Here is a 114,853-nt window from a genome sequence, read left to right as displayed (position 1 = left end):
AGGCAAGGAAAGGAAAGGCAAGGAAAGGAAAGGAAAGGAAAGGAAAGGAAAGGAAAGGAAAGGAAAGGAAAGGAAAGGAAAGGAAAGGAAAGGAAAGGAAAGGAAAGGAAAGGAAAGGAAAGGAAAGGAAAGGAAAGGAAAGGAAAGGAAAGGAAAGGAAAGGAAAGGAAAGGAAAGGAAAGGAAAAACCACTTCAGAATCAGAGAAAACTTGAGAAAAATGCAGAGAAAAAAGATTTTGTTATTTATTTATTTTTTTTAGTGATCCAAGATCTGACCCAGTTTCATTAATAGAAAAATAACCCAGAAATTCCATAAATCTTTTTAGTTTTAGAAACAGGCATTTTTTCTACATCTTAAGTAAATTAATCCCACAGCAAGCTATGAATTAGTATAAACTTTATTTTCCAAAATCTCAGCCCTGAGAATGTGATGATCTCAGCCCTAGACCAGCTTCTGATTTACAATATCCAAAATGATAAGGATGACTCTCCTGCCAGTGTGGCTTTAAGCATTTTTAAAATATGCAGCTGTCTATGGATTCCATATCTGAAAAGAAGAATTTACCAGAAAGAAACCACCATGGTGAGTCACCGCCCTCAAAACTCCCTTGCAAAAAAGATGTCTCTGTGCCTTCCCAAAATATGAATCACAATTTTTCTGATGTGGGCCAGAAACCTGCCTTCCAATTCTCAGAAAACAGTCTTTATAGCATTGCGCTATGATTCAGGAATTACAAGGACTCTTTGAGAAAGACAAATTGCTGCTACACCCAGGTTACAAGCAAATATCATGACCCCTGGAGAGAGAACATCTTTGTCAATGACTGTGTGGATGAGAAAACAAGGATCCAAGGATTACTCTTGATAAGCCACTGTCTCTGTGTTTTCCCTGTAGCAACCACACACTTCCACATTCATAACTGGAATTCATATGGTCACAGAAGATTATCACTATGTATTTTTTTTTTGTATGCCTCCAAGAACTTCTTCAAAAGGTGCCTTAGCAAATAGCTCTGTTTGTCAGTAAATCAGAGTATCAAGCACACAGGAAAATTGACTACCCAGGAACTGCTCTCAGCAGGAGTTATGAGCAACATCTGTCCTTGTTCACTACCTTCTCCATTAGCCTTTTGAAACTAGATTTGACTTTGCAAAAAGGAGTATGCAGGTACCCTTGTCAGCTACAGAGGGATGAGACAGGAATGGCACTTTAATGACCCACTTAAAAGTAATGAAACAGCCATTTCTTCTAATTGGAGGAAGACTAATTATGTTAGAAAGTGGCACATTCATATATGGCAAAGCATAAATGCTATCTAATCAAACTTAATGAACAGGTGAAGTATCCCGACAGAGCACCTGTGCATCACCCATGCATTCCCGCAAACAGAAGAATTAGTCTGTAGGGAGCTGATCTGGAAACTGAGATTGTAGAATGGAAGGTTAATTATGGCGGCTGAATATATGTGCTTTATCTAAAAACAGGTTTGCACCATGAGCCTCAGGGGAAGTTTTCCTTTCAAAGTAGATGAATGTGGCTGACAAGTGGCTGGAACACAGGGGAACACCTGGCGTGGAAGGGCCTGGGTACTGAGAAGACAAGAGGGACTCCCACTCTTCATTCATGTAGCAGGAGAAGGTTCAAGGCAGCACGTGAATAAAGCTTCCACTGATACCACTGCTGCTAAGTCACAGGGGTAAATCTGATGCTAAAATGTCTTTGTTTTCTCTCAAATTGGCTCCCAGCTAGCTCTGGCGCTGCTTCTGGGATGGAAAATCTCATTGCCAGTATCTTCCCTGCCAGACAGTCAAGAGTGCAGCAGGAGCAGTGTTCAGCCCTGGGCTAACACCAAGGGCTTCACATTGTTCAGCACCAGCCCTTAAGGACAACAGAGGGGCTGCTTACACCAGGCTCAGAATGGGATCCCATTTGCTCTGAATTAGCCAGGAGAAAGGTGTTCGAAATGCAAGGACTGAGGAGGGATATGAAGCAGGGTTCTCCAAACATGTCCTGGAAAGCACATTGGTGCCCAGCACCCCTGGAAGAGGAGATTATTATTACAGCAGGAGTGTGGAGGTTCAGCAATCACATGAATATGCTAATGTATTTGTAGGAGACCAAGCTGGGCATTCTATAAACTGTTCACTGACAGGATCTTAACACCTATGGAAAAAAAAAAAAAAAAAAGATTAAAAACGTTGCCACTTATTTAGAAACATCTTAATGAGGAATAGCAGTGAACTGACAAAACTGAGACTTCTGCCAATGAAACAACAACAACAAAAAAATCAAAACTCATTCCTGCAAGGTAGAATGTTAAAGTCAGAAAATATTTATTCTCAAGCTGCATTAGTCAGAGCCTTAAAATATTAGCAGAACTGGCTACATGGAACCCATGTGAACAGCACTAGTTTTATATTCTGAAGATGCCAAGTAAACACACAAGCCCTGACCAAACAACTACTGCACTGACAGCACAGCTAAAAAAAAAAAAAAGGCCATGAGGGATGTAATAAAACTCCAAGCAAAATGTGTTCCCAACCAAAAAACAACAACAAAACAAACCCCAACAACTCAGGATAAAAAGACATTCGCAGACACTGAATGCTTACTGAGATTAGACATAAAAGCCTCTTCAACTTATCTTGAGTTGTACTTCCCTCTTAATGTCAAAGGGTACCCTGCTGCATAGGAAGATGTTTATACCCTTTCATGGGAAGCCAGAGGCTTCAGATAAGGGAGTGTCTTCAGAAGAACAGAGCTTTAAAGTCTTGGGAAGATAGCCTTTATTATCAGCCAACCCTCTATTAGGTTGGTGAGATTCCTGTTTGATTTGGCTGCAGTCTCTAGCCTCAAGTTCCTGCCCTAGCTTTTAAAATAGTACACGATCTCCCTGCAGCTGAAAAAGGGCAAAGGGAAGAATGTGCAAATAGCAATTAAAACAAAAATAATAATAAAAAAAAAAGAAGATACCCTGTGGTCTTCCCTAGTGGCCGAAGTTGGCAGGCTGACAAAACCAAACATGACACACAAGACAGTTGAAGTTATCTGCAACTTGACCAGCTATCTCCGACTGTGGGCAACAACTCAGTTGTGACATCACCCTTCCTTGCTCTCACAGTTAGGTACCATTCAGCCCAAAGGACTGACCTCTGGGATGGAGCTCATGGTGCTGCAGGCTGTCCCAGCTCCCCTGCAGACCTGCTAGTTTGGTTATATTTGGGCTTCTCTGTTGATTTACCTTTTTGAAGTACTTTTGAGACCTATAAGTAAGAAATTCTGGGTGAGGTATTATTATATATTCTTACTATTGGTAGTTTTCGCTCCATATATGCTGGTAAGACTACACAGAAAAATAAAACAGCTATGCAAACTAGACTTGATTTGTGGAACAAGAACTCGTGTCCTCCCTTACCACACACCATATGATCACAGAGCAGCCCTGTCAGGCCTGTGCTTCGCAGGAGCTGAGCATGCTGAGCTCCCATTCACTGATCACATTTTGTGGCCTCACCTCATCTGTTTCTTAGTTTTCCACTGTCCTGCTATAAATCATGAATTTCTTGCCTCTCAGAGTTTCAATCAATATATAAAATATCAGATCAGACAACTGGTAGTCTCTCAATGAACACTAATGTAATTTCATTATGTGACTTCATTTTTCAGAGAAAGAATCAGAGAAGCTATTATTGGAACAGGAAGAATCAGGCAATCGATCAAGGACACTTTAAAGGCAAAATTCTTTGAGTTTTGAGTACCATATTTGGCTTTGGATTATACATTAATAGCTTCTGTGACTCCATTTGTACATACTACAAAACTGTTTCTAACAGCTAAACACATAGGTATAGGAAAAGGTGGATTCACAGGATAATTAAGTGCCAGTACCTGGAGAGAACAGTTATGTCCTGGAAGTGTTTCAGCACCTATAATTTCTTTTTATATAGCATTAGTATCGTATAGAAGAAGTCAGACTCCAGCCCAGTGGTTTCTGTCTCGTTTCCAAGCATTATCTGACATATGGGATGAACCTAAGATAACACATATCTCCAAGTATGACAACACTGGATAGAGCTCTTTAAGAACTTTGAGGAGTTGTGAGGTACAAGGTGTGAAATGGAATTAACTGCAGAATTTTGGGGAACAATTAAAGAATCTATACAGGAAAGAAAAGGGGAGAGGGAGAGGGAGAGAGAGAGGGAGAGGGAGAGGGAGAGGGAGAGGGAGAGGGAGCGAAGCGAAGCGAAGCGAAGCGAAGCGAAGCGAAGCGAAGCGAAGCGAAGAGAAGAGAAGAGAAGAGAAGAGAAGAGAAGAGAAGAGAAGAGAAGAGAAGAGAAGAGAAGAGAAGAGAAGAGAAGAGAAGAGAAGAGAAGAGAAGAGAAGAGAAGAGAAGAGAAGAGAAGAGAAGAGAAGAGAAGAAGAGAAGACAAACCTCTTCAACCCCCATGATATTGGTTTGAATGCTCAAATGGAAGTCAAATGCAAAGATGTAGTCAAAACCAAGCTTAGTCCTGCTGACTCTGGGACCAAAACTATGCAATGACAAGATGAAATTCTGCTCACATCTCTATACATTTCTTCTCCATTCCTTCATAGCCACATCATTCCATTTGTGTGATAAGATTTTGGAACTTTTCAGCCTGAGATTTTTGGTAGGTTGCCTTCAGTAACTAGGGAGTGTCTGGATGATTTCTGGATGAAACTATCAATGATTTGTGCTGTATAACAACCTACAGTTCCAGACTACTTTTTAAACTTTCCTCATTTCTCTGAATTGTCAACATTGTCTTTCCCACTGCTCAAACTTGAGAGGTAAGGCACAGAGAAATTAAATAGCGCAAATCTCTGGAGAAGCCAGGACCCAGGCCAGAATCACAGGCCTTCTGATTCTTGCTTTAACCACCCCTTGGACCATCCAAACAAAAAGAATTTGGAAGAATAATCCAATAATTTACTTTTTGCATCACTTAGTCATTGAACTCAGTTTTTGCCAAGGACTGGGTGGACACACAAAACACATCAGTGGGGAATATAATTTTCTCTGATAGCAGTTTCACTGTATGGTCTTCATGACCTGTCTTTTCTCAGTTCTAAAAGCTTTTGCTTCACAGGGAAGGAGGCTTTGTTTAGAGAAGAAAAAAAAAAAAAAAAGAAAAGAAAAAAAAAAAGGCCAAAAAAAAAAGCAATTGCACTGCAGTTATTCTTATAATGTCTCAAATTTTAAAGTGCTTTTGCTAAGCAAAATATCATAAACAATTTTTGTGTGAAAAATGGAAATTAGCTAAGTAGCAGAACTACTGCTACCACAGGGATGGTCTAATTTTAGATTAGAAAAGATGGTAATTGAAAATAAAAATGCAGGTATAGGAAAAACAAGAATACAAGGAAAATAAGAATACAAGAAATACAAGGGAAATTGGCACCATGTTCTGAACATCTTGATGAGAATAAAAAATGCCCAAATAACCTCACTAAAACTGCATAGTGATCTCTGATTTTTTGATAGGCTGTGGGGATGCCATAACCTAAAAGAAGATGCAACTTTTCCTGAGGAAAAAAAGAAGAAAAGAAGGTAAAGGATTCTGGAGATTGTCGTCTCCACGTACAAAGTTCATCAGTATGGTAGAAAGATATTGTTCTTCAAATCCTACAGTGCTAAAGTTGACATGAATTCAGACCTCACCGGAGCTGTATTTCACCTGTGGTCTTGGTTTGTGGGGACTCATGTTGCCACACACACAGCAGAGCAGAGCAGTCTGGGCAGATACTGATTTTAATCAAGTTAGCTGAAAAAAATCATCTTAGAAGGTGACTTTACACTTAGAAGAGACAGAGCTAAAACAGATACCTTAGGCTTTGTTACACAGAGGCAACTTAGTGCCAGTGTGAGCCTTAAAGCTGCGAAGGTTATGTGGACAATTTGACACAGGCATACCTGACATTCTTCTCAAATTGGAGTGAAAAGACCAGGCTGTGATTTATACAAAGGGGAGACAAAGCTGCACAAAGGCCAGGGGCAGAAAAGAGATCAAAGTTCTCAGACAGAACAAGCTAACCTTATCAGATTGAAGGTTTTATTCATTTCAGAAAATGTGTAAAATATTACTTTCTACAGCAACAATCTGATCGTTATAATCATCTTTCTATAAAACTAAACATGTTTCAGCCTTATAATCCTTTTTTGTTCAGCTGTGTTTTCTTAATCACTTTTATTTTCTTTCACTTTTTCTGAGGCAAAATGGAAGATTCAGGAAAAGAGACAAAAAGAGAAAATGACACACAGCCACACAGAAACCTGGGTATTTTCTGTGAAAATGTTGTTCAGATATTTTGAATTATTAAGGTGCTTGTGCTATACACAAAGGTCTTCAAAATTAAAACATTTTTTAAAAACCATTTTTCACCTATCATTACTTTTCTACTTCATAAGCACTAAAGTAACACTCTGAGTTTTACAGAGCATTTCAAGATTTTCCAAGCTGTATTTGAACAAAATCATGGTAATAATAGCTTAAATATTAATTCTGGAGGTCCAAGTATCTGAATTTGAGTATCACTCAGCATTAGTTTAAAAACCAAGTGGGTAACAAGACTTGTATTTTATTCTCTCTCCAGCTTCTCTTTTTAAAGGCAACATTTACAGGAGCACAGGGCTTATTGTATTTCTTATTAGTGCCCAGTATCCCATGCTGAATGGCAACCAGACTAAAACTAGCACTTGCTACTGCCAATCTGTGGCCAGTTACACTGAACTCAGTAATTTCTAGGGCTGATGTACAGAGTTAATTTCTCTGTCATCAAAATTTCAGTGTTGAAATTTCTTTTATTTGTGCTTTCCTTAAGTTTTTTACTTCAGCCATTGTGCTGGGGTTTTCACTTAAAGCTCAGACCTCTAAAATACTGAGATTTCTGACAACTCCTTGCACATTCCAGAACTTTGACTCTGTTAATTCTCTGCAGGCTGATAGAAAGACAAGGTAGAACAGCAGTCAGTCAGCAAGACACACTTATTTTCATCTCTCATGCAGCTGGTATCTGAGAGCGTCTCAGTGAGGCCCTAAGGGCAGCAAGGATTTTGATTTACTCCAGAAACTGCTTTATTAGACAAGTGGCTTTCTTGGCAAAATTTAGAACAATCTCTTAAGATATAAAGGCTCAGGGAAGGTTTTGACTTCCTGTGTCACTCTGGCAAATATTGCTTGCACTGTATTTTGTATAACCTCCCACAGTGACAGCACTTAAAATTTCCTGATGGAATGTCAGTACCTTGTGTGTTTAAAACCTTCATTGTTCATAATATCAATAATTATTACACAAACACAGTAATGACTAATTATTTCAAATCTTCATTAACTTCAGTACCAACAGGAAGGGGAAACCAGGGCAGGAAAAACCTGCAAGAGCTGTTACACATTGCCCATAACATCAGTCACATCGCATCAGTACACTGTCTTCCTTGTTCTTCATTTCTCTCCAGCTCGGATATCCTCTGGCAGAACCAGCTCAGAGAACAAAAGCTGGGTTAGACATTTGTATGAATAAGAATAGTATCTAATATTATACTAGCTAATGAAAAATGACCAAAGATAGCAGCTGTCATGCTTCAAGGGGATAAACTGATCGCCAGCTGGGGTCAAGAAAAAATAGCTTCCCCACCCTCACCCCCACAACACTTCAATGCAATTACAACGGGAGCAAAATGAGAATTTAAACCTTTTCTGAGGTAGCCACAACTGGAAGCACTGGAATGGAAAACATTTTCTCCTTTGCCTTGAAAATTCTTATAGCAGTACAAAGAGTAGAGATGGTGGCAATTAAGATAAAGAAGATTAAGGTAAAAGAAGGAATTTTCTCTTTCCTCTTTAAGTGCTGGCAGATGAGCCACACATGGTGGTTTAATGCAATTCTTGCCAACACATTCATGAGTGACTGTTAATGAACTACAGGTAATTCCCAGTGTATTGTCTGCTTATCCACCAAGAACCCATAATGCAGTTCCAATAATTTTCCGCACACACTGTTTAATTCTAACTGTTCTAACTGCAGGTCTTGCAAGGCACCTTTGTGAAGTCTGGCTTCCTAACTCAACTCTAAAGCACTGAAGCCCACTACTCAACAAGGTAGTAATAGACACTCCCAGAGGCACATGCACAACTCATGCTCAGCTCATCTGCCTCTGCATACACCCATTTTATTCCTGTTCAATTAAACACTCCTCTAAGCAGCTAGTTCTGTCTCTACTTTATTGACTGGGCAGAAGAAAGATCCTCCTCTCTGCCAGTGCTGTAGATTTAACCCATCATCTGAGAATTAGGCTCGTCTTTCAATTTCTTACATAATTTTTAATAAAAGTAGTCATGCGATCACAGTTAAGATGTAATTTAACTCCAAGCCTTCTCTTGGAGCCATGTAACTTCTGAAACAGGAGTAGTAAATATATTATTTACCCTATATTATTTACCTGGCTCTCCTTACTGCATGTATTTATGCCTCTCTGGTAATATCCTTGCCTTCCATAGTTGATCTTATATTTATGTTTAAAGTCTAGAACTACCACAAAGAGACGTAGAAACAATGCAGAACAAAAATGTTGGACAAACAAACTACCAGCCTTATTTTGGCACTCTTTTTATTGTTGTTCTATCCATAATAACGCAGAAATCAAGCAAATACCATTTAGTGCCTTGCAGTTTTTCCTCTTGATGGACAGCACTCTTCCGTGCTTGAGGTGAATATTTTAGTAGAGGAAAGGTGGTTTGGAGATTTAGAAGTACTAGGAAGAAGTTCACAGTTTAAGTACCCAAGTATGAAAAAGCTTTCTAAGGAAGCTCTGAAACCTATCCTCAAGGAGTTCTGATTCTGGATTCATCTGATATCTTTTGAGAGGTTTTTCCTCTTCAATCATCAACAAAATGTATACACCTGGGCTGTGTGCTTGGTGTGGTCCTAGAAGAGTACAGCAGTTGCTGTGCTCAGAAATAGATTAATGTTCACTTTCTAATGTTGCTGAAGCTTGAACCATTTATTCATTTAAAAACTAGACCAATACCGTATATTGGTATTGAAATTAAATGGGAAGAGACCAAGAGCAGGCTTTAGGTGTCCACTGTGGCTTGAAGCCTAGAGAAGAGGGAAAGGCAAGCACATGGTTTCTCCACTGAAATCTGTGCATCATCCTCGAATTCAGCTTTAGATAAAACAAAATAGCATAGCACAAACTGGAGGTAATGAATGAATTGACATACTGTGGCCAGATCCGCATAAGGGAAGAAAGGACAAACTTTCTTAGAAAGCTGGAAGTAAAAGATGACATTTTTAGAAACTGATGTAAACCTAAGCTTCCTCAAGGAAAGTATGCTGATGTCTTTCAAAGCTTGATCTGCATAAGCACTTTAAGTAAACACCATAAGAAAAGGATTTTTTTTTTTAACAGCTTCACCTTTATGACCTTATCTAACTTTTAAAACAAGCTGAGTTTATGCCTGCTTATTTATTTTCTATTTTTATGCAGACATTCACATCTACATATATGATGCTAGAACTTTACAAGAACTGTTTTTGACTTGAAATTGCTCACTTTTCTTCATCCCTTGTTACAAGAAAAGATGACTGTAAATTCTGTGCTCAGAGAAGGTTTGTTCAAAACCTAATTTATTAATCTTGTCTTGTGGTGACAAGAGGAACAGGGTGAGTATCCCAAGTGAGAATGGCAACCCTTTCCGTTGCCTGGTCAAATAAAAAATTTCACAGAAATGAAGTAATCCCCTTTGCCAAACTTGGTACCTCAGAGAGGAAAGAAAATACTTCACCTGTTCTTCAGCTTGTTCAACTTTCCCATGTTATCCCAAATCGGGGTTCAACCCACTGATACATTAGTTAACAGGACAGAAAAAGACTATGTCGCACGGTTAGTCAGAAAGACGCTGCAAGCTTCTGGGGACATTCCAAGGGAGATGTTCCACATTAGGTACAATTCACTGCTCCTAAATTAGGATTCTGGGCTCCCTGGATAGTCTCTGGGAAGAGACACAAGTGTTTCCAGAAGGTTGCACCTGGACTGGATGTCTGAAGAAGACAGTGCGAGTACCTCTCAGATTGTTATGACATAGTCAGTAGCTTCTGTTCCACCTTTAATTTATGTGTTTTCTACAGTGAGAACAGGGGGGTTTCAGGCAGGACATCACAGCCCAGGATGCACACCCACATAGCAGCAGCAATCAGCTCTAGGTGCTGCCATTCTTTTTGTCTGTACATCTTATTTCATTTTACTGAACTATTTCAGCATATAGCAAAAATTCCTACCAGGGAGCCAGATCTGAGCTCAAATCACCAATTACAGAACAGCAACTATCCTACAGAAAAGGAATATCAGAGGCTGAGAACAAGAGTGTTTTGGCACAGTTCCAGTTTGGGTTCCCCATTTCCCCTCAACTGTAGGAGAGGTTACAAATGAGGTTTGTCTAGTTAGATCCTCTGGAAACAAGACTTCAGACCTTCTAAAGAAAAAATAAAAACAAAAAAAAAAACAAAAAAAAGGAAAAAGAAAAAAGAAAAAATGAAAAAGAAAACATCATTCTGAGGGTTGTGATAGCTTTAAGGAAATCCAAATTCAGTTAGGCACATCTAAATGTAAAAACACAAAGAGGCTGTGGCTTCCTTGCTGTCTGGGTCTCCTAAGGAAGGGTGGACCCATTTCCAGATAGCATGAACTTGGGTGGAAGGAAGGGGGAAGACACTGGCAGTGACATCCGACATGGATCTTTGCTCTCCTTATCTTAAAATACAACAATGTGAAACAAGAGCAAGTGTGAAAGCTGAAGACTCCAGCAGGGTTTCACATCAGTCAGGCTTTTCAGGCTAAAGTGTATCAAAAAATGGGAACGAGACAACAAATGTTAGATGTCAGGACGATTTCTGAGCTCTTGCATAGTGAGAAGGCAAAACAGATTTAAATCTGCAGCCTTTTAGATTTACAGTCTCTCCCAGAAGCTCATGCTGCCCCTGCTCCATTCCCAGTCCCCAGGTGGCAGAGGAGGTTACAATACAAACAATAGCCATCACTGGGGCAAGGACACTTAAATAAATGAGTCCTGCCAGCTCTCCTCCACTGACAAGGGGCTCCAACAAGGCTGTACACAAGTAGAGGGGGAGGCTTCTCCTGCAGCAAGGCCTTTTTGCATGCAGCACGACTGCAAGGATTTGAGGAACACACGCACCAGGAGGGAGCCGCTCTTAGATGCCCAAAGGAGGGGGAGTAACACACAGAGCAGCACAATGACAGTGGACAAAAGGCAAATTTAGACCTAATATCAGAAAGATAAATTGCTGAGAGTTCTCAGGACTGGAGACTAATCCTCAAGGGGGCACAGTGCCCTCCCTCCCCACACACACGGCCCCATTGCATAGGCTTATCACACCTGCTCTGCTGCTTGAGATCAATCACTCTCTCATGGTCAGAGAACCAGGAGAGAGATAATAGTGCCGTATTCAAGGTCTGTGTCTGGGAACGTATATTTAAAAACCAGGCACACAAAGGCATAATTGCAGCCCCTCCGAATGAGTTGGCCCCTTGTGGTGTGATAACCAGCTCGTGGCCTTGGGGCTGCGTGGTCAGGCACTGCAAGGGAAGCTGAGCTGGGCCGGGAAGGAGAACAAAGGTGGAGGTGGTCCTGACGGGAGGGCTGTGAAAAGGGCAAGTTAGACATGAGGCACGCGTGTAGACACTCACTAGCAATGAAGTATATCGTGCTTTTGTTTTACTGCTATTGTTATTTTTTCTGCCAGTTGTTTCAGGGAGTTTTAAATCTAAATGTAGATACTTTGAATCATCTGTGTGTGTAGACCTGGCATTTACACTTTTTTATTTTAAAGGCATCATGAAATATAATCATGAAGCAATAAAAATGGTAAATGCAAACAGAGTTTATAAGTCTCTGCAGTGCTGGACTATATATAAAAATACTGAAGTAATGATAACAACTTTAAACATCAGTTTATAATAATAGGAGTTTTAGACCGGGGAATATTATTTTAGGTTTTATATATTCATAGTAAATATGAATTTAAACATAAGAGCATAGTATTTCTCTTAGCACGCCAAAATAGAAACAGATCAGGACACTTTTTACATGTAACCTGGGTGAAGTGAAAAAATTGGACAATCAGTTTAAAAGCCAGGAACTTACCTATGAACATCCAAGTGTGTATTTGGACCACCAAGATATCCAAGCACTTAGACACAGTTTCAGCTACATCTACATAGCATCACGAGGCCTTTTGACTTTTGAATCATCTGTGCTAGTCAAAGTTATCAGCTTCTTTCTTCAGGGGATAAACACAAACACAGATTTCATCTGCCCTCCTACTCTGCCCATAACAAGTTATCATTGTTATCATGCTATTATTAGCTACTGTGTTTAATGCTTATTACTCTGAGGTCATAAGAGTTCTTGTAGTCTTAAATATTATGGCTTATACACATTTTCAAGTTATTTAGTCCTTCTGTATTATGTACAAGAACATTTCAATGCAAACAAAGATTTGGGGTACCTCTCTCTGCGTCTCCCACTCCATCTTAGCTAGAATAATTGAAGGCTATAAATCTAAGCAATTCAGTGCACCTATGGAGCTGTCTCAGATTCTTGTGTACAGGCTTGAGCACCTTGCAGTTAAAATATATTAGTTCAAGTCCCATATTGCTTTTCAGCTGCAAAAAAGGGAAATGCCAGGCAGAACTACAGTTGAATTATAGTCTTCATTAGGACACCTTTTGGTAAGGTATCTTTCTCCAGTGATGTTAAAATTATTTCACATATTCTTCTCTGGAAAGTGATACTATCAAGAGGTGTCAGAGGAGAATTTCTTGAATTCTTCTTCTACAGCAGTATGCTGCTCATCTGGGACATATTAAGCAATGTCTTTGTAGAATTGAGAAAGCAGCAGAGCTTATCTCCTGGCAAGCCACTGTAATCCTAGCATTTTTCAATTTTATGATGTTTTGTTTAATACTTCTTGAATTACTTTTTTTTTTTTTTTTAACTTTCTTTGTGTGAAAATAAGGTTACACAAAAGTATATGAGAGTAAGTCATTATCTGTCATTTATGTTACAATTCGTAATGCTTTAGAACAGGGACTCATCTCTTTTTGAGGATTCTACTATTTCAGTGCTATGCCAAATAAAACACCTCCTAATCATGCAACTATGACTGCTGTAAGTATTCAAACTAGTGTCAATGTAACACTGCACTGTTTAGTGGTGAAGTACTGTTATGAAAAAAAAGCTGAAATTTTGTAATCCCCAAATGTAAATAAGTTTCTCTAGTGAAAAAGAAGCTTATGATACACAAACTGTATTTCAAAAACTTCAGAAAAAAAAAAAAGGGGGGAATCAACAAAAGGAGAGGAAGGCCTGCTACATGCAGTTTTATCAGTACAAGAAATAGAGAAAAAATAGTTGCCATCAGTGTATAGTAATGTGAAAACAAACTACATTTGTCACTTAACAGATTCAGTACTATGTCATGAAAGAAACGAAGCTACTAATGCATGTAAGAAAAGGCAAAAATTTTAGTCAGATGAGACAGATCTATGAGTAAAAACACAGAATAGAAGAAAGGGTGAATAAGGACATTGGACAGCCTTGCTTCTATGACAGCCATGAATTTAATTTTTGTCAGATTGGAAGGAACATATAGTAGGAAATGGATTGATATTCAACCATGCCATATCAGATCACTTGGAAAAGATCTGGGGCAAAGCTCGAATGTATTATAAAATAGATACTTGAAACAAGCATTGAAAACATAAATAAAGTACGTATATGAGCATACATTATTCCTGTAAGAAAAAGTGAAGGAGAGTATCTAACATTGTATTGCAGGATGGCACTGACAGAACTCCCCACTGAAAGCACTGCTACACCCATTCTTTCTGTATCATGAATCTTTTCAGCACTGAGTTAATATGACGATTTCTGTTCATTTTTGCATAGCACAAAAACATCTCCCTTAGAAAGTGGGTTTAGGCCCAAACATTAAAGTGTACTACTAAGTTTTATGAGAGCCAAAACCTCAGCATAATCATATGCAGAAAACACTGTTTATGAGTTTGCTTAAAACATAATGTGTTCTGAGGATCAGGGCACTGTAAAATAGTATTATTATAATTAAGAGTCAGGAATGAATGATTTGCTCCTTTCCTAAACCATAGAGAAATATGCTACAAATGATACTAAGATGAATCTAGGAACAATTCTTAGTTAAGTGTTTACAAGGGTTTAAGAAAATTTGTTTAATCCCCAAAGAAAAACCATCTATCTGCTCTGAAGACCCATTGCTGGAAGAGTTCATCTTATAACACTACAGTCATTGTGGCCAGCCCACAGCAAGAGAACAAATGCTATCCCTGTTGTTTTTAATACAAATCAGCACAAGTTTTAATTAACAGTAAAGGTTTGGGAACTAGAATCAACACACATTATCAAACAGCACAATTTCAATAAAAGCAACCACCATCTGCTGCTCTGAAATGTGTTTACCTATTTGCAGGTAAATTGACATCTATCAATACCTTAAAAAATCAAATCCGAATACAAGTTGGGCATATTATCTTTAATACACTTCAGGAATCAGATGAAAATTTCGTGTCTTCAGGAAGTACTTGAGTCTACAAAACTTTCTGAAGTGGAGACCTTAGGAAAAAAAACCCTCAGAACACAAGCTGCCAAATAAAGGGAGACAGCAGAGTCCTCAGTCTGTGAGACTACTTGGTGCTCAGTAGTTGTGGCACACTGGTACCTAAAAACTGCAGTCAACACCAGGGCCCGTCTGAGCTCTGCATCATCTATTTTATGGGCTCTCCAGGCTTCAGAGACCTTATTCTGATAACATAAGTGAGAAGGTGAGATATAGGAGGAGAGTGGAATGACTGATGCCAGGCTGATACTACCTATGAAGTAAGCAGCCAAAGGATAATGACATTACGTGAGGGTGGTTTTGTGATAGTGACACTGGATCCAAATTCAGAAGTCTGAGCAGGTATATTACGCACTCAGAAAAGCTATCGTCTTTCTTGCTGTCTCTCTTACTTATTTAGACTGATCTTTTTTGTAAAGGCAAGCATGATTTAACACTCCGGGAGTACTCAATACTTAGAGAGGTACAGCATCCCAGCTGACCACTGTAAATCAACCGCTAGATGTACAGGCACTTCAGATATTACTGGCAGAAGTAAAATTTAATATAGTTTGCCAGCATGTGGAAAAAATTTAAGGTCTGATTCAATGAAGTCAGTGTGAGTTTGGCTTGAATCAGCCATCTGCTACCTATATTAAGTAGTATAACATTGTCTGTATAAAGAAACTCAATTCTGATCACATTTGACATTTCTTACAGTGCTAAAATTTTGTCATTTGTCAACTTGTATTTTTAGACCTCTCTTGGACTGACTGCCAGGGCTCCATATGGCAAAATTAGAAGTGTTCCTAATCCAAAGCATTTTAAAGGAACACTACCACATTAGTTAATAAAGAACAAATTAAAGCGATTGCAGATGATTGTAAATTGATGGATTTTTTTTTTTCTTAAAAAACACAATGGAATAATAACATAATAATTCTAAAAATCCTTTATGTTAGTATACTACCTACTGACCCATCTACAAACACTTTGTATGAAGTTGCTGCGTTCAGAGTGATTTTGACTATGGTGTAATATTTTAAAGGGCTTACTTTAAATTACCATATCTTTTGTTGTTGTTGTTGTTAAACTAATCAGCCTATCACCCATACTATAAATGTTATTGTAACCTGAAACACAGACACTAAGGTCAACAAAAACAACTATTGTGTCTAATATGTTAAGTAGCTTCATGGAGGATATGCTAGGTAGTGACCTGCCAGCACCCTTACCCCAAGTGAGCAGGCTGCAAGAGAAGCATGACCACACTTGGGCCACACCGCATGCACATCTAGATGCACTGTGAAATCCCAGCAACAGCAAATCAAATCCTGGAAATTATAGTGCCCAAAGCTCATTAGCTTCACTTGGGACTTGGCAATCTTTGGCAACTCTTAAAAAGGCATGTCGTAGCAGGATACAGTGCTCTTTGCTAAGCTTGCATGCAGTGGAACAGGATCCCACCTATCCTTGCTTGCTCATAAAACCTATAAAAACTTAATTATTTTTTTTCTCTCATGAGTTTCCGGGTATAGGGTAATACATAACATCACTAGCCTTCACTGGAACCAGCTTCTCTTCTCTTCTATACCATTCTCCAAGAGTCTTGTGCTGGCTTGAATTTTGAGTCTGTGCATGAATGGACAGAGATGACACGTGCACACACACACAAACAATTATTCAACTTGCTCTACTTCACTGGTTGCTTCTTGTCCAGCTATGTGATTTCGAAAGATAAAGAGGTTAGTAGGGAGGCAATGGCAATGTCACAGAAGACAAATACAACAGTGATAATGTTCATTAGCCAAGTACACTAGCTCATTTTAAGCTCTTCTAAGAGTACATCACAACTCCTTATCTGCCCCTATTATTTTTTAACTATATCAACTTTTAAGAACCTATAAATTATAATGAAAATACAACATTAACCTTCATTGCTTACCTCACCATTATAAAAGCATTTATTAATATAAGCCATAGGAAGGGATCTCCTTATGCAGAACGCTGTTATGGAGAGCTCACCCAGAATAAATCTCAACTTTGAGCTCCCTAGCTCAAACTGTCCCATGTTCTGTAGAGGTATTAGCTGGGATGTCCCTAAGGCCCATGTCTCAAAGGCACAGCTGTGAGTAACAGCTGATGTGACAGGCACTATGTGAGTGTTACACACTGCTTTGGAAAGGTCTGACTGAAGGTCAATTAAACTATCAAAACACTGGTTTATTTGGGGCTTACTGTTGTCTAACGGATTTATTGCCCAGCATGTTACATACACCCCTCACAGCAATTGCACTTGGTCAGGTGCAATGGTTAAAGAGAAAGTTGGATAATAATGCATGGCAGCAGCACAGTTTATTTCTTAACCTTTTCATTTTCTTTAGATTACTAGCACTGCAAGTCTTAGCTCTTGATAATTAAAGGCCTCTGTGGTGCACAGAAATCCTCAACTTGCTCTCGTTACAAGCATTTAGAAGGAATCTGGCTCTAAATTCAGTTAGGAGTTTTAAAAGACCTAAAAAATATTTCATTATATACCTAGGAAAGAATGCTACTCTACTTAAACCACGTAAAATCAGTTTAGCTTTTTCTGTAGAGTTCAAGCTTTTACCCTCTTCCAGTCACTGAGATATACATGTAGAAGCAGTAACATCACTACCCTCAGACAAACCGAAGTGGTTTGATAGTCATCTTCTATGTCCCTTCACTATGAACATCAGAACAGAAAAAGCCAGGCTTTTCCTCCAGTGATTCGTAACACACCAAGTATATGATATCACAACACTCTATGAAATCTATCTTCTGATATCTATGTCACATAAATTAACACAATCAGCATAACCGAACCATTACACAGTTTCGGCACAAGGGTACATACCAATTATGATATACTATACAGTTCCACCTCTCAAATTCAGTTTCTCTGAATGATGATGTAGACCAGCTAGCATCTCCATGACCAAATGGGATCTAACTACAGTGTTTACTCAAATGACAGATACAGTGTCTGAAATCTATTTTCTTAGTAACAGGGTTTAGATCAATATTTCTAACTACATCTTGGAACTTCTCTGGGTAAGCAAAACTCAGAGCTTGATGTTTTACTTTATGCATTTGAGCCTTCTAAACTGACTTTGTCTGATACTACTGAGAGTAAGCCTGGAACACATGCTTTAACTATGCCTTTCTCTACAGTATTACTTCTCATTTATATGCTTTGTGGGAATAAGCACGGTATTACAAGGCACTTTATGCCCATTTTTATAACTCCTGATGTTACATATGTCATATACATGAATTATTCATCTCTCGTCATCATTGAGATGTAAATAACTTTCACTTACTGTTGTTTCCACCCGTATTCTCTAGTATTTAATAGTAGGTCTAGAGAGTAACTGGCAGAAAGGGCAGTTTAAAATGTTTTACTGCACTATATACATAGATTCATAACAATGGCAGTGAGAGCACAGCTGACCTCCACAAGAGTTTATTTTTGTTAGGATTTGGATAGGATTAATAGTTAAAAATATTCCCAAAACACGCTTCACTGCTCCAATCCTGAATGAACAGTTACAGCCCTGCCGTTGTTCAAGGTTCGCACAATGGTCTGAACAAAAGCCTGTAAGACAACAACAGAATAAGGGAAATGCACTTAAAAAAAGCAGCAACCATGCTTGATCCCAAATGTTATTGACCTCTTCAGCAAAGGAAGAGTTTATTTGCAATACTTTATATTCTGGAGATGGTTTATATGGAGAAAAAATCTAGACAACATCAGGCTTTACGACATGTAATGTCTTTATGAAATATATAAAGGTTATTCTTCTATAAAATATATATTTTTCATTCCATGATTCAAATTTTAATTCATATTTACTCAGGACTTTCTTGTTTAATGTTTTAAAATTACTTCTACAAGAAGGACACAGTGGCCAAATTAAAGATTTATTATAGTGTTTTTATTAACAAACTTTCATTGGAAAGTTCTGGGCGCATTAACATAGGAGGCACATTGGCTTCGATGTTTGGCATTTGACAATCAACAGAATTGCACTTCACTGTCACAGCCTTGCTACAACAGTGTGAATTTTCATGGCAACCTTCACAGTGAGCCTCTCCCACTGACCTATTCAGCAGGTGGTTTTCATCATTTTGGTCAGCATTCAAAACCTGGTCATTCTGCAAAGAATGCTGATCTATCATGTTGCTCTCAGCTTTCTTTTTCTGCTTTGACATAGAGGCTTTCTTGCTTTCAACCCCGTTTGCTTCTGTGCCGCCCTTTTCATCACACTTGTCTGTCTTCTGGCAGAACCCCTTGTGGTTGTTGGATACACTGTTCTCACATTCAGAGCAATGCACAAAGAGGGGACCTACACTGCGGCAGAGAAATTGCGAGGAACTCATTACCTTTGGAACTGTTCTCATGTTTTCCTCGGGGTTTTGGTGAGCGTGTGAATCTGTCCTGTTTATTCTCTGTTGTGCCTGAAGCTGTTGCACTGACTGGAGGAAAAAATTTTTAGGCAGCGAGTTCTGCGTCATCGTCCTTTTGAGCCTTCCTTGGAGGCAACTGCAGTGGAGGACATGCTGGACTGGGTGCACATAACCTTCAGCAGCTTGCTGTAAAGCATTTATGGGACCCACAGGGTTTGGGAGCTGTACAGTTCCAGGTGAAGAAGAGCACTGGTAACAGAAGGGATCACTTAGCTGTTGACAGGAGTGTGGACTCCACTTGACTGCTATTTGTTGATACGGATCTGGACAGCTGCACTGCCTGTTTTGAGAGAAAATTGGGCATAGAGCATGTTGGTCGATAGATGACTGTAACACAGCTGAACTAGCAACGTTTTTTATGCTTTTGCTCACTTCACTATTATATACCGAATGCATAGGCATACAGGTGTTTGGGGGCATGCTACCGAAGAGTTCTGAGCAAATATGAGTTTCCTCATATGTCACTTTCTCTGCAGGGTTACAGATACCCGCTTGTGATGCCAGCGGCTCAAGCTCATAGTGTTCATGCTCCATTTCTGGTTTTTGACTTCTGGAGTCCAGCTGATACTTGCTAATGGGATGCGATTTATTTTGACCTCTGCCTCCTTGAGCTCCTGAAAGGGTCTGAGAGAAGGCATTACACCGCAGTTTTTTTGGTAGCGGGATTTGGCCACAAGTGCCCTGAGGTCCAAGGCATCGGCACATACACTGGAAGAAGAACGTTGCAAAAGCCCAACTAATGCACATTATAAGCATCATGAAAGTGCCAAGCTGCGTGTATGCCAACACTGTGGAGGGCATCATCATTGCTCCAGCTACAAATGTTGTCAATGCAGCCATTGCAATAGCAGAACCCATACGGCTTAAAGAAAAAATCACTTTTCCCTCTCGGTCAGGGTCAGGAGCAAGGCGATAAGCCACTCCATAATGAACAGCAAAGTCTACTGATAAGCCAACAGCCACTGAAATAGTGACAGATTCTAGCACATTCAGCTCCCATCCAAGAAGAACCAGAGAACCTACAGTGACAAAAATAGTTCCAGCTATTGAAACTATTGCATAAAGGCTTATAATTATATTCCAAGTTGTAAGAAGCATTACACTAAATGCAACAGCAACTGAAAGACCCATGGCGATAAGAGTACCATCAGAAAGACTGTCCTGAAGATCATAAAATTCTAAATTGCTCACAAACCAACCATTGCTAAGGCCTTCAGGAGCAGAACTAAGCTCATTTGAAATCCATGAGTCAACCTCTTTGTAGAACTGATGCATTTTCTCATAAGCCAGTGTGAAGAGGTAGGTGCTTTGGAACTCCAGCACCACTGCCCTGATGGTGTCATTAAGGTCGAAGCGAGGCCCCGGGGTTTTGCTATCTAAATGGTACCCTGTGCTTCTTTCTAGCTCCATTATAGCTCTCTTGATGCATAACTCAAAAACTTCTTGTTTGTATGGAAAGCTCCAGTGGCTGCAGCAAGGGTAAAGAGATGGCTCATCACAGTCCTGATTTTCCATCCACTGCTTAAATGTTTCAATAAAACAGCTTGTGAAGTCTTGTTCTTCAGTCTGATAAAAGAATGTTTGATTTCTTAACTTCTGACAGAAGCGCAAAATCCAAACCTGTGAAGCGGGGCTAGCAATATTAAAACTGCTATCTAGCTGCAGCTTTCCTTTACTTTTAGGATTTAAAGGGTCACCATTATCTTCAGGAATGACACCCCAGATTACTGTAATAGGCATGTGGAGCTCCTCTCCGTGGTGGACACGTTCAAACATAAAAAGTTTTTTGTATTCTGCATCATATCGTTCAAATGGGTGAGAAGACCTAAATACCTGAAACTCAGAGAGCTCCAATGACGGCAGTTTCATCTTTGGATTTACACACACAATATATGCTCCACCGATTGTTAAGGCAAGGAACCAAAAAAGCCAAATGTAACGGAATTTGATAACAATGCATGGCAAAACTTTTTCAAAAAATATCCTGGATGCTTCTGAGACTGCAAAAATAATCTTGTGGAACATTTGGCACAACACTGTCCAGCAGTTTTTGTTGTTGTACACCCTCTGCTGAGGTTTTTTAAAGCAACTGAAAATATTGAGAAGATACCGTTCATGTAATACAACTACAGCAGGTAGCCAGGTAACCATCAGAACATAATTTACCAATATGGCAGTGCCGGCATAAACACCAAAACATCTGATTGCTGTGATATTGCTGACATAATTAGCATAGAAGGCAGCAGCGGTAGTAAAACTGGTGACAAACATGGAAAGAGCAGCGTGCTGCAATGTGATGCTCACTGTCTCAGAAGTTCCAGCATGAGGTTTATCAAATTTTGTGTAGTTCCAAACATCACATAATACAAAAGCATCATCCGCTCCGATCCCAACAAGAATAATTAATGCTGTGAGATTCATGAATGGAAAGAACTCAAAATTAAATACTACCCGATAGAGAAAATAAGAAACAATCAAGGAACTAATTATTGCAAACATAGTCATTAGCGTGATAAACATGGACTTCGTGTATACACACATAACTAATAAAACAATTACAATGGCTATGGCAGGATACACAGTATCCATCAATAGGTAATCTTGAAACAAACTATGTTTTATTCCAAACTCAATCCCTGTGACAGTTGTTACACCATCAGAAGAGTTCCAGTTCTCGAAGTTGTCTAGGTAAATACTCATCATGCTTTCTCCTTTCTCAGTTGGAGAGAAGAGCATGCTATATTTTAAAGCTGGTAAGACATAGTCAGCTGTCTTTGGGCTTAGGAAATCCTTGTCCACTAGATAGTGAAGGATCTGGTAAACAGCATTGTACTTGGTACATTTGCGAGGCACGTTTGTACACTTGAGTTGGTCCTTCCTTTTGGCATTCATATCCCAGCAGTCCGGCCCCAGGGTCCCATTGTAGTAGTATTTGGCACATGTGCGAAGCAGCTTTAGGGTGTGAGAGACATCTCGTTCTACAATTTTTTGACACGATGACCTGTTGTTTAGAATGGCAATATAGTTGCCCAGAGTCCAGCTGGGACAGCACGAAGCAGCAGTGGCTCTCTGGCAGAGATCGCCAAACTGGGAATGGGATCTGATCTGTATAAAAACAGGCAGAGACAAAAATTCATTTTAAAGTAACAATCTGAATTTTTAGAAACACTCAGACACACAAAAAAATCCTTAAGTGATAAAAATTCAGTTTACAGTCCTTTCCTGTTAACATTTTAAATTCCTATTTCTGCATGCATTGGTTTTGATCAGCGTCCTCCTATATACACCAGACTGAACCAGCAGTAATTCAGTGTTCTGACTTGCTGATGCAGCACAGATTTGGCAGAAGAGTTAAGAATACTGTATTTCTATTGTTTGAAGATGTCTTTTTTCCAGACTGAGGACAGTTAATTCTCTTCTATTTTCTCATACTATAGTCCTGAAAAGAGACCATCAGCTATACCTTAACAAAGCTTCATTCTGCTTTCAATCACATACTGACGTTCCTAGCAGAAGCAGGGATTTATGATCCAGAAGAAAAGACATGACAGCTTTTACAATGACTACCATTGCCTGACCTATCTTCCACAATCCTCACTTTTGAGTTTTTTCTTGCTCTCATAGAGCCGACAGACATTTCTCCCAAACAGGTCAGCATGCTGCTGCTTAAGCATCGCTTGTCCAAGTCATGCAGGGATTTCCAAGGCGCAACATAATTCATCTGTGGCATGAAGCCCCATAAAATAAGCGCTGTTGCACAGAGATGGCAGTCGTGCCTCTAAACATTGCACCCACCATGGGAAGAAGTCCCATGGGTCAGCACAAGAGTGAAGGAACAGAGAAAGATGCAGCAGGAAGGCCAGAGAAGTTACAGGAACAACCAGGCAGCAGTGGCAAATGCAGACAAGGCATAGAGCTAGGTCACAGTGAGGGGAACCTCTGTTGTCAGCTCAAGTAAATGCCCCATGCCATGGAACTTCTACCAGAGCTTTATGAAAACAATAGCAATTTTAACATTTTGGTTAAGGAATCTCCTTAGCTAATAGCTAAATGAGTGTTAATCTGGTATGTGGATAGCCTTCTTTCACTTTAAGAATATGCCAGATTTAGTTGAAACTCCTAAGTGCAGGACTTAACTAAACTGCCATACGACGCTTTTGGCAAAATTAAAGCATCTTTAAGTAAAATTGAAACTGCTAAGTAACAATGTTAGATCATGGAAATTTTTTCAAGTTGGTAAAACTCATTCTTTATCCAGCAGAGGGAATTTAAGTCTTAAAATTTTCATGTCTGTTGCTACACAAAACTTTCTGGCTTGTTGTATGTGCTAAATTAGAATTAATCCTTCAAATACGTAGATATATGTAAAATTTCAGTCTTAATCAAGTTGCCTATAATGAACACATTTTAATAAAGTTACTAAAGCTATTTGCTAAAGAGTTTACAGGACTGGGACCAGAAATAATTAACCATGTATATTTTAGATCACCTCAATTCAAAACATACTACTTTGCTTTTCTAACAAAATTGCATGGGTTTATTATTAGCCATCATTTATAATGCAGACAAAACCTTGCACTTGGGGATTCTCATGACAGTTATAAAAGCTCTAATATGGACTTAATTTTGTCAACCAATTTCTGAACAATAACAAACTGGCATTCCAAAAAACCAGGATAATTCACATTTGATTGTTTCCAGATAAAAACACTCACACATGCAAACACAGGAAAAACTGAACAACCTATTAAATAAAAGGAAGCACTGGAATAGCCTATCTGTGTTTTTCATGGCACACCTCCAGGTTTATCTTATGAGGATATAATAGGCAAACCCTTGGGTCAGGCAGGCAAATTGGTAGGAAAGGATTGTATTGTCTTCTCTGCATACTCGAGTTCAAAACAGGACAATGAGGGTTATATGCTGTTCTTCAACACTTGCTGCAGGCCATAAACATTCACCGGTAAAGTAACTGCTGCCAAAGATAAAGTAACATGAGCTGGCAGCTGGAAATGAGAAATTAAAATGCAAAATTTAGCTTGGGATAGCTTATTAAAACACTATGTAAAATGTTAATATATTGTAGCACTGGGCTTTGTTAGTGATCCAAAGGTATCGCGAAGGCCATTTTGCTGTTGCCAAACTTGGTCTGCCACTGGCAAGACTTCCATTTATTTTGGAACAACTAAAGAAACCAAGCAGTGCAACCTGCGCACATGCTGCATCTGTAGGCAGATCTGCCCAAATGGATATATGCAGTGACGGAAATCGCAAATACATGTTTTGGGGGAAGCAGTCTGAGGAGATAATTTATAGTCTTTGAAGTTTATAAAATAACTGTTTATGGTTTATAGGGAAAACATCCTGCAATTACCAGGTGAAAGAAAGGGCTCTTCTCATTCAAGTAGTTACGTTTCTTACAGCTATTTTGTATATAGTATTTCCATGAAGATTATATGCTGAGCAGCTGTACAATGAAGCCCCTGACTGTCAGTAAAATATACAGTTAAAGTAGATACAAGCAGATGGGAATACAATTATCACATGGGATATATTGTTAGCTCATATTAAAAGCAAATACTATGTGGTGCTGAAATCCCACTTATCATTCAAAAATTACATAAACACTAAGGTTCACATTTCCAGAAACCACTGTCCAATATTGGAATACAGAAAATTTTGCCACTAATTTGAACAGAAACAGAATTTTGACCCTCAACAGTGATGAATTCAATAGCAAAACTGACTACAGCCAGAGGAGATTTGGTAAGACTGGAAGGCCATGGGAAGTGTCAATTTCTTCTGATAGCTACAGTGCAAGTCAGTCTCCTCTCTAGAGACTGGTTGTTAGCTGAACTTCACATTTAGAAGTGGGACTTATGTCAGCACTTCATTTGAGTTCTAAAAAGTGTTAGAAATGCTCAGAAGTTGCTAGAATTGTTTAGAAATGTTACTTGTAAGTAGCAAGCATTAAAAAAAAATAAAAAAGCTTCAGGCTTTTCTCAATCCCAAGTCTCTTATTTTTATTACACATTTACATATATAGACCAGCAATAATTAAAACACCTAACCATATCAGTTTATTTTATCAACTACCTAGCTAAAAGACCATGCCACTATCATGCTGCACTACTACTGTCCTCAGCTGATGTGCCTGATTATTCTCAAGTAAATACATAAATTACAACAAAGATCCATAGAAACATTATCTGCAAAAAATACTCGTTACAAAATTTACATCATTCTGGATGTGGCTGGAGCAGACAATATTTTATTTTCTCAGGTGTTCTTATTCTGAAGGATGAGCTACTTTCATGGAGTCAAGATGTGTGGTGCTTGGTTTTTTACTTTCATGCTTCCTTCAGAATGTAAAGCCATACTTGAAATAACATTTTACTATAGAAGTATGTGTATAGGGAGGCAAAAAGTCATCAGAAGTAATGAGAGCATTAAAACAGTATTTTTCAGAGGTAATTAACTGTCTTTATTTTCTTACACAGATATATTATTTTTTATTCAGACAGCAGTGTTTTGCAATGATCTCTATCATCTGCAATTTGCCTGCATCAGCTGTGACTGAACTTCTACAGTGAAACACAAAGATTAGCATCTCCTCCCTAACTCTCAATTTTCACCCTTGCAGAAGGTTATTCTCAACTATAACTCCTGACTGAACCAGCCATCTGATTACTCCCTAGCTCAAATTATTCAAAAATGGAGCTGGACTAATTTAAGTATTACACTTTCTTCTCCTGGCTCATTCCGACCAAAAGAGATAATGGCTAATCACACGAACCATCCTGGTAGTGCAATGATCTCTGATGGGGAAATAAAGAATATTTCACAAGCATGTGAGGACAAAAACCGCTTACGATAACAGAGGCCAACCAGAACAAAATGCATGTCAGCAGACTTGTAGGGAGGTTCATTATACAACATTTCACTACAGCTCTACATTTTAAGCAGACAAATGCTAGCTATTAGTGAAAACAGTTTGGGAAATTTGCTGAATTAAGACAGTTGTCTGAGGTGCAATCATAAATTAATAATAAGTATTAATAAGTATTCCTCATTGAAGAAATCTGGTATATTAATTGTTATTATTTTTGTTCTGGAGGAAAAAAAAATAGTATCTTACCAGGAAATCAATGCATTATTATTAACAGAAGAAAAACTTATTGCTTAATTTCCATATGAAATCACCAAAATTTATAGTTACTCAGCAGTTCAAAGAAAAAAATGTACTCATATCCAGCAATGACACTTACATTTTACAAATATATCACCTGAATGCTTACTTTATTTCAGCCTGTGTCAGTTAACTTCTATCAGTTGAAACCAGACATTAATTTAAATCAGCATGCTAAATTATTTTCTAACACATGTTAACAGAAGCTATGGTAGCCTCTGAACTTGGTTGTTACAATAGTTATTTTGGCTATGCAAGGCACTAAGTACAAGAAAAGCCGTACTTATACTGCCCAAGAAAAATTACAACGGAGCCAGACAGACAAGTCCAAAATATCTTTGTCCTCTTTCTAAATTTAAAGAGAAAACTATTATTACAGTATCAGTATCAAGAGGTAATTAACTGGGCTATATTTCTAGCTACTGTATCCATGTTCTTTGATGTCCAGATGCCGATGTCTTTTCTTTTGACCCCATAAATCTGAGTGACCCACTGGCTGCATATACTATAAGGATTTGAGGAATAATTTATGGGAAAGAAGAACGAAAATCCATGGAATAATACTCTAAGAGGAAACACAGAAAAGGTTATGATAGTCCTTCCTGCACAGAAACTTCTAAAGTAATCTTCCTCCACCCCATTCTGGATGGCATTAGTAGCAAAACCAAATTCCTCTGTATAATCTAATTGTAGAGATCGTTTGATAGCTTCCTCTGTACACAAACTGACAATTTTACAAAGATGTGAACAATGTCAAATGCTCTCATATACTGCTGGATGACAATCAGCAGCAAAATAAAGCTCAAATAAACACTTTCTATCTGCATATTAAATAATGGTACAACATCTCTACTTACCCTCAAGTTATCTACATTGCACATTGACTTAATTGCATTCAAATTCCATAAATTCTCTCCTTCTGTTGATGTAAACACCACTCGTGAATAGCGATCACCTGAAATTACAGAAGGATGGTTTATGGACTATTTGGTTGTGTCTGACATCAAATACTGATGTAAAATCCCACCATTCCAATGATGCCAATGAATTCTTTTTCAGGTTATGGGAATCCACCTCCTTTTCAAGATAATATATTTATCTGTAAGACTTAATCCACATGAAAGTTTCAGTTTCCTTAAAGTGCTGATAATAAATATGGCATCTTAAATATTATATACCACTTAGAAGCTCTACACACTACTATTCGAGCAAGCTATCTTCTGAACTATGACAAACAAACAAACAAAATCCAACAACAGAAGATCTAATCAGCAAACTATGAAATTCTTGGCACAGCATAATGGCAGTGCATAGATAACAGAAATCAAAGCCTGATTTAGTAAGACATTCGGGAATATAAATAATAATTATAAAGATGTTTCTATAAGACTTTTTGCTTTAGAAGCAAATGACTGCAGTGGAAATTGTGTTATCTGTAAGGCCATTTTAAATAATTCTACAGTTTAGATACATACAGCTTAAAATAAAAATTAAATTGTATTTATTAGAAGACAGCTTTTAGGAAAAGAAATCATTACTTAGTGGCAGAAGTCCTTTATGCATAGATGACAAGGGAAACGTATATACATGGATATATATATGGTGCTGAGGAACAATATATGGTACCTTCGGTTAAGAAACCTTATCACTTAATTATAGTATTTCCAAAAACAAAAGGCTGATTTTTTCCCACTGCTGAGAATATGCAGAGTTGTTGCCCTTCACAGAACTGCAATGAAAAGACTCAGTGGTAGTGCCTTATGATCTCTGGCTGTGCTTTAGGATCAAGGATCTGCTGATCCTTGAGCAGACATAGAAGGATACCAACGACCAATATGGGTCAAGAGGAAAACAACTGTTTTCTTTACATAAAAAACTGGAAACTCCCATAGAAGCACAATTCCTTCACGACTGACACAACTGAGACTATGCAGGAACAGTAATGGAAAGAATGAGACTATACAGAAATAGCTGGCAGGAGTTAATTCTGCTTCAAGCTGTAGTTAATGCTCAGTAGTGTTTCTAATACATTTCCTCTTCCTTATGAAATAACTTTTCAGTCTAATTTGGTTCTGCTCACAATGATGACATTGTTCATATTGTCTCACTTTACATGTAAAACCTCAGTGTAATTGAAAAATAAATAAATCTGGTTTTCACCCATTTTTACTGCTCATTGCTCTCTCTCTCTCAGGTCAATAATATAAACAAATAATTTCATAACTATATTTTTGTGCTCTGTTGTCAATCCTGACATATACAAGTAACAGCAACAGAGCCCAAGTAGGCATTCTTTGAATAAAGGTGAGATCTAGATGACAATGTTTTGTCATATGCTTTGTAAAAAGTTCAATAAAGACTTCTTTGTCCTCCAGTTTAATTTAAATGTTTTCAAAAGCCTTTACTACTTTAAGAATTTGTGTGATTTTTGATTGGTTTTGTGATCTTTTGGTTTTGTTTTGTTTCTACAAACAGCCTAAATTCTGGGCAGGATATGACCTGTGGATGTCTTTTAGGAAAGAGTCTCATATAAACATCTAGAGGAAAAGTAATTTGTTTTAGGTGTTTTTTTAGAGTTGATGGCACAGACAAAACACAACTTCTTCCCCAATGTGAGTTAAGTGCTATGTCTATAGGCATACATAAAACACTGCTCTTACAGTGATTACAGCATTATCAACAACAGGATATCTTTACAGGAAATGGGACCACTTTAAGGATGTAATTGCTTCCTAGGAAGAACCAATAGAATATAAAATTTTAGCCCAATAACTTCAAAGGCTTCTGCACACATAAAGAAGGTATTTATCATGAATACGATAAGCAAACATATTTTCCTAATCAGGTATACAATAGACAGAAGAGCTCAGAAATGATTCAACTGTCAGAAGCTTATTCTCCTTACATCATTTCTCCACTTACTTGGAATATCACAGAAAAAGGTATCCTTGTGAAAGTTCCATTCTGCTTGCCTCTTTTCTCTTTCGTAGTGATCATCCGACCATCTGTCATCTTGATGACTGAAATGGAATAAATGTCTTTAACTTACTTTCCCAAAGAAACTGTTAAAAGACGTATCCAAACAAGTTACACATCTCAGTAGCTCTTCTATTACAGTGTGACCTCTTTATTCAGGAACTGAAACATTCACTGCATTTTTTGTTATTAGAGACTTCAAAGGTTGACACAATATTTCAAAAATCTTACCATGGGAATTATCTAGGTCCTTGAAAATTGTAGATGACTAGATCCAATATGTATTGAAACCACTGACACTATATACAGTAAATTCAGTGGGTATTAGAGCAAGTGCTATGTACACACAAAAAAACATAATAGAATAAAATGAATCTTTAATACAAATTCTTACCTTTTAGCTTGCTCATCTGCATATTTAAAAGGATAATTTGCAAGCGTTGCTTTGTACCCTGTGTTTTTCACCATATTGTTCCATGTAACCAGTCTCTGTCCTATTGCTGTCCCTCTTGGTTCAAAACCCTAAGAAAGAGTATTATAAAATTCCATTAATACTTTTCATTGTTTAGCTCAAACAGGAAAGTGGAAACATGACCAAAGTGATGCATAATTTTCATTATGAAGCATAGTTACTCTGGGAATCTGCTCTAAATGTAAAATGCTTTATGACAGGCCAGTTTGACACAATAATGACCAACTATATAAACTGACAAGGGATTACAAATTCTTGCACATATTACTTACCTCCCCAAGAAATGGTGATTATTTAGTCTACTAAATGTTCAACTTACTTTTCAGAGTAAGGGTATTCTGTAATGTCCTCTTCTGTATCTTAATTACAACTCTTTACTGATTTTTATGATCTTTATCATCTTGTTTTTAGATGGTATTTACGATTAAAAACTTTCAAATATACATATTTCCCCAAAAACTACGCAGGTCTTCCATTTCAAAAGTGACTTTGAAATATAATTAGAATAACTTGACTGTTTTCAGAAAACAGCCATTCCATATGGATATGTACAGATACATGCTACTAAAATACAACTAACAATAAATTACAGGAGTAGTATAATCATATTTGAGGATGGAAAAAAATGTATTTTTTCCATAAAGCTACTCATGGGTAAAATAGCTGAAGAAAAATAAGAAATGAGCACAGTATTTAACAGAATCTGATATAGATTACTTTCAGTCTTTCAATATGGATATCATTTCATCCCCAGAAGGCACTTAGAATACCCTTTCCTTTAATGGATTCTGGCCCTCGCTCCTTGAAACTTGATTTAGAACGTATGGTCTGTGTTGTACTGTGCTGTACATCTAAAACTGGGATGAATTTACATTATTCAATGTACAGCAGTTCTGTTGTGAGGCACATGAGATTCAAATGACAACATGCAGAACTGACTGAAACTCATGGATAACACACACTGATGGCAACTGCATTTTTGTTATCACTCTTTGTTACCAATGTCAAAATCTAATACTTTTAATATTATTTAGGCTCTTTAACATTTAATTTCTTTCATGGATCTATTAGACAAAGCTTGATTTTGCAAGCTTACTGCTGATGGAAACTCAATGGAAATTGGTTCCCAACAAGATTCAAAGTACAGGGAATCTTTTCAGGCACATTAAGTGTCAGGGGAATATATCAGTTGCTGTACTTGCATCCACTGTTTACCGCTAATATTGAAATAACATCAAGCCAAAAATACTTACTGGACAGTACAAGTGACTACTATTCGCTTACCAGCAACGGATCAGAGAAATCTGGAAGATCTGGAACTAATATTCCAACCAGTGCACACACCACTATTAACACAGTACACATGCCCAGGACCACCACGGGCCAGTCAGCTATCAGCGCAGCATAGCTATATGGAGAGGAGCAGAGAAAAATATGTTACATAAAAGAAAGTCATGCACAAACAAACCTCCTCCCTCCTGAAGCACTCTACTCATATATAAAAAAGCTTTTCACATCAGACCCAGGAAATGCAGTCTTTATCTTAGATTTTATTTATACTGCTACAGAGGTGATTAATTATGGGCTACTGAAATAGATATTTCTGTTGTTCAGTACCCGTTAGGAATTTAAACTGCCATAGGAATCATTTATGTAACATTTTTATATTAAAAATGAAAACCAAACATATGTGAAATGAAACCTCTAAGTCTAAATACAAATTTTTGAGATTAGTATTTCTTCCTTAGCATTACACTTAATTTCTGGCATGGATATTATCCTTGTTCGGGACCACTAGAAAATGAATGTTTTGTTTAAAAACTCAGGATAGAAAACATCTATTTCTTCTTTGAAAGTTTAAGCTTTTTTAAGAAAAAATATCAGAGGAAAAACAGATTTTTAAGCAGAATGCAAAAGAAAACATTTCCTCTATATTTAAAACTACCATTTAAAAAACTATACTCAAAACCTATATTCTAACTATCCATGAAATCTGTTTTAAATTCAAAGATGAAAGGGAGTTGCAACATGACACAAGCTAATCAACATTAATGTTTTAGTCTTCTAGGATAACATGTATCCTTGGACTTTAACTCCCAGTACGTTCTCAACTTTGAGAGTGCAAGGGTTTTACAACCAAATCTAATTTTCATTATTTTTGGAAGATATTTTTATTTCTGTTAAGTTGACAAAAGGTATCAGGAAAGAAAACAAAACCCAGAAACCTTAATTCCTTAACATTTTTTCTTCAAGTGAAGAGTTGAACTCATACAGCTTATGTTTCAAGAGTAACATTGTCTAATCTGGGGATCAAAGAGTACTGAGAGTCCCACAAAGTTTAAAAGGCATTTAAAAAAAGAATTGTAGGCTATGAATCATTCTGCACTGATTGTCTCTGTACACACTAAATATTGATCAAGAAGATTTATACCCCATTTCCTCCTCAACTTGGCTGCAATGTAACATGAAAGCAAGTTTATAGCACAGCTAGATTATTCTACCACCTACTATTATTATATTACTATCTTAAAAGATTGTTTCTTTTTCAGTTTTAGGCCAACCCTAATCACAATTTGATCATCTGCTCTAGAGAAATTTTCCATCCCATTCCTAAGATGGGATGTAATGGCCAGCTCCTCACTCCAGCAAAAGCTTCCCATTTTTCTAAGTGTATCAACAGCAGCGAGCAAGCTCATTGCTGACTTTCTGTAGCATGTGGAAGTCAGTATGCTGCAGGGGTCTAAAGCACAGCTTTAAGGAGCAAGGGAGTCCAAAGCACTGGGTGTATCCCAATATCCCATTTGGTAAATGTGAAATAATTCTTACATTCTCACACAAGAGGTTAATTAGCAAAAGCTTGAAAAGCAATCCGAAGCATTAGTTTTTATTAAAGTGAATCACAAGGGGGCAGCTTGCCAAATGAGCAATTGTACAAAGTAGGAGTGAAGGGAAGTAAATGACCTAATAGAATTTTCCTATTTATAGGATTAAATGTTTTCATAAACACCAAGTGCTAGACTGACTAGTTATTACAGACATTTGTTCTGAAGTCATAAAATTCTACCTAATTTATTTATATTTTCCTATTCACCGGAGCCAGATACCCCTCTGTCGTGTTGTTTCTGTGCTTCCACTGTCACCTGAGCAGCCCTTCAGACACTAGCAAAAGAAAATGTGTCCTAGGTGAATTGTTTAGCAAGTTAATAAGTCACATACAGAAGACAGCAAGTGTTTGCTTACGCTTGTACAACTGTCCTGCTTCTGACAACCTGCACTGAAATTCAGATAAACTAAGCTGACCTGAGATGGAACATTAAAAAAGTCCTAACCATGCTACATTTTAATTTTATCTGAACATAATTCGATGCCACTGAGGGCTCTGGTTCTAACCAAGATGCCTGCAGGCAGCCCAGATGTTGTCTCCCTCTGAGTGGCTAAACACATGGCAGTTCCTTTAGCTTTCACCCATTAAAAAGCCAGAAAATTAGTCTAATTACAGCAAAACCAATGCCCTGAGTTAGATTCTGTGTCTGATAATTTTCAAATCCAAGAGAAAAATCTCTTCCAAATCTATTCCTCAGTTAAGGCATCACTCCTATTCAGAAGGCACATCCTTAGTGCCACGCATGTACCTTAGCACTTTGCCATATCGCGGTAACGCCTCATGCTTTTTGATGCCTAATTAAAAATACTCTTGCAAAATGAACCAGGCATATTATGACATTACTACACTAGATTTTTTTTTTCTCCTCCAAAGTATTCAAGCACTACATGATGAATTCTTTGTATCTATGATGTTGACTGAAATCTTTCAGACCACTCATTCACTGCTTTCCATCTAGTTGTTAGAATGGTTGTAAATATGTGCAGTTTCCACTAATTTCTTTCCTCCTGATATTTCACACACATGACAAAGTATTTCTTCTTCATGTTTTAAACAAATACAAATGCTCAGGAGATTCAATACGTAATTCAATCTAGGCTAATTTCACCATTTTGGCACCACTAAAGACTAGTTTCAAGCACTCTACCCCAAGGTGATCTAGACTCCTGGCATTTTCTTAGAAAGTAGGAAAAAAATAAAAAGCATTTTGCTTTCCCTTCCATTTTAAGCAAAAGCATAAAACTTGGATAGTGTCAAGCTTTTCTGTTCAGCACTTATATGCAGACATACTCAGTTTAAACCACTGCTCAGTCTCACATAGAGAGACAGAAACATATCACATACAAATTCAATACAAGTAATCACGAGCAATGGCTGTTTGTGTGACTGCACTCGTATTACCACAGATTTATGCAACTCACACTAGATAGTCAGTGAACAAGCCTGTTTTTTACTGAAGATAAATTCTACAGGTGGATTATGTTTTTAACGTATGTTCACTTGCAATGATTTCTTGTTGCTATTACTGATACATGAACAGTTTAGGTGAGTTGCTCTACTATTTTCTAAGATCCCGCCATTCCTCAGAGAACATGCTGTCCAAACCCAGCATTCTTGATCGTGTGGGTTTTCTGCTTTGGTTTTAGGAAGCAGTGAAGATCACTACGATGAAATTATCTGAACTCTTCTGTCAGGTTATCATTCTCGCTGACACAACCAAGCTGCTTCTCAGAATAACCCTTCATCGGAACAGTAATAAGCCACAGGGTTTTTAAGCTTCTGCTGACAGTGTACATGTATAGAACAAGAATAGCATTGACTGTAGTAAAAATTACAATAAGATATTTGCCAGAAAAGCAGTCTGCATAATTTTAAAATTCTGGCCTGGCATTTTGTCTCTAAAAGCCTCTCCCAAAGAAGCTATTTATGGAAAGCCTACTTAGGCCACTTTCTGTGGTCTATTCTCTTCCTGCTCCAACCGGATCCACAGCTGTTTGATTACAGATGTCAAGGGGCATGTCCCTGGCTACACCTTTCCATGTTTATGTAGGGACCCGTTGAAGACCAGTTCTCCTAAATGCTTCAGAAATCCACTACCCACTGTGTGAAGAAATACTTTCAATATAAATGTTTTTAATTTGATGGCCTACTATTTTTCTCAAATGTACCTCATTCTTGCATGGGGAACAACAACTTTATGATCACTTTCTGTCTTTATGATTCTGTAAATATCTCAAGTGATGGTACTATACCTTACCTTTTTGGTAACTTGAATGGTCTGGCTGGCCTGGAAAAGGAGGAAAAAAGAGTAATTGAAAATATATGAAATATATGTGCAAATGCCAATTTGGTTAATTTTTCTCATACATGGATAAGCAACTAAATGATAAAAATCAGCTGTTTCAGAATATGAATTATTTTAGAAGGCATACAATCATACTCAATTGAGCCTTTGCAAACATGTAATTCAGAGAATAATTATAGCTACAAAGACAGCTGGGTTTTCAAAAGTGGAATTTTATGCAGCTGATTTTTGGGATTACTATTTAAGAGGCTGTTCCAGTTTTCAACAAAAGACCAAATAAATGAGATAAAAATTCAGTACCATTAAAAATCATGAGAAAGTTTGCATATGATGGGAAAGGACAACCAAAACACCATGTTCTGACACTGCAATTCATGGACCTTCTTAATTGTCCTTCATAATTCCATTACAGAAAATGATTTTGGCCAGAATTTTTGTCTTACCATAATACAGAGAATAGCATGACAAAAAGTACCTATATAAGATAACTTTTCTATGCATGTTTCTGTTTTTATTAAAAATGTAATATAAACAACTTGATGAGGAGACTGCAAACCCAAATGCAAATTATTCATACTCGCACCTATTCAGTGAACACTTCATTTTGTCAGCTATTGATCAGCAAGTCCAGCACGTTTCACTTTTAAAAATTCCCATGAAGTCCTTTCAAGATTTTCCTGTCTATGAACATGACATACAATCACTCTGAAAATGTAACCATGCTCTAGCCTGATTTAGTTATGAACTTGCTTTATCGTCATGACCATATTTAATACTATTTCTTTAAAAAGTATAGAGAACAATTTAAGAAACAGCTGCTTGCATAAAATAGGGCACTTGGTACTTCTGCACTGTGGTCTCCAAAAGAGTGAAGATTTGCATATTTTCATACCACTGGATTAATAGCTCAAACTTTGGATCCTCCAAAGGTTTTCACACAAGTTTAAAGCTGAATTCAGTGCTCAAAATTTGCCATCATGTGAGGAATAAGATTTGTCACATTGGGTTGAAATTGTAGTCCAGGGGAATAAACATTCTGACATAAGCACTCTGAGGTAGCTACTACCATGCCTGTGCTAGGTGACAGTACTGCTTAGGCTATTTCTAATTCAGAGCAACTATAAGGGTCAAGGGGAAATAATTCATATAAAACTGAGCCTCCAACTCTACACTCTGTTACAGCAAATAAGAAGTATATGATCATGCAAAACAGCTCCTAACACAGCAGGAGGTCACTTCAGACATACATTCAAAGTGTTGCAAAATAACATGATAGCAAAAGGTATGATGAAAATATAATTGAAAAAGTAATATAAATTCTGCAATTCGTGTTATCCTTTTCTTCAGCAGAGACGATGGAAGAAAAAGTTAAACTAGCAAAGGTAACACTGATGTTAAGCCCTCTTTTATTCTATATCCTCATTCATTGTATATCTCAGGCAATATAGCACAAATACAACTGTGATGTAACATTTCATCAAGATCCTGGCCTGTATCAGGAATGGTGCAGCCAGCAGGAGCAGGGAGGTGATCGTCCCCCTGCACTCTGCTCTGGTGAGGCTGCACCTCGAGCACTGTGTTCAGTTTTGGGCCCCTCGCTACAAGAAGGACATCGAGGCCCTGGAGCGTGTCCAGAGCAGGGCTATGAAGCTGGTGAAGGGCCTGGAACACAAGGCCTGTGAGGAGTGGCTGGGGGAACTGGGGCTGTTTGCTCTGGAGAAGAGGAGGCTCAGGGGAGATCTCATTGCTCTCTGCAACTGCCTGAAAGGAAGCTGTGGGGAACTGGGGGCAGGCCTCTTCTCACAGGTAACTAACGGTAGGACTTGAGGCCATTCGCTCTAGTTGTGCCAGGGGAGGTTCAGGTTGGCAATGAGGAGACATTTCTCCTCAGAAAGAGCAGTCAGGCACTGGGACGGGTTGCCCAGGGAGGTGGTGGAGTCACCGCCCCTGGAGGTCTTCAAGGAAAGGTTGGACGTGGTGCTTAGGGACATGGTTTAGTGGGTGATAGAGGTGGTAGGAGGATGGTTGGACCAGATGGTCTTGAAGGTCTTTTCCAACCTTAATGATTCTATGATTACATATATATATATGTAATATATATGATTATATATATATACACTACATATATATGTAGTATATATGATTACATATATATATACACACACATATATATATGTATATATACACATATATATATGTATTACATATATATATACATATATATATATATGTATTTCCTCGAGAAAATTTAACTTTGATAAGAAATAAGAATTAAAACAACAACAACAGATTTCTACCAGTTCTAACCCACTGCTGTCTGGAATTGCTCCAACCTGCCAAGTAGTGGAGATGCTAAATGGAACACGAACGTAGGGAGCAGAGTAATACAAATTGCTCCTAGCAGCCACGAGGAAGCTGGAGAAAGGGATAAGGAAAGCAGAATACACAATTTGCAGTTATAGTAACTCAGTTTGAGGAAGTGTATGGACAAGAATTTTCTCTTAAGTTTAGCCACAGAAATTAAGGCTAAATTTATGAAGTATCACCAACCTTTAGTTTGTAGTCCGACATGCACTAATCTGTATTTCAGAGATACTGAACACACTAATTCTAACAACTAATACCAAAAAATTTTCTGGTTCTCCTGGTGCCAAGAGAAGAACAGCTTACTTGTCAGAAACCAAAATTCACAGAAGCCCAAACAAACTGATTTCTGAAATGATTTTGCAACAGTAAGTTGCCTGAGGCTGAAAGAGAAGCTGTGGCAGGCTTAGGAGGCTTCTCATCATCCTAACTAAACCTTTAACCACAAAACAAACTTTTTTCAACAGAAGCTAGACTGGACAAAAAGAAAGTAGGTATTGGGGTTGGAAACCACTAAACCTGAACCTTGAGGGAGTTGTAATGGGACTCTATATGAAGAGAAATGCTTAAACAGGGAAACCTTTCACGGACAAATTCAGCACCAATGAAGAACATTAACTGAGTCTGTGCTTCCACGCCTGCACGGAAAGGGATAAAACGACAGAGTCAGAAAACAGATTTTTGTAATTACAAGATATGCTTTTTGGGTTTCCAAATTAGAGGGGAACATATCCACACATTTACTGTTAATACAGTGACCCAAAGATGAATTTCTACATTTTATTTTTTAAGATCTGCATTTCCACATATGCTCAGTTACTTGTGAAAGCAAGTCTCTTTCTCATCTGTGCCGTAATGGAGTTCACCACAAGCAACAATACCATGCAATTATTTAGCACAAAAAACAGCCAAGTAAGGACCACAACTACAGCACTAGTGGCCATAATTCAGGTCTCTACTGACGTGTATAGAAGTGCGTATAGCAATTCCAGTTTATATGGACAGATAAAATTGCCTTCTGTATGCTTGGATTCTGTCAATTTTAGTGCCGCTTTTCCAACAAAGTTAATCTACAAGGCTGAAAAAAACAGCAGGTTCTTTAGTTGATTATTAACTCCCACAGAGGGAATGTTTTCCTCTGCACAGGCTGTAACACCGCTCTCCACATCACCTCACACTATGCTGTATGATTGTTCAGTGGTCTGCATGAGTCTGTAAAGGGTTATCTGGTTCATCCAGAGAGCTGTGTCCACATCACGACACAATCCCCCAGATCTGAGGGTTTGCTCAGACTGGGAGGTACAGAACAGCCACAGAACCATCTGAGCTCCTAAAAAAGCTGGTGAGATAAAATTTAGTTGGGAAGGACCAACATGTTTAGTTGGGAAGGATCCTGCTGTGGGGATGATGCAGGCACCTTCTCAACGTATCTTTGTGTGCATTCTCTTTTTCCACTGTTCTCCCAGTATCCCTTCTGCATGCAAAATCTTAGTAAACATGCACATCTTAAATCTTCACCCAACTTTATCCCCCATTTTAATTATGTCTCTGTAACTATACGGCAAAACAAGTTTTCTCAACAGAATCTAAAATTTGTTTTAGATAGGACTTCCAAAATTAACTTTGGCTGATTTGATTTACATAAAAAGAGTAAAAACACCAACATAACTGTTTCCTATCCTCTCTTTTTCCCATCAAAACCAAACTACATTTCCCTCTGTTTCCTCCACCTGCAAAATGTATTCAGTGCTGAACAAACGATGATGATTAAGTTCTTCAAAGTTAGGGAGGGTTAAAGGTCACACCTGCTATCAAACTGTTTTGTTTCGAAAAGCGTGCATTAAAAAAACCTGTGTGTACCGGAGTGAATTCCAGCAGTGTAACCAATCCCTTGCAGCTGTTGTGATGACTCTATTGTATCAGTCAATAAGAAAAGTTATCCCTGAAAACTATGCACAAAAATTCTTTAGTTATGCTCTAAAATACAGAAATGCATGGTAAAACCAGATCTTTCCCACTTAATTAAAGCTGCTGTGTCTAATTTTTGAAGTATTATACTTCCACTTAGTTTAAATAACACCCCCAAGCTCTAAAAAAAGTCTAGACAAAAAAAAAAAATAATAAAATAAACAAGAACAGCAACAAAAAAAACAGTTTTCATGAGAAAGAAATGGTGAATTCCATAACTGTATTGGGACAAAAGCCAAGCTGATGTTTGTATTGAATTACCCTTGTAGTTCTCACAAGTTTGGTACCAGAAAGTGACAATTGCATTGGTTTATGACATGACTAGCAGAACAAAGGTATTACATAAATTACACTCACTGATTAAAATCCAGTATAAGCTATGCCAAGGGGAAATAAAAGGATGAGCGATATTCTACTACCATTACTGCAAACCTCATCTCTACTCAACTGATGCTTTGCTTTAAGCTTTTCTTTTCTAATGGCTAGTTTAGCTTGAGCATCACACAACTAGGAAGTACAAAATGAAAAGATAAATAGATTCGCTAAAAAGCTCCTAAGTTCTTCAACATGAAACTGATTTGGTTGACTAGCATCCTTCTGTGCGAGATGGTGAAAAGGAGTGGTGTTTTTAAAAAGTGTTGCTATAATATTAGACTGCTTATTAGGCAAGCATTACTGTCTAAAAGCAATGTGTCGTGAGCGTGTTCCTTCAGCATGGAACTTCTCCAAATGAATTTAACACTTAATAAAATTGTGGATGCCTTATTGTTTACGTAGTGCATTTGTTTTGCTTGTCTAGTAAGATTCAGAGGAATACAAACCTGGATGTAACAGATGACAGTACAATTACCTAGATATTCCAAGTCATTCTTTTTGCAGCCTTCCCTCAACAAATCTCAATTGTGAAAAAACTATCAATTAAAGTAACCACTTTCACCTCACACCAAAAAGAAGCAATGCCAGCTGCTTCACGAGTGGATGCAAGAAAAGCTGCAGGAAGTAGCTATGACAGAAAATTACAAAAACAGACTATGTTTTGAAGCATACTTTGATGAGAGCTTTTTACCTACTGTGGAGTAAGCAACATGTAAAAATGCATTGGTGGCTATCAGTAAACTAAAAGGTAGAAAAAGATACAATTTTTGACCACAAGCATTCCTGCCTACTTGTTTTAAGTGTATTAACTTGTTTATATAGTAACTTGTTTTATCAAGTCAGTTAAAGAGGGTCGATACATTTCAAAACATGCTTTTGTACTAACTTGGCTAAACAGGGTACTCCTAAATCACATTAAATCCCTATTATAATTCTGGATAAAGCCCTGGTTAAATATTTGGCTTCTGAGTTATTTCATGACACTTACACACAATTAATTTCTGTTACACTGTGTGCAGATAGAAACTGAAGCTCAGATGTAGAGGGACTTTTCCCCTTTGTTCCTTGGAGGAACCACGAATGAGTCAGACTAAGCTGAAATGAATGCCTGTCGGGCTACCACCCCAGATACGAAGCAGCACAAAGGCACCGACTGGGACTGTTGCACCCTGTTCTAAGGTATAAGGCAACAACTACAAGAACCATAGATACACCTAAAAGAACCATAGATAAACCTGAAACTGCCAGGGCAGCTGCTTCCTGTGTAAGAGAAGCAGGAGAACTTCCAGCCTTGGCTAAAAGGCGCTGTTGTACAGAACCACACAACAGCTGAAGCTGGAAGGAGCCTCTGGAGGTCCAACCCTCCCTGCCCAAGCAGGGACACCCAGAGCAGGTTGCCCAAGACCACGTCCAGGTGGCATTTGACTATCTCCAGGAAGACTCCGCAGTCTCTCTGGGCAACCTGTGCCAGTGCTCCATCACCTGCACTGCAAAGAAGTGATTCCTGATGTTTATGTGGTTGCTGCTGGTACAGGCATTTCTTGATGACACACTGCTCTTCTTCATCCTGTTACCTGCCATCAAGCAGTTCATTGCTGACTTTCAGATGGATGGACAATAAGCATCTCAAAAAGATAAACACCGGTATTTGCAGCCACTTTTCCTACTTCCCTGCGGAAACTGGTCTCAGATGAAAAAGTACCAACTGCTGAAAAATGCAGCGCATCCAGCAGAGATCCACACTCAGCTGCTTTTAAATTACAAACAGCAACAGTGGACCATAATTTCAGGGCTCAAATGTGTGTCCAAGTGTAGCACACAAATGGTCTCTGACAGAAACTTGGCAGATGAGGAAAAGCCCAGTTTTCTAAATGAGAAAACTAACAGGTCAGATTGCCAGCCTTTGTCATTTTGGCTCTGAGCTCCATAAAGTTTTGAAAATAAAAGCTTAGCTTGCAGCTATTTATCATAGAAGCGACTGAAGAAATTGTCACAGGGATGCAAAGTGATCCCCAATGGTACTGCAGAGAGCAGAGCCGCAGGGGCAATCACAACTGCTCTAGTAAAATGGGATCCGGAGCAAATGCAGCAGATCTGTAAGAACTTACCTTCTGGCAGCATGGACAAACACCGAAAGTTTGCTTAGTCTTAATTCTGCTTTCCTCATGCAGCTATTCTTAAAAGGCTTGCATTGTTTTTCTCAGTACAAATAACATCATGTCCATAAAAACACATAGCGTATTTGTGAAGTAGTGTACAGGACACAAATCGGACCTTCGTTTTGAAGCACCATGTATATACCACAGGTGTCTAAACACAGTGATACAAAAAAATCATTAAAAAATAATTTCATCTTGTATTTCATTTAAAGAGGAGTCCAAAATGTTAAATTAACTGTGCTTACTGAAAAAAAAATAGTATCAAGAAATTATCTGTGGAAAAAAAAATATGAATTTCAGTTAAATAGAAAAAAAAAATAGAGCGGAGAAATTAGACTTTTCTTCTAGCAAGCAACTCAAGAAGTTGAAGAAGCTTTAGTTTACTGAACTTAAATCATTCCTGGCTGATCTGGAAGAAACTGAAGATTTCAGGCATTTCATCTAAGCACAAAACATACTTTTCAACAACAAAAACAAATCATTTGCGTAGGGGCCAAGAATTATGAGGTGTTTAACCTCAATGCTTTGCTTTGCTGGAGGGACACTATTCCATTTGTTTGTAGCTCTGGTTACAAGAAGCGATAAAACAGCCTTTTGTCATTATTACACTCAAGAATAAGCTAAATCCCTGCAGGACAGAACGAGATACGCATCATGGTGTACAAGCTCCATTAGAACATACAATACAAAGCAAATTCCTACAAAGGAAGAAAATCCTACAGTTTTTAAGATGTTCTTGACCCATGAGAACAATTTCAATTGCTCTAAAGTATTGAGCTAGCTTTCGCCACTTTGTGAGGTAACAACACCTACCTGCTTTATCATTTCATCAGTCAGTGCAACCACTTAAACAACAAATGCAACTGCTTAAGTTGCCAAAAAACTTTCTGTAAGCCTCCAAATTAAGTTTTTTACTATGATGTGCAGTTTTCCCCAACTTTAATCATGAACTTTCTCTAGATATTCTTTAAACACGTAGTATTTATTGTAAATAAGTAAAGCTAACTACATGCAAAGACATCTGTAAAGGAAACAGGACAAGCCACAGCAGAGGGATGCTGTTAAGATGGAACTCTTTTTTTTGATGGACTATTGGTTTTCACATCTTATCGAAAGTGAGAAAAATGCAAAGAATTTTCTTGTTCTTTCCCACATAAACTATCAATAAAAACCCATAAGGATTTAATTTTATCTCTAGATTATCAGGGAGAGATGATCAGAAACTAACTGCTATTTCATCCCATCAAAAAGCGTAAACTCCCAGTGTTGCATCTTTGCTTAACCTTATACTTACGAATTATGTCTGCTAAAACTTTATTCTTATAAATTATTATAAATTATATAAATTATAAGTTTTTATTCTTATAATTTTACTTTAAATAAATAAATTTAAAATGTAAAATTATTTAAAATAAATTTAAATTTAAAATTTATTCTTATAAATTCTTATGAAATATTCTTATGCATAAATTTAAGCAAAAAGGAAGACGTAGAAGAAACCAAAAATCCATAAGCTGTCAATTCACATTTTTATAGTTGAGGTATCAAATTTTGTAAAGGTTTTGTCTCATCTTCTTGTATTCTTACATACCTCTTCAGTCCCAAATGAGGATATGTTCTATGTTTACAGAAGTATGAGCAAATAACGTTGCCTTTCTGAAAGGAAAACAACTATGAAGGAAGGTGTTACCAATAATAAAATAATTGTCCACATGATTCTTAAACTGAATCATAGAATGGTTTGTGTTGGAAGGGACCTTAAAGATCATCTAGTTCCAATTTGCCTGCCATGGACAGGGATACCTAACACTAGATCAGTTTGCTCAAAGCCCCATCCAACCTGGCCTTGAGCACCTCCAGGGATGGGGATTCCACAACTTCTCTAGGCAACTTGTTCCAGTGCCTCACCACCCTCCGAGTGAAGAGTTTCTTCCTAATATCTAATCTAAGTCTAACCTCTTTTAGTTTAAAACCATTACTCCTTGTCCTATCACTTCACTCCCTGAACAAAGGGACCTCTTCAGCTTTCTGGCAGGCCCCCTTTAAGTACTGTAAAGTTGGGATTACCCTGAAACACGTGCAGGACCTTCTGGAATTTCATGAGGTTCACACATGCCCACCTCTCCAGCCTGTGTACGTCCCCCAGGATGGCATCCCTTCCCTCCACCATGTTGACCGCATCACACAGCTTGGTGTCATCCACAAACTTGCTGAGGTTGCACTTGATCCCACTGCCCAGGTCACTGGCAAAGATGTTAACGTATGTCCAAACACAGACCCCTGAGGAACACCACTCGTCACTGGTCTCCACTCGGACGTTGAGCTGTTGACTGCAACTCTTTGAGTGCGACCATCCAGCCAATTCCTTACCCACCAAGTAGTTCATCCATCAGATCCACATCTCTCCAATTTAGTGATAAGGATATCACACAGGGCAATGTCAAATGCTTTGTACAAAATCCAGGTAGATGATGTCAGTTGCTGTTCCCCTATCCACCAATGCTGTAACCCCAGTGTAACCCCAGGCCAAGACACTTGTCCTCCTACGGTAGAGGTACTGATTTAAATTTACCACAAAAGTGCCTGCTCTGCTGGCCTAGAGCATGCACACTGTGCAAAACCAGACTCTTTTAACATCAGTGGCAAAACCCTACATAACTGAGATGGATTTTGCCCACTTTCTGCTTTGAAAACATTATTTAACTTTATGAACCTACTTTCCAGAAGTAAAAGGTAGTTTTGGCATCTCCCAATCACAAGTTTCCAGCTAATGGCAGCATACAACAGATTGCTTTAGTGGGAAAATGCGCTTCTATCAAGTCAATGTACGGGGGAGGTCAATGCAATATTAACATCCTATCTGTATGCGCTTTAATTTGGAAGTTACTTCTTGAGTTAAATATCCCAGTATGATTTATTCTATGCTAAAATTATAATACAATTTTTTAAACATAGAGATGACTTAAAATTGAAATGCTCCTACAAATGTCTTCAAGTTTTGGGGTTCCTGGCTATTTTTTTTAACTTTTCTTTTGGTGCTCCATAGGGACTGAATACATTGCAGGAGCCTGCGTTAACTGAAAACCTATGTCTAAAGGTTCTACAGAACCTCATTTTTGCAATACTGACTTCTGATTGCTTCCCTCTTTCATCTTGAAGAACTGACTAAATATTATCAACTGCAAAGAAAGCTGGCTCTGTTCTTTAATAGAGTCAAGCTTGTTCGCTTGTCTTCAACAGGACGTAAATCATCTTCTCTGTAGGAAAATCTGACAGTCTGAGGGACCTAAATAACATACACTCTAAAATAATTTTTCTTATACTTTCCTTTCCCTCAAACTCTTCTCCAATGAGTGCAGCCACTTTTGAAGAGTTCTCAGACTACCAAAAAGAAAATTGCCAAACATACTTAAAATAGATTGTCCCAATTCTAAATGGCACTGTTTATATACAATTTAAAGTATATTCTTCTTCAAAACGTTTACTTGAAGCTATATATACATAAATATATATTCCTTTAATTTCTGAAGCACTGAAGGCACGTATAGTACTGCTTGGCAAGTTAAACAAAAGTTCTGAACTATTCAAGACAATAAAAAAGCATAGTAAAATACCACCATGAATCATTATCTGAAAACAAGCCAGCAGCTAATTTGGTGCAGACTAATATTATTTCAAGATCCTTCACAAGTCTAAAACCATTAGTCTTTTTTCTTTTCTTTGAAATCACAGTGAAATTAATAGATATGTTCAGGGATTTAACTGATGACTAGAGTAGTTTTCAGCAGTTTAACTGGCAAAAATTTCCTTCCTGAGAAATATTCTATTTCAAAGCTGTTTATATTACACTCCCAAGTTGAATGGAGCAGTGCAAGGTCATGGTCACATCTTATATTTCTCTGACAGATGGGAAACTAACGTGACCCAACAAATCACAACATACATACACAAGAGGCTCCATCAGATGATACCAAAGACAATGAGAGAGGTGTACAAGAGCACCTATTTTCATAAAGGTATTTCTCTGCAAAGGCTGAAACCTGTGTTTTTATAGGCATTAATGATGTTAAGTATATATAAGTTTGACTCTGGAACAGGGAGACTTCAGACTGCTGTATACCGTGCTTCAACTGGTACATGCTTCAGTCTTCCTTCCTGGGCAGCTACAAGAATTTGTGACCGCAAGTCACCAGAGGGTTCATTTTTGCTCTCAGAAGCTTGAAAGATACCCTTTGAACAAAGCTTTTTTTCAAGACATTTGTTTATTCAACAGATATACTGAGCAGAAAACTCATACCAGAGGAACAAAATTAATGTCAAATTGCTTGGGTATATTCCCCCTCTCGCCACACCCTCCTCCCCCCCATCTGTGTGTGTTTTTTTTTGTCTTTTGTTTTGTTGTTTTTACTGCTCAAGAACAACTGATTACATAAAAGCATGTACATCGATTATTACTTCCTAGGAGATGAAGAACACATTGAAATATCATCAGAGAGGAAGGACAAGTGATTTTAGAATGACCTACAGACAATTACGGAAGCTTACAAAAAGCTTTGAAAAAGTCCACTCCTCATGCAGCACATTTCCTCCCATTCAGGAAAACTGAAAGCTTTCAAGAAACAGGAATACTCAAGTATTTCGTTTCTTTAATGATGTGAAAAATGAGGTAACTGGCTATGTTTAGTTTAGACTTCTGTTCTTCATTGACTATTATCTTGTTTCACACGTGAACCTTATCACAACCCAGTATTAAGTTAACGGTGCATGAGAACAACTACACATGGGCAAAGCACTTCAATGAACTGCCACTGATTTAGCTGTTCTGCTATATTTTTTTCTAAATATAATGTGTACATAAATGGTCAGTTTTAAAAGTTGTCTCAACACACAGACTAGTCCTTTTCAAGAGGAAACACAGCTGATGCTGTTTTTCCAGTCAATTTAATTCAAAAGGAAGGCCTTTTTTTTTTTTTTTGTATGTTTCTCTCACATTATCAGCTAATTACACCTTCTGAAGACTACAGTTCAAAGGCCCAGCAGATTGCTAGTTAAGTACTAGCTACCCTATTGTTCAAGGAAAGGTGAGGGATGCAGGGCACGGGAAATTCATTTTTCAAGCACACCGAACCTGGAGTCGGTAAGTAGCAGGGACTAAAGGTCACAACACTGCCCAGCTGGTACTCAGCTGCACTCAGGGCATAGCACAAGCTTTAGGCATCCTTTTTTGCTGTTGCATTAATGCTTGATTCAAAGCAATGCTTGGTAGACAATTACTAATGCTTAATTAATACTATTAAAAGCCTACAAGAATCCCTTAAACTGCCTAATGAATTTGATTTTAAGTGCACTTATTTTTTTCCCTACAGATGTTATTATTAATGTGGTCTGCCAGTAGATTATAAATGACATTTTTTATTCTCTGCATGTTGTTTTTTGCTTTCAGCTCTGTGCAATACTAACCAAGTTATTTTATGTTTGCAGAACTGACAATGAACAGTAATCATCATGGGAACAGTAAATGAATTAACAAAACCACCATAAACTTCTTAAGTCATTGGTGAACACGGTAACTTAAGGCTAAGGAAAATTGAATAAAATAAGTCAAAATGAGAAAGCACAGCTCGAACTGAAAGCAAAATCCAGATAAAGAATGTATTTGGTCACAGGCAGAGCTCTTCCTGCACATCTGCACAACAGAGAACCTGCAGTCGGACTCAGATTCAGAAAGATGCACCAAATTGCTATACATTCCCTTTCCGTTCATCAACTGTATTAAAATCCAGGTACACCACTGGGCTGTTAATACTGAGACACAAAAGGGAGCACCTCATTTGTGGTTCACATTTGCCTCCATCCTCTTCATTCTGGGAAACCATGGGATAAAGAATTCCTATTTTACCATGGAATAAAGGAGAACAAAGTCAGAATTGGAGTGTTTCCATGCAACTTACTAACATGCAGGTATTCCCGATCTACAGCATGAATCACGATATTTGTAACATCATGTACCTTAAATGAAACAACAGGAACAGCTTCTGCCTTTCAGCTAAAGAAGGTTGATAAAATGGTTCAGAAACAACCTTCAAAAATCTCACCTAAAAGATTTTTTGTTTTAATATACATATTTAATCTTCCTATGGGAAGGAAGTTAAGCTTTTAATTAATCTACAACACAGTACATGCACACTTATTATACAGAAGACGTTAATGCACATTATGCGTATATATAAACATACACATATACATTATGCGTAATGCATAAAAATTAAAACAAAAGAATCCTTGAATGTGTTGAATATAGTAGAAGCTAAGAATTTTCAAAACGGAAAATATTTATCTAGGTGAAAAACATTTTGTTTCAAAATCTCTATGTAGGAGTTCTCATGAACAGTTAATGTTGCTGAAATGAGAGACTATATTCAAAGCTATTATATACGCATGTATACGCATAATCAGCTCTGCGAGCCCTGCAAAATGTACCAGATAACAATTATCCTTTTCCTGGAATCAAGCAGGGAGCTGTTTCATAACAAAGTCTTGTTACTACGATTGGTATTTGGCAAATATTCCCTTGCTTTTTGAGGAAAAAAAGAAAAGAGCTTTTTATTTCTTTCTGGTTCTAATATTTGTGCCAAGTAACTAGAAGCAAAATAGAAAATGGGTAATTCTACCTTCACTTCACAGCCTTTTCATTTTCATAGTGTCCCTTTTTAAATTATCAAAATAAAAGTACTGAAGTGTAGCTGCAGTAATGTTTAAACAGTGTGTGGCACACAACCCTCTGAGATACAGCAGAACTCAGAATCCCAGAGCCTAACATAAATCCGCAATGTCAAAACAGTTCAAAAGAAGGCTTAAATCTAACTGGAAGGAAGACGCGCAAGAAATCTTAAGATACCAACACTTTACCATTTTCCTGACTCTGCAGTACCATGTTTTTGCCTTGCTTGGTCGCGCAAGTGAAATTTTGGAATCCAGCAATTCAGATGTGAATTGCAGCCTGGTTACTTGTGCTGTTCTGCTCACCTCACAGGATTTTGGGTGCTCAAAGAATTTTAGTTCATGAAGACAGGAAATAACATGAGCAGCTCCACTTCTCTCATTCTTTGATGATTCTCCTCATTCTCTGATGGAGGATGAGGAGCAATTCCCAAATATCCCAGTTTTCAATTTTAGCCAAACTAATGATTCTGTAAGGCTTCAAACTGATTTTATTTTCATGTTCTAGCTTGATATGACTATATGGTCAGGGAGAGACCATTCCATGTGTCCTTTCATCCTGGTCTTTTTAAAAGAGATTATTCAGATGTTTCACAGAGCAGTTTTCTTTACTTATCTGCTTTAGTCAAAAGCATTAACATTATAGTCCTGAAATATAAATAATGGTAGATGATATAAAGCAGGTCTACTCTAAGAAAAGAGAACTTGTGTGAATTTATGGGTCCAATACTGCAGAACTGCAAGCAGTACATGCCCTGGCAGACTGGAGCCATTTCCTTATCACCACTTCTTGCAGCTCCGTGACCTCTTCTCCCTTACCTTTTGTCTCTGAGTTCATAGATTCAAGTTTTCTAAATTGTATCGCAAAACACAATTCCAAAAGAGTTATCATCAAGATTAGTAAGGATACAGTTACTTTTTAATTAGTGTTTTCCCATCAAAAAGTGCACATACAAATCTGAAAGAAGCAATTTAATTGGGTAGCAGACACAACAGCTATAGACAGCATTGTTACCACATGCTTTCCACAAATCTGCGACAACTTACTGAACCATTTCTGCACGTTCTTCCTCTTCTGCCCCTATTTACATGTATACATTCATATATAAATAACAGATTTTGAAAAAGACCAGGAATGCTCAAGAGTTTTCTGGTTATACATTTCTGCAGTGTTTAGATCTGCTGGAATATGGAATTGTTCGTTATTTATTTTATCCTTCTTTCATCCCAATAAACATGCTACTAGGCTGCATGGTTTCACTCTTCCCTAGTGACTCCTAACTCGGTCCTTCCAGTTGTCAAACATCAGTCTTCATGATTTTTCCACTTCTTATGGGTAACAACAGATTAACAGCCTTGCTTGGATCCTCTTTCTTATTTCTACTGCCTACCCGGTGAAGGTTGCTGATAATTACAGAAGCAGATGGAAGCAAAGGAGGGGCAATAACCACCCACCTTCCAGGGCTACACATTTGTTGATACATAAGCACTTTCAGACATAAAGGATTACTTCAACACGAGCCTTTTTAAGGGACATGGTGGAAAAGTCTTCCAGTAGTACCTGAACAGAAGAACTAATCATACCATGTTCCAAACTGGTAAGTTGAGAAACCATTTGTTAGAAAGCAAACCGAGCCCCTTCGACCATTACATTCTGATATGAACAGACAGCTGGAATTTCACAGGGCGTGTTTGTGCTGTCAAGATATTGTGCCTACTAGAAAAGAGGTATGAACATGTTTAAATGCATAGCATCTTAAAAATGTACACAAAATAGCACAAAACTTTGTTCAGTATCTTTCAACCTCAAAAATATCTAAAAATCAGAATCATTATGGCCAACAGTTACCTACTTTACCTGCTTTCATAATAGACTTAGAGTTGTTTGCCACCTTTACATTGTATACCACCAACCACTACAAATGTTTTGTTTAATTTATGTTACAAGCCTTTTTCACCCATCTGAAAAACTACCAGTTGCCTAGACCTTCAAGTTATGGTGCACAGTTGACATTTCTATGTAATTTAGTTTACTCTTCAAAGCTGAACACTACAAAATTCCACATCTAGTCACCTTTAAGAGTGGCATTATTTCAATTTGTCTTCTTTATATACTACAATCCCCAATGATACACCAGACCCACATTCCTTTAACATTAGGTCACTAGCAAATGTTAAGCCTTGGGCTTAAAAACCTGACAAAACCTGTCGTGCTGAAATAATTGGTTACCTGCCCGGAGCTGTAAGCATTAGTGATATAGTTTGCAGAAAGCATTCACCCCCCTCTATCAAATCACACCCCCCAGACCTAAAACTTTAACAATACTTGAATGCATATTTTTAAATTATGAAGGACCAAAATGAAAGCTAGTTTGACTGCATTCTGAATTTAGTTAATGTATCATATGAGAACCTGCATTTTAAATAACCATGTTAAAACATGCACATATTATAGAACTGGATGATTTCCAGTTAGCCTAGAAAAATTAGGAAAAATGTCTAGAGAAGGAGATGTTGTGCAGATTATAGGCTCAAAATATAATAATATCAGAGTGTGGAACAAATCATTTAAAAATATCTCATGTCCAGTGTTAATCTTCTCTTTAGCACTGCAAAGTAACTACTGATGAACAAGACTGCTGCTTCTTGAGCATAGAGCCATTCCTCTGCAAGGCTGCATCCAGTTGCAATGCCCCCCCCCCCCCTTTTTTTTTTTTTTTTTAACATCTACCAACATATTTTCATCGACAATGGTCTTATAGCATGATAAACTGGATTCACAATGCAACAGAAGGCTGTAATATTCAGACACACTTTGTAGGCTGTTCAGAGAAAAAAAGTGGTTGGTTCCATGCTAATAACTGATGCATGCATTTTCCATCAGTGTAGATACTGCCAGTTTAAGGCGGTAAAATGTATGTGAAAGTCCAGCTTTCCCAGCATGGCAAGAGACTTGAGTCCAATTTACCATGTTTAGAGCTAAAAACAGGTGACAGCAACTATAGGCTGGGTGGCATTTAGAAGACTGATGAAAATATTTAATTTGCATCTTGCAAGCATCTTCTTGATGACAAGATTCAGTTCTAGAAGGAATTCCAGAAAATAAACAAACTTTTGATAGCGATATGTAGAGTATGCTAGTGCAGATACCTAATAACTACTAACTACAGGTGCTTTAAAGGCCAGATTCTATCCTTATTTTGACTGTTTGACTGCTAACATTAAGACGAACATTTATCAAATGATAAATAACTTATGTACATTTATGTACTAATGTATGTCATGGTAAGGTAGTGCAAGATTAAAAAAGCATCTTGGTTCAAGATCCTAATCAGAATAGCTCAAACAAAAACATAGTATTTCTGAAATACTATGGAAATCATTATTCTACCATATCTTAAATAACTTTTCAGTGCTCTTATCTGGAGTAAAAACAGAAACACAGATTCTGCATCAAATTTGTTCCCTTCCTCAAGACCATGGAATACAGATGAAGTTTAACAGACCTGTTTCAGAATGAGAAAACAGCAAAGTTAGTGCTGCCATTTTGACACTGGAAAGTACAACTGACCGATTCAATAATAGTTCAACTTCCCTCCATACCTTTGCATACAGAATTATATGCAAGTTTTCAACTTTTCTTAACAGTTAAACACATATGGAATGGGGGATTGAAGCAGTTCCAACAATAAAGATTTTTTTCCTTTTGTAAGAGGAACGACTGGCAGGGGAAAGCTGATTTATACTTTGTATTATCCTTATTTTCATCTGCTTTTACCTTAAGGAAAAAAGCTTTATTCACTTTGACATTTTCCACATTGGATATCTGGATGTCCCAGTCTGTCCCACTATTCTCAGAAGTTTAAAATTAGTCCATACATTCCATTGAGGCAAAATGCATATAACTGTCTGAGAATAACTTGTAGCTCCAAGTTTTAGAGCAAGGATGCAAATGTTGGATGACAGGGAGACGGGCAGCTTTTATTGCTCCAGTGAAAAACCATCCAATCTGGCTTAAGTGCAACTCAGGAAAAAATAACCTTGCATAAAAAGCTTAGAGGTGTCTTACTGCAACGGGGAATTTGATTTTTACAAACTGCCTCTTGGACTGACAGTGATCTCCCCCAGAACCAGCAGGCCGTAGCAGATTTTCCTTGTGATTGTTGCTCCCCCTAGCTAGGATTACTGTCACTGGATCTCCAAAACTAACAGATAGAGGCAAGTTTCTCTAAAGTGGAGGACAGAAAGGTTCAAAACATGGAACAATACAAAGTTTCTCAGTCCTAGCACAACTTTAGAGTTTAGCAGATAAGCTGAAAACACATGGAGGCAACTCACTGAGAAAGCTGATTTGACAAAGAGAAAAAAAACAGCCAATACATTTATGAATGGCAATGTTGAAAATAGTTTCTAAAGCACCTTTTGAGGTAAATATGGGTTTTGCTTAGACAATGTAGATATGCCAGTTCTTTCCGTGCTGTCTTAGCTATCTCTGCATTAGTTCATTTCACATAATGCCCCAAGAATTAAAAACAGCTTTTTTTTTTCCAGAAAGAACTCATTCATTTCAGTAATATCCATGTAGCAAAACAAAATTATTTTCCTGACTTGGATACTTCCAAAAAAAATCATGCTGTTAACAAATAAAAGATTAACTTGTAAAAACACTAGAGAAAAAGGTTTGTTTATCTTCCTTTTCTGATGTGTTTTTTGTTTTTTGTTTTTGTTTTAAGAAAATGACATATTTATGGAAACAGCTACCCACTCAAAGAACTAAAAACAACCACAAACCTGCAATCTGCTTACCTTATCCTGGCTATGTGTTGCTGCACAGGCTGATGCTGAAAATGGTCAGGCCACTGATGGTGAAGGCAGAAGGATGGGGAGGGCTGAAGACAGCAGGCAGGTTGATATATGGGTGGGTGTTTTTGGCAAATAGATGCTGAGTACTCAGTGTGTGGCTGCATGCAGCACGAAGTCATAGGAGATGATGCTGAGCTGCCAACCACCGAATGACATTCTTGCTTGTTATTATGGCTACTTAAAGAGTGATGGTACGGGCAGGGGTGGCAGCATTGCGACAACATCTGCTGAGTTCTTTGGTTGTCTAAAGGCAGAAAGGAGGGTTTGATTGTACCGTTGAGTTGCAGGCAGCCGTTTGGACTTGCTTTTGTTCTTGGCGTTTCCTTGGAAGTGAGCTGTTGGACAGCAACGTCTCCATCATTAGCTGCAATGATGCCTGGGCCAGAAGCATTTGACAAGATGCTGCCATTGCTCAGAATCACCGACTCGCTGACATCACTCATTGCCATGCTCCAAGTTCTTGATGGATAGAAGATGTTCCTGAAGAAACAAAAATAAAGCTTACAGAGCTGCAGTGTTTTCAGATGCTCAGAAATAGCTTTAGCTTTAAATTAGTAACGCTCTTCTCATCTCTCTTAACACAGGGCAATGGTCACATGTCATCAGGAAGGTTTTGAAGGACATTCTTGTTCAACTAAAAGTTACATTAAGTAATTAAAGCAAAACGCAAGTCAAATGACAGTCTCTGGGTCATAGCCAACAAGTAATGGCTGAGAAGCAGGGGAACAAGATCATTTTGTGTAAGACTAAGTAATGGCCACTATTTATGAAAGCAGACTTCCGTATAAACTGCCTAACGATCCACAACTTCGCACTGCAGCTTTGCCTGTGTGCTTTGAAAGCCAGCAGGAGAGAGGACCACACAGTATAAACTGTTTAATCACCACTAATGTGTGGCTTTGGTAGCTTTCCTTCTTATCCTCCCATTTCTGCCGAAAACCGGGCACATTCATATCTTTGAAGATGTTCTTTGAAAAATCCTTATTTAAATAAATCAAGCATCTGTCAAAGTTGCTGGGTGGTAGACTAGCTCTTTAGCAAAAGTTCAAAATGAACTATTACAAATAACAAAAATATATAGTATGACAACACGCTTTTCCTAAGCTTAAAAAATAAAAATCCTAGCATTCAATTATGGCAGATTGAGAAGCTGATCCTTACAAGTGACGTATTCCATAAGCAATTAAGAAATGCAATGTGCTGAAAATAAAGGGTATTAAAGATTTTGTTCTAAAGTTGTTTGTTTGTTTGTTGAGGAAAACATAAATAAGTGAAAACTATTAATTTTGGAGAAGGAAACTATTGATTTTGAAGGAGCTTGTCTCAAACTCAAAACTGACAACAGATAATTCCCCATGTTATCTCCAGTTGTATTTTACTAAGATTTGGAAATAAGCTAGAGATGATTTTGATAAATAACAAGAAAGGTCAAACATCACACTTATCTAGGGTAAGAATTTGTTTCCCAAGTTACATGGCTTTTTTGGAGAGGGAAGATGGAGGAGTAAGGAGAAAGAAGAATGAAGGACAAACTAATTATACGCTATTTACACTAACAGCCCAACATTTGCTTAAAAATTAGGATCAGCTCATTATAACTATTTTGGCTAGTCACATTAACCTTCCAGTACCGAATTCAAACAGCAACATTCCAAGTTGAAATTGCAAGGCTTGCATTACAGACGCTGATCTTTGCAGAGAGACACAACACAAAGGTTAAGACAGATAAGCGAGAAAGTTTCTAACTCATTTTCTTCTCTGTTACCTTTGCCGAGCGCTCAGAGCTAAGCCTTCCCAGCCAGCTGAGCTATTTAATTGCCTGAATGCTAATTCTGAGCAGAAAGCGCTCTGCACAGAGGAATGCTGCCCCCAGCAGCCCCCCTGCGCAGGATCTCCCCGAGACATAACTAAATCCTTCGCTGCTGAAACAAAAATTAATCCCGCGCTATTTGTTCTAGATCATGTGCGGAGTCAGATTCCCTGGGAAGTCACTTTCATTTAGATAAGCAGTCAGAGCAGGAGAATATGCTGCTAAACAAGGTGATTTTTCCCGAGTCCAATTCCACACATTCCTCCCCGATACCCCCTCCCGGGGCCAGGCAAGTCAAGCCCATTGAAGACTTTTCACAGAGCACAGAGAGTAAATTCAAGTGCTTGGCTAAAGTTTGGTTCAGCCTGAAGAGATGCATTAGTCATGTGAAATGGCGCTGTGTTTGAACAGTCAAGTTTTGTCGCAAACTGGAGGCAGCTTCAAAGGCTGCTGGAGTGGACGAGAGCAAGACAGAGGGACAGCGAGGCAGAGAAAGCTCCCATTGAGTCGGCTGGCAGCATTTTAGGAATTTCTGCCTGATTGTTTTCATTCGCTCGTGTAACAGATTCATTGCATGGTGGTGTTGTCGCATTTCTTTTTCTATATTAGTTGGCCTAAATATCATTATTTGAGACTGCTGGAAACTGCTGAAAGTTACAGCTCTGCAGGCTATTACTGTAATTGAAAATCAGGTATGGAGATCCTGCAGATACCGAGTCCTTGGAAATGAAAGACCACATTCTTTTTGCTTTAAACCCAGGACATCTGTGCACGCAGCAATTGAGATAACACTGCATAATTTTTAGTGGCTGTTTCGAATCACTTCATGAAGGAATCACTTTACGAGGTGTGCCTGCAGCACGGAGATGCAAGTGTTAGAACTCACACCCTTGGGAGCTGGTGCTCTCCGTGCAGAGACATTCGCAGTGTCTGTGCTGCTGAACACCAGCGCAGGGATTATGACTTCAGTTTCAGACAGCACCACAGCCTGCATTTAATGCGACGAAAAATAAAATGCCTTATTTTCAATGGACGTAATATCTCCCTGCAACTTTTTCAGTTTAAACTCAATTTTCAGAAAATAGAACTACAGACACTAGTAAATTCCAAGAAACGCCAGAGATCACCATCAGCAGTACAACACGAGCGATGTAACTCTGCCTTTGTTCCCCTGGTGAACAGATCATCCATGAACTATTTCAAGCTATAAAAAACAATAACGGGTTAAACTGATTCTTCCTTCATAAGCAGTGAGAAGCACTTGAGCTCTACTCATTTTCATCGAGTCTGATCAAGACATAGAAGTATCTGCTCACCCTGAGCCTCTTTCCATGCTCTATTGAAGTCAGCAGAACTACTTTGTATGCTTAAGGCAGCCACATAATTAGGTGTTTTATTCCAACAGACCTTAGAATTGTTGCTCAAACTAATTCCCCAAAATTGGTTGAACTGCTTGTTTTCATTTGCTTTGGTAACTTTGTGTTCTGCTTTTTTTTAATGAAATGTAAGATGGCTGATGTTACTTGACAAGTCCAGTGTTATCTCAATTCGTCTTGCCCATTTGAAGGTACTATAAATTATGTCCTGTGATATTCCCCATGTCACGCTTCATACAAGCGTGCTGCTCCACTGGCACCAAAATTTCACCAGCAGTTGTTGTATCTCTGCTGTGTTTTGTCTCAGCTACCCCAACTGCAATGACTGGGAACTTACTGTGAAACGGAATGGCCCAAGGAAACAGTTAACTGAGAATCTCTCCTTTAGAGGATGCACAGATAGGGAAGTTAAATGCACTATGTAAAACCAAAATAAGAATTTATTAACATGTAGACTTGGGAAAACAAACCTCTGCATCCAGGGAGGAAAAAAAACGGAGCAAGAGTACTTTAGAACAGTCTCTGAGAATAAGGGTTGTGGATACATTGTGAATATAACATCAGTTTTAATATATACAGCCCTACTTAACAGAAGAATACATTCAATCAGAAAAAAGCATAAACCTTGATGTTTAATATACTATACTTGGTTATCCATCCTTCTCTTCACCTCTCCAGCTGGACACACATTATTTTAAACACAATTGTGTATTTAGAAATTATACCAGCTGGACTGCTAGGGAAAGAAAAGCAGGATAACCCACTACTACTGGATGCCTGATAACAGTAACTGCTAAGAAAGCACTTCAGCAGTAAGTTTGGAAGAGTGTCATATCTGGAAAGTACCACAGTCTGCAGAGGCAATGTGATGTAGTGACAGTTTTATGGAGTAATCCCTCTATTATTTGTAGAGCTAACAACGAACACAGCCTACATCTGCCATCTGTATTGTGAGCCCTTCAGGAAATAAAGTAATGCTGTACCATGCGGGAACTATGTAGGATTTGGTGTTCCCTAACTAGCGTGTTCATTTGAGACGTGGATTAAGTTCACCTGTTCCTTTGGCTTCAAGTGAAAGATTTTTTCTTCACTCTAAAGACTTAAAAAAACATTGGTTCAACAAATCCCATCTGGACTCATAATGCCTGCAATTGAGAATGACAGAAGTGCAAGTTCAAGAGGGAATGATGTAGTGGAAATTTAGTATAGCCTAGCATATTAGTATAGATAATGTATAGATTGTTAGAAGATGAAAAAAGTTCACCGTTGTATTTTTGGTATTTTTAACCACTTAAGATACGTAATCTAAAACTCTGCATCTTGCACCAAAATAAAACCAAAGAGTTTTATAAAACTATTTTCTTTTCATTTAGGGTAAGACAACTGAAGGCTGTTTTTAAAGCTATCAAAAGCCTTGCAGCTCTACCCAGCAGCATGCCACCCAGCCCACCAAACTGGTCTGGGTTTTCTGGCCCTTCCAGCCCTGTCAGCCACAAAGCACAACGGTTCTGACGTGAGCTTATGTCTGGAGGGAAGCCGGGGGGGGGGGCAGGAGTCTTTTCATGTCAAAAGTTCATCTGAAGCAGTTTCACTCCAGAAGCAGTGCGTTCTCGAAATAAGCAACGTTTAACAATCCCACTGCTACCCATTAAGTCTCCTTCCAGATGAAATATTATAACGGGCTTGCAGTCCCTTAAGCAGCTACAAGTTTTTTCATGTGGCAAATGGGTTGTGCAGTCCCAGTGTAAACCCTCTCCAGCCTGGGTTCTGTGCCAGTCAGTGCACAGCCACCCGAAGGAGGGCTTTCTCCTCCTTCACTTCACCAGCATTCCTTGCAGCTTTGCTTTTTCTCAGCGTTCCCAGAAGTAACAGGTGGTGCCTGGTGTTTGATATTGGTTTTTATGGGAGACGTCTAGTTATCTATCACCGCAGTGTTCTTTAGCAAGACAAACAGCTTTTTAATGTTTTATGGTTGTTGATCTCCAGTTTGGCACTCGGCTAGACATTTTTCAAATTCTCCAGCTCTTACTCCTATGCATTCGTATGTGGTGCTTGGTTTCTCTCAATACCCTGCCTCGTGCTTTTCTATTTCAGCTGTTAACCGCTGTGTCTTCCTGAAAAGCTGTCGCTATACAAAATACAGACACTTACTAGAAAACAAGCACTCTCTGTCCTTTCCACTTCGTTTTCAGGAATTTAAAGCATATTTTATATATACACACATACGTAAGTGTTTTTATCTTCTGGAACAATCTCTAAACCTCACCACGCAGGTTTATGTAATATACTTACTAACAAACCTACTTCACTTTGAGGATCGATACAATGCACTTCCCATTTTTGAGAAATGCAACTACGGTCAGTTTATTTGCAGAGCAGTCTATAAATATAGATTTTCTCAATGTCTCCCTGGTAAGCAGATTTTCTACCACCTAAGCATTTTTGCCATGCAGCAGTAGTTAGAATACAGTTGTGAAAAAGAAGAGATTTGCAGAATGGAAATTTCTCCTCCTCCATTTTCATTTTGACTAGGTTTTGAAACCCAGTGATTCAAAAAAAAAAGTTAATTCTTCCATTCCTCCCGACAGCTTGACCTGCTAAGAAGCCGTCCCGTCTTGAACCTGAGACACCAAGATTTCATTTCCTGCATCGCAGGCTGGCTCAGGAATTGCAATTCCCGTGACAGGGAGTTTCCAGATGTCCCCATGCCAGCACCACAGCTCACGCTGCAGATGGGCACTGGTGAATCAGTGTTGCCGAGCTGGCACACAGCATGACCCCCCCCACCAGCTGTGGGGGAGGGAGCTGGAAAAGGCTGCCGACGGTGGGAAAGATTTTGCAAGGACTTCAGAAATACACTTTGCTTTTAAGCTGAAGTTACTTTTCCTGGCACAAACAGTAAAACAATATTTACAGAAACCATTTGCCAAGCTGTGTGTAAAAAAAAAAAAAAAAATCAATTGCAGCGCTTTAACTACAAAGTTGCTCTAAAGTCAGAGTTCATCATGAAGATAATTCAGCTATCGGTAGAAGTAACAACAAGGAGCCCTGAAAATTCTCTTCCACAAGTTTTGAGCAACCTTTAAGTTTCATTAAATATATATGCACGGGGAAAAAGGAAAAAGATATTAAGAAAATGAAAAAAAGAAAGCTCCACATACGTAATCAGAGTTTTGGAAAGGGAAAGAGAGAGCTACAGACAGACATGCTTAGAGAAAAACACCGTAAGAAAGGAATGCACAGCTCTGGAAAGCAGGTATACCTCAGCATGGTTTAAGAGCGTGGAAATCTGTTAAAAAAACCCAAGCATTGGTTACAACTGGTAGGCTCTCATCACACTAAATCTTACTTGATTTACTGACTCGCCATTACCATGTGAAAGATATTTAAGTTTTTGTAGCTGCAAATATTCCGAACCAAAATAGTTCTGATTCAGTTTACAAAGAGAGGGGAGAAATATGCATCCTTCTGTATGTAGAAGGTATCGGTTGTATTGAAAACCTTTTTTTTATTTGTAGTTGCTCTTGCTATGGGATTACCATTCAGAATGCTATAGGATAGCATAGCAGAGACAGCAAGAAATGCTCTTCGGGCACAGCCGGGGCTGCTCGCTGTCACCCCCTGGGCACGCTGTGACATTCCGCACTAGGTTAGGAAAACTCCTGGCCGTCTATTTAGAAACAGGTCTTTTGTTCTCCTGGTTGCAGGAACACCCGTCAGGGCTGCCACCGGCGCTTCCCCGCACCTGACGGCAGCACGGAGGGGCTCCCATGCGCTCACCGGAGCCGAGGCCCAGGGCCGGCGGCACACCTGGCCGAACAACACGGCTCGGCCGCCCCGCAAGCCCAGCCCGGCCGCGGTTTGCTTCGCACGGCTGCCTCGGTTTTACTTCAGCGCAGGCAGCGCCCGGCACGGGTCCCTGCATGTCCCCCATAGCGCAGGGGGCTGTGAGGGACAGAGCAGCGGCTCTGCGCACACAATGGCGAGCTGCACCCGCGCCCTCCCGCTCCCCGCTCCCCGCCCGGCCCCTCACGCCCGCACTTACCGCCGGGGAGGCTGAGGCGGCCGGGCGGCGAGCGGAGCGGAGCGGAGCGGAGCTGAGGGCGGCCCGGGGCGGGCAGCGAGCAGCCGGCGGCCGCCACGGCGCTGAGGGGCCGGGCCGGGGCCGGGGCCGGGGCGGAGCCGGGGCCGGGCCCCCCGCGGGGCGAGGCCTCCCCGCGGCCGCCGGCTCCCCCCTGCCCGCCCCGGGAGGTGGCGTTGGGCCCGGCAGGGCCTGCCCGGAGCCGCGGCCTCCGCCCCGCCCGGACCTCGGCAGGGGAGCGGGAGCTGCGCCCGCTGTAACTTTAATTAAAGAGGTTTCTGGGCTGGCCTCGGCCCCTCCGCGACCTCCTCAGATAGGTTTGGTGGTGATTTGGAGCCCCCAGTGCCATGCCCCTATGTAGGAAGCAGCGTGTGGCGTTTGGAAAGAGCTCAGCGTGTCACTGGATGCACAGGGCTGTAGCACCGGGAGCTTTAACAACAGTGCTAGGGGAAATGCCAGGGGCAGGCTGCAACCTGCTCTACCAGGGTACGCTCCTAGCGGCTGCAAAGCCTCAGATGTTGCCAGGCAGCTCCCATTTTTTCCTCGGCTCTGGGCATCTCTGAAGCAAACCTTACAGCTGGCATCCTCCTGATGCAGATCTTACAACCCAGCCACCCATCACTCTGAAGCAGGTCCCAATCCACTCAAGGCTGGCTTTGTTGAAATGCCCTCTTTTCCCTCCACTTGAATACAGGAGCCCTGATTTCAGGGTCAGGTTGAGCTGGTAGAGCAAAGAACACAGGTGTAGGAAAGGCAATTTCACATTCACAAGCATCTTTAACCTTTGTAAAGCATGCAAGCTGTAAAGAAAAAAAAAAAAAAAAAAAAAAAAGTCTTACTGAAAGAAAGACTGGGGCTCAGTTTACCTCACAGTGACCTCAGGAGCCCTGGTCCAATTCTGACACAAGACAGGTCCCTCCAGCTCATTGGATCCAGTCTTAAACAGGTGGTGAAAGACTGCTCTGCTTCCCCACTGTTTTGTTTTTTCCCCCTAAAAAAAAATTGCCTTCAATGTTGCTTGCCTTTCTTGCCTTCAAAAATAATTTTACTGGCATCAGCTGACCTTTCTCCACCCCCCACACCCCATGGGGATTGTATATAGAACATTTTTTCTGATGTTAATGGATTCTCCCATAGAAAACTTTCCACCAACATAGAGTAACTCAGTGCTAATGATGCAAGACTGTCTGTACAAGGAATTCATATTTATTAAACAAAACACCAACACTGAAAGACATAGCTTAAAATCAGAGATCAAAATGGAAGTAGGACTGCAGGACGGTATTTACTTTCTGAATATCCGAAATACATAATAATTGCTTAGAAGTATCACAAGAATAATCTACTGGACAAAACTACTTCTCCAAAGTCAAACTTCTACAGTTTTTTCAAATCTATATTAATGAAGTTCGTAATTATGCAAATATTACTGTATATCAGTTCACTGCTGATACTGTATCATGCCTAATTGCTAACTACCTCGAAGAAGTTACAAAAGGGTCATTAACGTTTTCTCACTGCCTCAATATCTGGGAGGGAGAGTACTCTAGAAATCCAAAGGATCACGATCTATTAAAGTTCTAAATATTTTATGTACTACACAAAATAGCATTAGTATATCTTGGCTCATCAACTTTCTGCAAGCACTTTGTTCCCCAGGATGATAGTAAAGTGAAAATATGATGTATGTTCATAGGTTATGCTTAATAAAATGTTTCCTGTATGAACTGGATTTGAATACTTTATCATATATTTGAGTTACAGACCTAGTCAATTATTGGCTTTATAGCATCTGAAAGGCAAACTCAACACTGTGAAGAAATCTTTTCTCCATATACTACACTGTGCCCCTAGATGCCCCTAGAACCTTGTTTAATGCCCACCAGCACACTCCCAATTTTTGGCATCTTCATACACCCTTCATCATCCACTTCTGTGCTACGTTAATGTTGCTGCGTGTCCCTCTATGCATCTCCAGTGACATCATGTACTTACTTCATCACTTGCCAATGAATGATCAGGAAATAAAACCAAGCTCTGCACCATGTGGAACACAGGCAGAGGAAAAAAACAGGGGAGGTGGAAAGGATGGAAGAACTTAGGATGATTAAAGACAGATTGAGGATGTCAGATTTGATCTGAGGAGGCCCAGAGAAGATAAATGAGTAACACTGTGCCATCCACCATCTGGAAATGCATAGATGCATAGAATCTACACAACGCCTGCAATACTAATTCAGTCTTGCTTTAAGTCAACATAATGCTCCTCAACCCACCAGGAAGTTCTTACCTATCTAGGTATCTGTCAAGACATTTTACAAGCAACAACTTCTACCAAATACAACAAATTCTCAATTCCTTACCATGCACGAATAAGAAAATGAACAAGAAGTTTGACTGAATTAATCTTCAAGATGGTATAAGTCTTATAATTATATAATCTCTTATAATGTTATCATTCCAATCTCTTATCAATCTAATCATCTCTTATAATGTGCCATAAGGATCAGTTAAAAAAAAATGTGATTTTAAAGTAATGTTTTTCATTGTATGCTTAACTTCAGTATAAAATCAAATACTAATGAAAATAGTAATGTAGATCCCAGAATGTACATCCTTCAAAAATTAAATTACTGTTATGAGGATATCCACATTAGTGTCAACTGAATTATAGTATAATATATAAATATATATATAAATATAATATATTGTATAATATATAAAAAGATAAGCCTAAAGTGAATTCTAGCTTAGACTTGTATTTACAAAGCATGGCTGAGCCTGTGTTGCATGGTAGGAAGTCTGATCACTCTTCTATTCAAACAAGCTACAAGGAGCTGGCAGTCTTGATCACACAATTCTTTCCTGAAGACATCGGGCAAGGCCAACAGGCATCATCCCCTCCTGCTAGCTTGGGCTGCCCACAAGCAAGAGCTGCTACTGAGCTACCACTTTTCCAACACTGAAGCCTCAGCTGTTCTCTGCACCTTCTCTTGGCTGGATACCTTCACATGCCTCCGAGCTTAACATGACATTAATCACAGATGTGTATTGTCACAGCAGGCTCTTTTAGAGAGATTCAGAAGAGGCTGAAGGACTTCGACAATGTTAAACTTTAATAGGAGAGCTGGTGGCTTTTTCTGGGTGCTCTGGGGACAAACTGATGCTGGATTATGCAAGCGCTCAGGGAAAAATCTTAGAGGCTTTTGAAATCCTTGAAGGCCAGACAGGGCACCACAGGTGCTGCAGAAATTCTGCTGAATTGCTAATAAATTGGAGGGAATAACGGAATAGAAGAGCTAATTAGAGGTTAAAATGACAGCACTAGTTCTGTATGTGGTACATGCACTCCACAAGCATTTTATTACAGCTACAATGATTTTTTTTATTACAATTCTTATCCATTTACAGAATTTCCTGACTAGTGATTTTTCTTGGACAAAATATTCACTATTGCACCTCAGCTGCTATGGTCTGGCACTGCAGGCAGCAGCTTACCAAACAGCATTTAAAACAATCAACACCTTTGGGAAAGACATTATGGAGCCAACCCTATACTTTTCATAGTAAAACCCTATTCTTTTCACACTAAAGTATGTTTTTGTGCAACATTTGAGGTAATACTGAAACGGCATCAGCTACCTTAATTATTCAGAGGCACACACTGGGAACTTCCAGATTACAGCACTACCTAGGGGACATGCCGGGAGCACAGTACTCAGGAAAATAATCAGTCTGAGGCAGCTTGACCCATCAGAGATTACTAGATCAGCTCTGGCCCCGTCATACCATACAATTTTGCAGAGATATCCGACTGCCTACACAGTGCTCCCAAGTGCTCTTAGGTCAACCAATTATGTGGCAAAGAAACTGACTTGTAGGGCTGCAGTCTCAGACAAGTGTGATCGCTTCTAGACCTAAACTGAGCCTAAAAACAAACAAACAAAATAAATAACTGTGTTCAGACAGTATTCCTGCGATGGAGACTCAAAACTGGCATTGTGAACAGACAGCGGAGCTAACTCACCATCTGTGCTACCCATCCACAGACAGAACAAGTATTTTAAAGAGAAGAAGCAGACAAGTGAAAAAAGTACTTAGATCTGTGGGTTTCTTTGTTTGAGATACAGGATGAAGGGGATGAAATTCAAAGTACTAAGTATAAGAGCTCACTTCCTCTTATGCTGGCATTGTTCTATACATTTTATTTTTCCTCAGGGGGCAGAGGAGATAAGCTTTGATATAAATATAGGTTGCAACATAAGCAAAGTGGATTCAGTATCATCATATCCCTATAGCTGAAGCTTTAAGTACTGAGCCTTCCCTTCTGACTGGTAATTCCACGAGGATGAAATACTGTCTGATCAATAGATGACGTGAAGTAAATTGTCCGTCCTTCTCCAGTTTCCACTCATCCCTGAGTTCATCACTCTTTCATAATTGATATGCTTAAGAAAGGCTGAGGAGGAAGTGAGTGTAGACAGCAAAAAGCTTTAAACCCAAAGGGGACAAGGGGAGATGTCAGATGCTGTTGCTGGAGTATGGGGGGTGGTTCTTGGGTGTTTTTAAGCTTTCAAGATAAACAAAGAACTTCTGACTTGTAACTGTGTGTGTGTGTATGTGTTCGTTCTTGGATGTTTTTACACTTTCAAGATATCAAAACTTCTGACTTGTAATTGGGAGATTTAAACTCAGACTACATTCTATGAGAAAGATACCAACACATCCTTTCAATATTCTGAAAACTGGATGCTTAAGGTCACATCATCTCAAATAACACTGAAAGTCAAAGCACAGAAGTAAATTTCTGGGGGCAAAGAGTGAGTTTCATTGTCCATAAAGCGCCTAGGACAATATCATCTCAGTCCCTTGTGTAATTAAAACGTCAGTCCAATATGATATTGTAAACAAAGTGGGATTCTAAAGTATTTTTTATTGATTTTTTTAAAATGTTCTTAAAGTAGAATGGTGACATTTTCCAGGCTTCCCTCCCCCCACTAAAAAAAAAAAAAAAAAATGACTCACTAGCAATAATTCTTAAAACTCAGTATCTAAATGAAAAAAGGTATTCACAATGTCATGTTACAGCTGAAGTTTATGAGATGTAAAACCGTCTAGTTCTGTCTACTTACAGACTAGAAATACTAACATGAATTAAGTTATTTTTCAGTGAAGATCTAACAGAGGCAAGTCTTTTACTTTGCATGTTTCCAAATCACCACACTTGCTCTGAATTGAAATATGTATCTGAGGCTCCAAAATAACTTAAGTCCCATATAAACTTACTAGCTTCTGAAGATTGTGCGATAAGTCCCCTACACTGACATGAGCATTTAAGCCACTTATTTACACCACTAAGAGTTGTGTATTAATCATGACAGATTTAATACTCTCAAAATGCTTTAATATGGAAAGTTCACAAGCTAATTGTACTACCATCTGAAAGTTTCCAGATAGTACTATGAAGACATCTTGTTCAAGAAGTACAACCACATCTGGAAGCAGAATTGGAGATGCATATTTTCTGATTTATCTAAAAACTTACAATGTTTCCGAGAAATTTTTAATAGCTTGTCTTCAGTTGTACAGTTTTATCCCATAAAGAGAGCTCTAATAAGTTGCACTAAAATGCAGCTGCATAAACATGTTTACACAGTTCCATTTTCTCATCCACATTCCTTTCCCACAGGTGTACCTTTTCCACTACGAACTGCACTGAAGTGTACCTTACGTAAGTGCACACATGCAGAATGTCACTTGTAAAATAGGCCAGGCTGACCACGGAGGGAAAAACTAACAGGATACTTTATCTGAACATAAAATACACATGTGACATAAGAAGTAGTACTAATTCCATCACTCTCACAACACCAGTATTTAAATTACAAGCACCATCTTGGCATTGAAGTGAAAGTCACTATCACAATATAAATTTTCCCAAGTGACAGAAGAAATGCACTTTGCCAATGTTGTTACAGTAATTACTACATTAACTTGTCTGTAATCAAATAACGAAGCACTGCATTTTTCCCATCGTTTGGGAGAATCCATACAGCTGTAGTCCATAAAATGTTTCTCCAGTTAAAATAGAAATAGCAGCAGTAACAACAGAAAGGTTGCTTTTTCAGATTCATGTTCTTAGTTCAGGGAACAGCAAGGTATTGAAATTAAAAGGATTTTTTTTTTTTAAGAGGTAGCAATTGCTTTTAACATAAAGACCATGGTTTTGCAGTCGTCTCACGGAAACTAAAAGTGTAACGTTAGTATTTATCGCAACTGCAAAAGTATTGCTAATTCATAAACACCAAGATAGCAGAAAGTTACTCAGCCAATGAAAATAGAAAGGTACTTACTAATTTAAGAGCAAATTTGGTTATTGCAGTTCTGAAGTATTTCTCCCACCTATTGAAATTTTAACCTAGTGTGCTGTTCCTTTGCTTAGTAAAAGGAAACATCTACAAACATATTGATTTTTTTCCAAAGGATTTTCAAAAGGAATTGCCTAAACCTTTAAATAACATAAAAAAGCTCCCTCTCCTTTTGTACACAACCTCTATCACACCTTCACCTTTCCTCATTAGGAAAGTGAAATAAGCGCCGAAGTTTTCTCCTTCACAAAAAAAAGATCCAAGTGTTTTGAGTAAATGAATATTGCTGGAGCCCATAGAGAAGGTTTTATTTGATGTGAGCTTTTCTGACACGTTAATGAAGGCCTGACAGACAAGGCAAGAGAAAATGTTATTTGAGCACAAACTCAATGTTTGCTCACTAGACCGCTTGCCTTTCAGAAGGTTACCCAAACACAACTCATGCAATATGAAGTAAATCTTTTCTTGCTGTCTTTTGGCAAACAGATGTGAGCCTGGGAATTTCTCATACATTCAGATAAATCGAGAACCAGACCTTTCACTGCACCACCTTCATACCTTTAGAAGACGTCAGATTTCTCTGGGACTCTCTGATTTCACACTGTTTAGACTAAACCCCAATTACTGCCTATCATACACAAGTCACATCAGTTCCAAAGCTGCTCACTAAAGTTTGAGACATGTTTGAGACATTTTTAATCTGCTTTTCAACGTTGGAAACCTTGAGACAAGTCTAAACTATGAAACATCCATGTAACGTTTTTCTACATGCTTTTTCTAATGCTATCTATTCCTCTTAATATTACAACGAAGGATGTTGGAATGTATCTTAAAAACCTGATTTGGTGTTTTCTGTAGCAGACAGATTCCCTGGAGCCAAACAGTCCTGAGCTACATTCTTGTCAGTACAGAACTGCACTTGTACACCCTCCAGATCAATTCTCTACTCAAAAAAAATACTTTGGAAAAGTGCAGGGTATACGAGAAATTGCATTCCAATTGTATTACAAACCAATAAATCTTATTTTTCCATATGATGCCATTTGACAAACTCCATTTTTATATTGAAGATGTCCAGTTTTGACTGGGTATCTACAATGATGTACTTGCAGACTTTTCAAACCCAATGACACCTCTTGGGATTTACATTCAAGTGAGTATGGTTAGATAGCTATTTTAAGATTGAATTCAAGATCAGGCTTCAATTTGATTACTTCTCCTACAGTGTCTATGATGTAAGTGAATTGGTGACATACAATACATTGCTTTTTCCTGTGACTACAGACTACCCATTTAAAATGCATTATACATGCTCTGTTTCTAGGAGATTTGTCAAAACAGTATTTGGCTCTAATGATTAGACAAAATTGTCATATCACATTAACTCTCTTCACATAAAAAATAAGGAATCAGAAGGGGATTAGTTGCTGAAATATATTTATGAGTATTGTTTCTTTCCATAGCTAGGGTTTGAGGAACATGAAATACTCCAGGACTCTGAAGCAACAGGGCTGAGCCTGGCCTTCTGCACAAGAAACAGGGGTATGGGAACTAAGAGACGACTAATAACTTTTGGTCATTACAGAGTAAAACTGTGGAGAGCTTTTTACACTCTGGCAAGCCAGAATGGCTGGGTATATGCCAGCTGGGTATACGCCACAGCTGCACAAAGTCACCACCAGCAACCCACCTCCAAATCCAGACAGACAGGCATACAGCAGCTGCTGAAGACTTCTGGCAGCCTCGTGGTGCAGCAACAGCTGCAAAGCAGCTCAGCAGCTAGGAGAGGTTTGGTCCCTCTGCAACTCTCTCCCTTTCAGCCCACTTAATTGGGCTGCGTACCAGTCCCAGGGCATGGGCACTGCTCATTTTAATAAAGCTAACAAAGCTGTTTATTACTCTGTCATTGAACCTATATATAGCAGTGTTTTAAGTATTAAAACCTGAATAATTTTTTTTTACAATTTTAAATCTTATTTAACAGAACAGACTTGTTTAGTCTACAGTATTTAACAGTCACCAGTCAGATCCTACTTTAATCTGAGCAACATCACATCAGGTAACTCACCTTCCCTGCAAGAACTGAGGGCCCAACCAGGTACTGAAAGCTGACGAGCAGCAAGAGGAAGATCACCCTGCTTGTCAGAAGATACTTATCTTTGTATACTATGCCCTTTCCAAAACAACTTCTGTATAAATGTACCAGGGATTTCTATAAACTGAGAAAAGTGAACCAAAGTTTGGACTAGTTGATCCAAGTGCAGAGCAAATTGTTATTCAAAAAGCAAGAAAATATCTGTCCCAAAGAGTCTGCTTTGGAGACTAAGATAGAAAACAACCTTGAGGAAAGCATCTTAATCATTTTTGGATGATTTGTTCTTCATATTTGTTTCATACATACTTATAGTTTCTTCATACTTGTATGGCATATCCACTACACTTTTTCTCACCACGAATAAAAGGCATCACGTGGATCTGGTAATAGAAGAGCCTGCAATACCCACCAGTGTTCTTCCTGGTTTTCCGATACAGCTAAGAGACATAGGGCAGGACCAGCACCAATACGTATGGGAAATGGAAACAGGCTCCTCAGTTACTGGTATATAAACAAGGAGTGAGAGCAAACCACGCTTTTCATGGGGGTATGGCACAGGGAAGGAGGGAGAGAACGGAACCAGAATGCTCATGCTAAGTTAGAGCAAGAAATTGTAAAGCTAGGAGATAATTTGAAAGGCAAGAGCCTGCCTATCATGCTAACATGCTAAAACACTCACCCTTCCCTCCTCACAGATTATTTTTAATCCCAGTAAATTTCCCAAATTCAACTCGCCGCATACCTGCACAAGCACGTTTGCTGGTGTAAGGACAGTGACCATTAGGCAAGAATGACCAGCAAGGGGGGTTAATTTTTTCAGTGGCACCTGCTCAGTGGCTTTGGTGACTGAGGTCCACTTAAAAGCATACACGCACAGTGTGTACACTATGCATACAGTAAGAGCAATAGCTTTAGAGTTGATATTTTTCACTTAAACTTTACATGCACTTTTGAGCAAGTTTTTAGTAAACAATGCAACTATAATGTGACTGCAAATGGAAAGGATAAAGATAAGCAAGAATCACAACTACTGGCTTTAATTTTTCAGTAAAACAAGTTACTGCTGAGCTAGCTTTGAATTCTCACAAAGTAACAAACCAAGCCCAAAGGGCTGTGTTTCAAATGCTAACAAACTGAAGGTCCAGTCCCCTACATGCAGGGATTTCTTTCCTTAGGACAAAATGGAGAAGAACTAAACTGTTCACAATCCAAGTCAATACTAAAAATAGTTGGGGCACAATTTGTAAGGCCACTGAAAGGATTTTACACCTCATTGCTTCCTTGTTGAGTGATTGCACTTTCCCTTTCAAAGCTCAGCATTGCAACAGCTCAACAACAGCTCTCTTACATGACTTTTCTTCACAAGTGTGGCATTACCATCCCCTGGCACAGCTACCACGAACACCAACCAGAAGCATCAGTACTCTTCAGACCACCAGTCAGAGCGTGATAAACATGGTCAGGATTCTTGTTCACATGACACATTAAAAAGATACCAGCCATCATGAGCCAGTTTGCAAGGCCGAGTGAACATGTGAAAACAAGTGGTATGGGTAAAAATCACAGCACTACAAGGACCTCCATCTGAAGTCATACAAGAGACGTGTGCTGTGTGTTACTGAGTTCTGTACAGTACCTAAGAAGCTCCCCACACTTCAAAAATAAAAGAAAAGCTACCTCCTGTTACAGTTACTACATTCAACCCCCTTATATTTTAAGATGGAAAGAAATATTCCCCTCAGGGAAAGGGGCCCAGCTCATAATTTCTGGATTAAAGCCGTTGCTATTAGCTGCAGGATGAAATTATTAGTGACAGGTTCACTGAATTACCTCTTTACAGAGGTCACTAGAGCTTCCTAGAAACCTAAAACTGCCATTGTAAATTTAGCTAATAACAAGTAAGCTTTTTGAACTATCAAAATTAGAAGTAAATATAACAAAGACCCTGTTTTAACACCCAAATTTAGTCATGCACTGAAGTAAAATACTTTCTCATTTCTGTTCAAAGTTACAAACTGGAAAATACGTGAGTGTTGGCATGTGTCACTAGTAACTCGACATTTTACATCTACAGATGTGGACACAGAATGCATATTGGTTTTCAATATGCTCATTTCTCTCTTAAAATGATAAAACAGATCAAGAATAATTTCTGACAAGAACTGCAGCTTGATCGGCACATATAGAGTAAGATTAAACAGAAGTTACTTTTTCGTAACTAAGAATTTTGCCTGATGAAATAAAACAAATATATCAAGAACTTGGAGGGGAAAAACATCTACAACATCTTACTTCCATTCTGCATTCATTAGTGCCTTTCTAAATCTTTGCACAATTATTTACAAAGCACCTTGGACAGAAATTGTTCAGCCCATCATTTTGCAGGCTTTACTTAGTTCTGTTTATGCTTGCAAGACTGCTAATAAACTCTGCACTGTTTCATGTAAAATACATACACAGTCCTCAAAGTACAGCCTGTGTTTCCTCCCTCACAGGTAAGTGACCTCATTATTGGATTACAAAGTCCTGTTTCTTTTGCTTGTGCTCTCCCTCACCCTGGTCCTACAAATTTTGCTCTCCTAATTGTACAAAGGATGCCCCTGATCCCAATCCAGTGAACAGCTGAATAGTCAAGTCTCTGCTGCTTGGTGAGAAACCTGAGCTAGAAGTCCTTCAGGTGGAATTGGGCATAAAATCCAAGTCTCCCTTGTTTTGGAGGTGTATATGGTTGTTTATAAGGTCATATGGAAGTGTTAAAAGGCATTCAGAGGCACTACTGTTGCAACAGGACTTGGACACTGGAGCACTGGTAGGAAAACCACCAAGCACAGCCTCTGCTCTACAACACGACAGTATACCTGGCTGCTGACACTTGAAGGGTATTGAGTGATATATCTCCTTACCGCAAGCTCTCCACTCCTCCCCAAAACCCCCACATAATGAGCACCTTTGTCCCTGTTGGTCCCCCTAAATTCTGACATACCCTGTTGGATGCAACCAAGAATCTTTAGAGACGATGTTTTATCCTAGATAAAAGCATTTGAGTCCCCACTTTTAAAATAACCACTTTTAATTCCACTGGTTCATAAGACTGGCTGGTAAAATGTTGTTGCAGCTGAATTACTGGGGAAGAAATGCAACCCTCCCCAAAATGGTCACGGTAAATCCCACCTTACAATGAACATCCCCTTTGCTGTCACAACTGTCCCATGTTCATTACCACTGAACAGGAACCTATTGAAGTTCTGATAGTTCCACATGCCTTATGTAAATCTAAAGTGTGCTCTTACTCATCAGTGAAAAGGTAATGTGCAAAGATACACAAATCCCACTGACCTTGGTCACAAGATCTCTGAAGTATGACCAAAATTCAACTGTTCTTGTACAGATCCTGTCTGTAGAGTAAACTTTGCAGTCAAGGCTGAACTACCACAGTGTGCAGAACTCAAAGTCTAAATTCAGTTCCTTTTCTAATTGCCCTTTTTTCTGCTTAATATTTTAAGGGACATTGTTTAAACAATTAATACATCTCATGCAGTAACTAAAGATACCCCGTAAGGGAAAGTGTCTGGAAAAGTGCTTTATTAATCAACTGTGAGACTCACCATCACCTTTTGTGCATGGCACATTTGTTTCTGAACAAATCAGGCAAACAACCTCTTCCCTGCTGTGCCAGTTTCCATATCGCTGTAGCAAAGAAAACCACATTGTTAGTTTACCTCCTAGCACCAGGTTTAGCTCTTCAGATCTCTAGGTTGAGCAAACGACCTTACTGAAATAAGAATGAGTTGTTCCACTGTGGAGAATTTAAGAGTAAATTCAGTAAGATTCAGGCAAAATGGAACAGACACTTAAATACCAAAGTGTGTTACTGCCACAAAAAAGCAACAAACTTACAGATAAAAAATAATCATAGAAGTAGGTATCTAAGATACTGAGAAACTCAATGTCTGAGCTTCCTTATGAAGTCCTGGAGTGGTCTAAATTACTCTGTTACCGATATTTCACTATAGTTGCATTCTGCGGGTCTAGCTCCCCTTGCAGCAACTGTCACCTAAATCTCTGCTAGCCTTCAAGACATTAGGTGATCTGCAATTCAACAAACTCTGTCAGGGGCTGCATTGAATTACCTACCATCTGGAAACTGTAAAAATCAAAATTATATTAAGGGTAATGAAAAAATATTAAAGCACAATGGTAAAGTTTGACAGCCTTCCAAGAGAATTAACTAGAAACCTGCCTCTTCTGATGCCCCACACTGCTCGCTGCGATACAAGTGAGAGCTATGAGCCCTGAGGCATCAGAAGACTGAGTAGGGTCTCCTACATGCAGACAGTTGTCAACCAAGCACCTTGAAGATAAACTATTCCTTTATGGAAAGGAATCCACAATTTTTTTAATTTTAACTTCTAAATCAGAACACCTTAAAAAATGAAGTTTCAAAACATATAAATTCTTTGCAAAAGTAGTTACCTTTCTCCAGCCAACTTTATGGACTTTTTCTGAAAAGAAAAAAAGTGTAGTTCAAAATGAAGTTAAAGGATTATTTGGAGTTGTCTTGCATAAACACAAGCCAAATATCAGCTTAAGTTATTATAATGGTTTTTATACGGGCTCATAAGTCACACAGCAGATTTTGGCAGAAACAGAGCTCAAGTCTTTACAACATGCATGTTCAGTTATTTGAACACAGTGCCAGAAGTTTCCCAAAGATAAGTTAAATATACCAGGAAAAATGTTTTTAATATCTGAAGAGTTACTCAACCTGAACCGAATGCATCAAGATAAAGAAAACATTTTTCTCTCTATTCTGAGGACAGACGAATCTTGCTGCTCAATATCTAACAGCTGCTGCAAACAACAGATGCTGGAAGTTCTCTAGGACTTAGAAATCTTTTAGAGTATAAAAGACTTCACAATCTTAAAAAGAGTTTCTGTAACAAACTTACAGTTTCTGTGCTGTAGTTCTGATTTTGCTCTGCTTCATTTATTCGTTCATGCTACAGCCTCTGAACCTGATGCCCAAGAAGTACTCATATCAACAATAGCTGTCCATAAAACTTGTTCACTTAACAGTACTGGCCTTAACTCCATGAAATACCAGCTCCCGTGGCTTGTCACAGAGTAACTGAACAACAACATGCTCTACACTGGCAGAATCAAAAGAAAAAAAAGATGAAGAATTAGAAATGCTTCCCTTTCAAAACATACTTCTTGCCTGGGAAACTGCACTTGATTCTACATAGCACAGTTCTGCTTATTCCTTAATCCAAAAATGAAAATCATAACCTTTAACCAATTTACTGAAAAGCTTTTTTTCCTACCCACAATTTAAGCCAAATGCATCTCAGCACTGGATCCCAAACTTTAATTTCCTTCTACTTCTGCTATTGTTATGCCAGCACTTTAAATATTTACCCTTCCCAGATTCCTAAAATGGAAGGAGACATGGCCCTTTTGTAGTGCAGATGATTTGCACAGACCACAAGTAGTGGAGAAATTCTCACGCTTTCGTGGGAGAGAACTGGATTTAGAGGACACTTTGTTCATGACAGGGTAAACTAATCTTTAATAAATTTCAATTGAAGGCTCTTTCTAACAGAGGGATTATGTATACCTTCCTTCCTCACATACAATGACAGGCATTGAAGGTATTAATAAACATTCCTTAGAGAACTGAAGAGCCACTTTTTTCATAAAGCGTAGATGCGAGTCAATTGCATTTGTATCTGGAAACACTTAGCACGAAGCTGGTGAAAAGTTATTTTACCATATATGCCATTTCAGTTTATCTTCAAAAACACTAAACTTATTATAAATAAGGACTCGGTAGAAGTAAAAGCTGTACAAAAAATAAGAAACTAAATGCAAGCATTAAATAACAAGAAAGAGGAAAAATAAGTTCCCGTTTCATGGCTAATGAATGTTTTGGAATCTGCAGAGGCAGCTTAGCTACTGCTACCAAGGTGGAAAAACAGCTAGGTCTCTGCTGACACTGCAAGCATTCAAAGCTATCTACAGGAGAAATGCTCCATATCCCATTTATTAAATCAAATCTAGCATCTAACAACAGTAAAGCTACAGTAAAATCCAAAGGAGATGTAAACAAAGGATGCTGTGGAGTAATACGAGACAAAAACAAAGTCAGTCTTCCTTTTCTTCTTTTGTAAGCACTGAATTACCTTCTACTTCACAGAAGTCTGTTGCTAAGGCGTTTATTCCCCCTGCTGCAATGTAACAGAACATACAGAAGACTAATTAAAGCCTGCTAAAGCCATTGCTCATGACATCTTAACTGAAACTGAATACAATTTTAAAACAAAGAATGCTATAAAATATTGATAAATGTCAGGTTGTGCTTTAACTAAGAAGAAATCCCTCCAGACAAAAAATTTTATCGCTGAGCCTCTTCATTATCCAAGTAAACATTTCTTTGCATCTCTATTCCGTAGAATGGAGTTGGATTTTTCTTCCCTCCGTTAAGGCTGCAGAGAACTTGGGGGATCAGAAAATCAATGAGATCATGACCATAGATCCCAGAATTCCCCAAGGACCTATACAAATGGAAGCAGTAATTGACATGGGGAAATAATAAAACAAACAGCAGTTTTCTGCAGTGGGTGGACATACCATTCCTTACTACCCAAATCTGAGCACTACTGGTGTCGGAGTGCTCTGTGCTGGAAGGAATCTGCATGGCCAATTCAGGACAGAGAAAAGAAAGTAGACTATCAAAACCTGCTCTTCCGTTTAATGGAGCAAAACAACTATGGAAAAAGTTAATTTCTGTGAGATCTGCAACAAAAAAAAATCAGAGATGGTTGCCGCCACCTAGCCTATTTCACACAGCTCTGACACCCTACACACCTCTCTCCGTACTCTCCAGGTAGGGCACCATTTCTTTCATTTACACATTCCTTTGTGTTTTTTTTTTTTTTTCTCTGAACTCCACCTGTCATTTCTGTGTTTAAGCCCTTTGTTATTAGGAAAAATAAGCAACAAAGTCTTCAACTTGGCAGTACCAGAAACTCAGAAGATTAACTTCTAAGCAGCAGCCTTTAGATAAGGAAAGAGAAATCTTTGCATCTGACCTGGAGGCAGTCTTACTCTCTGCACAAACACCATTTGTCATCGCAAAAAGCTTACATATGCAGGACGGTTTAAACCTGTAACCAAGAACATCCTGTGTGCGCCCAGGTCCTCTGGATTCCAGTGACCAGTCTCACCCTCTAATCATCACAGTGAACTGCACTGCATTTGCATCTTCCACAACAATGAAGTGTCAGTCACCATAAATCTCACTTACGAGGCACGTCTTGAGTTTGGAAATAGCTTTAACCTAAATTGGCAAACTCTGTATCCTCCTAAGTGAAACAACTAGCAGATGAAATCAAATTTTGTTAGTGAGATTGGGGAGAAACTAACATTCTAAGTAGTCATTAAGTCTCCCATCCTCCCCCCCAACTGACTTCACCATAAAAATATTCTAGAAAATTGTTTCTAAATTATTCTCATTCAATTGGTTACAATACCATTACCTTTCACCAATTCCAGTCAGCTACTTTAAACTGTCAAAAGACCACTGCTATTCATCACTGAAGCCCCTATCTTTTTGAAAGAAAACATGGAAAAACCAGTGCTAGAGCTTTAAGCCCATGAAAAAAGAACTTTAAAATAGCAGTGAATACTGTGAAATTGGAGGTAAAGTTCTTTATCAAATCTTTTTTATATACTTAAAAAAAAAAATATGTGTTGGAAGATGAATAAAAAAGGAGCAGAACAATTCTTTCCACCATTTAAAATACAGAGCTTGACAGAATCCTGTATTTTAAGCTTACTGAAGGGGTAAAGGCCTAATTGCCCAACCCACCTGTGATAGGATTTATGGCCAACTGTTAGTACCAGAATTCAAACTGTCTGATAATCATGAAAGATTTCAGATTTTGCATTTCTTTTAATTATCTCAACCCCGCAGCCACCTCAAACCCTGTTCACAACACACCGTGGTTCACAGAGTCACAGAACAGCTGAGGTTGGCAGGGACCTCTGAGGATCATCTGGTCCAACACCTCCCCGCCAAGCAGGGTCACTTAGAGCAAGCACGTTGCACAGGATGGCATCCAGACAAGTTTTGAGTATCTCCAGAGAAGGAGACTCCACAACCTCTCTGGGCAACCCGTGCTCTGACACCCTCACAGCAAAAAGTGCCCTCCCATATTCAGCCAGAACCTCCTGTGCTTCAGTTTGTGCCCGGTGCCTCTTGTCCTGTCACTGGGCATCACTGAAAAGAGTCTGGCCCCATCCTCTTGACACACTCCCCATAGATATTTAGACGAATGGGTAAGATCCCCTCTCAGTCTTCTCTCCAAGCTAAACAGGCCCCCTCAGCCTCTCCTGGTATGATAGATGCTCCTGTCTTCTACTCAGCTTAGAGAATGCCAGGAACTGTACGATTTGGAAATAACTCACGTGCATTCACATGTTCCCTAATAGCACTTAAGAAGCCTTTTTTAAACCAGGTTGACCCTGTATTCTTCTAGCTTGAGATCAGAAGCAGAAAGGAGAACAAGCCTAGACATTGCCAATAGCCATCCTCTAAGCAACAACAAAAAGTGATGTTTACTATGACTTGGTCCTAGGACGTAAGCATAAAACACTGGTCGACTCTCACTTGCCTTTGCTTGAAATCAGAAACAAAGACATCACTTGTCTTTCAGTCTCTGAAAGACCATGAGGGACAAACAAAGGGAAGGTAGTAGAAAAATCACATATCCCCTCTCAATTTATCTCAATTCATGAACAAGCTACAGAAGGTAGGCTCTTATCTCAGCTATCTAGAAGAAAAAAAAAATAATGCTTCTTAATAGCATTCATGATTGTGATTTTTCTAAGCAATCACTAGGATGGAAACAGTAGTTACTAAAGGTTATACGGAACAAATTTTTAAAACATTTGTTGTATTAAATGATGTGCTTTCCCATTTACTTGGTGTAAAGGGGTATACTTCAACCACGTCTGCCTTAAATGCAGACAGATTAAGGCAGCTAGCAATACTGGAAAACTGTAATAGCATCAGTTACGTGGATACGTGACAAAGAAATATGCTTCTAACACTGAATGGCAAGCTAAACAAATATGTCTTGTCTAAGCTGAAAAGCAGTTTTCAAGAGCAGCACAGAAGAGCCAAGGTTAATTTGCATAGTAACAATCAGCCTTAAAATGGTAGATGTTTAGATATAGTTAACAATTCTGTATATATTTTAAGTAGTAACATCCCCAAACCAGGCCACATGATTTGCTTTGAAAGGCTTGTATGTCTGATATTCTCTGGAACCTTGCCCTCTCCTAAGTGGACTGAAGGATGTCAGCTCCAGAGAGCAGACTCGAAATGGGACAGGAGAAAAGACATCTGGAAAGAGGTATCCTAGTCCTCGGCAGGGTGATGCCCTTCTGAGAGGGGCTGCATCAGCAGAAAAGCTATTTGAAATAGCTCTGTGTTACACTTGAAGTTTAGATTTCGGTGATACTGAAAATTTTCAGTATTTAGTATATAAAAAAAAGCAAGCTTCAAGATCCATATAAAAAAAAAAAAAAGCGTTCACAAGAAAAGGTGCAAATACTGCACTGTTATTCCACACATTACTACAACACAACACTATGCTCAGATTTCCTGTAGTCTAACTTCTGTGGATACTAGGATTATCCCTACTGCCTAGAAAAGATGGCACTCTGGTCCTGGATTAGTCACCTTAAGCACAAGTGAGCTGACAACAGTAACAGAAGCCTTTCGACACAGATGAATGTGAATTAGGAACTTCCCAAAGGCTGCACAAAGCAGTTTTCACCTTCCTTGTCCAGCTCAGAGTGTGACTCAGGAGAAACAGCTGACTGGGTGCATAATGAAGTCTCCATTGGAAACCACATTCATGTGTTACATTTGATGTACTTCGGGCAAGTGAAAAACTTCATTAGAGCATTTCAAACAGGTTTCCAGAAACAGGGGCACACCGAATTAGGGGCTAAAGGAAGAGGAGCTGTCAGTTGTAACTGCATCAGAAAGAAAAACAGGAACACGTTTCCTGGGGTTTTTTAAATTACACTTCAAGAGCTATTGTTACTAATAGCTGCCCCAAGCTGTAAAAACTGCAACCATGGAGGGCAAAAGTCAAAGAAACCCTACTGATTTTCTCCTGACTTCTCACAGAATTAATAAGATCATTTGTGAGCCAGCCTTGAGGTTATCAGAAATCTCTTCATACACCCACAGTATACTTTTGCAGCATTTCTGTTTACAACTCCTTAATGAACTGCAGCACTGAAGCGGAAATCCTCTTGCCTGCTGGTAGACAGTGCTGGAATGCAACTTTGATATCTACATATTTTGTATTTCCAGTAGCAGTCTGCAAGAAAAATGAAGCAGATTGGTCTTTTTAGTATATAGTTCTAAAGTATCTTTATAAAAAATATAATCCCCACAACTATAAAAACTTGCATATTAATGATTGATAATATAAATTGTCATAATCGTTCATGATATAAGACAATGCTCCATTTCAGAGTGCCATAGAAAGTTTTCTTTCTAAAAAATATTTTAAAAAGAATTAAGTCTCAGGCAGATAGAAACAATGCAAACAAGAATTACATAGTTTAATTGAGCATCGTTGTTTTGACACAGGCTGAGAAAACCGAAATAGCATGGAAATTGGATAAAGGTTCAAACACGTTCTTGTCAAGAAGGAACCGTAGTTCACTACAGGTATGCCTTCACTACACTGAATTTAGTTACTTACAGGGTTCTACCCCAACCACCATCATGATTCAAGCACAAGTACCCTACCTCATATACAAGCATTTGGTTCCCCACATTCCTACTTACTCAAACCAAGACAGACACTGATTTGAGTATCACCTTTCAGCATCAAAACACGATTTGCCAGCCAGGAGCTCAGACATCCACTGCAAATTCATGATGGGAAGTCAGCAGGGTTCACAACCAGAATCTGTATGCCAGAAGTCACCAACTACAGGATAGCCTCTCAATAAGGTGAGAGGAATGAGCCAGAACAGAGCAGAGAGTAATAAATCCATGACAAAGCAAGACCTCACCATGCCCTTAATGTCAAGGGCTCAAATATTCAGCACTGCCAGACGTGTTGCACATCTGATAGTGTTACGCATTTGGAGAAGAAGTTCCCAGAAGAGAACAAAAGGACTTGAAGAGACTTAACTGACATAGGAAGCAGAGTAAGGTTACAGAACCGCAGAGAGACTCAACATCATCATCATCAGGTTGGAACGCAAGATCTGGCCAAGACATGGGCCAGGGAATAACAATGATAAAAAAACCTTTGCTCCTTAAAAGAGGGAAACATAACCAAGGCAGTCAATCACAGGTAAGAAGCTGGCTTTCTGTTATTAACTCAAAAGAAGTTACAGTATTTGTGGAAGGTTTCTGTTTGTTCAATCAGGGCAATAATCATCACAGAGCACTAAGATAAGGCATTCACAGTCACAGCTTGAAAAAACATTTTGGAACATTTGATTTGACTTCTCTTCCTTCCTACATATCAGACAATCCAAAATGGATTCCAAGCAAGCAGAGAAATTAATGCTTTTCAGTCAGCTATGCCTGTTTTACTTGAAACAAGTTGAACAGAACAAAGCCAGCACATCAAGAGAGGAAACGCAGATGTACGCAAACTCACGTACATTTAGTGTCTGAAATGAAAAGTTCAGCCTGATCATGGGCTGGGGTGGGGGGTGCACACTGGAACTAGCCTTAAAGCACAGAGACATCCGAAGTCATAAATCTTACTGCATGACGTGCAGTTTTAAGAATTCCCAAGATATTGCTGCCAGTTGTTATCTAGGCACTGCTGATTCACCGTTTGCTTGCATGTGTTGAAAAGACCGGTGTCATGTGCAGCATTCTGCATCCAAACTCAGCATCTTGTTTGCATTAGCGTGAACTTTCACCCAGTCCCAACTGATTGTGCTTTTTGCACAGGAAAAGCTTCAGATGGGTTTTAGAAATTCCTTTGTCGGCAGATTCTCCCTCCCCTTCCCCTGATGCGTACATATGCACACAATCCATTGTACTTGGGGGGGTGGGGGACGAGAAGAACAAAGCGTTCAACTGATTCTCAGGACAACAGATAAACACGGCTGCATGGAGTTTTGATAACTACCAGTTATCTACACGTTTCATCCCCAGGACTGGAAGAACAAAGAGTATCTGTTATTTCCCCTGTGCTTCAACATCACTCAGCTGGTAGAACTGCTCCTTCTGCCTTGAAATCAGCTCATCTATTTGAGTCCACCCCAAACAGCAACTTCTGGATCCCTTCTACTGTGAACTTGACTTGCCATCTGAACAGGAGGGCAGCAGCACAGTTTGGCTGCCAGACATCACTACCTTCAGCTGGCCCTACATATTTTTTACAACTGTTCAGTCCATAGAGTATTTGGGTATTGTTTTGTGATTTAGAACAGCAACGTGACAGCCAAAGCCCCTAAGTAACGGGACGTACACACACTGGATAGAGCTACCTATGACTGTAGGGATGACACAGACAAGTTGTTGGTTATACCTCATGTAGATTACAAACAAAGTCCACCAGCTCGGAGAAGAGTTGCCTCAAGTGGTAAGATGAGAGGATAATTTCCATCACCTGGCAATGACATGTAACTTTTCTCATCTGCCAATCCTGACAAACAGATAAGAAGTTCTTAGGGTATGGAAATCAGGCATCTGTCCTGGAGCTACTGGGACTGACATCACAGAAACGTACGGTAAGAAGGGACATTTTCGCTGCCTGGAAGCCTTATGGCTGGTAGCATCTGGAGGAATCTATCAGCTTTCTACATAGTTTTTGTAGACTTTGCTTAGGAGTGGTGACCACCTTGGCCCCAAGAAACAGCAATTTTTCTGTGAAAGGAGAAGAGTTTGGGGTTGTAGTCGTTCTCTTCACATACTTCCAAGTGAACCAGTTATATCCAGAGTGTTTCAACAGAAAAGTCCCATATTCTTTGTATATTTTTTAACCAACTGTACAGCTACAAGTAATTTCACCCTGTTATCCAGAGTCCAACTACTACAAGTTCAAGAACTTTGAGTCCTTGAAATCTTCCTGCAAACACCTCTATCAAACAGGTAACACTGGCTTCTTCCTTTTGTGCTGATTCACCAGTAACCTCTTCTTTCAGTTTGCCTAAAACATTTTAGATCTCACTTCTACTTTCTTTGTTTGATGGCTTCTTGTCAGAACTGTTTTAGTTAAGACTAAAGTTATGCTAAGGTGAAACTTTTACATGGCAGGTTTGGTAGGCAAAATATTACAGCTTCATTCTAATAGGGAACTAGCAGAGATTTTTTATTTCACCTACCATAACTTCAAGCAAAAAAAATTTCACCAGATCTCCCAAAAAACTATAGAGGACCACATCTACTCTGTATTGTTTTGACAATACTGACAAAACAGCAATTATCAACAAGCAGTTATTTAAATACTAAATATTGTGGATAACAAGAATTTTAAATGTGTTTCTAACCTGAAAACAAGTGTTGAGAATATACAAGATACCAAACCACTAAAAACCCAAACCAAGGGTCAAGAATTCCTAGGCACCCAGGAGGCCATTTCTATTGCAGTTAACCATATATGTGTGTGTGTTTGTGTGTATATGTGGTTAGAAACCAATACATAGATCAGTAACCTCATTTTTGCACAGTAAGAAGCTTGTACTCCGTAAAAACCTCAGAAGTGATGGGAAGGGAGTAGACTTGCTCTCAAGACAGCCTGAAATTACTTTAGCACACTCTGAAGATAATTCCTAGGTTAGAAGGCTCCCACGCATACTCCAGTGAGAGTCACTTGATGCATTTTGCACTGGGTATAGAAAGCCACACGAATTGGCAGTATGAGGAACCTGCAACTGCCACGCTCATCTCACCTACCGCATGAATATAAAGTTCCCTACTCAGCACCCAAACTGTAATCCAAACTGTAATTTAAATAATCAAAAGGTAAACGTTTGTGTGTAAGCCAATGACAAATTTCTAATAGTCTTAAAACTAATTTATGTCAGGAATGTATCTCTTGTTTATATGTTCTTGAGATGGAAAATCCAGTACAAACTGTTTGTGAGCATTTGTCAAGACCCCATCTCTGTAAAGGATACTTAGGGCAACAAGAGAGGTTCAGAACAAAGCTTCTCATCAGCAGTATCGGAGCATCATGCCTCCTAACATGTTGTAACTTTCTCCTACAAAATCCAATTTTTCTTAAAACTTTGGAAGAGCAGTAGTTTTTACCTGGCTTGACAATAAACAGAGCCCGTTTTATCAGCCTCTCAATGGCAGGGAGGGATCCCAAGGGAGTTTCTCAGTGGAACTCTGCATGGAATTTCAGCAAGGTAATTAAGTGTAGACCACTTCAAAGGGGGATGTGTCTACACTGATCACTGTAACGTGCAGTACTGCAGAAGGGGAAGTCAGTACTTCAAACAGCATTTGAGTAAAATATGGATTTAAAAAAAAAATGTACTCTACATGAAAAGGCACTGACAGAATATTCTAGCAGGCCTGCTTTTCATTTTTCAGTTAACATTATTTATGCCTGTGTAGAAATATTTCTACACAGACAGCAGAACTTCGCTGTTAGCTCCAAATACCTAAGCATAATTACATGTAGAATGGTTTTAAAAATTAGTTATGCCATGGCTCATAATCTTTCTGTGCAGACTGCAGGGCACAGCAAATTCAGTTTGTTTTCTCTCTAGGTTACCTTCAGTAACCACACTTGAACTAGTCCCATTCAAATTCACAAGCATTTGTCTAGCATCTCCAGCTCACATCATACAAACTACTTCTGTTGACGCGTCATGCATGCCAACATCCTGGATCCTTTGTTTGCTAATTTTGTTTGCTAAAACCCCAAGCTTCTGCAGACAACCAAGAGAAAACACTCTTCTGTGCAGTACATATACTACCATGAATGTTGATCATTCCTAATAAAGTCCTCCTTCATGCCCACTGCCTCCCCACTAAAGATTTGTAAGTCAACTTCTCTCCACAAAAGCTAAACCATCAAGATATTAATTTTATCCAGTTTGTCTGGTGCAGAAGTTAGGCTTGCACCATTGTTTGTCCTCAATCTGATGACAAAATGACAGTATTAGAGAAGCTGAAGTTAGCTGATGCTGCAAACTATTAACCAACCTAAGGAGTAGGGCAACTGACCACTATTTTGGCAAACAGGGGTTCCAGTCCTTTACAAACGATCTGGAATTTTAGAAGGAGAAATGGAAGTTCACTTACCTTAATCCCAAAATGGATTTTTTGCTTGTTTAAACTAACATGCAGCTCTGAATTTATAGCAACTACATCCCAACATCCACTCTTACAGACTCACATGAAAATATATTTTGGGGACTGAGGTGTGAAGGCTCAGCGAATTGAGCCTTTGCCTAAGATGACATCAGCCAGTTGCAAAACAATTCTAGGTGCAATGTCAGAACTGGAAGTACAAGCCAAAAGGTCTGGCTCCATCTCAAGAGATCTAGAGAGAAGGCAATATTTCGTTTGTAGGATGGAATACATAGAAAATATACCCGTCTTCTACAACAGGAAGTCTTTGATGGATGACCAAATAGGTCATGTCTCCAATATACATCAAAAAGATTCAGGGAGGTGTTTATTTGGCTTTTTTGTTTGTTTTTAACACATTTCAGTTGTATTTTGTTCGATGAGCTTCGGACAAAGTATGCTATACTCTGCAGATTTCCAAACTTCAAACATATGCTAGCATCATGTACACCACAAAAAAAGAGAATGCTGCCTGTTCAATCGGGTATCTCTTCCTGCATTTAAGTACAGATGGAAGCAAAGCAGCTGCTGACACTAATATCACAGAGCTGAGGCACATTTGAGAAACTCTGCTCTGTTCTCTAGGCTGGATATTCTCTTACAGACTTCAGCAAAGCCAGGCAAGGTAGAAAGTAAACGCAAGTAGTGACATGTTTTGTTGCTCCCCCCAACTTTAAGAAGTTAAGATTTATGCAATTACCACTTTGTCCCATAATTGTTAAATAATGCATTATAAGTGCACGTTTTGTTTTACAGCACACAAAAAAATATGTTCCATGCAAGGAACCAATGAACAATGTAATTTGCCAACCAGGTCACTAAAAGAGTAGTTGAAAAGAGTCCTGTCTGCAGCACTGGCTAATATTGAAAGAACAAGGAGGTGGAAGGATGAGGTAATGGAAATAGGGAAAGCAGTTTATCACTCCTCTCTTTCCCCCCTTCCCTTGTAGAGGGACTTTAATCTGAGCACACAGGAACAGTAGAAGACTATGTTCCTACTCATGACCTTTCCTTGAAAAAGTGCAGTACAAAGTGTCAAGAAGCAACAGAAAAGTTGGGGGGTGGGTGGGATGAAGAAGTCTGGCATTCCAACACTCCCACTCCCAGTTTAAAACTAGGAGGCAGACCAATTGCTATTTCACAGTCTGATGATTTGCTCTACTTTCCACGAACCAAGAATGCTTCAGAAGATTTAAGCTTAATCTCTGTTTAATGTCTCAGGTTAATCATGTTAAGGAATTGTTTCTGGAATCCAATGTCATCAATGGCAGCAGTGGACCTCTTAAAGTGAACGTTCAGTAAGAAACAGAAAACTAAGAATCTCCTTCCTTCAGAAGACGAGCCAGAAGTCTTTTTTCCTTGAGGATTTGAGACATGGTTAGCTTTGCATGTTTTATACATGCACATGTACATTCACAGAAGTTACAAATCAGGACATAGATTACATACTTCTCTCCAACATCTATCAATAATGAGAAACCATTAGCAATTGTACCAAAGCATACTTATTTATAGATTATAAAAAGTATTGCAGCTCATGAAGTAATGAAACTACAATACCATACACAGTTGGATAGACAGCCATAGGCATTTCCTTTTTTGTGACTGAAATACAGGAACGATTGTGCTGAATCAACCCACAAGATAATGGATTTCCTCAATCCTCAGCAATGAGGAAACAGATTATTCTTCAGAGAAAAGCATACAACTGCCACAGGATGGACAGTTTCACTACGGGAAATTGCTTCTCCAGCCTTTTTAAGTTATTTGAGCCATCAGCACCTAACTATGATGAAGGTTTATTTTTTGACTGTTTGAGAAAAGTTCCACATTTGGAGTCCATGATTTACTTGTATTTAAGTCCCCAGTATGGCAGGGGCCCTACTTCTGCAACATCAACTTTGCAGCCATACAGCCAAGTTTTCTGATATCCAAATAAATCACACCACTTATAATCCCATACTTCCAAAAACTGCAATTTCTGCATTATAAAGCAAGTACATTTGTAGAAATAGTTGGTGTAAGTAAAGAGGAGACATCATTAAGGGGATAACACTTCAATAACAGTCCTGAAATACTGCCCTCCTACATTTCCAAGCAAAACATGGCCATTCTGAAGCTCCACATTGCTGTGCACATCCACAGTCTGTAGGGGAAGAACTTGCTTCATAGAACTGCAGAATTAAGAAGTTGAGGGACCCCTGGCTGAATATCCAGCAGAACCACACCAGCAGGGCCAACTCAAGCAGGCTGCTCAGAGCCAACACGTGACAGGGCAGTGCCATCTCCTAGGGTGAAGACTACACGACCTCTCTGAGCAACCTATTCCAGTGTTCATTCACATGCACAGTAATAACATTTTTTCTTTCATTGAAATGGAATTTCCTGTATTTCAATTTGTGCTTGTTGCCTCTTGTCCTTTCACTGGGCTGGGATGAAAGCAGCAGGAGAGCCACAAACGGAACTGCTACACATCCAGGCAATGAAGCAAAAGGGGAAAAAAAGAAAACAAATCCATGAGTCATGTATATTAATTTGCTTTCAAGGGCAAGATCAATGTTTAAGTTAACCACTGGTGCAACCTTACCGGCACTCCCTGCCCTGTTACAGAACCTCATGAGCCACAACTCCCACTAAACTTCCATCCCATCCACCAAGGGACAAGGATATTCACTGAGTTTTCACCTCTGCAGTAGGATGCACTATATTTAAAGTTTTTATTTGTTCTATTTTGTAACTAAGTCACTACCCGATCAGGTATGGTAATAATTAAAAGCAATGGAAAGAAAAGAATCAGTAGCCCTAAAAAGTAACACTTTATTTACATAATTGCCTTTTAAATCTACTTCAACCAACTTCTCCACACTCAGTTCTTTAGATACTGAAATGTCTCATTTGAACAGCTCTTAGAGATGCAATAATTGTGCTGTAAAAAGCAACCTCTACCTGAGATCTCTTCATCTTTAACTGATTTTTCAGGTCCTTCAACTCAAAGTTCTTGGTGTTGCAACTTCGTTTTTCCAAATCTCTGCTTCTATTCTGACAATCAGCAAGCTTCTTCCAAATCACAGAATTTCCATCTAACCTCCATCCCAACCCTCCCTAGTAAAACCACACTTCTGCCTTCTGATTAAGATACTTCCCCAGAAGACAAGAAAAAGAGAAACAAATCTATATCATAAGACACTGAAGCTACAGAAAATTTACTGTGAAAAGAAATGGAACTTGCCATGACAAGAAGTAGACAAGAACAAGCGCAAGAAGAAGCTACTCAAAGTGGGGAATTTCAGTACTCATTGTCTCAAAGAGTTAAAGCTCACACATTCATGAGATCGCATGTTATATTCCCACGTTGTATCATTTCCCCCTCAGTTGCCTGCATCTCCTGTGTTTGTATACATGGCCTTTGTTTTCTTCCCTTACCTCACAATCCTATGGGCAGTTAGATGAAGCCACCAAGCTACACTCAGCATGTGGAAATCACAAAGCAGGAGAAAGAGTTCAACGCCTTATTACAGCCAGATGTCATTGCTCTTAGTGGAGCTCCATGCTCAAGTGTCAATAGGAAATATTGCTCCCAGTTGCAGCCGAACAGTGGAGAGAAATCTAACAGAAGCAAAGCAAGTTGTTTGCTAAAAGCAACAGAACATTCAAAAAAATCTGTATGTGGCACCTTGATACCTTTGAAATCAATCAGCTTTTAGAATTCACTGCTACACAATAATATACATGGACTACAGGAAGATTTAGTGCACTACAAATTGTTATGAAACACAAGAACGTTTATCTGCTCATACTGTTAATGCCAACAGAGACTACCAGAGGAGAGAGAATCTGATGTGTAATATGTTAAGCTTTTCATGTCTCTGGCTCAACTCCTAACAAATAACTTCACCCTCTCTAAAGTGATAAGATCCCTCATGATAAGATTCCAACCTCATTCCTGCTCCACCAGTCCTAGCAGCTTCTGCCCCCGAACTGAGTTGCTTCTATTGGCAAAGATCACAGAAGATTTTGCCCTTCACATGCACATCCTAGGTTATGTTTCTTCCTGGTTGGCAAGCTTGAACTGAATCAAAGGTGGATCTGATGCATCCCAGAGCTGGTGCAGAGATGAGGCTGTCCCACATTGACTTTGCTGCAAGGTACTGCTTCGCCCCCAAACAGTAAGAGAGAGTTTAACTGCTTGCTGAAACATCTGTCTTAACAGTCTTTGAACAGGACATTTTAAAGTTCTAAGTCCTCCATTTATTATAAAGGGTGCCTGGATGACTAGCACTAACTGTGTACTTAACCTTTCAAACAGCTAGATTTATCCAGGATGAACGCCCTCCCAAGTCATTAGGGCAAAACTGCCCCAGCAAACAGATTCCCCCAAGCACCCAGCACAGAACCTCCTGCAGCAGCTGAAGCTGCTGACAACAGCCGGACGGAACAAGTTGAACTCAACACAGCCATTTCTATACCCGTTAAGTGCCTCTATTGAGGACCTATCTTATTTTCTCTCACTACTTCTCCTCAGACATCCATATACTTTGTTCTTCCTAAACTTGCTCTTTCTTCAGCTTTTCAACTTTGCACTCTTCCAATTCATTCTGCTCCTCTGTGCTTTCAAGAGCGTTATTCCTCCTAAACATACGTGACATTTCAACAGGCCTTTCTAAAATCAGAATTTCCATTCTGCCTACCTACCACTATTAATGCTCACTCCTCTGCTAACTCCACTCAAACTACCAGAACATTAGAACAACGAAGTGAATAAAGTGGCATAGCGAAGGGGAACACCTCTTCATATCCTAGGGTAGATTTCATGTCTCTTCATGCTAGTACCAGCATCTAGTCCATATTTATTTTTACTACCCAGATTATGGTCCTGCCAAAACAGTAATAAATACCAACTAACTCTTCTCAAGAATTTAACTTCTAAATTTCATCTCTTAGAAATAATAATTCTTCAAAATTCTCTACTGACTATTAGAATGGGAGAAGCTATGAAAAACGAGATCTGGCTGATTTCAAAGTACCATATCACATACAACTTTCCTGAATTTCATAATCACAACATTAAGTTTTTTTTCTCACTCTGAATTATGAAAAACTATCTAATCCTTTGGTATTCAAATTCTTCTCATGTGCTGAACAATATACACCTAGTACTACCAAAAACAGAGCAGTACTACTACATCTACTAGATTTGCCCAGGCAAAGCATCTCTAGTTTAGCCTCAGTAGATAACCTGAGCACAAGATCATAACAGAGGTCAAGATTTTTATTACTATGTGGCCGAGCTAAATAACTGAAATAAATATTCATATGTTATCGGTTTTCTAACCTGTAGCTAATGTTACTAAATATACGTGCATTTGCATCTGTTCCATTGTTTCCATGCACAGAATGTGAAGGCAGAAGTACATAATGTTTTTAGTGCTGCACATACAAGAAACAGACCATTCATTTAATTTAATTTCAGAATTGTGGCTATTCCTTACAAGCTTTAACAGAGCGGCTAATTCAGCTACAGCATCCCAATAGTAAAGCCACAAGACAAATACGCATCCCAGAGACAGAATATGGAAGAAAGGAAAGACCAGACCGACTATCAGACCCTTGCCAGAAGAGCAGAAACTCTGCATTATTTCACATTTGTAAAGATCTTTAATTCAGGCATTCGTGACTTCCATGATGTGTTTCCAACAGTCTGCTCTAAAACTGAGGGCCACTTTACTACTCCATGTGAAGTTTGTTGTAAAATGCTATACTTCTGTTCAAAGCTTACTAGAAGTTACACTGGTTTTCTAAGGATTCTGTATACTGCATGTACACAATATACTGTATATGCATTGTATTTCTAATACTGTAAGTTGAAACAGAACAGGAAACAAAATAACAGTTGCAAGAGAGCCTACAATAAGTTGATTTAAGTTCAGCTTGGCTATACCCATTCTACATAAAAACATTAAAACTACAAGGTGAATATATAAAAATCAAGTATTAACATATTTGCAAAATCAGGAAGAAAATCCCAACTTTCAGCCCCTCTCAGATCACTGCTTATGATAGGTGGATTTCTGTCAGCAAACTTAGTTATGGCTAAATCATTTCACTAAGGTCACATTGTGTAGATGAACCCATCAGAATCTGCATCTGTTCAGACAACTCAGTAATTCTACCCAATTAATTTTTGTTGTTGCCACCAGAAGTGCTATTTACCCTAGCTATCAATTTCTCATGGTCTGCGTGATGTCAGCTGGTCTTATTCTAATTGCCACTTAACCCCAAGTAACACAGAGGAAAAAAAATCCACAAGCAACAAAACCTGAGATTACTCCAGCAAACACCATGACTGGCACCCTGTGCCAACCACGGGGATCTCATTCCAAACTGATGAAGCAGTTCCTGGATGCCAGTGACTGACTCCTGAAACACTGGGGGTTATCAACAACCCCAACAGATTTTCATAGGATATTATATCAACAGATCAACACAGAACAATCAGTTTTACAATGCTTTCAATCACCTCCAGCTTCTCCCATAAATAGAAAACTACAGATTAATATTTCACTTGTCAAGGTCCAAGTCTGTATGCTAATTTTTTAATCAGACTATTGCCATCCTGTCCCAAGACCTACTCAAATATTCTTCCCAAAAGTATTTTTGACAGAACTTAAGCCTCTTACAAGATCTAACTTCCCTTAAAATCAGGGAATCCCATTTTGTATATTTAAGATACTAAAAACCCATCCAAAAAGCACACAAGCTCATTTTTTTATTAAATCTAAGCTTTGATACTTTTAATTATATATCTATTCCAAAGAACTGAGACACCTTTTTTTTTTAAAAAAAAAAAAAAAAAAAAAAAAAAAAAAAAAAAAAAGCAGCAACCTGTATTAATTACAGTACGAATAGCATCACTACCTCCTTTTAGTAAATAGTTTCATTTCACCAGGGCAAGTTCTACTGTAGCTATTTCTCCCCTCTCCAAGTTTTCCTGTTCCATAACACTATGGAAATTCAACCTCTTGCTCTGAAAGGGCTTTGACAAACTGGCATGTGGCCAACTTGCAACTGATACTACAGTTTAAATACCTTCCCAGCAAAGTTGCACAAACTTCAAAATACTCTGGGATCAGTCATTAGAATGTTTTTGTTTCAGTTACAACGCTAATGAAAACCAAATGTCTAAATTTATTTTAGCTAGCTTAACGGTCTAGGGACTTGGCTCAAGAGAATCAATCCTCCTTTACCCAATTGAATAGATTAGTCACAACATCGTACAGTGATACGGATAATACTTTTAGAAGATTTAATTATAAAGTGTTTCAGCCACAGATTTAATTAAGGAGACCCAATTAATTGTCTCAATTTGATTCTTCTCTAAAAAGTCTTCAATTACAGTGCATCTCAAACTGGGCATTTTAGCCACAGGTTTACAAGGTTCCATTTGCAAACAGATTCAAGACCCAACGCTAATGCTACACTACAGCATAGCTCTTGCCAACTGCATGGATTGATCTGTCCAAATAGGGTACATGATAACAGATTTTCTAAAGTCTTCGCCTGTAAAACTCAATGCAGTGAAATCTTTTGCTAAGTGTATCTGTATGTTGATATACATGACACATTGAATAAAACAGGAATATTCTGGGTGGGAAATGCAGAACACAAAACAAAATGCTTTGTACAAACCTTTCACCTCTGAGTCATGACATTCTGCTGCTGGTTTAATCTCTACCCTCTATAGTTAGGCCAACAAGTTACATTGTTTTAATACAGGCTTCACAATTGATAACAAACTGATGCTTTGGCAACCTTTCCCCCGCAAATTCACTTTAGAATACTTTGTACAAAATTCTGTCCAAAGCAAACAATACCAAAGCTCTGTTAGAACCAAACCAACACAGGCTGACAAGTATTTTTCAAAAGGCCTGAAAAATGCAGAAAAAAAATTCAATGACAACACTATTGACCATCATCAGCATCTCAAGATATTTACATGTGCCATTGATTTACCACTCAAGCCATTCAATCACACAATTAATGACAACAGCTAAAGAGCCCAAAGCATCTGGGAAAAGAAATAAAAGTTTAACTGCAAGGTTGAATTGAGGAACGACAGTCTCTTGCTAAATATGAGGCATTACAATGCATCCTTAGAAGGAACACCCGCCTCCCGGCGCCCTACCCCAGCTTCCAGAAGGCTGTCACACCCTCTCTCCACAGACAGGAAACTTGGAACTGAAGTTTTAATCTTAGCCTATTCTTTGGGACCAACTTCTCAAAAAAAAATGTACTGAACAGCTATCCACATTCATCCATTTCTGTAGTAAAATAATTGCATCAAAAGCAGATTACTGAGCATCAACAATATTGAAGAATGAAGTCTCAAATTCACAATTTTCACACTGAATTTTATGCCTCATAGAAAAAACCTATTTTTCACATGAGAAATTTGTGAACACAATGTAAGAAGGGAAAAAAGGGTAACAATTAAGTCTTCCCCAGTGAAGCAAAACTCAATAGTTTCCATAGATTTGTCATTCTCCTTTTACCTCTTTTATCTCCCTCAGTAGTTGGTTTAAAGTGTCGTATCACTTGAGCTGCCCAACGGTGGTAATACGGAGAGAAGTCCAGCTTAGGAACACGGTGGCTGCTCAACCTCCTTCATATCGACACCGTCACAGGAGCTGTCACCCCTTTGCAATAAGAAACAAACACTGAGTTAGCATTTCATATTTTTTGCTTGACTGTGCATCTGAGGCTTCTCACCACACATTAAAGGAAATCTGAAAGCATTTCATAGGCTTTGCTCCATGAACATTCATAATCACAGAATCACAGAACTGTAGGGGTTGGAAGGGATCTCAAGAGATCATCGGGTCCAACCCCCTGCCAAAGCAGGTTCCTCAGAGCAGGCTGCCCAGGTAGGCGTCCAGACGGGCCTTGAATATCTCCAGAGAAGGAGACTCCACAACCTCCCTGGGCAGCCTGTCCCAGTGCTCTGTCACCCTCACCGTGAAGAAGTTCTTTTGCATGTTGGTGCAGAACTTCCTGGGCTCCACTTTGTGGCCATTGCCCCTTGTCCTGTCCCCATAAACCACTGAAAAGAGGTTGGCCAAATCCCTCTGTCTCCCACACTTAAGGTATTTGTAAACATCAATAAGATCCCCTCTCAGTCTTCTCTTCTCAAGGCTGGAAAGGATCCTGATGGCTGGTAGCATTGGCTTTGGAAGCGAGCCAGCTGTTGGGTCTGGCCAAGAGGACTGATGCAAAATGAGGTAATCCAACAGATGTACATAGCTCTTGGGGTTTTCTTCCCCTGTCACTAGCCCAAGTGGCTTTTCTCACCATAGCACTATTTCCAAGTATCAAAGACAGACACATAGGATGATCCAAAAAAAAAAAAAAAAAAAAAGACACTTATCTAGAAATCTACTTGGAGAAGAGGCTTGAAATTGAACAGCGGCTTGAAATGGAACAGCCAGAGAAGCAGACCAACCCAAGAGCATTTGGTCACTGATGATCAGCAGCAGATAGTTGGTATTGCTGAGCTACAGCTTAGTATCATGAAATAAGCATGGACTGCACAAAGCAAAAATCTCCTATTTTAAAACATCTTGCTGAATTGAGTGAACTTGAATGAAAATGCAAATCCGGGAAACTGCATTTCTCAGTAATTCCAATAATTACTCTAGTACCTTCATTTAATCCTATACGTCTAATAAGGGCTCTTCCAATTCATATTCACTGTCTTCCCAAAGAAGTTGAGCTTTGTCCAAGAAAACTGGACTACATTTTGCCTCGCTGCTCTGTGAAATAAAGCTTTCCCCATGCACTAGTGACTGGATATTTGGCTAAGAGAAGAACTGCACTAGGCGTGGGAAGCAACTGGTACCCAGCACTGTGCTACGCTTGTGACACGAGATCATGTCCAAGCTTCTCCCTGTAAAGAAACTTTCCTTTGCCTACAAAGAGGGATGGGACAAAGCCATCACAACAGTGGAGTTCCAGAACAATACATTTATCTTGACATGCACACAGGGCTCAATTTTACCAAGAAAACTGCAGTTAATTATTTGCCTCATTAACACAGTCAACTATCTTTTATGGGGCTGCTTCTTTAATATGTTTTTCTTCCTTATTCTTCTTTCACTTTTCACATGACATTCACCTTTTCACTCTTTTCCACTATGTTGCCTCTTGACTTTCGGCTTCTCTTCCAGCTTCTTCTGACAAGGAAACTAACCATGTGTCCTGTAGGAGTTGTTAGCCTTGTCCTTAAGGACTGTACAGCTTAGAATAAGACATTAGCAGTATTTAGTCTACTCGTATCTTCACTATAACAAAGATGAGGTTTATTTCCTTCAGCTTTCAAACATTTCTCCCTACGTCTCTTCCAGCGTGACCTGGGAGATGAGCGAGTTACTATTTGGCTCCTTTGTTAAACACGCACTTTTCTTGGTGGGTACGTAATAGCAGGGTCTGGCAGGCTGTGCAGGTAGTTTGCATGGGCTTGAAAGTCAGCACACCAGTCTCTGAATCAAGACCTGAGTGCTTGCATGAACACATTCGTCTTTGTCATACTTATTTTGGAAGAGGAGAAAAGTAAAGTGAGAGTTAGGAAGAAGCTAAGCAGATGGTTTAAAAGGCAAAGAATAGACCCGAAACATACTTTGAGTGTTGTGTTATGCAAGAAGGCTCTCCCAGGCATTTAATCTACGTATGCAGCAGATTTATGGTTCAATTCTCTTGTTATGCCAGCTGTTAGCCAGGCAGAAGTCACCAGCCCCTTTTCCCAGATCACAGGAAGACTTAGGCCTTCCCTTGCTTCATGAAGATGCATAAAGCCCTGCAGGTTTTGCAGTGGCAACGCTGCATTCCTTAGTTCCTGGGCTCTGCACATACGTTGTCTACTTATTTAAATACTAATTGACATGCCTCCAAAGTACCACAGGACACACGACTATGCTTATTTTACTGCAGAGCAAAGAAGCAACCTAGACACACACCTGGACAACAAAAAAGCTAGTACAAAATGAAGATACACACGTGGACCTCTCTGCATTAACTCATTCCAGAGTGAACTTAATCTATTTTTCAAGTAGACAGAACTTACGTTCACCATCCAGTTAACTCCCAGTGAGAACGGCATCATTCAGACGCAGAACACTAATTTGAGAACAGCTAGCACAAACCTTCTCCCCTTCATTCCTCTGTAAACAAACATTAAGATCCTGACATATCCATGGCAACCTGTGCTGTGGAAACCAGACTTCAACATAACCTTTTAAAAAATGATGCCAGTTCTTTCACACACAATACACTGAAGGAATTATAAACCCCGTAGGGTGACACTGTAATAATAAATTTGAATGCAAATGTCAGCGGAGACCTAACTTAAAACCCACACCTGCAGAAAGAAGCCCACAGGGATTTCAGTCTGATGCTACCAGTTTTAGAAAGCTATTTCATTGCCCTAAAGACCCCCCACACCCTCTCTTTCTTCAACACTACTGGTTTGTCTAAGTAGCATTAAGTCATACCAGCACGTCCCCAAGCCTCTTAACGAAGTTCAAATTTAAAAAAAAAAAAAAGACATAGGAAATTTTTGTTTTTTTTTTCTTGCTACAAGTGGCATCAGTTCATACAGATACAACCAAAGAAGGCTAGGCAATATAATAGAACTGGGATTCCAATAAGACTTACATTCTGTAAGCTTTCTATACCCTTATAAATCTTGAACGAAATCAAGCCACTAACATACAGTTGAACTCTTTGAGAAAGGAGCTATCTTTAGCAGTAGTGGGGAAGAACAGAGCGAAAGGAGAAAACAGGCAGCATTTTCCATATACAAAGATTAGGGGAAATATGAACAGTAACTCTACTGTGATGGATATTTTTAAGCTACTAGAATTTTAACTAGTTCTTCTTTAACCCAAAAACACCATAACGGACGAATTCAAACAACTTAAGAATCCAAGAACGAAAAAACCTTTGAGCTTACATACTAGCTTTTAATGCAAAGAGATATGTATCTGAAGAATTTTCATACCTGTAGCTACAGAGAAAAATTAATCCTTAGAGCACTACATTCTTTGCGTGGAAAGCAGGGCCAGGAATTAAACATGCCCTTCAGCAAATCATAATTCAACGCCGTATCTAAGATGAAGATGCCGATGCTGACAGCTCTGTCTCCTATGCCCCAATTTCTGGTGCCAGGCTGCACTGCCCCTTATTTGTGCACCGTAATTGCTAATTCTAAGAAGAAGCACATGCAAGATAAAGGCTGGCATCTGCTAATGAGGGAATGTTTTTTGTTTTATATCTCGATTTTAACTGAGTAATGCAGTCTGAAATCTGAGTTTGGGATCAAACTTACTATAGGGTTTGAAGAGTGTAATTTCTGCCTTATCCCCAAAATTCTGTATGAAGTTGAAGACATTTTTCTGGAAGTCTGTAGCCACAGGTACACGCACTCAGCATATCAATTTGATATTTACAGTCATTAAGTGGAAATGAGCCAGAAGATACATAAACGTATTTTCCCCATTATGCAATATTACTTTCTTTGAAGGGTAGGGAGTAGAAATGAGGGAGTACAGATGTGCTATTTTGATAGCAAGACGCATTAGCACAAAATAAGAAAATGATTAATACAGACCCAGTGCTATTAACCGCTTGGATACCTTTTTAATTTGTATGGCCCAGCTTTCTAGAAACTAGCCAGGATTTTCTAGGGCTATAAAATAAAGGTTGGAAAAAAGTTCAATAAATCAGCTAATCCATGCTCTCAAAATGGGATTAGAAAAGCATGGTCTAGACATAGTTAATCCATGCCTTGAAAGGCACTTTACAAATGGAAATAACATAGCCTCCCGTACCAATCTGTTCCAATGATTCACTTTTTTTCTAGTATCCATTTACACATCTTTGTTGCAGTTTAAACCCATTACTGATGGTTCAAATCTTCACAATGACTATAGTGAATACTTTTTTTTTTTTTTTAATATCTCAGTTGAACACAACTTTTTCCTATAGCCTCCTGTTATAGAAAAGAAACTGTTCTAATTTTTTTAAAACAAAAAATATTTTTCAAGACTACTTCTAGAGTATAGAAGCAAGTAAAGAGAACAAACTAGCTTTTTCTGAGGTAAAATGCCTCAACTCCGAGTGAAGAACTGTCACATCATTTATAGTTACCCTGCTTACGTATTACAGTATACCTGGCTTTACTTGAAACATTTATGGTCACAGAATCACATCCAGTTTAATTGCAACATTCCCCAGACCCTTTGCATAGAACTCATTCTTCCACTGTCTAGTTGTATGGAGATCATCAATAAGGACAAGATTCAAGGTTCTCCGTTTTATCTGAAAGGCATATTCCTCCCCAGACTACTTTTCAAGCTTCTTCAAATCATTATGAACCCTAAATGTTTTCCAATACACAGGCAGAGACCCCCAGCTTGGCATCATCTGCTGCTAAAGCTATAAAAGCCTTAACTTTTCACTTAAGTCAAAATTGGTGACAGAACCCTGCAGAGGCCGTTTAGTCTAGACAACCTTCTGGGCTGACATTGATCTATGGAACTATTGAAAGTTTTCCACCAACTTCACAGTACTTAGAGAAACACCTCCCTGCTTTTTCGTGTAGGTAATATCATTAGAATAGCCTCATTAAACTAAAAACACATTAGTTTCTCCCAAAGCTACAAGATTTGATAGCATATTAGGGAAGGAGATTTGACTGCTTGACAATTTGGTTTTGAGAAAAATCCACATTTATATTCATTTACCGCCTTTGTACTCCCCATACCCCCTCAAAAAAAAAAGCTTATAAAATAGTTAATATTTATTTCAGTGTTTTCACAAATAGTCTCCCATTCCCTGGCAGTTCTTGGCCATCTCCTTCGATGCAGGTACTTTTTCTTTTTTTCTTTATCCCACCCCTCTGGAAGGAATTCCACCTGTCTATATGGAAACTAATACGTCTCTGAAGCTGAGAGCCAGGTGAAGCAAAATAACCTTGGCTGAATTTCTCCCCCTTTTCAGATAAGCACTTTTGTAAGTGTTTTTCACTATTTTCCTTATCTGAGGAAATTTCATACTTCTGTTTCTGGAGAAAGGTATAATTGCAGTTTACCCCAGTAAGCTTACAGCAGGCTGCTTCCTTATTGCTCGTGCCATGAAATAAACTGTTCTAGAAGTACACTGCCTCGTGCCCTTGAACTGCAGTACACTGAAGATGATGTCCTGGGTACCAAATACGGCAAACAGATAGAGACAGCCCATAGAAGAACACTTCCTGAAGACACAGCACACGAGTGTAAATAGCTTAGTTTGAGGTGTTGTAGAGAATAATGCCTTTGTATCATGCATCTCTATAATTTAACCACATTGACCTTTTAATCTTGATTTTAAAATTAACTTGTCTTTACCTCTGTGTCAGAGCTATGACCTCAGCCAACATGTGCTCTTAATCAAGTTTATAGTGAAAAAATCTGTACTTCCATTACAGCATGAAAACATGATAAATGTATTTTTTTTGGATGAAAGAAATAGTTCACCCAAGCTAACCTTTTCCAAAAAGGTTGCAAACAAATCATTTCTTCAAATACTTGCACCACTCAGCTCTGCTATTGGTTGTCTGCTCCCTAATTTAACAGTAAACATCCAGCACCATCTTATATTCAAGTTATCAATAGTCCAGTGTGGTAAACTGGGAAAACAAAGCCTTATGTTAGACAGAAGTGATCTGACTGGTCACTAAGTAGTTCACGAACACTAAATGACATGGTTCTGCCTCTTGTTCTGGTTAAGCCGCACTGATCACTCTTGTGTACATCTGACCACGTGTAGAGTTCATTCAACTTGTGAACGATAAAGATAACCAAAGCAGGTAATTTTTTGCCATCTTAGAAAATTGTGTGGTCTTCAGCCATGAGCCTCTCAGCATCAAGAATCTGCATAGAAGGAAGCAAGACCACACTTCTGGGATGCATGCTATTGCAGAAGTTTCTGATTTGTACTTCCCAACAAGCGCTGTCATCACAACCCAGAGCACTACCCGCAGTAAGAGCGCAGCTGTTGCACGTGGCAGCCGTATCTACAACTACCTGACTTTCAAATTATAGATAAGAGACCCAGCAAGCTAGTCTACACAAGTCTTAAGATCACCGAAATACAAGATAGCAGTGAGAAAGAAGAACTTATGCAATGGCACAAAGTGGCTGAATCAGTTCCATCACCCAACCTGTCCCGCCCCCTCTAATAAACACAGGTGCTGCCTTTTGCCCATGTTTTATCACACTAAAGAGGCAATTGCCAGAGACTATCCAGCAGCAGCTCATACATAAATGAATACTTCTTATTAAGAACTACCAACATAAATATTTACTTTGTTCAGTCTTTTTGCTTACTATTATTTGTTTTCTACTCTGCCCTGGTCATTCTGATTAGTTAGAGCTGTAACAACGCAGAAAGTCTGTAACAAAAATACAAATACATACTCCCAGGGAAGGCAAAGGAGATAACACAGAATATTCTCTTAACAGCATTCACAAAAAAAGCTTGCTTTAAGCCTTGAAGCACAAAATGGCATATTCGCTTTGGGCTCTCATTCAGACCCACTATTTCCAGTTTGCTACATTTCAACTCAGAAGCTCTGACACTAAGGTAGTGACTGCCTATCACTTCTCTCAAAGGGAGGGCAATACTGAAAGGTAAGGTAGACAAGCTGAAGTTCAATTTTTGGCAGGCCTCAAAAATAGGAAGAAGCCTCAGAATCTCATAATCCCACTATTACAGCTTCAAGTTATGTTCTTCACAGATTTAGCAGCCTAAGTTTGGAACACAGCAAGGAACTTAGAACAATATATTCAAATAGCCTTTGGGTGTTAGAGGAAAAGACGCCAATTCAATAAAAATAATGTTTGACGCAAGCAAACAGAAGCTGGCCTCTCCTGTGTAGATAAAGAGAAAAGTTCATTTATTTCTGAAAGTCAATAATCTCTGTATGCATACATTATCAGTAAAGCTGCGACAGAAGGTAGAGCTTCTGCAAAGTAAGAGATTTTAAAAAGTTGAGGACCAAGTCTGTACAACCATTCACCTTCTTTACACTTCGGTAATGAAAATCTGTTTCCAAAAAAATGTTTTAAAACCCCTCTGTTTCACCATAAAGCACTTAGGTTTGTACAGCTTAGCATTGAAGGCAATAACAAACAGCCACGTGACCCTCTTGTGGAAAGGCCACAGGAAAAAAAAATCTGTCTGGAGTTTGTGTTGGCTAGGCAAATCAATATACTTAGTCATAACTCGGCAGCACTACTCACAAAGCGAGTAATTGTTTTCCCACTGATGCCATCTCTACCACTTTCAGACAGAGAACAAGTTGCCAAAGTCCTGCGTTCACAGGGATCTTAAACTGGCTTTGCCTCCCAGCAGATTAAGCAGAGAAAGACAGCTCACTGATGCAGCCGGTCAGCAGTAGTCCTGGAAAGAGAGTTACAGGGCCTGGCTGACCACTACACTGCCTTCTTCACCAGCCTTTATGTATAAACATCACCCAATGATGTATTTGCTAACACTATACTGTTTCCCTTGATGCAAACCCTCCTTTTTTCTCCCACCCACTGTACACTTTCACTGTCAAAAACTTACATGACAACTAATTCAGGTCTACAAAACTTGTATTTTTTAGGGCCTCAGACTTCACTTTTATAAAAGTGACTTCTAACCTACGTTAATAATTCTACTTTTAATTGCTCTTAATTCTATTATGTTTTTATAAGGGTATCAGCATGACATACAGTTCACATGATTTAACTTCAAAGAGTTCAGATTAAGTTACTGAATTCTTGCAATACCTGCTGGAGGTTTTTTTATGGTATTAAAAGAAACTATTGACAATAAGTGAGAACACATGTTTCAGACTAGGGTAAAGTTTATTCCAAGAAGAAAAACTCCCTTCAGCTTTAAATAATTGTTTTAAACAGCATACATATTAAAATATTTTAACTTACGTATTCGAATTATGTGACACAGCACTATGAAGTTTTCTAAGCTCAAAACATCGTAACCACAAGAATCTTTAATTACTCTTAGTTCTCAAAATCACCCTCCTTCCTTCCACCCAAAGGTAACACACTTCGCCAAGTTCTCGTTCAACTCCAAAAACTGTTGCCCAACATGGGTGTTTCGACATTAACTATTTTTACCTTCAGAAATGGCTCCCATCAGCCACATTGCTGAGCAAAGTAACTGCTTTCAGACAACAGAAATGTGAAAAAAAATCTTAGGATTTTTGGGCTCACTTTAAGTCTTCACTATCTTCGGAGTGAACTTATCTTCATTTCCATCTGTAGGCATCAAGCACCCGCAATATCTTACAGTTAACAGCAATGTGTGTAACTCAGAAGAGCACAGATGAGGCCCCACAAAAAAATGCTTCAGTTCCAGCACTCCCTGCAGCACAACTGAAATCTGAGCTGCACCATTCCACTCACATTCCAGGTAGAATAGATTTTATGTTTACAAAATACATCTTCTCTAATCTCACTACTGATGCTCCATCCTGTATATAAATATTTAATCGCAGACAGGCACTTCACAAAAGGCAGCTTGAACACATAACAGTGGAAAATGCATCGTCCCTAAGTTAAAAATGTAGAAAAGTGTGTATGCTACACATACAGTTTAACGCGGCACTGGTTCAGATGCCTTAAAGAGATATGCATGGAAAGAATCAATTTCTTACATTAGTCATTATTTCCAAAATATTTTTAAAGAACACTAATTGATTAAACACGTACAAGTCAGAAGATGATTATATTGTACTTGAACATTCAAACCTGAAGTCATGCTCATCAATTCTCTTCAAATGCTCAGGAAAAAAGTAAACACAACAATTTTGAAAAGCAAGGAACAAGCACAGTGTTAGTTGTAGGAATAAGACTTACTGCCTTGGAGATTCACTCCTTGCTACAGCTCCAACAGGCACGCTTTATGCTTTCATAAGGATGGCAGCAGCGCAGAGACATATCAGGAAGTCTAAAACAGAAGACTGTTTACAGCCCTTGACCAACCTTAGTCACATAAAGGTAAAAGATAAGAATCTCTGGCCCTCTAAAGCTTTAATTCTGTAACAATGCAGAAATAACAGCAGTTCAATTCCTGAACGCCAAGGCTCTGCACAAGAAGGCACTACTGCCTAGAATGCAGGCTTCATCTTGGAACGTAAACGTTTTCAGATGACAAGGAATACATTTCCTCCTATTAAAGCTAGAACCAGCTCATTACCATTTATCTGCATGTCAAGATCATTATCAAGGGGAGACTACAGAAGAATAAAGCACAGTATCCATCTGCTAATAGTTATGGCTTAATTCAGTCATTTTTATTAATTTGTGCTACAAAGCACAAGAATTATGTCGTGCCAGAGACAGCACAAAAATGGTTTTATCATGCTGTGTTCGCCTGTTTCTACAAAATGAAGTTGGTGCTATAGATTAAGATACACAGCAAGACCTTTCTTCAGAGACTTGAAAACAGAAGGCTAACATGATTTCCAGACATAGGCTGAGTCCACCAGTCTACCAGATTGCAAGTTTTTCCACCTTTACCAAAGAAAGACGTGGAGGGATGAAGGAGAAGAGGGGGCAGAAAGCATTTCATTCTCAGCTTTTGGAAGCTGAGCACACTGTAACCACCACTCCAGGCTCTGCACCACCAAGGACACCCCGTTCCAGGGGTACCCATGCAGTTCCTCTCGCCCTGGGCCACACGGTGTGTCCTGTCTCTATGCCACAAGGCCCCCAGATCCACACCTGGTGCTGTGTTTCCCCTCACAGCACCAGGCTCTGCATGCCCCTGATGTCACCTCCACCACCATCCCCAAGACTGGGCACCTTACAGGCACCAATTCTGGTGCCTTCCCCTTCTTTCAGATCTATTTCTACCTAATTTCAACTCTCCTGCCAATTGGCTTCTCCCTGTGTCTCTCCTCAATGCCATCTTCCCTCCCCACAGACCTTTATTCTTGTGACGATGATTCTGTGATTTGTGTTAATACTGCATGCTAGAGAATCTCCCACAGAGAAAGTTAAACCACACAGATAGCAGAGGATACCCTACAAAAAACAAACACTCCTTTTACTATTAAAAAGTTTCTTAACACATAGCTCATGCTTTCCTAACCAGGGCATCTTCTCTGTCACTCCAGTTTTCACCAAGTCAGATGTATCACACTCTTTGACACCCAGAACATTTCTCAAAAGCTCTTGATTTGTCAAATCCAGTGTTTCAAAAGTTACTTGACAGATAAACGCACACCTCTGACTACTGCAATACTCAAAAATTCAGATGGAAATTTGCTCTTCTACCAACATCAAGACATGCAACAGCAGGATCAGTGTATTAAACCTTATTAAAAAGGGATCCCCTTAGAAAGGTAAGTTACTGTAACAGAGCTTTCATTTTTACAGTACAGCTAAAAAGTATTTTGTTTATAACAAAACATCAATCCACCAGTAGCTATTTTTATTAAAAATCTCTTCATCAAGCACGCAGGAGTTGAAAGTTTTTGCTATTTTAGCATTATGGTCTCACCAAGCATATAATTTAGAGGCTACAGTCCACTCTCACACCAAGCAGTTAAAGCAACCTGCTTTTTCAGGGCAGAAGAAAAATCCCTCTTTTTTTCTTAAATCAGAAAGAGAATTTTCACACCTTCCAAGAGTGTTTAATTTTTGTTGCACTTCACACCAAGGCACAGCTGACTTTGTAAAAGCTCCTCACAGGAAGCCACACTAAACTCAGAAATACCATATGGTCACTGAACAAGAAAATAGCCAGGGTTACAAAACCAAATTAATTCCATTGATCACTTTGAAGAGAGATAGCAGCATGCTTGCTAATTATCTGAGGTGCTTATTATGTATTTCAAAGTTTGAAGGTAATTCTACACTTCTATCAAAGCTAATAAATCAGTCATCTCTGTTAAAGGCTTAGAGGAAAAGTAAAGCTTACTGCTCAAATCTACGGCTAACATATGAGAAACATTACTATGAAAGCCATTCAAAAAGCCTCCTCATGGGAAAGGGTAACATTATGAGAACTAAGTGTTTTCACATGTTCTTTTTACCTTTGTTCTTTTATAGTCTTATTTTTCACCTCTTCTATGGCAAGATTTTTTTGGAGGCTACTAAGCTGAATTCCATCTCTTTCTCCTCAGGGTCCTTTGGGACTGCTCTCCCCCTATCAAGATCTTTTGTTCCTGCTACAGTAATGCTTGGATCAGTCAAAGACAGCTTCACAGGGCTTTTTCCAACAAAATCAGGAAAGGGTAACAGTAGCAGATTCAGAAGGAAGAGGTAAGGGAAAAAGAAAAGTCAGTTAAAGGAAAATATAACTACTTTCTCAGCAATGCTTTAAAATGAAGAACAAGCAAGCTTCCTCCTGAAGTCATGTCTCATCGACTAATTAGCCAGAAAAGGCAAAGTCACTGGTGTACCCACAGGAAAGCCCAAACCAGCACGGCGCTCCTCCAGGCTCAGTGCAGGTGAACAGCCACTGGTGGTTTATCAAATTATAACCCAGAAACAGCCTTAATTCTGCTCTAGTGAGTTTCAAAGGCAGATTAAAAAAAAAGAAAAATCCAATGGCCACGTTTTATTTCCTACGTACAGACAATAGCTCCAAAAGGGAAAAAAGCTTCCTGATTTATGCTGTAGTCTCTCAGATCCTAATGTGGTCTTCCATATTTTGCACTACAGTATCCGGCCTTAATTCCAACATCCACCCGCTTTTAACTGATGCGACACATTTAAGCTTTTAGCCCCAAAATAACAGTATTATCAAATTAGGCCATTTTATTACTCCAGGATGTTACTGTGAAGCAGGATATCTTCCTGTATGATTCAGGTTTGCCTTTTATTTAACGATTTCTAGAATATCTAATACAGCAACCATGGCATACGTTTTTCCCCCTAAACAGAATGCTTGGGGCAAAGGCTGCCATGTTGGGTAAGCTGCCAGTTAAAGTTAATTACTAAAGCATCAAGTTTCTTTTTGTTGGTGGTGGTTGAACTTATTAATTCATATCTCAGTTCAGGTGTACCTTCAGCAATCAGCACAGCAGCTTCTCAATACGAGCTGCAGCTGCTGGAAAACCGAAGTAACAAGTTATATTTATTGTATGTTTTCCTTTGAGTAAACATTTATAAACATTGTTTGTTACAGACAACAATTTAGTTACCGCAAACTTAAACAGGCACAGCAAAAGCCTATAAATGCTGATATTTTAAGTATTTATGCTTTCCCAATACACATTTCCCCCCTGCAAAGGGGAGTTATCCCCTCGGCTGTCTCCCACAGCTGCTTCTGGCTCCCGTCCCTTGGGCCGGTTAAGGATCTTCTCTCAAGCAGATCCAGAAGTCCCAACTTTTTTCTTGCTCCCTACTTCTCCTCCACCTCTACCAGTTGGCACATTTAGCGCCGAGCAGGTTTAACACCAAGCCCGTTGGTGCTCTGGACCCTCAGCTCCCCGTTGCCGTTCCGCAGGTCTGTAACAACGGCAGCTCTTTTGTTCGCCTGTCACAGCCCCACAGCTGCTCAACAGGCTACCGGGAGTTCTGACCGGACAGCCCTCGGTCACTTAAAACACAAACACGCCTCAAGTGACTACAGCCGGCTCCTCACCCCGCTCCTGAAGAGAATCGGCTCTACCGGCTGCCTGAGGGGGCCGGCGGAGCTGACGCGGCCATTACCGGCACGGCCCCAGCGGGCTCCCTTCCTCACCCTCCGCGCTGCGGGGAGAGGGCGGCGGCGGCGCCTACCTGCGGGCTGCCCGCGGCGGGGTCCCCGAGGCGGCCGCGGCCGCCCCGCCCGAGCCCGGTGTGGCGGCAGGAAGCGAGCGGGCTCCGCGGCGTCTCGGCCGTGGCGCAGTTACCATGGGACGGACGGAAGGCACCGCCAGCGGGGCGGGCGCGGGGCGGGGGGACGGAGAAGGGGCCGCGGGCGGAGCCATGTTGAGCGCGGCGCCTGGCGGCCGCCATCTTGAATGCGGCGCTCTCGGCCGTTTGGGGTTCGCGGCGACCCAAGGAAAAATAAATACAATTAAAAATAAAATTAAAAATAGGCCGCGAGTCGATCAGTTCATGGGCTGTCCTCAAGTACTTACCCAAAACCTATAAAAATGAAGGAACGTGGTTCTGACATGAGTTTTCCTGTCAGAGTGGAAGTGTAAAGCCCCGAATAGGAACAGTGTGCCGCAAGGTGTGCGCAAATGGTTGTTTTCTAATGTTCTCCCTAGAAAGGGTGTTTCAGTGTGATATAATATTCACAGTTTTAAGCATAGATCTAAACAGATAGAAAGTCATACCGGGGGTTAAAAGTGCTTTTTCAGTAAGAAAATTACCACGAGGAAAAGAATGTAATTTTACCATCTGAAAACATGGGATCTTCCTGAGGAATTTCAAGTAAAGAAATGAGATCAAGTCACCCAGACTGGGGTTGGTCTCAGAGGGACCTTCACACCATGGCGATATAGGGAACATGCCAAAGATGTCGGGAAGAGCAGGAATATAAAAGCTGTGATGAAGACCCTTGGTTAGCTTGGGCAAACCTTGGCCATGGCTCCAACAGCCAAATCCACAACCACAGGGCTGTTTCCTTCCAGATATAACTCATCTTCATAAATCCCTTCTCAGCCCACCACAGCTGGCCTGCAGTATCACACTAGGTACTCTTTCAGAAACAACAACAACAAAAAAAAAAATCACAAAAACAAAACAAGCAAACAACAAAAACACACACACAAACACCACCTAATATTGTATACGAAATTACACATAGCCAGGAACATCTGGATAAGCAAATCAAGTGCTGAAATCCCAGGAAAAGCTTGTCACAGTCATAATTGTGCTGCCTTGCACATGTGTGTTAGTTTTTAATTGCATGATCACGCCCCATTTTGTCCAAAATGATCTTTTCCTCGTTTAGCACACAGAATGGGCTGAAATACAGTTGCATTCTTACTCGCAGACATGGTATTGCCTAAGCTTTGAGGGGTTACTTTTGCAGTTTATGTAAAGCTACATATTCATGATTTTTAAGACCAGAATAAAATACTAGAAAACCTGCACTGATCCCTTGCACACAACAGGCTGCTAGGGTTTAATCCCTTTGTGAGAATAATTGGTTCTTCAAAGGTCACTCTGAAGCATGTGAAACACCCAGGGTTTGGGAGTCAGGGTTGGCAGCCTGAGTCAGAGACACCAATTCCCTCCCTCTCCCTCTTCACTCAACATGGTTTTTATTAAAGGCTCATTATAATTCTGCATTCTGGCTCAGATTTCATCCTAAATGCCAGCAACATCTGCTGTATCAGCCCAATAACTTGCGTTTGATCAGACAAAAAATGCTGTGAAAGTTGACATATTTAACTCTGTCGAGACTCGGGCTTGAAGCAGCATGCCAGGAATGCAACAGTAAATGGGAAAGAGCAAGTGAATTTAAGAAGAGATCTTCCTGTGAAGCAGCAAGAACAAGTGGAAGAGTAGAGCTCTGCCCCTCCTGCTCCAGAGGGACCCTGCTGCCAGGTCTTGTCACTTAATTTCTCATTCTGGTACTTAATCTCTAATTGTGCTGATTTCTTTAGGCTCAAGTGACTACTCAGTCATCTGGTATGATTCTGTAATTCATGTGACACCTTCCTTTTTTTTTTTTTTTTCCCCACAAAATATATCTGCAGAATATTATTTATGCCACAGTGAGCCTCCACTGAAGTATAGGAACCTCGAGAAATTTAAAGAAATAATAAAATTTACACTTCTCAGCTCCTGTCTTCCAGTGCCATCTAGTGTTCAAATTTAGAAAAGAAGTGACTAATGGGATTCCTCGTCAGATCAATTTGCCATAACTAACGTATTTTGGAAACTGAAAGATGGCTCTGATAGAAAGTATCGTTATAAATTAATAACCTATGCATATGTATCAAATGCATAGATATATCTGTTCATATATTTATTTTATAGCATTACATTCGAACACAACTTTTATATAATTTAAAATCAATAACACTCACAAATTATGTCTATGTGTATATGTATATATATAACAGTTATTTAATGCTGGTTATTCTGTTCTTGGTAACTAATTAAATCACTTCATCAAACAATGGTTGCAAAAGAGAACTTTTGCAGGAAAAGAAAAGAGAACTGAGATAACCCTACTTCATTTTCAGATCCCACCCAAAAAGGAGTAGCCATCCATCAAAATCCAGTAAAAAATTTACTCACAAAGTAAAATTGCAAAGCTTGGGCTGACTGATCATTTAGTGCATCTGCAAAAGGGAGTGAGCTGCTTTTTTGAAAAAGGGAGACAAAAAATGAGGGATTATCCAGAGATCATCTATCTTTATTTTCTTATCCCTCCCTTGATATTTTTCTCAATACTGACATTTGGTTCTTATCTTCAAACCCCATCCACGATCAGTAGTTAAATAGTTCATAACCATTGAAAGTACCCTTGATCCCTCTTTACTATTAAATGCATAAACTTAGGAGAAAAACACGCAGATATTAAAAAGTCTGACCATGTTTCTATGAAGTAAGTGTTTATCAGGCAGTACAGATAACTCCCCCTTGAAAACCAAAGATTCTGAAGTGAGATACAAATTCTAGGTGGAAAATACAATAAAAGGAATATGAATACATAATTTCATACAATAGTTTATTGCAGGGTTTAAGAAAACCCTACTCTCCTACCTACTGATGAAAGAATCCAAAACTAATTATTATCTGAATTAGTCTAGTTAGAAAGGAAACAAAGCAAGGTGCTTAGCTACTTTCATTCCAGTGAAAATTTAATTTAATTAGAGCAATTTCAGATCACATTCCTGGCAGCTGTGTTTATCACATTTTCTTCAAAGGATAGGAATTAGCATTGACTGACATCAGCATCAAAGCTCATTTATTCACCCGCCCACATCCTACCAGCCCTTCTGAGCTTGTCTGTTTATTTAGCACTTTAATAACACCACAGTAAATAAGATTTCATTTCAGAGTCTTCATGTCTTTTTGTCAAAGCACTTAGCATAGGCTCCTTATAACATCGCGTTAGAACCCATCTTTGTAGAAAGATGAAAGAGCAGCAAGCTGTTTCCCTGAACAGGTATTTTAAATGGTTAGCAAAAGAACAAGGACGTAGACTGGGATCCCGAAATTCTTTATTTTTTGGCAGCAACTAGAAAATCTCACTCTTTTAGCAATGTTGGGGGCTGGGGGGGGAGAATGCTAGAAATGATCTCTCACCGCTTAAGTGTAAAGCTAGCTAGGTCACTAGGGTTTTGAACATGGGGGATTGTTGGAAGCTGTGTGGTGCACGAGACTCAGCTCTCTGTTTCATGGCTGCTGTGTCCTTGCCAGCTCATCTGGAGGCATGAATGCTGCCACACCACTTACAGGGCATGACCTTTTATCATCTTCTATGAGCTACAGGTGGGTTCCTACTGGCAAACTATCTTTTATTTGATATTTTTGCAGCACCTCACAAAACAAGACTTGATTCCCAATTAGAGCTGCCAGAACACAGGAAAGAGGTGGATGCATCATAGCTCTGCTGTCTCTTCTGGAGGCATGTACAGAATTGCCACCACATCAGACAAGACACCAGACACATCAACAACATTGATCTACTGCCTACATTTCAACCTCAACCCCTGAGTGTTGAAAACAAGTAGTTATATTGGGGGTCCATGATTTTATTCTGCAATTATCGGCAGTATGACTTGCCCATAGTCATGATCGCTCATAGATTGCCAAGAAAATACAAGAAACGATGCCACAAAAGAAGAAGCACCTTTTGATTACTTTCATAAAAGTAGTAAAGCAAACAACTCTATTTTTCAACAAGTGGAAACCAATTGAGTTGATGTCCCATTCATGGGTGTGCCTCTCTCCTAAAGATTCCCTCCAGATCTCAGCCACCAGTTTCCTCTTTCTCATCCTTACCCCTACCTTGCCAACATAGATACCATCAGATACAAACTAGAAACAGCAAAAAGAGGCAACCTGCCAAAAGCCAGAGAGGGTGGAAATGGAGCCTCCTGTGTGTATTATCCAGGCAGAAATAGCTGACTGCAATGGCTTCCTTTGTTATGCTCCCCTTACTCATGAAATCATGAGAAAGCCTTTGCTCTCCGAGCAAAGATGTGGTGTGGGTGTCTTCTGCCTTATGGTGAAACATCAGAACTGATGGTGGAAATGGCTGTTCCTTCCCAAAGGTTTATTGGACTAGTCTCCCCTAGACAGTGTTATAGGCATTGGCACCAGCTGAGAAGAAAAAAAAAAAAAAAGAAGAGGAAAAAAAATAATAATAATTAAAAAAGGTAACTGAACTTGAACAAGGAACAGCAGAGCTATATATTTTCTCTTTAGTGAGCATATGATTCTGAAAAGAAGTTAAATTCATTCAGTTTAGACTGAGACACAAGTATAAATTCAATTTACTGAGTATTGACTCAAATCCTTGGTGATTATCCCTTTTATCTTCAATATGGGAGTCATGCTTTGCTATATCTGCACAGAAAGCAAAGCAAAAATCCTACAGAGAGAGCCTCTAATCATTGCCAAACCATTACTACACTTCCCAAAGCTGTGCAAGGAAGCAGACATTCACCTAAGAGGAATCTCCTGTACCAGTCTGTCAATGCCTGCCTATGGTCCAGAGGGATATTCTATGATTTGTATTAAAATAAATAAATGGTGTATAGAGGAGTTACTTAAGGCACAAAGCTCTTTGCAGATGCTGAATGGGAAATGTAAATTCATAACCCACCTAATCCTTCCTCAGTTCTCCCCACAAATAGAGAGGGTACCTTTTAGCCCGTTCTGTGTTCAGTTATTCCCATATTTGTTTCACCTCTTTTCCAGAGATGTTCTGACCAGTACTGGGGACAACTCACTTATGGATGCCTGTCTGGATTTTGTCTGGCAATGTTTTATCCCACTCTTCTCTCTAAAAGTTCTACATTTGATACCAGAGGTTTTTTTCCACTGCTTTGTCACTGCTGGAACTCATGGCGTGGTGTATGCTGGTATATTTTAGTAAGGTTGGCTGTCTTTTCTGGGTAGCTTTTGTTGCTCAGCTGCTGAACCTCTGTGCAGCAAGGACAACAGCACCCGGAGGAGGGTGGACCTGCAGCTGGGGGCAGGAACCCTCCCAGCCATTCTCGTCTGTGGTCAGGCATTCCCGCAAGTCCAAGGCTAAGGCACAGGACACAGGACTGAAGGGATATCCCTTGCTCTTGTATCAGGCTCAGCAAAGCCATGGAAACAGATTAACTTCGTTAGCACAATTGGCTATATCTGAAGTTTAGTAAAGAGGCAAATCCTTCATGAACAGGTTTCTCTATCACTTTCAAGGCTTGCTCTATTACAAGCAAACACCTCCACCCCTCAAAAACAAAACAAAACAAAGAAACAAAACAATGGGTGAGAGAACGACTGGTGGGAATAAATTCTACTGATTTGACCTTTATATTAAAATACAATATCCTGAGATCTGATACGCAGTAAAGTTATCACAAAACAACAGAGATGTGTAATGGAAATCGTTTAGATTTCAACATTTCCTCCAGTTGCACAGACAAGCCTGCGGAGTGTGCCATTTTACCCGAGATGTTTACTGAGGCTGGTTTATAGGGCAGGAGTTGAAAGGTGAGGAATTCAACTCTCCAGTTCTGAGACTGGAAAGAAACAGAAATGCCAAGGAAACAAGATACTCATCAGCCTGTGAGAAAGTGATGGAAAATTCATCGCTTTCAGTCATACACAGCACTTGTTATGCAGAAATAGGCCGAACTCTTCAGTTTTGCTCGGAGGCTGTGTCACTTCCAATCTTCCCTGTGCAACTCAAGCATGGTTTACCGTGGCAATTTGCATGCAGATGAATTAAACTTCTGCTTTCAGTGACTGTGTTTCTGATACTTAGTTTTGACTAGCTCAGAAAGAAAACAGCTTCCATGGAGGGGAATGTTATATTTGTAAAAACCTTCATGCTGTAAACCATTGTGCTCAGTCCGAGCCTTTTAAAACAAATGAGAATTAAAAGGTTGGCAGGTACAACAGAGCAGCACTGATTTTCATTTTCAACTGACAACCCTGCAACTGGTGAATTTTATATTATGTGCAGCCAGCCAGAAACCACACAGGCCCATGCAGAACCAAACTTTGTCTGAAACGCCATGAATATGTCAGGGAAAAACATAATTTAGAAATCTACTCAAAGTATTGCCCAGAAAACTCATCCTGCAGAGCGCTTTACATAATTCACTCTTCCAGATGTGCTTCTTACTTTCTTAACACATGAGAGTCATTGAAAAAGTTCAAGGCAGAGTAGCTCAGGACAATACTCCCTCCATATCTCTTAAGGAGCTGAGTGAAGCAGCACATCAGCTAGAATAAGTATATTCTTTTATTAGGTTGGTTGACCTATAAAGCCAATTCCTTATGAATACCAACTGAGGTTTTAGCTTCTAGAGAAAATACGGAAGCAAGAATTCATGAAATCGTGATCATTACTGTTTAACCACTTCCTTTACTGAATATTTTAGAAGGTAAATTTTACATGTTTTCAGTCAGCTAAAGGTTTCGTTGTTTTGTTTTGTTTTTCATTCTGTTACTCTGATGAATGAGAAAAAATCTTCAGCGGCCCAGAACCAAGCAGGATGGACTTTGCAGGCTGATTTAGGTGTACCAGAATATTGAAATGCACTGTACTGTCCCACGCAGTAAGTTTTCCATATTCACAAGTATCAACTAATGACAGGTCCAAGATCAATTAAATAGGAAGCAAATGGCCAAGGGAGGAGATGTGTTATGCCACGGCCTGCTAATGATTCATTATTAGCCTGTACATTTCTTTAATTAGAGACATGTTATAATGGCAACGTTCGGTATTTAGTAGTCAAGAAACTTCACGGGTCATGTTCTGAAACCTCATCAACATTTGCAAAAGCACTTTGAGCAAAATCCACTGTATCCTTAACTGACCCATATTCAACACCCTGCACCCAAGGTGGCTTTTTTCACCATGTCATTTCTCTCACAAGTCTCTCCACTACATCTGTGTTCCTGAAGATAAAAGAGTAAAACTTTCATTAGATAAAAGGTAATTAGCTTTGGTATCTTATATCTGGAGCACAGACTGATGCTAGCTGTCCCCATGCTTCCAGTTACCTTGAGAGCAGAGGCTCGACTACGTACATACGTATTGCAGCTGATTTAAGGCTGTAGCTCACATGGTGAAGTAACACTGAGACATGTGCAATGCCAGAAGCTGCAAAACGTATTTAAAACAAACCTTGAAAAGCAACAATATGAAAACATCAACTGCTAATCTGCTATTAGGTTTTAAAAATGGATTTTTTTTTTTTTTTTCAGCAGCAAAAAATTGCAAGAAATCAGTGGCAGAGATGGAGTCTCCTACAGAGACCTGGATTCTCCTCTGGCTCAGGTTTCTCTCAGGCTGGAGGTTTCTGCAAAGCCTTCTCTGTTGCCTTGCTGCTCTCAGGTTACTCCCTTCCCTATCCAAGCCTGATAAAAGGTAATTTTATACGTTTGTGTATCAAATACTCAAATTTAGGACAGTCACAGAGAACTTAGAGTAGCATTTGATTAATGAGAATCAAACTCCAGCAGAAGATCACAGGAAATATTAGTGGAGCTGAGATCTCCTTTTAAAATTCAGCTATAATCACACCCAAAATTTGGAAAAGCACATTGCCTTTTTTACAGTTTCTCCTTTTCAAAGCAGACATTCATTTTAAAAGAATGAACTGGCACAACCTGGCATTTCAGGCCTCAGGGGAAGCGGTGTTGCCCCTAAAGTGCAAGAGCTCATGCCTAATTCATTTCCAAAATTAAAATCCAGCCGTCAGCAATGCAAAACAATCTTAAAATGACAAAGCCATAAGCTTCTATTCCCCCATGTTAAAACAAACCTGTCTCTTGTAGAGAATGTTACTGTTGGAAAAACTCAACTCCATCACGATTTCATCCATCCTTAGTGACAATTTTTCACCTGGATGATCAACTGCACAGCATTTCCTTAAGAAACACTGGGACAGGTCTTTGATGAACTAAATGTGCAGTAATATAACCATTATCATAGCAGTCAATAACCAGTGTCTCAGCATAACAAAGCAGGGCAGGTTATTTTGTTCCTGGCAAGAATTAGTGAAGGGATAATTAACATTGTGGTACTTTATTCAGCTGGATTATCCAAGAGCCAAAAGCACTAACAGAACCAGGAGTG

The 114,853-nt window shown here is 39.2% G+C and overlaps 1 protein-coding gene across 7 annotated transcripts; it reads right to left on the bottom strand.

Annotated features, from left to right (window-relative positions):
- Positions 1-18,612: 18,612 nt before the first annotated feature.
- On the bottom strand, positions 18,613-106,508 carry DISP1 (dispatched RND transporter family member 1). Of its 7 annotated transcripts, XM_084515561.1 has the most exons (11): positions 106,372-106,508; positions 93,088-93,231; positions 73,645-73,673; positions 72,777-72,858; positions 53,385-53,921; positions 34,945-34,974; positions 31,088-31,211; positions 29,726-29,853; positions 29,278-29,375; positions 27,213-27,310; positions 18,613-22,271 (listed from the first exon to the last, which is right to left on the bottom strand). In XM_084515561.1, exons 5-11 carry the CDS (start codon positions 53,888-53,890, stop codon positions 18,624-18,626), a joined length of 4,632 nt encoding a protein of 1,543 aa, XP_084371687.1. In that variant the 5' UTR covers positions 53,891-53,921; positions 72,777-72,858; positions 73,645-73,673; positions 93,088-93,231; positions 106,372-106,508; the 3' UTR covers positions 18,613-18,623. The 7 variants fall into 7 exon arrangements, with proteins under 7 accessions (XP_084371687.1, XP_084371686.1, XP_084371684.1 ...); XM_084515560.1 differs by lacking the exons at positions 72,777-72,858; positions 73,645-73,673; positions 106,372-106,508 and adding an exon at positions 102,496-102,681; XM_084515558.1 differs by lacking the exons at positions 72,777-72,858; positions 73,645-73,673; positions 93,088-93,231 and having other exon boundaries at positions 106,372-106,493.
- Between the last annotated feature and the right edge of the window lie 8,345 nt (positions 106,509-114,853).

The sequence above is a fragment of the Aythya ferina genome, assembly GCF_964211825.1.
Source record: "Aythya ferina genome assembly, chromosome: 3".
Taxonomy (NCBI): domain Eukaryota; kingdom Metazoa; phylum Chordata; class Aves; order Anseriformes; family Anatidae; genus Aythya; species Aythya ferina.
This window is presented reverse-complemented; position numbering and strand designations above follow the sequence as displayed.

Bases quoted from the DNA above. Each gene is read 5' to 3' on its own strand.
- DISP1 (XM_084515558.1), bottom strand. From the start codon at position 106,487: ATGGTAACTGCGCCACGGCCGAGACGCCGCGGAGCCCGCTCGCTTCCT. The intron at 34,975-53,384 runs GTAAGCAGATTG...CTCCTTTTCCAG, and splicing joins CAACACATAGCCAGGATAAG to GCCAGCCAGACCATTCAAGT. The intron at 22,272-27,212 runs GTAAGTAGAGAT...GTTTTTATACAG, and splicing joins GCAATGTAGATAACTTGAGG to ATCAGATCCCATTCCCAGTT.